Source organism: Clupea harengus, chromosome 7 (assembly GCF_900700415.2).
Source record: "Clupea harengus chromosome 7, Ch_v2.0.2, whole genome shotgun sequence".
Taxonomy (NCBI): domain Eukaryota; kingdom Metazoa; phylum Chordata; class Actinopteri; order Clupeiformes; family Clupeidae; genus Clupea; species Clupea harengus.
The window spans coordinates 14522035-14642958 of record NC_045158.1 but is presented as its reverse complement, the minus strand read 5'-3'; the positions used below and the strand labels follow the sequence as shown (position 1 = coordinate 14642958).

The following is a 120924-nucleotide window of genomic DNA, read 5'->3' as shown; positions in this document are numbered from 1 at the left end:
TGTGTTAGAAATTGTGGTCTAAGGAAGTCAAACTCAGCCTAGCAGCAGCTCAAACACAGACCCACCAAACGATAAAGATCCGATGTAGGTAGATACAATATATTTGACACATCTAAGCTGGCAGTCAGTGAGAGTCTCGGTCACCTATTCACTATTCAGTATGTGGCCCATAGCTTTTAGTAAACATTGACTACAGAGTTACACGACTACCCCTTCTTTTACAGGGTCGCAGGTGAAGGTATCTGTATTTAGAGACTGGTAGCATAGTTTTTATGCAAATGCAAGTCATGCACATTTTGTGATGTGTAATTATAGGTACTTGCACGAGGGTTACATGATATTAAACACATAAGGACGTTGTAAGAAAAGCACTGTAGTAGCTACAAAGTAATACATCAATTATTGAAAAGACCATAAGAGAAAACTATTTGTGATGATTCACCCATTATGCAGAAGACCCATTCTGTCATAGACAATCCACTGATAATTGAGACATTAGTTTTGTATTTCTGTCTAAAAATCCAAGTCACCTACTGACAGGTTTTTTACTACTTGTAAAATGGGGCACTTCATGGACTGATCTACCTCCAGTATCCCACGACTCAGGATTGCCATGACATTATCTTTACCAAAGGCTGGTTTTTGGTTACTGTGATAATGGGTCACATGGCCTTTGCAGTCTCAGGCTATTGACTCTTTATATTGCCCCTAAACTGAAGACAATGACACACATTTTGTGAAGATACGACTATTGAAATGAATTGGGTGGGAGTGGTGATCCATCACATTCTTCATGTCTGTGTAATACCTGGATAAAACCTGCCAGTACAGTGTTATTAAGGCTGTCTTACAAAGTGTATTTTTTAGTGCTGTCAGTTTAACGCGTTATTAACGGCGTTAACGCAAACCCAAATTAACGCCGTTAATTTTTTTTATCGCGAGATTAACGCGAATTTTTATTTATTTTTTATTTTTTAAGATTAACATTCTTTTTGGCCTCGCAAACTGTGTAGTAGGCTAACGTTACGGTTTGAGTGAATGGTGAGCGCGATACGGCGAAATGGATGATAAAAAGTTACTGAATGGAAAGTTTACTTTTAAAAGTTGTGTTGTGCAAAAGAAGCGAGCTTCGCTGTTGTCTGAAAATGTCAACAAGCAGCTGGCTGAAAGCAAAGAAGTAGTAGGCTTACCTTTTATTGGTAACCTAACTGTTACGGTTCAATGTTTCTGAAATAAGAGGCCTGACTGCTATGTTCCCAGCCAACTTGAAAAAAGGAAATATTAAGCCATGGTTTAACTGCACTATAGGCTGATACCTTGTTTACCTGAAATGTGCACTTTATAATTTTATTTTGTACCGACCATGTTAGGCAATATTGGTTTTCAATAAAATAAAACATTTGCATAAAGAAAGCCAATCAACTTTTCCATGTTGATAAGGGCATTAAAGTAAAAAATAAAATGATGGAAAAAATAAATAAACGAAGGGACATTTAGAATAGATAAAAATTTGCGATTAATCGCGATTCATTTTGAGTTAACTATGACATAAATGCGATTAATCGCGATTAAATATTTTAATCGTTTGACAGCACTAGTGTTTTTGTACCACTATAAACCCAGTTTTTACCAGGAAGTGCAGTGTTATAGTAAGGGTTCATATTGATGATGTAAATCATTTTTCAAGATCTAATGCAATCATCATTATTTTTCCCTTTACTTTATAGCATTCTCTGTGTGGGACACTCTATAGTCTACCTCCTTCGATTTTGTGAATAACGAACTGAATGTAATTCTGTTAACAAGACATTATAGCTCTTCCAAACCTAACACACACCCTAAAGCACACATGATGGTCCTAAACAAGGGTCCATCTACCCGTCTTTACCTAATTATTACAGAGAGCCTAAAGGCAAATATAATGTTGAGTAGACAATAATAAAAAAGCTTATGGTTTTCATCAGCCACCAGTCCATTTCTCTTTCTCATGTCTCACTTATGCTGTCAGTACTTTTCCATTATGTAAACATTCCTACTTTGAGCTGTCGTTTGTGCTAATCATTACATTAATGCTCGCTCAGTCAGAGTCATTCAGGCGCTTAAACTCACCCCTTACCTTCACAGGCAATGGCCAGCCAGCACACACAAACTAACTAGTCTTTTGACAGGTCTGCTGAGTGTCGACATGAAAAGCCTATCCCTCACAGTGTGGACTCGTCAGTACAAAGAGAGGAGTCTGGGCATTGCTTTTCTTATAGGCAGGCTACCCACACAATCCTCTGACAAACAGCGAGAGTTGGCTCCAGCATGAAAGAGCAGCTCTTGACCACCTGGATCAAAAGCGCTTCACCAGACACTTCTTGCTCAAAAGCTCATCTTGAACTTCAAAAACAACTGCACGAAAGGGACACGCCATCTTAAATGTCAGCCAAATACCATGCACCCCTTCTCTTCCAGACTAGCAACTAAAGACTCCACAGAGAAGTCGTGATACCACTCTCAATACAGACGGATGCCAAGTGTCTGTATGTAGAGGTAACCCCCCCCCCACACACACACACACACACATTACATCCTCCGTTACTGAAAACAGCATGTCACTCACAATTGTAATTGTATACTATGAGAAACACCTGCCAGACACAAAGGGTCAATAACTGATGCTTCGAAAGGATGGTGTTTATGTGTCCTCTCACCACTGTCATTGAACCACAGTGGTTGTGAGGTACATGTTTCTTTCGTCTAGGTCACACCTAATAACAAACACAAGGGTTGCTCTTTTATCATGAGGGGGACGTCTGCTCTGTGGTTATCCAACACTCCTTCCACATAGACACCAGAGAAAATTTAGATCATAAAACTAGGCAGCCTAGGTAGGTAAACTATTAAGTCTGGGAATGAATGAAATACCTTTTGGTTTTTTTTAGTCCCAAAGTAATGGTATTTTGCCAATAATGTTGTACCTTGTGCCTTTTTCAACTCTGAGCTATAAACATCATTGTTGCATATTTGAGACATTCTACTCATACTGCGGTTTTCCAGTTTTCAATTTAGCCATCCTTTTCGTCTGGAGCAAATAGTCTCAAAATCTACATTGCAGGTAGTAGGCCGAGAATGAGGGATTCTACAAATGCATGTGCAAATGCCTCAGGGATCCTGTTATGTGTACAAGTCATCTTTTGAAACTGGCGCACAGGTACATTGTGTCTGTCTTTCTGTGTACCGCCTTGTGGTGCATTACCCTCAGATCAAAGATGAAAGCCAAACAAATCTTGCAATAACTGCCAGCACAGACCAGTTTAGGCAGCCATGACATTTTTTGGACTTAAAGACGTATGAGTTATTAATGTTTACCAGACTCAGGTCCCCTGTTTTGGCCTGTCTCTTCTTTTCTTTGTCCTCTCTTTCTTTCTCTCTCCCTCTCTCACACACACAGACACTCCTTCTTCTTGAGCTCTAGTTAATGAAGCCTAAAGGAGAAAAAAATTGATGTTTTCCTCCTGGGGAAAGGAACATTGACACACTGCCCATGGAGGCCTCATTTGTTGAACTTTAATTTGTATTTAACAAATTATAATAGGGCTTTTTATAATACAATGGGACATTTTTAATAACAAGAAATACAATTTAGTTCAAGTTATAGAATCCACTGGACCAAGAAAATTATTTAAGAGTGGCCTTAGAATGTGAAGGATTTCATTAGTCACACCAGGACGATCACCTGCTCTAAGGTAAGCGTATGAACTTCTCCCCCCAGGGTGTTGCTGAAGACCATGTTGTGAAACTGCCTGAAATTAAACCTCTGAAATGACAGCCATCTGAATATGTATTTAGACTTTGGCTTTGCCCAGATGCTTTTTAACATTAATTTGTTTTAGAAGCAATTATTTGTTACTGAATAACTTTACTTCTTACTTTGTTAATAAATAATTTAATATACTGTTTGGGCATCTTCATATGACCTTTAACAGCGGATCACGGCATCCATGATCCACGCGGTGATTGTGGTCTCTGTCCACACACATTGTATAACTAACTGACAGCCATAAAACCCACATAGATTAACCCTATGATCAAGACCATACCATGTTGTGTAGGGACCACGTCTGAAAGAGAGGGAGAAACCTATTTTGAAAAACAAACAAACAAACGTTTCCATTTAATTTCTTGCACAATGACAGCTTTACAGTTAAACTATTTCTCAACCTCCAACTTTGACTTAACTAAATGTCACATTTATGATGCACATTCCAGAAGATGTCGCTATCATCCGAATAAAGTCAAAATCATTTTCAAAGTGTAGCCTACAATGATTTGCTTTTGTGTGATATGTCAGAAATTCAGATTCAATTCTCAAAACATTTTCAGAAGGTGCAAAAGATGGCACATGTTTATTTGCACAAAAAACCTGAATGACAAACTGTTTAAAAATGTTTTGACTACCTTGGTATTTGTATCCCAACGCTTCCTATACCGATATGAAAACCGCTGGAGTATGACCAGGCAGATGACAGGGAAATATAAGCACTAACTTTCCGACCTCCCACTTGTGGCGTGACGTTGACAGAGGGATGGTGCTTTAAATATGTAAGAGCCTCATACAGTAACACTTCAACACAGAGCAAAATTCTCATGCAGACTCGAATGAAATCGTCAAGAAGCAGAAGGTACAAACTTGCGCTTAATTGAAAGAAAAACTTCATTAATCATTGTGCTCGTCATTTACAGAGATAAAGAATAAAGTTTTGGAGAGTTCCACTGTGCATAATTGTTTTAAAATGAATTAATTACGGGTTTTCCAAATTGCCTAGGTTCTGTAATAGGCAATGCAATAACGACTATCTGATGCTTGCAACATGAATCTCATGAACTAATAAAGCACTCCGTCATCCACACAGCAAACGGCGGAACGCGTTGTGTTGAGGCGACACTGGTGTCAGCGTGAGGACTATTGAAGGAAGCCACCGGGAATAAAACTTCCACCATGAGCGGCACCAAACAAAAGTAAGTTACTTCAATATTCTGTTGGGACTTCCTAAGTAAATGACAGCTCTTTCTACTCTTCGTTTCATAGTTTCTCTAATAGACATGCCTTAGACATGAAGACTGATCTTGACACCCCATGCTAAAGAACAGCTTGCGAGTAGCCCATTGAACATGCACCGTGGTAGCCTACTATGACAGATGTCTTGATGCTTTAGTGTGCACATGCATTGGTCTTGGATTAGATTTACGTGCAAGAGGACCTCTGAACCTCTGAATCCAGTGAAGGCATCTTGTTCCATATTTTTAATTTGGGAACTATAACCTGCAGATGCACTATCACTGTGTTCAAACTAGTTGAATGACTATGTGGGTGATTAAAGGCATTCGCCATATCGAAAACAAAGGCAATCATGACAGCAACAGTTAAAAGAGAAGGGAGCTTATTATACTGACTTATAGCCTGAATCGGTGCTTATAAAGATCTTGATGTTTACTTTTTCAATGAAGTGCCCTTAATAAAGACTACTTAACTAGAGATGCATTTCCGCAAGAAAATGCTAAGTGTGATTGCTCAACAGCAGCAGAGGGTCGGTAACCCTTGCCCAGCAAATGGCAGATTATACAGTCCTAACACTATCCGTAGTTGGGTAGTATACTGATATGCTCTGCTAATACGCAGAGTAAATGTAATGCTGATTTCCAACACCAGTTAACATTATGCTAGTAACTGCTTGTCATTCCACAAAATCGGTACTGTTTCAGTTTTGAAAAAGTTGAAATTGAAAATAACCTTAATCTTCACGTACCAAACGTGTAGTTTGAAGGGAAACACAAATTGCCCTTACAAGAAATTAGACTGTGCCATCTCAGGCTTGTTTGACTATGACTGTTTTTCTACTTACATTTTGGTGTTTGTCAACCTTGTGACTGACATATGCAGTAGGCTATTACATAAAATCTTTCTAAGTGGGAATATGTGGTGTGTGTCCACCATTAGATAAATGGTGTGGCGAAGGCTAACAGAGGTTTTAACTCGTCGCTTCAACACTAAAATCTCAAATTCTTCTGTATGACAGTGATCTTTAGAAATGTAGAAGAGAAGACATAGTAATAATGGTTCAAAATTAATTTGTTATAGTTATTTTATTGTGGATTGTTTATTGGGGATGTAACAGGCACTGATTTTGTGGAATGACCCAGCTATGTCACTTGCTATGTGACCATTTACCAGGGCTGTCTGTTGATGACTAATCAAAATGACAATGATGGACACGTTTAATGCCATAAGTGACCTGTGACCAAGTGTGTAAAAGTCAATGTGTGAGCAGATATGTGCCCTTTCATAAGTTGATATCAGCTAATTTAGCTATGCTTGCTAGCTGAGGAGTGGTTTGTATATTGTAGAGATTACCTAGTCACTTTGAATGTAATGTTACACAAGCAAAACATCAGCTGGAATGTAACTGTAAATAAGCCACAGTATTGGTGGTTTGTTCATTTATTTACTAAATACAGCAGATCAGGTCTACAAAGCAACTTAGAAAAGCATCCTGACTTGGCCAGGAAAGAAACAGGTCTACTGCTCGGAAAGCAGCAACACTATCCTCTGCACCATCAGTACCATGTTTCCTTGACCAGAAAACCTCTGATAACAGCTTCAAATGTAAATTTAATAACGTGACTGAAATGAAAGATAGAGCCTAATCTATCATTTAAAGTTCAGGAAAATCTGATAAGCAGCCAGATGTGTAAACGTAATGGCGTGATTGAAATGACAGCGTTGTGCTCTATAATCTTCGTTCACCAGCTATGGCAACTACCATCGGTCTACCTACTGTAGCCTACAGCTGGCAGAGCGAGTAACATCACAATAGGTGTGCAATCCACCATTAATTTCAATGGGAAAAACAACAATATCAAAAGAACAATGGATGGCATTAAACATTTTACAAGAGCAATACACGGGATCATGACGGACGTGTCAGAGTTGAAGCAGAGTCGATATCTCAAAAGAGCTAGGAGCTCCCACAAATGGGTAGAATAAAGATAAAACATACGAAGAGCAATGTAATCACACAGCATTGAGCGACCACACTAATAATTAATAGAAATATGCATAATAAGGCCATTCAGATAGTGCCCTGATTTTTCTGTCATATAAGCCATTAGATTGGGGGTAACAGATGTTTGCAAATGACCTACATTTGACCACATCAACCAGCGTACTCATCTATTTTTAACGTAGGCAACTCCAAAATGTTTCTGTGTAAAAGCAGAGTGTTCATAATGTATTCATTTGACTCACCTTATTATTTTTTGAATAGCAGAGGAAGGCCACTTCACGTTGAGTTATGCCAAACTCAGTTCTTTAAACTAGACAATTAGACACAGGTAACCTATCAGTAACAAGTCACTGGTAATTTACATTTGATGTTGTAAGGGTTGTGGGGTTAAGTTACTTTGTGTGATGAGAAAAATAATCGTCTGCACTAAGTGTGGATGGGCTGTAATGTATCCTTTCCTTAATGCTGTGGTCACTCAGTATCTTTTCACATCACTGGAATGCAGGGCAGACACATTCGCTCAAGCTGCTGCTGTCCAGCTAATGTAAACAGTGTTTCTGCAGAACCTCACTGCATGATGGCAGAGCCCTGCTATTTCAGGGGTTGCTCCCTAGGTGGCAATGGAGCTGGTCAGAGGCAGCCGAGGGGGAAAATGAGATCCCCTGTAGGATGGCCGCCCCCAAATGGGTTATTTCAGACTAGGCTATATGGGGTCGGGTGGGGTGGTGGGCAGTCAATTGTAATATTTCTATACAGTCATACAGTATATAGAATGCATCAAGCCATTCATTTTAGTGTTCTGAAGGTGGTTCATGACAAGGTTGTGTTTGGGTTTATGTTCTAGAGACTGTTGGATCTTCATAACCTAATTATTAATGTTGGATTGCTCAGTCCATGATGGTTTATTAGGAGTATTGCCTTCCCTTCTATTAACCATGCATACACACAGGCATACTGAACATGCAACAGAGATGAGACCAGTGTGTAGTGATGGATCTTGTGCAGTGAATTAGGTTGTCTAGGTAAGAATACATGTGTGTATTGAGCGATCCATGGTGCTGTATGGAGCACAATAATCGACTCTGAGATCTTTGGTAGTACACAGTGGTCTTGTCATACCACGCCTACATTGCACCAGTTGCCTGGAAATCTGCCCCAGACATGCATGGCTAACTCAGGTATGACTTGGAAGTCAACATCAATGCGTTCATCAAGCTGTGGAAGCCGCGGAAAACGGAACCAAAGTTGAATTTTAGACGGGTGCTGTAACGGTCAACAATGCAGTTCTGCTAGCTGAGACATCATCAGATGACGAGACATACCCTGGTCATACAATGTCAAACCGGGTTTTCCGAGCAGCAGGAGCTTTGTGTAGGACAGCGGGATTGAAGTGGGGCTCGGCTCTTATCTCTCCCCGTGGCATAACACCGAGTGCAGATTTACCCCTGATAGAACCCTCTCTTGGGGGCAAACGGCTTTATCAGGGGAACATGCTTCATCCATCCTGTTTTTGTTTACAGAGCAGTTTGTATTTACACAGGCTGTAAACAAGCAGTTGCAATTCATGTCGAAGGGGAAATGGAAAGGGAAATCGTTTTCCGGCACAAGTTCCCTCTCAGTTATGGAAAAGGGCCGACCCTTTTCTTACTTACTTACATTTTTTTTCTTCTGCTATCATCATCTTTGATTGTTGTAAGAGTAGGGTGTCTAAGTGAATCTTTGGGTGATCAGCTCGCATGGAACCCTTTGTTTTGGGTCTCCGCTGTGTGCTGTTGGTCACATGTCCTTAGGAAGTGATGACCTTTGGTCCTTTTTTATGGAGGGCAAATGGGCTCTGTCTAACTCCTTCCCCCCCCCCCACCCTCCCCTACACACACACACACACACACACACACAGGAACTCACACACACACACAGACACAAACATACACACACACACATAAATGAACACACGCAAGTCTGCTGTGTGGGCTCTTAGTGCCTCTCAGGAGTGATCAAACACAGGCGATGACGCACATGAGGCTGTTACACCCCAAATAGTCCATGGGAAGGATGGTTTTAACTGATGCCATAGGGCAGAAATGTATACTGTAGAACCATGTGAAGTCAGTGAGGGGCTAATTGTGCATGAACTGAGGGGAAGGGGTAAATTGGCAGGTAAATTACGCAGTTTTGAGACAGTTAATTACAGCATGACCAAGAAAGAGTGCCACCCCCCTACGCACTGGCCCCAAGATTTCATGATTGTACACCTTTGCGTGGATGTTTTTCATCACTTAGTCTGCGCAGACAGATTATGTTTTCAGGAGTGAAATTAAATATGGTTTAGAACTTATTAGGTGTGTCTGTATGTGGCATTTCTGTATGTAAGATTTCTGCAAGTGTAATCTTGGTAAGTGAAAATTGTTTTTGCAAAACCAGTTATCGATTAATTAGCTTGCGGTATACTCTATGAAGTGTACATTTTCTTTAACACAATACAGTTGTATAAGAGCTTTGCATTTACTGATGACAGACGTTTCCTAAGTGATAGCTTTCAGGGGTTATTTTCAGCAGGTTACATGTGTAGAGCAATAAGATTTGCTACCTGTTGTCATGATTTGTCAGAGGGGGCTCTGAAACGGAAATCAGTTATATGCTCTGTGTGTGTGTGTGTGTGTGTGTGTGTGTGTGTGTGTGTGTGTGTGTGTGTGTGTGTGTGTGTGTGTGTGTGTGTGTGTGTGTGTGTGTGTGTGTGTGTGTCCGCCGCACATTTAAGTAAAGCAGGGTTAATCCTTAAAGGGCTGATGATTAGGAGATAACCATATGACCATGTGATGCTCAGCCTGTTGCTGAAGTGTAGAGTGGGGTGTGTGAGTGGGAGCAAAGGGGGCTTCCCATATTAACGACCAGCTGGAGGGGATGCTCTAGTTCTGTGTGTGTGTGTGTGTGTGTGTGTGTGTGTGCTTGTATGTTTGTGTTTTTTGTGTGTGGGTGTATGTTTGTGTGTGTGTGTGTGTGTGTGTGCGTGTGCGTGTGCATGTGTGTGTGAGCATGTGTGTGGGTACATGCATGCATAAACCACCAGGCACCTGCGCATGCCTTGTTGCACAAAGTGGTTGCGTGTCCCTGGCCCGGCCGAGGGGATTTGCGCGTAGTAGCCACACCAGCCGTCTCCTCACAGCGCCTTCCCATCAGACTCGATTAGACTTGAACCAGGGCGGCACGGCCTCTCCTGTCACCCATGGGCGGATTACCTCTCCCTCTCCCTCTCCCTCTCCACTGCCAACCCGCTGCGCTGTCCTCTTAGCTAGGGCCACCTCCATCACACCTCCATCTCCACGTCCTCTCTGCGCCTTAGTTTGGGGGGGTGGGGGGCTGTTTGTCCTTTCGGGGTTTTTTCTATGGGGGGGGGGGAAGTTTAGTCCTCCAAACCTGACGAACCTGCGTAAAAAAATATGGCCGCCCCCACGGCCAGCACCAACATGCTGTCGGTGTTGGAGCCCCGGCGCTACGGCTCAATGCTGTCCCTGGAGGAGAAGTGTCAACAGTCTTTCTTTCTCTTCTACTACTACAGGATGGAGGACGAGGCCGTGCTGGATCGCGGGGCGTCCTTCGTCAAGCACGTCTGTGATGAAGAGGAGGTCGAAGGTAAGACTCCTTTTTTTTGCCCTTTTTACACGCCACAAACTTATCACAGATCTCATCAGTGTTTTTTTTGTGTGTGTGTTAATTGTTCTCATGTTTACTTCTGAAGACAGTGACTAAAATCAGGAGGTGTGGATTCTGGAATGGATTCTAGTTTGGCATTCTTTTTTTTTCTGTTGTTTAGCTCACTTGACATGTTTGCTGGTGAGATATAGGGCACAGGAGCCATGTGACACTCTGTTTACATCTCTGATCCTCCCACGGTCTACTTGGCTGAGAAAGGTAGAAAAGTTATGTCACCGCCCAAAGGTTTGTGTGACGGAGATACTACCAGCTCCCAAATTCTGTGCATCCTGGTTTAGAAGACTGGAGGCTGGTTTAAAAGTCTTGTTTACGTTGAACAGTGGAACAACCCTACACGTGTCCGTTTCTGAGCTCATTCTGAGTGATTTGATCACACTACCTCCTCACCAGCTTTAGCTTGGATGTGTTTACCCTCTATCTTGTGAGTATTAAGTGAGGACACTGATGGGGTAGTTTGCTTTCGTTCACGCTTGGAAACATTGTAGGCCATTTTCCTCTGTGCTCTCACACTAGGCTGAACTCGTGCAAGCCTCCCACTTCCTATGAATAATAGGAGGGAGCTACAGGTTAAAAGTCTTGGTGGAGACCTCCCATTGTTCTAGGAGAAGGCACACACTTAACACAAAGCACAATCAAACACGCGCACACACGCATGCAGGAACACAGACACTCACTCACTCACACAGTCTCTCACTCACACTCGCACACACACACACACACACACACACACACACACGACACAACCACACACACACGTACAGGCACAGTCATCCTGCATATAGTATATACTCATAAATATACACACTGACACACACACACAGACATACATGCATATATGGTCATAGATAAACACACCGACACACGCACTCACACATCCTGACACCAGCAAACACACACACACACGCACGCACACACACACACACACACACACACACACACACACACACACACACACGCACACACACACACACACACACACACACACACACATACTCTCTGTGTTTGCACAGGATTAGTTCTACCATTGTGCTATATCAGCCATGTGGTTCTGAGATAGTTCCAGATTGTGAGGCTTATATTTCAGTGACAGACTGTGTTGTCTCCTCACATTCACTATGCAAGTAAGATCAGCTCAGTCACTGTCAGCAGATGAGCTGCTTTGTTATCAATGCCAATGGCATAACATGGCAGAGAAGTTACGACTGGTGTTACTGTAAACGGCAAAGCATAGAGGGCTTCAATAAATGGCTTCCCTCCCTAGAGAGCACTGATTAGCACCATTCATTAATGGAAATTATATTTTATTTATCACCCAGTGCTGTTTTAAGTTTTAATAATTCATCCATTACACATTACATTAGTTTGAGCCTTTTCCTTTCCTTCGCTCGCTATCTGTCATCTGAAAGGCCGTAACTTACCATACCCTGCATGTGAAATAATGGAAGTGTGAACGTACACTTCACAGTCTAAGGCCTCCACTAGCTCGACCAAATCAGTAAAGCAGCCTGAATGGACAGAACAAGCCTCGTCAAATTGAATAAAGGAGACCTACAATTCCTCGTCCATGCTGTGCAATCGCCACACAATAAAATGTAGAATAAACGGTCTTGCAATGGTGATGACGAGATGTGGCCCGTATTTAGCTTGCCTGGGCCGCAGCTGGGGCCCCTGGGTGGCATTAGCATGCTGGGAGTGCAGGCGGGTGCGCTGCCACCCTCCGTATGCTCTGCGATGTCTCTCCGTAGGGGCTGTTACTGGGGTAACTGGAGGTGGTGATGTGGCAGTCAGGAGGCTCAAGGCCCAAATAGAGCTGGTGAACAGAGGGTGTTCTGATGCAGACCCCCCCCCCCCCCCCCCTTCTCTCTCTCTCTGTCAGGAAGGCACCAAGAAACTTGCCCCTGCTGCGGAAAAGAACAGGAAGTACGGGACAAAAGCTGCTGCTGGCAGCGTGAAGTTCCTCTCTTTCTTTCCTTTGCTGTTTCTCTCTCTTCACTCTTTCCCTGCTCTCTATTCTACTCTCTCTCCTTCTCTTTCTGTGTCCTGATCTCTCTCTCCCTTTCTCTCTTTCTCCCTTCTGTTTACTCTTTATTTCTCTCTCTCTCTCTGTCTCTCTCTCTCTCCCTCTGTCTCTCTGTTGATGATTAGTATCTTTACCTTATGCCAGCAGTGGATTGGTTACCATGCCCACTGAGAGAGTGGCCTTTGAGTGTGGCTTCATTAGTGTGAGATGGGCCAGGCACAGCGGCCTCCCTCTGGCATCCTACCATGCCCATGCCCCTCTCTGCAACACTTTTCGCCATGGTGACAGTGCTTGTGTTAGGTGGTGATCGCAGCATGTACCTATCAGTGCTGAGATACGGCCTTCGATTTTCAGGGGCCAAGTGCTCGGTAGTTTGACGGGTTATTTGCGTTCTTGTTCCACAGAGGAAAAGAACCGTGTATGGAGTGTCCAGCCATGCTGTGTTTACGGGAGGAAGCATTATTTAGGATTTCACAGCTGCACAAAAGATATCTCTTTGTTTTCCGTGACTTTCCAGACTGCCTCTTTAATTCTGCCATAATACGGGCGATGCAGGCTGTGTCTGAACAATCGGTTTGGGGTTATTGGGTTCACGACAGTCTGTGTGATAGTATTACATGTGCATTATCAGCTTCTCTCCTCTCTTTTCATTTATTCATTCTTTCTTTTTTCTTAAATTTTTTCTTTTCTTTTCTGATCTGCATTTTTTTTTCTTTGCTGCTTAGCCGCAGCTTAGTATATTTGCTCCCTTTCAGTTCCTGTTTCAGGTCTGGTTCTTGTACTCACTGGAATACAGTGGGAGCAGCATTGTGGGGATATTTCCAGGGTTCCATCAAAATGGGGAACCGTGTTGCTAGGTTATGTAGCAGGTATGGACCCAGAGCACCGATGCTGTGAAGTGGCCTGTGCAGCACCTCTGGGGTCAGTGCTGAGTAGATCACGGAGCGTGAGCGTGTAATCGCCTACGACGCTTACAGTGGAGGCCGAGAGTGCGAACCATTCAAGGGGGGACCTTTTTTTATTGAATGATCCAGGGAAGCCAGATAGTGCTGGCAGAGGAGAGGGCCAGCTGCTAAAGAGAGATGAAGCTGTCCAACAGAGAGCACAGCCTACAGTAGAGATGCAGGAGGAGAGAAGAGAAGAGAGGGAGAAGAGCAGAGTGGGAGGGGAGGTGGGGGTGGAGGAAGAGAGTGAAAGAGGTGAAATAGAGAGAGTGGTCGATAGGCAGATAAACAGAGAGAGAGATAAGGTGAAAGAGAGAGAGAAAGAGAGAGGGAGGTGAGAGGGATGGAGTGAGAGAAAGAGAGAGAGAGGCGAAAGCGAGAGAGGGAGGTAGGATAGAGAGGGTGAAAGAGGTGAGGAAACACATCTTGTGTTGACAGTTCCCTCACTCCATCTTTTGACATGAGCCCGTGGATTGACAGGCTGTCTTAGCGTAGCACAAAACTGGCAATGTGAGAGAAGGCACTCTGTCACGAATCACACGCGTGACTCCCTCACGTCCATGACCCTGTGACCCCCAGCTGACTGCCTATAAATCTTCACTGGCCTCCCAGTGGTCGTGGTTAAAGAGGAATAGTGTACTTCATGGAATGGCCATCGGACTGCTCTTCAAACAGAGAACAAGAGCCGGAGTGTAGTCAGACAGACTGTTGTCTTTTGACCCTCCGTCATAGCCTCATGTGTGGGTCCCTCAAGGGGACTGCAGATAGCAGCCTCGAACGGAAGTCCTGGCCTGACACTGAACTCTCAGCGTCCAGGCGACAGCTCAGAAACCCCGCCATTGTCTCTTGGACGATAGTTTGGTGGGCACTACGCGATGAGAGTTCACAGTCTCGAGACAGCTCGCTGAAAGTGTGGCCTGGAAGCGCAGCAAAAATGAGCGCTAACAAGGCTGTGTCTGCAGCTAAGACCCACTCCTAACCTCAACACGTCCCTCTACTTTTAGCCAAAGAATCTCAGTGCTCCCCTGAAGTCTCACCGTCAGGAGATTTTTGGAATGATTTAGAAATGCCCGTTAATGCTGTGATTCGTTCCCAGCCACATTTAGTGCATATTTCAATATGGCTTTCTCTATATGACACTGCCTGGAGGTTGTTGTGTCTGGAGGGGTAGTTTTAACCCGCTAGGTCCCGATAGGCTCTGACCTCTTTACTCTTTACAGTTACTTCGGACTTGCAGTTCATTTTATGTGAATATTGGTGGTGGGTAATTATGAGTAAGAAATTGACTGCATGCCCATGGACAACGTGGGTGGGTCTGAAAAGCATGTGCTGTGCTTTCTGACAAGATTAAGACATTACATTTTAAAACCTTTGTTATGTTACTTGGTTTAGAATAGAGTGGCATATTTTCAGAAATACTGCAACCATTCTGAATGTCCCTTAATCTAATATATGCTGATGAATCCGAACGGGTCTTTTTTTGGTTCTCCGGAGTGTCGAGCATCCGTCTCGAGGGCTATAGTTAGCCCGGCAACGCTGAGTGAACCTCCAAATGTATTTAAGACCTGTCGCAGCCCAAGTCCCAGCCGAGTGCTAGAATGCAGCTGAACCTCAGGACCAACGGGCAGAGGCGCTGCGTTCGGACCCGCCGGCCCGAACAGGGCTTTCACTTTTGGCCCTAAACACTGAAAGTTCACTGCTGCCTGCTACTTCAGCCCAGCCAAAATATGTGGTTTGTCAAGTCGGCTGCAAACCTTTCCCCTTCCAGGCATGCCTTATTTTAGAGGGGGGGGACAACTTCCTTGGGACACACTGAAAAAAGCCATTTCCTGTATAAATTGCATTAGGGAAGTGCTTGGCATTTATTTACATCCTTACTTTATTGTCAGAGGACTGAATGTCCCTCCCAGTGGCCTACAAGGAAACAATTGACACCCAAGTCCTGACCTCACCATCTTGCTTGATATTTCCTCTGGCTGTGAGAGAGTATTGGCTATTGTTTCTTTTTTCCCAGTATCCCCCACCCTGATGCCAGGTGCCCGTATGCTCCCTTACTGATTATAACCAGACAAAAGTTCAGCCAGCAGATATCCTCTTGTTGGTTTGATGAAGTCACAAAATAACTTGCATCTCTGCAACCCCCCCCCCCCTTCTTCTTCTTTCCCCCTGCATCTCTCCTTCCTCCCTCCCTCTATGTCGCCACAGGTCACCACACCATCTACATAGGTGTGCACGTGCCCAAGAGCTACCGACGCCGGAGACGCCACCGCAGGAAGGCCGGCCACAAGGACAAGAAGGAGAAAGTGACGGAGACGGCCTCTGACAAGTCGGACACGGAAAACAACGACGAGGCCAGCTACAGCATCCTCAAACCGCTCAGTAAGTGCTGCTGAAGAGCACGTCAGGCAGCGTTAGCCCCCGCGCCGTCACAGCTTCCGACCCAGTGCAGCTGTGTGTTTGTATGTGAGTTTCACGTGAGTGCATGTGACGGAGTGTGAGAGATTGAGCTTGTGTGCTGTATTTGCATGTGTGTGTGTGTGTGTGTTTTTTTGGTACAACCTCTTTCATGGAAACAATGCCCTTCACCAACTCCTGCATCCAGTCTCTATCCTCCACCTCCTCCTCCTCCTCCACCACCACCCCCCAGACTGTCCCACGCGCCATGGGCCAAACACAACTGCTGACTCCCCTCAGTCAGAACAGATAGCTGGGGCTGTCCCCGCTGCGTACCAACACTGTTTAGACAGACAGGAGCGTTCGTCCTGCGTGTAAGTAGTATCCAGGCGAATAGAGCTGTGGTATGTATCTCAGGGAAATGTATCTCTCTCTCTCTCTCTCTCTCTCTCTCTTTCTCTCTCTCTCTCAGTTTTCTCTCTCTCCCTGTGCCTGCCTCTTTCTCTATCCCTCTATCTCTCTGTCTCCTTATCTTTGTCTCTGTCTCTTTCTCCTAATATCTCTATCTTGTTCTCTTTCTTTCTCTCTCTTTCTCCCTCTGTCTCTGAGAGTGTGTCGCTGTTTGCGTCCCTTTATATACGTGTGCACACACTGCCTAGATGTCAGTGGTGAGGAAATGGCCTTCTGCCCGAAGCCTGCTACTTAAGAGGCGTTGCTGGCGATTTGGATGCTGAGAGTCTAAATGGTCGCTAATGATGGGTGAAAAGAAGGAGGGGGAGAAAGAGAGAAAGGGAACACAAGAAAGAGAAGAAAGGTAATCTGTGGGCCCTGTATAAATGCTATGCCATTGTAAAAAGAGAAAGAAAAAAAAAGCTTCTAGTCTCAGTGTTAGTGTGGGCCTGAGAATAGATGCACAACAATAGTTTAATTATACTGTGATTTCCCTTTCTGGAAGGCAGACAGAACAGGCAGGCCTGTACATTTTGACTGACCTATTCTGCTAGCAGCCCCCACAATGGAAAATGCCCTGTTATGTAAATACAGTATGTCTTCAGCCGTTTCAAACGTCTGGCTCTTTTCCTACTGGACCAGTATCACCAAACGTCACCACTCCCCATCCCCGTTTGGCAACAAATTCGTGTTGATTGTTCAGACAGTGCCTTCGCGTTGTAATGTTTTTGTGTGTGGTAGTGGAAGGTTTTCTTCTTTTGTTTTTGGAAATGGTTCATATGAAGATTGTAGGGGATTGCCTTATCCCCTTATACTATATATACTGTATATAGTACAAGTAAGCTATGCATTGCATCAGTATGTACTGCATGCTCCCTAGGTCTTCAAACCTAACCTGTTATTTATTGTCTTATGGTGTACATATATTCATCTCATTCTAAATACGCCTGAGATTATCCCTTAGGCTGTTTGCCACAAAGCTGTCAGTTTGCACAATGGCCTACACACGTATGTGCGACTTTCACATGCAATGTCTAGGAGATAAACCTTTTCACATTGTGTATCATTCACAGCATGAACAGGATTTCCTTGGAGAGGTTCATAAAGGCAGCAGCAGATTACATGCAGCACAATTGAGGCAGTGACTCTCCTCAGCTTCCTGCTGTGTGTTCTCTCATCAGCTTTAAGTCCATGTTTAGAAGGCATACCCCTCCTCTTCCCCCACTTTACTCCCATGTCTTTAGATTGATTGCTTCCTGATTCGCATGCGTGCGTAATCTGAAATCACAGGCAGTGTTATTATTCTATTATTTTTTTGAAAAGGTATGTATCAGAGGAAATATGGCTGTCATGTAAAAAGCGACACAAGAAAACAATCACTGCCGCGGAAATGATTTAAACCAATTCTGTCCACAGACTCATGGTCAGAGATTTGCTGACATGCAAGCGGGAACTTTATTGATTTGACTTCTTGGCTGAGTGTATGCCTTGTTTAGTCACTATGTTGTCACCAGGAGCCCCCCCCCCCCCCCCCCCCACCCCCTTATCCACCATTCTCCATTCTCTCACTTCACCAGAAGGACGTTGCCTGGGAGGTTTATTGAAACTTTGAAAGTGGATTATGTGTGCCGGTATTTCTGCCGATTCGCTGTCTGCGCTACGCTGACTCACGTCCACAGTGGTTTAAAACCTGCGCGTGCTAACGTTAGTCATCCCTGTGAGCCCTTCCCTCTCCGCTTCTAGAACATGCTCTCTATTATTCACATGAATAGGGGGCAAAAAACAGAGGCACTGAAAGAACGAAGAAGAAAGCTAGGAAAAGAAAGGAACAAAGGCAGGTCTCATTTAGCCCTTCCGCAGGTCCGCATGTTCAGTCAAGCAGCGCACATTTAGCTCGTTGTTCCCAGCAGGTTTTGATGGTCGTCTAGCAGCTTGCGTGCATGTCGGGGGTGGTGGTGGTGGTGGTGTCGGGCAATCCGGACATGAAGATTGGCTCTTGTCCTCTTGCCCTCCTTCTAAATCAAAGACACCTCACTGTGCCCACTGTCTGGACACTGTCACGGATTCACTTACATGCCGGGGGTGCAAACGAGTTCAGCAGTTTGTCAGTGAGCCAACAGCAAGCTTGTGGAAACTGAATGAGCCCTCTCTCGCTCTCATTCTTTCTTTCTCTCTGTCCAACTCTTTCCCTCTTCTCCTCTCCGTATCATTATCTGGGTTCCAGCTCTTCTGTTCTTCTGTTCCCCTTCTCCTTCTCTTTCAGTCCCTCTCTTTTCCCCTTGTTCTCAATGTCAGTCTCATCATATGGACCACAGCTCTTCTCTCTCTATCGCCCTTTCTCTCTCTTTCCCTATCTCTCTCTCTCTCTCTCTCTTTCTGTCTCTCTCTCTCTTTCTCTCCACACAAGACTCTGTGGTCACTTTGCACCTGCTCATGGAAAAACCTCAACTCCCCTGAAGTGCTGTGTGTCATTCCAAAATAGGAAAAAAAGGGCAAGAACAAATTCCACTGGCAGGAAAAGATGCTGATGCCACCTGAACATGAGAGGGTTTGTTTGCGCCCAATACTCTGCCCGCAGAGGGTCAAAAGATGAGGGCGCTGCCACCGCATGGCGGTGCCGAGAGTCTGTTTGTTTACGACGGCCAGTGGCCACGGAATTTCCACCACCCGTGAGAGCTACATTAATGGACTGCAGCAAATCTGCAATACAAACATGAACAGTTGGTTGTATGGCACAGGAGCTGAGGCTGCATGGTGAGACATTGTATGCATTCTATACATATTCTATAGCTTTCCAACATGCACACGTCCTTGCTTGCGGAGCAGAGCAGAAACGGTTATATACAGTTTATTTTCTAACCTCATTGAGGAACATTAGGCACTTTTACACACAGCCCCTTTTATAACCTAATTGATAACAGAATTAAAAAGAGCTTCTCCTCTCCTCTCTCAACATATTAGGAATTAGTAAGGAGTCAGCATCAACAACAGAAGGACCTCACCTCACCTTAACAGGGCCATTTGCATACATGCAGGGGCGTAACTATAGGGGGTGCAGCAGGTGCGGCTGCACCTGGGCCCAAAACTACACTGTATTGCTCGACGGGCCCCCTCCTCCAAGAGAGCACGTGAAATTAACTTGGATGTGTATATGTTAATACACAGTACCTATAGATGACAGGTAGTGTCAAATGCTACTTATATGCTTGAAAAGCCAAACTTATCTCAGTCATGGTGGGTATTATTTTTTGGGGAAAAGTAGCAATTTATAGCAAAATCATATGCTTATCCTACATACACTAAAGAAACTATCAAAACACTATTCAATGAAATTAATAAGTTCTTATTTTCTTTGGTATTTTTGTGATTAGCAATGATGATTGCTGGGTAATATGTATGTTGTTGTCCAATGTCAAGTCTCTATTTGATCATGTGACAATACAATACGCTATAGCCAATACCAATTCGAAGGTCTGATAACCTAGTAATTAGGTCCTAGTTATTTGAGCACAGCACAACTTTACTCGTAACAATGCCTTTTAAGCACAAGAGTGGAAGTAGAAAAGGGCAAGAGAAAAAAGAACGAGGAGAAGGCGGCAAAGCTGCCTAAATTAGATTATTTTGGTTTTTTAACCAGCCCGTCAACGAGTCGCCAGCCCACGGAGTCAGCAGTGCAGCAGTTCAACTGGGATTAGCATCGCTGCTTTTGCCCTCAGTGGTGTGTCAGCAACCATGCAACAGGTAACCTACGGCTATTGTGATAGATATACATTTCAAGACAAGTTATAGCCTACATACATTATGGTAGGGCAGGATTACTAGGCTACAAGCAGAGATAGGCAAAAATACATCAAAATGTATTTTGATACAAAATACAAAATACCCCTCAAATAAATGTATCAAAATAAAATACAAAATACTGGTGCCAGAAAATGTAACAAAATACAATACATGTATTTTGTATTTAAAATATAGGAAATACTTTTTCTGGATTTTCCATTTTCTCACAGTTTGGTATAGCAGAGCATTCAGGTTTGGGCTATATAATGTACACAAAGCTCTGGGGAACCCCACAAATAGGAAAAACAGTCACAGAATATCAGTGTAACTAAGCAAAGCTATTAAAAGACAACAACTTGATTGATTATGTATATATATATATATATATATATTTGCAGGCAGCAGCTGTGTGACTCATGTTTTCACAAAACAAGGATCTCAATGCAATCTCTATGGCTTCCGGGAGGGCTCGCCCCACCATGCTTTTGTCATACGTAATTGTGTATAAGGACGTCATACGGCTTTGATCAAGTCACAGGCCGTGTCTATTGCCGCACACTTGCACACTTCAAACACTGACTTTCAGTGCTTAGGGCGTTCACACTGACAGAACCAGCAGAATTCAGGGCACTGAAAGTACCTGGATGGTGCACTGCAAACGGTCAAAAAATGCAGTGTGAAATAATGGACACTACTCACTCTAAACAGGCGCCATCTTGGCTACGTAGCGGAAGAGGAGGAGCCCTTTCCGGAAGCTTTTCAGTTTGGAAAGTTGGCTGACTGACGCTTCGCTAATCACTTCAACCATTATTGCTGGTTACAATAACTGTGTTATCTGATAGTACAGTGTCTATTTCTCTGTAACTTTTAAAAAATCTAAGCGAGAAAACGCTAAAAGATGTGCATTTACATACAAAACACGGCTGTCAGCAGAGTTTTGGTCCGCCATCTTTGTTTTTCGCCAAATTTCCAGTTGGCCGGAGCACAGATTTACGGGTTAAAGGCTCCCACATTTGTGTCTCTCAGTGTTCCATTTGAGACAACACTAATCAGCGACAGAACAAACTACATATGTAAGTGCACTGTATTGCAGTGCACTGTATTGCAGAGTACTTTGTAAAGTGTGCCGTAATAGCCACAGCCACATTCTGTCAAGATGGCTAACGTTGGGTGCAACAACTCGATTCTCTCTTTGAAAGAACCTCCTTTAAGTCGTCGTACTAATGAAGATAAATTGACAAGGATCAAGACAGCTATCTAAGTTTTCGAACACAGCCCTGTTTTGTGAAAAAAAATGGATTTAACGTGAGAGTCAATGAGAGAGATCTGGGCGATTTCCATTTTGCCTCAAAAAGGGGCGGCGTCATTTGAAGCGCCACTTTTGCCTGACTGTTGCCTGATTCGACAATGACATTCAGAGGCAGATCAGATGGTCTAGTGGTAGAATCTGACAGAAAAAAAATCTCCTTCTGCCTTAACAATGGAGAAAGTATTTTGAGTATTTTAAATACAAAATTACTCTACTCTAAAGTATTTTGATACAAATTACGTTAGATTTTTGATCGGCCCTATCAAATACAAATTACAAAATACTCAAAGCAGTTGAAATATGTATTTCAAATACAAGTAATTGAAATACTGCCCATCTCTGGCTACAAGTTGGGTAAATAGTTGTCGCTATTATTATTGCTTTCTAACATTTTTTACGGTATACAAACACCTTTGATTAGCGTTTTTTTAGACGCGGTTGCGTAAGTAGGGAAGGCTACGATTTTTTTAAAATTATTATTATTTATTTTTTTTTGCGTTCACTAGGGGGGCCCGTAATAATATCTTGCACCTGGGCCCGTCGTTACTACGTTACGCCACTGCATACATGACAGTAATAAAAACTAGGTACTAGGTGGATAGATAGTGCCATGGAGCAGGCTGGCACGTATGACTATGTCTGCATTGTGAATGTTTGTGAATTATTCAAGAGATAGAGCCTGGCCTGCAGGGGCTAAACAGACATGTGCACAAACAGCCCCATATGGAGATATGGGGGAAAGGGAGGGGATGGCATCAGGGTGGGGGTTGCCCCAACTCATTTTGCCTCATTGAATCAGCCTTCTTTCCTTCTTAAGTAGATTACATAGGTTAGCGCCACTGATATTATGTCTCTGATATAGTGAGTGATAGCGAGAGAGAGCATATGAGAGAGGTGGGATAGTGAGCATTATAGGAGCATCATAGCCACCCCTTCCGGCAGGCGCGGCTGTCCCACATTAAAGTGTGTCAGTGGGTGTCAGTCAGACCCCTGCTGAGCAGGATGTCACTCTGAGACCTCTGAAGGCCAGCCCCAGTAATCCTCCCTAAATCTCCCCCCACAGGTTATTATTAGCTAATCTAACATCCTTCTTTGCCCTAAGTCTGCCATGTGTAGGTGGTAGTGTGTGTGTGTGAGTCTGTGTGTGTGTCTGTGTGTGTGTGTGTGTGTGTGTGTGTGTGTGTGCGTGTGCGTGTGCGTGTGCGTGTGTGTGTGGCTGGCTGGCTGGCTGTATTAGTGTGCTTGTGCATATGTGTTTGCATGACCATGTGTGTGATGAGTATTTACTATGCTGAGGCATGAGAAACCACCCTGATTGTCCATCACCAGAGCAAGGCAAATTCACTGTTTGAACCTTATACAGTGTACTCACTGTAACCGTAATTCCACTGAATCTCTATGTGGACCCAATATATCTCGAGATAAGATTATGCTGGATCTTACATAGGCAAGTGAGTTAGGTGAAACCACACTGGTTGGCTTGTCTCATGACACCCAGATCCAGCCAGGTTGGAGACTCAAAACACAGACAGTGCCTAGTATCCATGCTGTTGTTGTGACTGTGTCTGGAATTAGCTGATTGTTAAGTCTTAAATATGCTGCCACGGTCACGGCTACGTTTAGGTCAACGCATGGTGTGCATGATGCAGTTTTTGTCCCCAGGATGGTCTGTGCAGACTGTTCGCATAGCACCATAGTCTGTTCGCATAGCGCCAACATTTTGTATCCAAGCAGACTAGTGTGCGTTGACTGCGCATGTGTATTCAGGTTTTAAAGCACTGGCTCAGGTTCAAGAGAAAACTAAATCCATTTACGCTATTTATTCATTTAGCAGACGCTTTTATACAAAGCGACTTACAGCACTGATAAAATGAGAGTTCGGCTTAATTCATGCCTCAGTGAATCATAGCTGATTAGATTACCAGCAACAGTAGTTAGCTTTGGTTAGATAAGCTATTTAGATGGACTAAATGGTTAGGAAGGGGCTGAGAAATCTATAGACCTATAAAACAGTCTTTGCTGTAGATATATACATGACATGAGATACTATTTCAAACACTGTGATTGAGCTTGTGCGCTGTGACGTTTTCACAACTGCAAAGATAATATCCTTTGGAGGCACAAAAGTGCACACATCCATCACAATAAGTGAAAAAAGTTCCAAGAGCATGAAATTGCCCTGGTTATTATCATCTGTGACACATTTGAAATCATTGTGCTGCCTCTGTCACAGAATGTGCTAGAATCTATTTCAAATCAAAACATATTGCACTATCTCCTCTGTTTCTTTCAGCCCTGTGATTAATATGTCACTGTATAAAGTATGAGCTGTGTTTATACAATATTTATACACCCATTGTTTGTTTATCACTCGTAACTCTTAGTTACGGAGATGGGATTCTTTGTAAAATGTCAGCCACAGCAAGCTGTAGTAGCTCTCAACCTGAATCGTGAATTGTAGGAGTTTGGTCCTGTTTTCCCTTTTAGGGAGTCAAATTAAACTGCTCTTCACTGTGACGAACAAATGCAATGTTAGATTAACCGCTGAGACTGAGTACTTGTTTGGGGTGTAGGAACTCTAAAATTACTTTCTCTCTGGTACTTTTTCATATGTCAGTTTATGATCATTTGTGATCTTGCGACAACGTTCATTTTCTGCCACATAAACAATGACAGGACTTTGTTTGCCCACATGATAAACCATAGAGAAAACCTCAAAGATTAAAGAAATCCCTTTTACACACTTAGCCTGAAAATAGTTCCTCCGCCTCAGTCTGCAGTGCTTTCCTTTTCCCATGCAGTGTATCAGTTTCGGGAAGTCTGTCCGTGAGTGGCAGGGGCAGTCGTGATCCAAAAGAACAATCAACAATCCCAGCCACGCCATTGTGCTGCGAACAAAGGACAACAGGCCCTGTCCGATCACAGTCATGTGACGCCTTTAAAGTGCTCTCTGTTCACTGCATGCCCCCCCCCCCCCCCCAAACAACACCACAATGACTACCTCATCCTCCCCCCCCCCACCCCCCCCATGGCCACCAGGAGGGAGATGCAAAGCGGCCATGCTGAAATGTCAACAGCCACTTTGAGCGTGCGCTTAGCCCCATGCTACCCTGCTTTATTAGCAACCTGGACGTCTAATGGACCCTTTTACCCACTCGCACCCACGCAGAGTACAGGCTTTGTACTTAAGTCCTGCCGGGATAATGATTAGCCTCCCGTTGACATGTGTGGGCACTGGTGATTGGAGAGCCGTTCCATTTTTTTTAATGGAAGGCCAGACTGCCGCTATCAGAAACTACTGACTGTCGTCTACTGAAGTTGTGTGGCAAAAGTTTATCATGCAGCTTAGTGACCCAAGCACTGTTATGCTCCACTGGTTTTACAGAGACGTCAGAGCCCAAGCCTAGAATCAAACATGGATTTGAGCAGACACCTGCGTCAATTGCTAACCTTGACTAGCATAACGTCAGGAGGAGGTGTTACTTCTCTGCCAAATTGTCTTGTCGCTTCTGTAAGCTATCTTTAATCGACGCAAACAGCCTTCCTGGCACCCCATTCGGTGCTTAGCACTCTCTCTGTGACTGATAGCGGAAGTCGACTTCAAACACCCCATTAGCCAGTGATATGTGGCGAATGGGGAGCTTCCAGCTTGTGTTTGTTGCTAGGAGGACGCACAAAGGAGTGTCATTGTCCATTTTCAGTTCAGCTGGCATCTGTTCAGGGCTCAGCCTTCGCTAACGCTGCCCCACATAGTGCCAGTGTGGAAGTGTCACTGCACCGTCCAAAACTGGCCCATCACAGCGCTTCACATACACCTGCCCCATTCAGTTGGGTGTGTAGTGTGCAGTTTGGTGTGAAGGCCTAGTTGCTTTAACTTCCTCAGCCAACACTATTTAATCACACAGGGCATGGTAACAAACTGTTTTAAGGAAATGCAACAAAAGGCTAACAAAGAGTTTGCTAATAAATCTGAACAGCAGCTACAGTGTTGTGGCATTTGTTACATACTCTATAGGCCAGCTGTTCCTCTAACCAGTCCCTCACACTGTATCGTTCCTGAAAAGCTTGCCACCATGCTCCCTCAAAAGAGGCAGAGCCAAGACAAACACGACTCGCTCTCCAGCAAACCCTGCATCACATGGCCATAGCATAGTTGTAGATGTATACAACTTAACACCGCCAGCCTCCCGTGCTCTGTAGTCAGACACGCTGGTGTGGCTGCATTAAGTGAGGGTAGGGTCTAAGCCCTAGTGCAGTCCGGGGTTAACTGCCTCACATACCTCTTCAGTCCAGAGCAGCCCCTGTGGCAGTGGTCGCTCTTACAGTGCTGTTTCAAAAAGGCCTATGAATGGATGGAGTGCAGATGTGTGCGTGTGTGGCTGTGGCTGTATGTGTATGGAGTGGAGGACTAGAGGGCCATCGTGCAGATGGATATTGGTATTCCCCAAGAGTGGGTTGCATGCGGGGCTGAGAGGGAGAGAGGGAAAGAGGGACTGGGCCGGCGGAGAGTGGCAGCTCCGCTAAGCTTTTTCTCTCTTTTAATTTTTTTTTCTCTTTCTCACTCTCTCTCTCTCTCTTCTCGAGCTGCGAGCATTCTTCCCCTTCTCTTTTTCCCATGAGCCCCCAGTGCGGAGACAAAGTCCCCTTTGTGCGGGGGCCCATGGCTCTTGGCTGGACTGCACACGGCTTTGAAACGTGTTTGAACTGTTTGATTTTCATTTCTATCAGTCTCTTTCCGTGCCTTCTCGGCCCTGCATGCTTACCCATATTGAACCCCTCTCCAAACTACCCCTCCGACACACACACAAAAACACTCATATACAGACACACACACACACACACACACACACACACACACATACACACACACACACACACACACCCACACTCACATACACGCGTACACACACACGCACACTCACACTCTCACCAAATGTCCCTCCCTTCTCCTATGTCTCAAATTCTCTTAGCAACAGCGAGCACCAAAGCTGTGGATGCCAGTGCACAGCGTCCACACTCCTGATCGACTTCAGCTCAGGGTCCTTTTCTAAAGGTTTTTGTATCGCATTCTGCACAGGAGAACCAGTGATCTTGAAGGAGGGCCTGCCATTTCAGTCCCTACACATACCAATCACGATAGCACCGCAACAATGGGAAAGACCTGTCTCCTGTAATTTCCCTAAATGCATGTTGTATCTGTTTCAGTTGACAGTAGCATTCTATATATAAGGATATTTCTTCTTTGTAGTTATGTGACTACACAAGCAAAACAATTCAAAGCTGATTTGACCAAAGAGATCTGCAGCTAAACCCTAACACTTTTAGGCTATTGGTCAGGTAGATATTTAATCATTATTCCAGTGTAATTGTTGGTGAATGTGAGAAACAACAAGCAAGTCATAATATGTCTCTGATCCATGAGTTGGATGAGTTAATCCCGAATTTGAAAGAAGACACGCCTCACTGGTATTTAATCACTGATTCAATGAAGTACCTAATGAGTAGTTAAGCACAGAAGGAAGGGGGAGATTTGACACTCTCAGAATATTTTATCATCCCATGGAGAATTTGCTGTCATCTATTGTCTTTAATTGTTGCTAGTGTTTATGTTTGTTTTAGCCAAGGATTTAGCAACTGTAGCATTTCAAGTTTTGAAACGTCTCAATGTCAAAAGCTCAAGTACTGGGGTTAAATCCTGAAAAGTATAAGTACTTGTGATCTTGTAAAAGAAACATGCTACTGTGAGGAGTTCTATATTAGTTTTATAGTTGTAAGAAATTAAGGAAGTTTCTTTGTGTTTGATGCAGCAATCTGTCTTTTTTCCAGTAAAGTGCAGTAACGAAGCACGTGGCACATACTCCGGATTCAGCGGTGTAGATCTGAACAACAAGCATCTCCAACTCCAGGCATATAGTGTTTAAGACACCTTCTAGGCTTTTAATGTAAATAGACTAGGCTTGTAATGCAAACAGGTCTGGCAACCTTTTGTTGTTCTGTATGATAATCAGGTTTCTCTGACCTGCTCCCTGAGATCATCATCATCATCATTATTTATTCAGGGAGAATTGACTGAGCACAGGGCTGTTTTGCAGCAATGCCCTGATTGAGGGTACATAATACAGATGAACAATAAATAAACAAACCATAGATGGTTCTCAATGGCTTATCCCATTCCCATAATATGATTAATTGCAGTCACTCACACCTTATTAGTTTGCTTCCTGACCCCAGTTGTCTGAGCAAACCCAGTGTGGGGACCTTTCCTTTGTCACCATGATAAGATTACCATTTTGGAGATTATGCAGGCCAACTTTTGGTGGTCACAGCAGCTGCTTGATCATGAATCTTACATAGTGTAGCATTAGTAGTATCCTTACTTCCACCAGAGTCCTAGTTGTTATTTGAATGCTTGACTTTGATGCAGACTTTTTTAAGGGAGTAAGCAGTTACTTCAGGTCCAGTGGTTTTGTTGTGGAGAACTGCGCTTCTTTGAAAGAGACTAGACAGAAACGTGTCCTGTCATCCTAGGAATAGCTTCATCCTGTGACAGTGTGCAAAAAATCCCCCTCCCCCAACACACATCAAACCCAAAATAGCCATTGGCTGATTTTTAGCCAGTAACACAATTTCAAAGAGCACCATCATTTTTGACATAATCCACTTTTGGGATTTGCTTTCAGTGATGATGATGATGATGATGATGATGATGATGATCATAATGAATACCTTAAATAAGGCTCCTCACTTGAACAATTTGCTTTTTTCTTCCTTAAAGCATTAATGTAACAGCCATCTCCAGCATTACCATCTCTACACTGTGGGATTATAAGGTCAGAAAGAACTGGTAGCATTCAGATTGAGGTGTGCTGGCCTGAATTCAGATTGAGGTGTGCTGGCCTGAATTTAGATTGAGGTGTGCTGGCCTGAATTCGGCTGCACCCATTTACTTCCCATGGGTTGTGCTTTATTTTCTCTACTGATATGTCCAGGCTTTGTAGACAAGAGTGTGCAAGAGTGTAAGAGTTATGAGAAACTGTCTCTCGAAAGCACAGCGTGCCAGAGGAGAGAGATGCATTGTAGAGAGTCGACCAATGCAGAATCCTGTCATCTTACGCAACATTTTCCCTAGTTGCCAACTCACTGTCAGGGCGTGGTGACATCATCACTGAATGGATCTGAGAGAGAAAGAGAGAGCAAGTGAGAGAGCAAGAGAGAGAAGGAGAGTGAGAGAGAGAGAGAGAGAGAGAGAGAGAGAGAGAGAAGAGAGAGAGTGAAGATGGCGTGAAGGAATCATATTGACCCGAGTGCCTTTTGTTTGTCACTTGTCACACTGCCTGAAACCGCAGTGCTTGCAGACCCCTTATTGAAGGCTTCAGGTGCTTCTCGCAATACTGTGGCTGACGAGGCAGCACTCGAGGCCCATCAGCAGCACCACTTCACCACCTGAAAGGGCTGGCGACAGCTGTTCATACAAGATGACCAGTTATGTCGTGTCAAGTTTTTAAATGCCACGTTCACCACTGCACTTGAGGCTGAAGATGCGGTGGCATAACATCTCATATGTTATTTCCAGGAAAAAAAAATGGACTTTCACTGGCGGCCAACATTACTGTAAATCCCTCCATATTTATGCCAATAACACTCCAGAAGACTGGACAGGGCTATTTTATTTATATATAAACTTGCCCAGGGAGCCCCTTTTTTCACAGGCACCGATGCCTGACTAAATATTCAAATTAGAGACAAGGGGGAAGGAAAGCGCAGGCCTCTCATGAAGAATGAACAGTTTGTGAAACATTTCCTAATTGTTAATGAGGGGACTGAGGGGCACAGTGCCAAGTCAGAGGGGCCAATCACGAGCAGGCCCAGTTTGAGGGTAAGCGGTGGTGGTGGTAGGGGTGGCGGAAGGGTGCGGGGGGTGGGCAGTGGGGTGGCCATTCACAGCAATAGCGGGATGAGGACCCCAAAAGAAGGGGGCGGTCTGTTAAAGTGGGAAGATTTTGGGACCCCCGTGTTTGATCAGCGTCCGGGTCCCATTGCCTGCTATCAGGGATCAAGAGGACACCCGTCTCCCCCAGGGGCTCGGCTGATGAGGGTGTAGGTGGATTACTGAGGCTGCAGGGGGGGTTGTACCGGTGCAGGTTACCTCCATACCCCTAAGATCAGTACCCCCTCTGAGGGTAAACCAGAAAGACCACAGCACCCTCTCCTTTTCTGTTTGGTTGGTTTCCCCTCTCTTGGGGAAGGAACTTGTGCGATGGATAGCGACCCGGACATGTTCGATAACAACAATGTGGAGAAGAGTGGTTCAGAGGAGGCAGATAAGGAGGAGGAGGAGGAAGAGGGCGATTCCGTCCTAGTGAAGATCCCTCCGCCGCCACCCGGGAAGGCGCCCACTCCCGCCACCAAGGCCCCCACTCCCGACGCCAAAATGAACGGGGTGGCGGGGGAGGAGGGCAAGCCTGCGCTGCCGGACGCGGTGCCCACCAGCCAGTCTCTAAGAGGCAGTATTTTCCCTGTTGCAGTCTCGCCGGCGGCCGAGCGGATCCGCTTCATCCTGGGGGAGGAGGATGACGGGCCTGCGCCCCCTCAGCTCTTCACCGAGCTGGACGAGCTGCTCTCCGTCGACGGCCAGGACATGGAGTGGAAGGAGACGGCCAGGTAAGAGCATGCCAGCACCACACCCAGGGTTGAGTCACGACTCTCTGCACCACTTCACCCAGCTTTACCCAAACCTCAGTGGCCTTACTGTGTGTAATGCGAGCTGTAACTTTAGCTCTTAAATAGCCCATTTCCTGCATGAGAAGTTTTGCTGGAGCTTGCCATTCTGGTGACATTGCTGTGCACTCCACCATTACCCTGTGTCAGCCAGTTTGTCAGACAGACACTATAGTATTCTCATGTTACTGATGCTGCTGCTGATACTACGGAGTAGTATGTCACTGGAAGCAGAGTAACCAAATATTGTTCAGCTGCAGTTTTGGTTCCGCACCACACTATTGAAGCAGGCAAGGATGATTTATAGGACAACATTGTAAACATTGCCCGCTGTCAACAAGTGAGTTTGGTATCCGACGCACAAGGCTGACCGTGTCTGTCAACATACGTCTGAGAGGGGGCACAAACATTGCAAAGGTTTTATTCCTCCCCTTCAGGATAATATGCTGAGTCACTATTTCAATACCCCTTAATGAAAATGACTTGATGAAGTCATTGTTATCGTTGTGGATGATTGTGTTAAAGATTTGAGGAGTTAAGGAACATGAAGGTGTGTTGTCTTTGAAAAAAAAAAAAAAAAAAAAAGAAACCTAAATCATTTTAAGCAGGAAATAAAAAATTGCAGTCATCAATTCATAGAGAGAATGCGATCTGCTTGCCCATTAAAATGATGGAATTTAACTGCGCAATGACCTTTGTGTAAGACACAAACAAAGCATTGTTTCTGCAAACAATTCCTAAATAGTTTCCAAGTCCTCTTTGGAAATATACTGTATAACACGGCGGCCACACAAATGTGTCTGTTTGCGCAGAGGGGTCTGTTGTGAATGAAACATTCTGCGAGTGCATGGTTCACTGGCCAGGAGCCAGGCTCATCCCACTGCCAAGCTGCTGAAAAATAAATATCACGTGCCAAGAGATCTTCTGTGGGCCACTCAGTCACTCACGCTGTAGTAAGACATTACAAGAGATGGATGGAGATTTTTTAGTTCTTGATGAACAAGAATGACCTTGAGTGTCTTGAATAGATTAACCAACACCTGGTGTTGACGTCTTGTTCTAACCTAATGCCCCCCCCCCCCACACACACACACACACACACACACACACCCACACACACAAACACACACACACACTGTGTCTCTCTCATCAAATCTTCATCAGATATCATCACTCTAGGAACTATTAGCCTTAAGTAATGGCTGACCCCAGTTTCAAAGCATTGTGGAGTAAGCGGTTAAGAGTAGGTGTGTGTGGGGTGGGGTGGGGGGGATCGGGGGGTAGTGTGTGTACATTGGAGTAGGGGTGGGGGTGAAGGGAAGTCACCATTCACAGAAAGACGAGGCTCTCTCATCAGCCCTCCCATACAGACAGGCCCCTTTCAGGTCCTCTGAGGCCTGGCTCTCCCTCTCCCCATCCCCATTCAGCTCTGCCCACTTGATCTCTCTGTTCAATGGGGAGTCAGTATCCAGGCCAAGCTTGCCAGTTTCTGTGGGAGGCCTTTTTTAAACACGCCTGTCATTAGTCAGGGCTGACCAATGCTCTGGCCAATAGAATTCGCCCCTATCCCCTAAACCAAAACGTCCACTGTCAAAATTGCCATAAATGCCATTGCGGTGCCATTGCGGACTCTCAAGCAGTGACAGCCAGCCTCCTCATTGAACAACATTGTCCATATGCGGCATCTATGTTCACCACGACCCAATGAAGGGGAGTCGGTAGTGGTTTGGCTGTGCCGTGCTACAGACCCAATGAAGGGGAGTCGGTAGTGGTTTGGCTGTGCCGTGCTACAGCTTGCAGACGGCCAGCCTCGGGGCCACCTTGCTCGTTTATGTTGGATGGCTGAAGCTCATGTTATGTCACGCTCACAGGGAGGTGATTAACACTGATGAGCAATTAGCACGGCCATCAGCATCCTCTTCACACACAAGCACACACACGCACACACACGCACACACACACACACACACACACACACACACACACCATCCCTGTTTGATGTAATATTGCTGCTGCTTAGTTGAAATGAGTGGCACTGTGAATTAAGGTGTATTTGTCCAGAGGAACTGCATTTCAACTCTTTATGCTTTAATGGGGCAATGCAGACTGTGTAGTATCCTGAGACATTAAAGCGTCATGTTATTGTTATTGATAGAATGGGAGAAGGATGTTGAGAATCCCTGAAGGTTCATTTCTGTATATGAAACAAGACTTTCACTTTTTGAAACATTTATATTGGCATCTCTGCATGTAAAAGTTTGATAGCCAACGCTTTCTTAGCAGCTACTGAAGAAATTCAACTCTCTAAAATATGAAATATATTGGTATTAAATAAGAGATAGGAGCGAACCATAACTCTCAGCTATTTTTCAACCATTATCTAACCCCAACTAGAGCTCGACCTCACCACTCATAAAGCCCAGCCTTAGCCCTAACCCTAAGTGTTTTTCTACTCCTTAACATATATTCGGAGGACAAAAAAAATGAGCCAAGAAAACAAAGTGTGGCCTCCTTGCCTCCCCACAGGTGGATCAAGTTTGAGGAGAAGGTGGAGAAGGGTGGTGAGCGGTGGAGCAAGCCCCATGTGGCCACGCTCTCCCTGCACAGCCTGTTCGAGCTCAGGACCTGCATCGAGAAGGGCACCATCATGCTGGACCTGGAGGCTATCACGCTGCCCCAGTTGGTCGGTGAGTAGCAGGGGCAAGACACACAGGGATGGCCTATAGGGTGGGTCAGGGGATAGGGTGCGGTGGCCCAAAGTTGCCCCAGGTTGATGGGTGAGTACCCCAGGGATGGACCCAGGAGGGTCAGGGGATGGGGGCACAGGGGGCTGGGATAGGGTGGGACTGATAATGCCCGTCTGATGGGCCTGGAGACAGAAACCTCAGAGAGGAGAGAACCAGAGAGGGTTGCCTGGGCTCCAGGGTGGTGCTTGTGTGATCAAATCATTAATTGTTTGTATTTACACGTGGCAACCCTTATGTCCAAGGCAGTTTTCTCTAGGGACAACTAAAGTTATCTTGAATCTTGAAATGCAGGCGCCAAAGCCCTGAAGACCATCTCTCTCTCTTTTTGTTAGTTGGTTTTCCTCCCTCAAGTCACGATGTATTCATGAATCTTATTTAGCGCATTTTTCTATTCAGTTCAATTGTAGGGCAAAAGGTTTATGGGTGGGTGCTTCTGTTGAGTGCAGGGAAAAAGCAACCTTACCCCAAACATGACATGCACACACACACACACACACACACACACACACACACACACGCACACACACACACACACACACACACACACACACAACACACACACACGCATGCACACATACACACAAACACTTTCCTTGACGATGGCTCAGTTCAAAGTAGCTCCAAGGTCAGACTGCTTTCTTGCATGAGAAGCCTTCCAAGTATTGCTTTGTAAACAGGTAAGTATGTGATTGGCTGGGAACTTTACACTGAAGCTGACCCTTACAGAGTTCTTATATAAAACAGCTTAAAGACCTGACAAAGACCTGTCCACAGACATTATGTGCCCCCTGCACAATCAGTTTGACAGGTGCTGTGTTGAGGGCAGCCACTTATATACAGTATGTACTTCCTATAGCCTCCAACCTAGAGAGTGACATTTAAGTTTGAAACCTCCCAGGGGGGGTGGGGGGGAGCAGGAGGGAGAGAGGGAGAGAAACAACAAGAGAGAGAGAGTAAGTGACCAGGAGAGTGAGAGTGAGAGTGAGAAAGAGAAAGAGAAAGAGAAGGAGCCTGAAGTGCCACCCTCAATTTCCTCCCTCACGATGATGCATTTCCTGCTTCTCATTTACAGCCAAGAGTTCTCAGGGGGGACACAGGAGGCGTCCGCTCCGATTAGCAGTCGCAAAGTCATCTGTCGGGTTCAGACGAGTTGAGATGACACACACACACACACACACACACACACACACACACACACACACACACACACACACACACAACCAGTCCTGCTGCACTGACGTCTCAGCCATTAGCGCAGGAGACACCGAGGGAAAGGGCCCGGGGGCCGCCTCCACACGCTCGAGCCCTGACCTTCTTTTCAAAAATAGAAAACTTTTGTTGGAACCGGACAGACACACTGGGTCTCATGCACAAGCAGAACCTCATGAGAACTCATGCAGGCTTTCTGAAGGGTGGGCTTAAAATAGAACGTGGCCTAACTGCTGATCTGATTATTGGTGATTTGCGAATGCGCTGAATTACTTTAACAATGCTCCGTCGGTGTGATGCGATAGTGAGATTACTACGCCTGTCCTAGCCTTCCCATAAGTGGTTATTTCGGTTTATTGGATTGCGTTTTGTACAATTTGTAACAAGTTGTTATTTTTACAGTATTTTTGAGAAAATCAATTCAATATTTTCTTTTCTTATTTCATATCACAATTTCTCTCTCTTTTTTTCTATCTGCAGAGATGATCACTGACGATCAAATAGAGAACGGTCAGTTGAAGGCTGACCTCAAGGACAAGGTGATGTACACCTTGTTGAGGAGACACCGTCACCAGACCAAGAAGTCCAACCTGCGTTCCCTCGCTGAGATTGGCAAGACCGTCTCCAGCGCAAGTAGGCTGTTTTCCAACACGGACAATGGTAATACAGGTGCCAGTTTGGTGCAGTTCTCTTTTTTTCATTAATTGAAGCTACTCGTTTAATTTTCTACTCAGACCCATTTATTTTGAGTTTTTTTGGTTCACATGGCATTTTTTAATTTTCCCCATTTGCGCTGAGGAGTATATCTACATTTACGCAATTCCCTGTAGTCTTTGCACCTCAAGTGTTAGGTTTTTTTTCTTGGGGTGCAAAGAGTAGCAGGCTTTTGTAGGATGCAAAGACAAACCCAAAGCACTAGATCAGGGTAGACCCTACCATTACGCCCTGCACAAATACATCAGAATGGCACTGTATAGGTTAGAGCAACCTTAGATGAACCCCTGTTTCTCAAGTCAGTAGCATCTGTATTGCATTTAATAAACATTTCTGAGTTTGTTAAGGTGCCCATATGTGAGTTTTGACTTGAGTTGTTAGCTTTTTCTATTGGATAGACATTACTTAGATAGATGAGGTAAAACAACAACATCCATTACCAGAGGATTTGATAGCCACTATCTGTTGAATAAACATAAGAGACTGCCTATAAGGACTTTTGATTTAGATTAGAATTTAGATTGATGAAATGATTAGACTTTCACATTAATTGGAATTCACCCTCTATTATAAGATGAAGACAAAGCAGATGTCCAGAGATGTTATCGCAGAATATCAACAATACTTTACGTAAAACACTGACATAGCTTAGCTTGTCATGGTAGATGGCATATATTGGCATTAGTTGTCATGACCCTATCCAGTGACGGTGTATTATCACCATTATCAGTAATTGTCGTGACAGCTTTCAAAATGTCTGATGCTATAATCTTATAGGCACATGACATAAGCTGCTATGGCATCCATGAAAATAATCGTAACATGACATTTCATGGCATTAGCTATTGACTGCCATGATGACTCATGACTGGGTATGACACCTACGATGCCATGTTAATGTCAAGGTTATGCCACTCTTATGACAGTAGATTCAAGTAAAGTATTACCAGAACACCCCTGTCTCCCACGCTGTCTCACCCGTAGCTAGTTCCCCCTCACTAGAAGCTCACTCAGAAAGATGAAGATGAATTGCGGCCTACAGACTAATTTAGATCCATCTTCTGTTTCTGTTGCGTCACCAAGCAACACAAATGAACAGCCTGCTTTCTATACAAATCTCAATGGTCTATATAATGGTAATAAATGCAATATAATTGACATATTACCTTGTACTATCTTATTGATTGGTATTGATTTGAACTGTATTGTGATTTGTTGAGGAAAGTAGTCTGCTGTTTGTGTCTTGCACTTGGTGACCATCACCATCACCATCATTAGGCAAATGGCATTGAACCACTCAACTCAAATTCCACCGTTAAATTTTGCTCACTGAAATTCAAATATAAATCATCTATATAAATTATCCGTGCTAGGTAAGCTAATCAATCACTGAATGAATTGTCAAATGTAACCTATGAGCTGAATGTAAGAAGTGAATGGCTTAGATATCTAAATGCTAAAGTAAACAAGATTTAGCATTTTCATCAGCCAAGACTCAACTCTGATCAATTATGTAGTGAAATGAAACACATATTTAGTAATGACATGTTTCTTTATGCAGCTATCATTACCTGAATGAATTAATTGAAATCAGTGAACACACAAATTTCTCCATGAATCCTGTGTGATACCTTAAATGCCTGCACGTTGCTATAATCCCTTGAGTTGAAAGAGTTGATGATGCCAGCAATAACAACATCAAAAATAAACCTCCTGTTTGTGATATTGTCATGTGTTAATGACATTCTGTGCTTCACACATTGATTTAGTTGATGTGTCATGATCATGTATTCACTTGTCAATGTCTGTTGAAATGTTTTGCACACAATGTGAAGTGCCATGGATCTGAAGAGTAAGTGACTTGATTTGGACTGACTAGTCATGAGGATGGTAATTGGCTTTATAGGACAGAATCTTGTAAACAAGGTCCTGGTATGGGCATGTTTTCTGTTATGATTTATTGACTGTAATAATATAACCTTAATATATTATACAGTATAGCACTTATAAAAGAAGGCTGTTATCTACAACAAACATTTTCACAGTTATAGGTTAACATTATGATAGCCATCAACCAAACACTATAAAACTCTTCAGTGATTATCTTAAGAATACATATTACAGTCTCAGCGTACTACATTTTTTATTCCAATTTGTTTATTCCACAAGATTAGCCAGTCCATCAGGTCACTTGACTTGGCTCTTGTGTGATTTGATTCCTCACGTTCAGCTTTTCTACCATGCACTTCTAATTACGTTTGTCTAACCCACACTTGGCTTTGGCTTTGAGCACCCTCTCAATGCTTTCTCTCCTTCTTCCTTCCAATCCTTCCCTCCTCTCTTCTCGCCCTCCTTTTGTTTTTTTTCTCTCTTCATTTCTTTTTTGTCACACCTGGCTGACCTGCGCTTCTGCCACTAAAACCAAAAGCCCGTAGTCCTCTCGGAAACTCTGCGACTTGCCTCACGGCTCGCACCTCCGAGGAGGAGTTGCCAGTCCAGCGGAGCCCGAGCATGGGATGGCTTAGTAAGTTGACAGGATCTCCAGTTAGTGTCTCTGCCACCTGTGTGTCCCATAGACATAACATCCCCAGAGTGTGTACGTCAGGGTGTGTTATTGTGTCTGCGTTTGTGTGTGTCTCTGTATCACCCAATCCATTCCCTCTATCACCCAGTGTAAGAATTTAGTTCGCTTAATAGTGGCCATTCTGATTTAGGAGATTTGACAGTATTCTCTTTGACCGATTCATGGTTACATGATTAGAGTGTCGTTTTTTTCCATTGACGGAGGTTCTCATATCTTTAAGTTAGTGTGCCAAGGCCCCTATTTGTAAATGATTGGACACGATCAATGAACCTGTCCCGCCCCATTAAGTTTCCACGGAGCCCTTGTGATTTCTTGGAAAATTTCCAAGTGATTATCTGTCCTCAAAACACCAAGAGGAATCTTTTTTTCTCCCACCACTAGCAGTAGCAACCATCCAATATGCTTCATTTTTGTGTTGAATTCACACAATTATTTTTTATTTTTTTTTAAATGCATAAAAGCATCACAAACATTCGCGTGAAAATGTTTTGGTACCAAACGACTGCATCAAACTGACATCCAAACCATGTCCATACATATACCTGTCTAAAAACAAGTGGCACCAGATACTAGCAGCATGTTGCATCAGATTCACTCTTGGCCTTCTTCTCTTTGTACTCTGGGCTCTCACCTCCTGCTGGGCCCTCTGCAGCATGACCTTTCTGGTTCAGGTACTTTAATACAGTCGCCCCTGCAGTGAGGACCACCTTGCCTGCCATTGACCTCTTAAATTGCACTCGCTCTCTTCTCTCGCTAGGAGGAAGGGACTCCGAAAATGAGAGCATTTCCCTCAGGGGCATGCTTCTCCCCATAGAGCTGTGAATGTGTGACATCTTGTCAAGGGAAGTAGATGGAGGGCTGTGTCATTTCAAATCACCAAGACACAGGTTAATGAGAGAAAACATGAGAATGCTTCTTTGATGCGACTAAGAGGAACATGTGTACGTTTGCTTTTGAGCAGAGCAGCCAGTAGATAGTTAAACAAGCAAGGATAAAACATAAAACATTTCATCCCTCGCAGAAGATTAGATGTTTTGAGTGCTGTAAATAGACACAATATTAAAAACAAGAAAACCAGACAGGTTGTTTAGGTCATGGTGGGCAAGGTGTCTGTCTTAGAGCCCCTATTTGGGCAGCTCTTCCTTTGGTAATTCTTTCTTAATGGCTGCATCTGGAGTGAAGTTGGCCCTGTCTTCTCTTGAGTTCCTGTCTTCGTTCTTTTTGCCCCTGAGCTGTTTTTTTTTTTTTTTTTGTGGATTGTTTCACGGCTGGTTAACCATACTTGGCTGCTTGCTTTCTCAGGTAGCCCCGCCACCACACACAGGAATATATCGTCTAGCAGTATGAATGACATCTCTGACAAGCCCGAGAAGGATCAGGTGAGCCTCTTCACGTTGTTTACACATAATCCTCTTGCCTCCTTCTAGAATAACAGGAATTTGACCAGACAAAGGAAGACGGGAAGGAAAATCATCTTAACGCATCTTCCCATTGTCCTCTATAGAGTGTTCTTCACAGTCCACTGAACTAATCAATTGCAAAGCTGCTCAGAATGTACAACAAGTAAGGTGCTAGTTGATCAGTAGCGTACTGGTTGAATATTAAGTCCCTAACATATTTGGCATTTGTTTGTAGTTCTTTTCACCATGCACTTTACATGACATCAGTTATGGCTGACTTTCAACTAGAGGTATAATGACTCAACAGGCAACTGAGGTCTTGGCACAGTGGTGTCAGAAGGCCTCCAAGTCAGATGAGAGAATCATTCCTTACAGGGTAATGGTAGACCAGCCTCGTGCGTCAACTCAAAAAGTGTTAAGGACAGCCTCATGACTCCTGTGCGGAGCAGAACGGAGTAGCTCAGTCTGGTTTAAAGTTCCCGAAACCTCTCCGCACCGCCACCACCCCAGCTCTCTGGTTGAGTGAATCTGTCCAAGGTACACCGCCAGTCCTCCACCAGCTTAACACGTCCTCCGCCAGAGCAACCCAGGCTGGCCCGTGCCAGGTGCCAGGCCTATCAGTCCTCATCGATCCTCCTTCAGGGTCGTCTTCGAACACACATACTGTATCTCTCCCTTTTTTTCCACTGGCAGGATATCTGACAATCGGCAAAATCAATTATCGCGTGTGAGAAAGAGTTAGCTGATAAAACTCACGGGCTGCCAAGCATTTGGAGGAGCTGCACTTTGCACACCAGAGAAGAAGAAACGTACGAACAATGAGCAGAATGTAGTCCACAGGACATTTGCTGATAACACGTATCTAAGCAGGAAGCTGCGGGTCACTTAGAGAAATCCTAGGCAGTCCATCCACACAGTCGTCACATTGGATATCCATGCAGAGTTCTTTTGTAAACTGGATGGCATTGACAGTTTGAAGAGTGTACTCCGAGCCCCATGGAAGGAAAAAAACTAAACAAAATCGTTTGATTAGTCCAACAGATCTTCAGCAGTGACATCAAAGGTTTTGCGCATGAGTTAACTTTAGTTTTGATGTCATTGCAATGGCCTATTTTATTTGTAAGTGATCTGCTTGAGCCAACACTGATGATGTCAGGATTGACAGCTGCAGAACTTCCCCTCTTCCCCTTATTTCCCAGCGAAGGGCTGGGTGGAATTGGGTCAGGGGGCCCAGAAAGCCGGACAGATTGGGCTTGTACATGCAGATTGGAGGGAGAGAGAGGGGGGAGCCTTTTGCGTCACACCTCCATGGGATGAAATGCGTGGTCAGAGTCATTGCCGTGTGTCCTATGGGGGGTCTCGGGGGAGTGGTTGACGTAGTTCACGTGCCCTGAAATGGTTCCTGATGACAGCTTGGTGGTAAAAGACACTGCTGTTTTGTAGACGACGCCACATGATAAGAAGAGTGAATGATTTTAGGTCATTTCAGAGATTTGTTCTGTTTGTGAACGAAAGGTATATTCCTTCATGGGATGTAGTGCAGCAGAAGACACACAAAGCTTTTACTAGCCACCACATTTTTTTTAAACATTTCACATTGTGAGCTATTAAGCAGAAGAATGAGGTCCGTAGTATAGTGGAAAAAGGATATTTACCAAGCCATGTGCTCTCCAGAAACTGAACACATCAGGAATCGGGGTTTGACTGGTATAAGCACAATCATGACACCATCCTTAGACATCCTCATTATCTTAAGACAGTTGGCTAACATGGGATGATTTACAAGAAAAGCCTTCATTCCAAATATGATTATGAGCTACATAGTAGCAATAGGAACGATCCAACTGTCCACTTGAACCCAGCCTTATAGTCGTGCTCCTTATGTTGGATACTATGTAGATTACTGGTAGGGATTTAACTCTCTTTAAGTGTTGTGGGTGTATTCTGGTAAGAAAATTATGCCAGTGGAACATGGTACGGGTGCTAGGCGATGAGGATTACCGTCCTGAGGAGCAGACAGATCGTGTGTGAGCCGCTGTGTCTACTCAGGATGCCAAGAGTGGCTGAGCTGCCCAGTCCACTGGCAGGTTTGACAGTAATGTAAAGTGGTAGGTCTGTGTCAGGTGAGCAGAAGGTCAGAGGTTCACTGGTGTTGATGGCATCTACTGTCACAGAGCGGATTATCAGAAAAAAGACAGAGAGAGATAAACAGACAGAGAGAGAGACAGAGACAGAGAGAGGGAGAGAGAGAGGGAGAGAGAGAGAGAGAGAGAGAGAGTGTGTAGTGGGTAGTGGGTAGTGGGTATGTGTCGCCTTGCCTGTATGTGTGTGTTTGTGTGTATGTGAGAACAAGTCATTGTGTGTTTATGTTTGCGTTTGGATGCTGGCATAGCATGCGTGTTTGTGTTTTTCAATCAAACCCCCCCCCCCTGACGTCAGTGTCAGTGTGGTAGCATCTTCGCCAGGCCAACACGTCAACGGCACCCAGGGTTGTTTGAGGTTCCCGGGCTAAGACCTTAATCAACTCCCTTCCTCGCTCGTATTGTGCTGATCTTGGCCCATAATCTGACTCTAATGCCATTCTAAAATTTCATTTGGTCCCTGCCTGTGCTTATTTGCACTGCCAGCTCACTGCAGACAAGGAGGATGTCACCATGATTTCTGCCTGCAGTGCCCTACCGGTTCATGTTATCTATCATATTGTGCTTTACTGTGATTTTGACATTTCTTAAAGTGGATTTCAGACTGTGTCTTCATTAGGACAAAGCTAGATAATCTGTAAATTGTGTCCAGTTCTTACAGAATGACCATTGTAACTGTATCTGCCATCTGCCTGCACTATCTGTAGACAAGTGAAAAAGTACCTAGCATATACTTTATATCCTGAATTTGCAAGGATTAATGGATGAGTAATGAAAGTGGCATGTTCTGAACCAGGGCAGACCTGCATGACATTTTGACTAAATTATAGTTATTTTACTCCATATAGGGAAAAAAACAGCTTCCATACTAAGCCCATTCCTTAATACACTTGTGACTTCTTTGAACTAAAAGGCATGTCGGGAACACGTGACTGCTTACATAGAAGTTTGGCTATGGATCTCCCTGCATGCATTTCTTCATGTCACGGCAGCAACGGAGTTCCTAATTACTATTACAACTAGTTGCAAACATTGGTTAAAGTGTAGCATTGATGACTACTTATTAATCCTTGCTTTAACAAAGGCACATTGAATAATCAATCACAGGGAACAGATCAATACCTCTGTCACAACCAAACTCCTAACTCATGAGCGTGAATGCAAGGTTTATCAGATGGACTCTGCTGTGTGTATTGTCTTCCCCAGCCCCTTGCTCAGCCCCTGGGCAACTCTCTGTTATCACACCTGCCTCACTTCCACCCAACTATGGGAGCGAGTGTGTGTGGGTCTCCACTCGGATTGCGCCCCCTTCGGGCCACGTGACCCCCCGAGTCAAGCTGGAGGGAGGAGGCAGCCGGGCCAGCACAGCTGTAGTTGTTACCCCGGGCAGCGGTTCGCCCTTGGCCCCCGCAGGGTGAATGTTTTCCACTGTGGGCTGGAGTGACCCTCAGGAGCGTTAATGAGTAACAGAACGCCTCTCATTGCTCTACCCCGCTCGTTTATGACGGCTCGTTTATTGATCGGGCAGCCACGCTTTGAAGTCCATTTGAAGTGTTTGTGTTTGTTTTCATTAATGGCATGGTCGTTAAGGCTGACTCCGGTCGACTTTGATGATGTGATCATATTGAGTTCATTCACTCCTGCTCCCCTCTTAGCCGCTGTCACTTGTAGTAAGGAGGCTCAGAACCAGTAATGCAGTTCACTGTGGGGGGATTTGATCTCTTAGCAAATCACTGCAAGCATACTGAGCTGGACAGCCACTTGGTCTCACACTCTCACACTGAGCTCATGATTGCCTTTAGTGGGTGGAAAGGGGGTTAACACAGTCTAAATACACTGTGTGTTTCAAATGAAGCCGTATCTATCATTTCAGTTTAGTTAGTTTAACAACATGTTCCATACTTGCATAAGTGGTAATTACTGTCTAAGGCATTATCAGACTCCCACCTACAGCATTAAAGCAGAGATAAATGATCTGGGGCAGTTGGTGTCTGCCTATAAACTTTATATATGGACTTTGAAGGGAGTCCACTTCAGTAGGTAGGTTAATACCCTCTTCTTGGACATCTGGCCTTGAATCCATCACTGGAGATAAAAGAAACTTTAGCCCGGAGACACGCGGGGAAAGGGCGCCCAAACCCGGTTACCCATGGTTTCGGCCTTTAAGTGAGTGAGTTATGCTGAGACTATGGTGGTCATGCTTTCACATGGCTGCCCCAAGATGCTGGTGCCCCCCCCCCCCCCCCCCCCCCCCACCCCACCCCTATGTATGAAAATACCAAGCCATGTTCCCCAGACAGACCTGTCCTAGCCAGTCTAGACTGCCCCGCTTCAGGGGTCGTGAACTCATGCGCTGTTCACACCTGCTTTACCTTTCATGCTGTTCAAGACTGGGAAGATTTACAGAGCTATTCTCCTCCTCCGTGTGTGTGTCTGTGTTTTACGCGCGGCTCTAGCTGAAGAACAAGTTCATGAAGAAGTTGCCCAGGGATGCGGAGGCGTCCAACGTGCTGGTCGGGGAGGTGGACTTCCTGGATGCTCCATTTGTGGCCTTTGTGCGTCTGCAGCAGGCTGTCATGCTGGGAGCTCTGACTGAAGTCCCTGTTCCTACAAGGTGAACAACCATGCTTCAAAATACACGCATGTGACTCCCTTAAAACACTACAACTTTATGAATGTAATTGTAGCCGAAGTTTTTTTTAGATGTAGGTATAAAGTTTTTGTCAGTACCTAAATAACTCTTGGTAGAGCAGTCAGTTGCCATTTTGGAAAATGTAAGTGTGAATAGTTCACCATTATGATATATATAATATATGGTACAAACAGGATATATTGCACATGAGCAGAAATGCATCAGCATGTCACAACTGCAGTCTTCTGTCTCCTGAACAGGTTCTTGTTCATCCTCCTTGGTCCCAAAGGCAAAGCGAGGTCGTACCATGAAATCGGGAGAGCCATTGCCACTCTCATGTCTGACGAGGTGTGTTTGAAAAGACATGAAAATCAGCATTCATTTTCTTTCTCTCTGTCTGTCTCTCTCTCATTCGCCTTTTCTCATTGTTTCTGTTTGTCTCTGTCATTTTGTGGCGCTCACTGTCTTTGTGTCTCTTACACACACCCTTTTTAACTTCCTGTATGTCTGTCCACCCCACACACACTTTTGCTTTTACCAGGACTGTAGTTCCATTCTGTCTGTCCATTATGTATGTTTCTGCTGGATGCCATGTCATACATGCTCCACGCTAGTCAATGTTCTCAGACATGATGTGTGGTGATCTCCTGCAGTCAGGCTTGCTCTCTAACCGTCCTCCTCCTCGTAATCAAGGTCTTCCACGACATCGCATACAAAGCCAAGGACAGGCAGGATCTGTTGGCCGGCATCGACGAGTTCCTCGACGAGGTCATTGTTCTCCCACCTGGAGAGTGGGACCCTGCCATCAGGATAGAGCCTCCAAAGTCTTTGCCTTCTTCAGACAAGAGGTTTGGGCACACAGATACACCTGTCATAATAATAATAATAATAATAAAGTGTCAATGTGTGCTTTGAGTCAAGTTTTCACATTGGCTTGAAGTTAGGCTCTGCCCATTCTAACTTTAGTTTAAAGGTTATCTGCGTTTGACTGACAGCAGGCCTAACATGAGGCACTATTTAAAGTTTGTCTTACTCTAAGTAGCCAGTGAAACGCGTGCAAGGCCAGTGCACTCCTGATTTAAGCGGGCTGGTTGAAGCGGAAGGAAAGAGGGAGATGAAAAAGGAGGAGAGAGGGAGAGAGAAGAAGTGTAGCACTTAATTAGATGAGCCATGTCAAGGGTTTTTGGCTTCAGGTGAAATGACAGTAGGCTGTCGCATCTGCATGCCAGTCAATCTGTGAGTGGACTGCGGGCTCTTTAGTAGTAGCACTCTCTCCTTTTCTCTATCTCTCTGTCTCCCTCTCTCTCTCTCTCTCTCTCTCTCTCTCTCTCTCTCTCTCTCACTGTCTTTCTCTCTCTCATTCACACACACACACACACACATTTGCAATCACTACACTCAAGCTCTTTTCACCATCTCTCCCATGCTTTAACAGTCTCCCATGCTTTGCTCCACACACTTAACACTACCCCTCCAGTGATTCCGGTGAAGTGAATGGGGTGGCTCTGCATTAGTCCTGCTAAATACAGCACACATTCTGTGTGAAGGCTGGACTGAATATGAACATGTGGACATGGCCAGCGGAGCTTAAGTGTTTCGTGACAAGTCCCTCATAGCTCTGAGTGTCTTACTCTTACCTCAGAGTAGCCTATAGTCGAATCCACCTGGCCTGTTGACATTGCGAACCGCCCCCACAGAACAGGGCCGAAGTTTCAGTTTACTCCTTTACATGCTTCCAATGTGTGCTTTAATTGTCATTACTTTGGTTTGAATGGGATTGCCATCCTTATCATTTTATGTAGCGTAACTGTACTCCCCTAAATTATGCCAACATGGGGTTTTTAGCATGTTTTCTGTTTGAGCTTCAGTCGTCGTTCGTTTGATGTGAATGGATTTTTTTTTTAAATTAAATGGAGTTAAGTGTTTTGAACACAACAATGTTTACGTTTGTGTGTTCAGGAAGAACATGTACGCTGGAGGGGACAACATGCACATGAACGGTGACACGCCTCATGAAGGGGGTCACGGTGGAGGGGGACACGCAGTGGGCGATGAGCTGAAGAAGACTGGGAGGTAAGACCCCCCCCCCCCTCAAAACTAAATATCAGCCCCATATTTTAGCCCATGAACCCTTGTCCACATCAAATTATGTTACTTCACAATAGACATGTTCTTCAGCTATACGCACGGTCGGCATGGACAGTGTCCTTTAAGGTCCATCCACAGAAGTATTTCTACTATCACTTTCTAACTTATAATTCCAAGCAAGTCATTTCCAAATGATGACGAGGCCTATTTTACTCTCACTCTCTCACTGCCTCTGTGCAGTCAGGTCAGCAGTTTTTTTTTGCCTTATAAACAAACATTGCAGTCTGTTCTGGATGTAGTGTCCACACTGTTAAATCACAATGAACATACTGTACATCACCGCACTTGCACAGGGCCATTTCGGATTTTCGTTTAATTGCACAATATGTTCAAATTGTCTGTCCTTGCTTGTCAGCCGTGTCCATTCTCTTAATGTTTTCCCTCAGGTTTTGCGGTGGCCTTATACTTGACATCAAGCGGAAAGCTCCATTTTTTGCCAGCGACTTCTACGACGCGATACACATCCAATCGCTGTCGGCTATTTTATTCATTTACCTGGGGACTGTGACCAACGCCATTACGTTTGGGGGCTTGCTGGGAGACGCCACTGAAAACATGCAGGTGGGTTGACAGCTTTTGGCACTGTCAATGTTTTATGTGCAAACAATGTGTGAGTAGAGCGTCGTTTAGAGGTAGGGTTGGAGCACACACTACCACCCACCCACCCCCAGTACATCAACACGTGCTTTTGTTTGTGGTAGTTTTTGTCTGGTGTTATTTATTTATTTATTTGAACTTATGGAAGTGTATTACACCCGTATTATGTCTGAAAAAAAATTATGTGTGAATTGCAAATTCATTTAACAGCGTTATATATTTATGATATACTTACTTACTATATAGTATATACTTTATGTGAAGCATAAAACCAGAGTGGCAGAGAGACCCTTGCCTTTCTAAAAGCAAAACTGTGGCTTCAGTGTCTGTGTGTGTGAAAGTGCGTGTTGCCCTCTTTGCAAATGGGTGGCGTGTGCCACGACAGGCAGTGGCTGGCAGCAGCGTCGGCTGAGTAGCAGCAGGGTGTCAGCGCAGGGAGCAGATGCCCCTGCCGCCTCAGCTCCTGTGGGGCAGGAAGCCACCTGCCCCTGCTTCCGGGTCTCCCTGCTGATGACTGCCCACTGGGAGTGGGAGAGAGAGGGGACAGCAAGGGGGGGGGGCGTGTGCGTGTGTGTGTGTGTTTGCCTGTCTGCATGTATTTATGTCTTCCTGTCTGTCTTCCTGTCACGTCACCGTGTGTATATGACTTGTTTGTGCGTGAGATGAACGCTCATGTGTTGAAGTCTTGGTTGGCAGGGCGTGCTGGAGAGCTTCCTGGGCACAGCGGTCTCTGGAGCAGTCTTCTGCCTGCTCTCCGGCCAACCCCTCACCATCCTCAGCAGTACAGGCCCGGTGCTGGTGTTCGAGAGGTTGCTCTTCAACTTCAGCAAGTATGACTCTGTTCACCACTTTAACTCTGTTCACCTGTTCCTCTCTGCTCACCTGCTCATCTAGGCTTACGTATCCCTCTTTTATCAATTTCAGAATAATGATAAAATACTGGTAGTGTTAACACCACTTTTCTCAATGTTAGCTAACCTGAATGTGGCCCACAGATACCAGTAGATATACAGTATAATATAAATTACATGAAACAAATATATCAAAATAATATTTACATATTTAAATACAACAACATGTCTCAACAGGCAATTGGGTGGTTGTTGTCATAACCACTGTATTTAATTAATCAACTCCATTAAAGGACTTTTGGCGCATACGTCTTGTTTCTCTTACACAGGGACAATCAGTTTGACTATCTGGAATTCCGGCTTTGGATCGGCTTGTGGTCAGCCTTCTTCTGCCTGGTCCTGGTGGCGACGGATGCCAGCTTCCTGGTGCAGTACTTCACGCGCTTCACCGAGGAGGGCTTCTCCTCGCTCATCAGCTTCATCTTCATCTACGACGCCTTCAAGAAGATGCTGAAGATGGCCCACCACTACCCCATCGACTCCGACTACAGGGTCGACCTGGTGACGCAGTACGACTGCATGTGTATGGCGCCCACCCTAGGTAAGGAGCTGTGTGCTTTGCGCCACGCTGTCACATGTCATCTGTGTCAAAGTGTCATCTGCTTTTATTTTTGCATGGTTTGGTCCCAAGTGTGTGTGTGTGTGTGTGTGTGTGTGTGTGTGTGTGTGTGTGTGTGTGTGTGTGTCTCACACACTGTTCTCGTGCATGGCTGAACACACCTTATATGCTGCACCTTGGACCTACCGTAAGCACAGAAAAAGTTGCAGAGCAGGCAGAATGGTCAGTGGGAGCCTCTGGTGACCATGCCGTGCTCACTGAAGCACACAGGGTGGGATCTCACCCTACCACTTCAACCTGCAGCACGGATGTGATGATGAGACAAGAGAGGGCTGCGCTGGACTCAAACATTATGCTCATGTCCAGGCCAAAGGGAATTGCACTAAAATCCCTAGGATGGTGAGGTTGCATGATGAGGAGGTGGAGTGTGTAGATGCTTCTGGTGGCTTCTCGTGTCATTAAAAGTGAATTGTGTCCACACACACTTAACACTACCCCTCCAGTGTTTCCGGTGAAGTGAATGGGGTGGCTCTGCATTAGTCCTGCTAAAGGCCGGACTGAATATAAACATGTAGACATGGCCAGCGGAGCGTAAGTGTTTGGTGACAAGTCTCTCATAGCTCTGAGTATCTTACTCTTACCTCAGAGTAGCCTATTAGTAGTCGAATCCACCTAGCCTGTTGACTTAGCCCGCTTGGGTTCCACTGAATCTACAGTGTCCCCCCCAACTGTGGCTGTCCATTATTGGTGCTAAATATAGATGAGGAGGAGGAGGCTGTGGTGATGTTTGAAGGTCACGTCGACACATTGAGTGGTCTGTAAACGTTTTTCAGAGCACTAGCTGGATTAGATTGGTTCTCCTGTTTGCAATTAGGACATTCAATAAATGTAATGTGTTTTGTGTATATGTGTTTTTTTGTGTGATTTTTTTTACATTTAAACAGATTTGTTTAATGTCACATTCTGGGTGATGTCCGGAAAGCTTTGTGACATTCAATTTTACAGCTGGTCAATAATTCATCTGGACCACATTAAATGTTGATACTTCATTGAGGCTCCGGCCCCTGAGTAAAAGGGCTATTTTAAGATAATTTACTCTTCCCCATTTGGGGCGCTCCACGGTGAGCATGGTTTCTGAACGTGGGCAAGAACTTTCTGTGCTTGCAGAGTGGGGGCGCTAATGTCGCGACATTGTGCTGTTTTTTTTTTTTTAAGAAAATCCTGATATCCCATTCATCAAGTTTCCATCATTCAGACTAATCCACTGCTGATAGCCCAAACCCAGGAGTCATGAGTTGAAAGGTGCGGTTCTGGAGAGGGATGCGGTCCTGTCCATTGCTCTGTTAGAGCAGCAGCTCCCTCTCCTTTTTTTTGTCTTCCCTCCCTTTGTCCTCTTTGGCTTCAACACCACATGGCAGGAGGTCAGACACGACGCAAAGAGATGAGTGACGCTCTCTCTTCCCCTGGACACTTTCTGTCCGTGTGTGTGTGTGTGTGTGTGTGTGTGTGTGTGTGTGTGTGTGTGTGTCTCTGCAGCCGCAGCACATTTGGCTGAGGACTTGCCCAACCGTACGTCAGCATGCGCTCACAACAAGCCAGGATCTATCAAATCTCAAATGACAAAAACACAGCCCAGTGTGGCCCCAGGTTTTGGTGCATTCATCACGTCAGGCGTGCGGCGCTCACAGTGTTCCTATTTAACCCGTTACTATAACATCAGTAGCCCACTGTGTTATGTCAATATATCATCTGGCTATGTGATTTCATTATGGTTCAGTTCACTAAGTACAGGTTGCTTCAAGGAAAATCCTCAAAAACTCCATGGAGAATTGTACTATGAAACAGCAGACTTATAGTAAATCAGTATCATAGAGAACGCCATGTTGGAACACTGTTGGTTTAGTATCGTGCTCCACTGATGGAGCTCATCCCATCTCAACACTCTGAGCTTGCGTTGCCATGGCTGACTGGAAACCAAGCCCAGCGTTGCTGAGGAGAGGACCCAGGGAAGAGACTCAGATGGGATGTTTTTAATGATGTGCTCTGATCACCATGGGCCCAGTATCCGTGGTGACTCTGTCTGACTGTGTTCACACCGCCGCCCACCCTGCCCGCCCGCCCCACTGGGCGCAGTGGTGATGCCAGCCCCCCTCATGGTGCCATGGGCATGGTGTGCCCTCCTGCGGTTGTGTGTTAGCGGGGCGAGTGTCAGGTGACTCAGCAGGAGGTGAGGAGGAGTGGGGAGCAGGGAGCAGAGAGATGACGTCAGTAGGGGATGCGCTGATAGTGTGTGTGTGTGTGTGTGTGTGTGTGTGTGTGTGTGTGTGTGTGTCCCACTCATGAATCCGGGTAATGCTGAAGGCTACATACAGAGAATGAGAGAGACCTTTCACCAGCACACACACACACCATGATGACATCCGGGGTATGACAGTCCCCATTGCCCCTCACCCAACTCTTAACTACGTGGAGCAGACGGAGACTGCTGGGGGGGGAGAATTAGTCCCTGTCACCCTCCCACCCCCCTGTCATAAGGCTCTTTAGGGATTACTGCAGGGCAGAGGAAGTCATCAGGTCGATAGGCTGAGAGCGCTCTGGGCTACCTCTCATGCCAAGCGACATGCAACACACACACGCACACGCACACACACAAACACAAACACACACACGCACAAACACAAACACACACACACACACACACACAGAGACACACAGACACTCTCAGACACACACTCACATCCTCACAGCTTGAGATGGGTTATCTTAATGGGATCATTTTCTCCAAAGCTGGAAATGACAGCCAGGGGGGTCAGGGACGCTTATTTAGAGCTTCATTAACTATGAGTCATGACAAACATAAAAAAATCCATGTTAGAATGGAATGACAATGTGAGTTAGAATGTGAATTAGAATGTGAATTAGAATGAGCTGTGTGTGTTGTTTCAGATAACAGCTCAGGACTACTGACGGACACAGTGGATGGAAACGAATGGTCATTGTACAACATCACTGACATGGTAGGTACCGACTAGTTATTCTACAACATCACTGACATGGTAGGTACCGACTAGTTATTCTACAACATCACTGACATGGTAGGTACCGACTAGTTATTCTACAACATCACTGACATGGTAGGTACATACCCAGACTATAAAGCCTTGTGACAGATAAGAACTTTTATGCCTGTGAGACGTTCAATTATGAATTATCCCCCTTTTAAAAACTCCCCTCTTGTTCAGCTTTCACTTTGTCAAACAGAAGCAGTAGCTGCCCTTTCGGTCGGTGAAACCTTAGTCCCCCGCACACAGCGTATCAGAGTATTGTCTGAGGCCCATCCCTGTTCCCTGTTCCCTGCCCTCTGGCTATCACCACCAAAACCCTGGTGAGGCCAGAGGTTTGTCCACAGAAAATAATGCGCTGCGCGCCGACAAAAAAAAGGTCACAGTGACAATAGCCCTCATTCACGTCTCGTCTTCAATTTGGGTTCGCTGAAACGTAATGCCCAAACACAATCCAATGCCAGCGTCTTGGTGAGCTTTCTCAATGGAAGCTCAGGCACTGTCTGGCACCTATTGTGCTCGGGCCACAGAGAGAGTTCAGTGTGCTGGTGTGGAGTTCAGAAATCAGAATGCAAGCAAAGAACAGACAAGGCATTTGCAGCTTTTAAGTGTTTGAAATGGACTGATTAGAGTTATAGTTTCTGAAGTTAGAAGTTACTTCCCTTTAAGTATGAAATTATCAAATCACTTTCTAGATCTAATGCTCCCACAGGGTCCCATAGGCAGTCTGCTGTTTTAATATTGTATGTACTCCAGGGAAATGTGTGTCACTGAACATGTGTGTGTGTGTGTGTGTGTCCCTCTCCCCAGCCCCTGAACAGCACGTGGTCGTCTATGACACGCTCTGAGTGCCTGAAGTACAAGGGCGAGCTGGTGGGGAAGGCCTGTGAATTTGTGCCCGACATCGCGCTCATGTCTGTCATCCTGTTCCTGGGCACTTACACCTGCTCCATGTTTCTGAAGAAGTTCAAGTTCAGCCCCTTCTTTCCCACCACCGTGAGTCAAGACCGTCAGGGTTTCCCACAGTGCACTTTGATGGCTAGCCAGTCAAATACATCAATACTCTGGGGTCATTGTCATATTTAGAAGTTTACATTAAGTTTATTGTTTGCAAAAAAAAGGTACATGATTACAGAATGCATATATGATGAATAAATAAGGTGTTTTTGCCTGCTGAAAGATCACGTACACAGGCAGCATGTGTGAGTTCACCCATCCCTCTATTACAGGGGTGGCTAACCAGTCCAGCTCAAAGAGCCACAAGAAAACCCAACACCATTTCGAAGGGCCACACGAATCTAGGTTCCCACTTTTGGGGGGGAAAAGCCCCTACATAAAACCTATTATTTTCCCTGTGACCCAGCAAAACTAGGGGGGTCTGGGGGCATGCTCCCCCATAAGAATTTTTTGAAAATAACCTTTTAAATAGTGTCCTCTCGTGGGTTTTAGGAAGAGAAATTAACAAATTTTGATTTAAAATATGGCACAAAAATAAACATATTGAAGACAGCTGCTGAGATAGGTGCTAATTATACTGTAGGATGGTAGGGATTTGCAGCTCAAGTGAGTAGGTTAATGTTGTAGGCTAGAGTTCACTAGCTATAGCTGGCGAAGCTACTGAGTAGGGTAGCATACCCACAGGATCAATGAACCGGCATGATAAAAGAGAGCCACGACATCTATAATTAACTCGTGATTTAACCATTTCGTTTCTTTTACTATTTAAAACTTCATATATATTTTTCGGTGGGGCTAAGGAAACTTTTGTGGAGGCTACTCCAGGGATCACTTCTCAAGATCTGTACATAACTGTGTCTCAATTATGTTGTTAATGTCAGATATCCTCTGTTCAATTTTCGTGCCTGACAGCTGCAGGTCTGACACAGACCGCTATGATCCGTCATTTTCAGGGTTGAGGATAGCAACGACATCACGTACACAAGACTTCACAAACTCTCCCTCACTATATTACTTTTTTGCTCGAGCAATATTCCATGACACCTGATACGATGCCAGCGTGACCGTTTCAGAGTACTTCGTGAATTTCCGAAAAAGCTGAGTCTGTTTCTCTGACTGACGTTTCAAAGTATTTACCTTATGCTTGCACAGCTCTGTGCCTTTAGGAACTCCTGGGCTATGTTAGCATGGTGTGTGGAGAGACGGCACTCCAAGTTTGAGGCTTTAAAATGCGACAGTGACGTCTAGCATAGGGGTTTTCCATTTCGCTCCGCAAATAATTCCTCCCATTCAGGCAAAAAACGTCCGATGTTCATCTTCATATTTTCGTTTAGCTTTACGCTTTACTGGATCCATGGCATTCTGTCAGTAGCTACTGCTAGTCTGGCTAGTAACTCTCTGAGACTGGGTGCACACATTAGAATGTTTCATGTTTGGAACATTAACGTTACTTAAAGACATCTCTCAAGATCGCGTGATGACAAAATATACCTGAATAAATACCACATTAAAATCAGACAGCTTTTTGTCTATATTGCCAAATATATGCATATGCATTTTAGATGTTTATTTTACAATATGAAAATTCTGTACACCAAGAGCAAAGTCAGTGAGCACTCGAGCTGGAGCCGAGCCGCACGTCAGCCGGCAAAGAGCCGCATGCGGCTCGCGAGCCGCAGGTTCGCCACCCCTGCTCTATTAAATTAATTAGTTAAAGTGGCAGTGGTCGTGTAAATGAACAGTACTTTAAAGCATAGTTAGTTGGAATTGGCTGGCTGGAAAGAAGCACAGCCTGGATGCCCCACAGAGATGTGTGCCGTCTGATATTGCCTGAGGGAAACTAAGAGAAAGAGGCCAGGCTTGGAGACAGGTCATTGCAAGGGAACTGGCCTCAGGGTTTCTTATGGTCATATGAGGTGTGCTTCTTTATTCTCACACAGTATTGCACACAAACCTCTCCCCCTGAGGATGTATGTTTGGGTAAAGGATTCAGTGTTGAGTTATACATTAGATTTTAGGAGTTATCTATAGGGTTGCCTGTGAGGACTAGTCAGTAGCTGTCAATATGGCAGCTCAAATATTAGTCTACACTGTAGTCAAGCATTTATGTCATTTAGACTCACCATATGGTAAGTACCAATGTTATTCAGACTCACCATTTGGTATGTAACATAAACATATGCCATTGACACATATGCCTCCCCTCCCTGGCTCAGGTGAGGAAGCTGATCAGTGACTTTGCCATCATCCTGGCCATCCTGATCTTTGTGGGTGTTGACGCCCTGGTGGGACTGGACACACCAAAGCTCCTTGTGCCTACTGAATTTAAGGTAGGCCTCCTTCAACCCCCCGTTCATTTGCATAATGGATTCCACTTCCTTTTGTTTTTAATGCCCGCTGCATTCATTCACTCAATGTTTCATGAACACATCAATAATAGAGAGCTGTAGCTGCAACATGGTGAGGCCTCTGTCCACTAACAAATGTGTTTCATAAACCATCACCATTTTGGGTAATGGACATTTGCATGTATTATCACTACTGTAGATGCAGATTATTTAACAGAGCTCTAACTCCATTTTCCAATTGAATTGGTTGTTCTATCCATGTCTTATTAGTGTTACAACACTTCTGTTTTCACCTACTTTTTGTGAATTAGGAGACACTTTTACTACACTTTCAGACAATGCATTATCAGAACTTGCCCTAGATATTGCTCATCTCTATGGGGTGTGTATATATGCATCAGTGCCATGTCTGTATCAGTGAATATGTGGGTGTATCTGTGTTTGTGTGTCATTCATGTGTGTGTGTGTGTGTGTGTGTGTGTGTGTGTGTGTGTGTGTACATGTGCAGTTTGTGTGTGTGTACAGCACATAAGCAGCATACATGGTTGTGTGGTTGTGTGAGTTTGTGTGAGAGTTTGTGTGTGTGTGTGTGTGTGTGTGTGCAAGCTCTTCCTCTTCCTGCTGTTTAATCCATACCCCTCTCTTGCTCTGCCAAACCTCGACCCCGCAGCCCACCAGTCCCCACCGCGGCTGGTTTGTGCCTCCGTTCGGGGGCAATCCCTGGTGGGTGTACCTGGCGTCCGCGCTTCCCGCCCTGCTCGTCACCATCCTTCTCTTCATGGACCAGCAGATCACCGCAGTCATTGTCAACCGCAAAGAGCACAAGCTGAAGGTGGGCACAGCGGGCTGACACCCAGGATTGGGCGAAGGGGTGTAGAGGAAGAAGAGGAGTTAGTGTGGTGCTGGCATGGGGTTGGCACAACGCTTGGCACCGATGCCCGGATGCTTTAGCACGCTTGGTTAGAAGCACTCAGGGGGCGCAGGAAAGACACGCCGGCCCGCAGCGAGAAAGCTGCACTCCCCTCACCAGGCGAAATGAATATTTATAGACAGTCTGTGTGCCCTAGTGAATGGAGAGACAGGGGGGGGTTGTATTTGCCTCACAGCCTGCATGAAGTGACTAAGGCTGCCGGCTTAAAAGCAGAAATAGCCTTTTATTGTATCACATTGTGTTTTATTACATCACATGAGTGGAAGTCATGGAATGATGGCAGTAGGGAAAGAACAGTGGGATGACCGAGTCTCGCTTGAACATTTGAGCATCTTTTTTTTTTAGACTTCATGGAAATGAAATCAATTAGTATGTCCATTCCGAGATGTCAGGAACATAGCATCAGCGGCAGTGGAGCAGAGGAATGATGAGAGGAAATGCTGTGTCAGGAGGAAGATCCTTCACTTTCAGATATACGTAGCAAACTACAGCAAAGATGGGCCCACTTTCCCTCTTCTTCTTGGGTATTCAGCTCACAGCACAGAGCTGTGGTCGTGAGGAATATGTCCCAATACATTTGGCTTTATGGGGGCTTCAGGAGACTCATCTGTCCTCGTGCCTCAGCTATTTGTCTAGATGTGCTCTCGCTATCAATGGGCCGTGTAGTAAAACACAATAGGCTCGTACAGACAGGCGAGACAGAGATGACCCCGTCACTGGCCCTCAGGGATGAAAGGCTAAGAATAATAATCTCTGACAATGTCGGTGTCTTTAGACCTAAATAACATCCAATCACACTGATGTACCTCCGTCAGCCCACTAAAAGCTGTCAGCAGCTTATGATTTTAGTTCTTATTTTATTTTCTTATTTTAAGGTATGAGATATTTGTGATGACAGACAGCCATATTGGTAATTCTTTGAATGAATCAGGCATCCACCAGATGCCTTCAGTGCGTTCATACAGAAAGGGGTTATGAGGCAGTCATAATGCCTTAAATGAAGTACATCCTTACAAGTGGATCCTTACAATCCTTACTAGCTTACAGAACATTGTAATGCTCTTTTACTTTATAGCTAATAATCAAATGCGTTAGAAGAAATATGTACATGTTCTTATGGTGCTGGTAACATCACTTAAGACAGGGAATATATACTTAAACATAACGAGCCATTGCACATAAGCATTGCAGTGTTGCTTAGGTTTTTGGGGTATTTGAAAAGCATTGTGAACGTATTATAAACCTGTATGAATGCACTTTTAATGCAAGCTGGCTTCTTCAAGCGTTTCACATGTATTTCAGCATACTATGTAATTTATCGTAACTGTGTTAATTATCGGACGCCATTTGTTATCGGCAAACATTCGCGTTGTCATGTGAATCCATTATTAAACTGAAGTTATAGATTGTTAATCCATTATTAAACTTAGCATTTTGATTGTTTTACAGAATGGCCGATGTTTGACACTGTCCGATAACTGACATAGGTACGCTAATATACATCTGTTATCGAAAGGCCTGACCCCTCAGTGATGTTCTCCCTCCTCACAGAAAGGAGCGGGCTATCACCTGGACCTGTTCTGGGTGGCGGTGCTCATGATCGTGTGCTCCTTCATGGGCCTGCCCTGGTACGTGGCTGCCACCGTCATCTCCATCGCCCACATCGACAGCTTGAAGATGGAGACGGAGACCTCCGCGCCAGGGGAGCAGCCCAAGTTCCTGGGTGTCAGGTAAAGTGGTAGTAACGCAGTAGGGTTCGTAGGACCAGCCACACATTCAGTGAAAAAGCTGGGTAAACAGAGACAGAGGCCCCCTAATGTAGGGACCAGCATGAAAAACTCTTATACAACTCACCTACGCTATTTGCTTGTTAGCGGAGCACAGTGCAAACGTACCATTCGTGGAGGTTTGTTATTCATGTTGTATATTTTTTTTCTCCTTATAAAAACATGGGTATGTGCACCACTATTTTGCTATCGGTTTAGGTGCTATTTAGACTTCTAAAGGCTGTGGTATTGCCCCGCCGTGGTAAATAGCTCTTAAGTGGTGATGTTATTTGCTGATGGGCACGCTGGGAGGTTTGTGTTCCAAACACAGCTTGTTTGGTTAGCGTCAGGTGGCCCGTATTGCTGCAGCTGTAAGCTGAGTCAACACAAATACTTGGAGACCAGGCAGCTTCGCAAAAAAAAAGAAGAAAAAAAAACCCGGCCCCCACACATAGCAAAGGGGCCCCATGGCTTAGATGTTAGATGGAAAACACAGATCCAATAACCTTGTGTATTGCGTTGAGAATCCTGGCTGACTGAAAGTGTTCACCATACAACTGTGTGTGAAAAGATGAAATTCATAACGTGTCTTTTTTTTTTTGTCTGATAGGGAGCAGCGTGTCACTGGAGTGTGTGTCTTCATCCTAACTGGCCTGTCCGTCCTGATGTCCCCCATCCTCAAGGTAGTGGCAGTCTCAGTCTGGTATATTTTGAATCTGTCTTTCAGCCATGAACTGAAATAGCAACTGTAGATCTGCAGAACATGTAGACTAGACTAATGTCACGTCAGAGATTTAATAGTACTTGAAAGTTATCACTTGTTTGGAAGGGACTTTGAAGGAGATTTGATAGAGTTGTTATTCATGTCTGTTGTGTTCTTCTCTGTGGCCTGTAGTTCATCCCCATGCCTGTACTGTACGGAGTCTTCCTCTACATGGGTGTGGCCTCCCTCAACGGAGTACAGGTGGGTCTTTTGTTTTTTCCGGCGAGTCATCACTGAGCACACGGACATCACCCTGCTCTCTGGTTACTGCCAGAGAAAAAGACTATGCGTTCTGTCCCCAAACACTCCCTCTCCCTGCAAATCACCCCGCCTGTGGGAAAACTGTGTGGCCCTGTGAAAAAAAAAGAGAGAGAGGAAAAAGACCTTTTCCAGTGAAGGTACTTGACACCAGCTGATTCTCCACCTGGCCAAATCCCCCTGTTGTTGTCAGACAGCTTTGATTTGATTCCAGACCAGCTCAAAGAAGCTTCGTCCCGTAGAGATTTTCCGCCTGTAGGGAGCCAGCCTGTGGCCATCCATCTTTGGCAAACTGTTAGTGAACAGGAACAGTAAAAACCTGATATCTGTAATTTGTCAGTAGATCAGTACTTTACAGCCAATGCAAGTTAGTGGAAAAAGTAAGTGACAATGGACCTTATGCAGGAAGCGATATACGAACAAATGTTCTCTTAGTTTTGTTTGCATCCGAGATTTGTTCTTATTTTGTTAGATTCACCAATGTTTTTTTAATGTTTGCTCTTCTTGTGGGCTGAAGAATTACGGTCCATTGGTCCCAATTAAGACTATAAAACCCCTCTGAATGGCTTACATACTGTTCTTAGTTGTTTTGGCCATCTATGCCTTACGCAGAGACCGCGTTTTTAGAGATTGCACCTGCATGTGGGCATGTAACATTTGCTGTTGTGCCATGTGAGCATTGGCACATGGCACAACACCTGCCCTTATATAGTGCTTAGGGGGTGTTTGCTATGCTAATAACAAACAATTGGCCACGCGCATCCAACTTATGATCAAGCGGGATTCACCACTCAGCACACCATGTCCTGAGAAGCCTCTGAGAACACACAAGACTCAACTGAGGAAAGGCTCAAATATAACTGAACAGTCGTTCACCTGAATATTCGTTCAACTGAATATACGTTCCATCCTTTAGACATTCAAATGCTGTGTTTGGAGAAACCGTTGTCTGTTATATAAAACATGACATGCTGGGTCACATTACCTGATATCCTGTCTTCTGTCCACAATGTTGGGTAGTTCATGGACCGTCTGAAGCTGCTCCTCATGCCAGCCAAGCACCAGCCGGACCTCATCTACCTGCGGCACGTCCCCCTGCGCAAGGTGCATCTCTTCACCTTTCTCCAGCTGCTCTGCCTGGCTGCCCTCTGGATCCTCAAGTCCACGGTGGCAGCCATCATCTTCCCTGTCATGGTGAGTAGCCGCACGGTCAGCTCAGGATGCATATAGCAGCTGTGTGTAGACCGATTCTGCAGAACCCCATCACAATATCCAGACAGTCTACATTGCTTGAAAATAGTTTTCCTTCAAAAATCCAGTAATAATTCAGATGAGTTTTGTGTATAATGGTGCAAAACAGATTCTTTACTTTACACACGTCTTGAAGGATAGTGATATTTATAAAAAGGAAACGGACAGTGTACTGTACTGTACTGGTCAACACTAATCTAGCAGACTAACTTTGGCAAATAAGAGGTATGTGGAGCTTCGTCAATGCTGAGATGAAATGTAATGATTTATGTCCTCCTCCAGATTCTGGCCCTGGTTGCAGTGAGGAAAGCCATGGACTTCCTCTTCTCACAACAAGAACTCAGCTACCTGGACGATGTCATACCCGAGAAGGACAAGAAGAAGAGGGAGGACGAGAAGAAAAAGAAGAAGAAGAAGAGGGGAAGCATAGACAGTGATGTTGAGGATGTAAGTCCTTTTAAAATGTGATATTGAGGATATACCTTTTTTAATGCTTCTCTTCATCCTTATTGACCCATGGCACATATCCAACCATAGTAGTTATCTGAAATTGTGGTAGTTAGATAGGTAGGTAGATAGATAGATAGATAGATAGATAGATAGATAGATAGGTATTGATACTTTATTGATCCCAAAAGGAAGTCTAGGATTGTAACAGTATGTCACAAGCAGTGGTTTTATTGTACGTTAGTATGTAGTCTTCCTCTAATACTGTACCTCTACATTGGACATAACATGGTTGTAATTCAAGGTTCCATCATGACAGTGAGAACTGGCAGAGTTGTCTCTGACTTCACCTGGCGCTAACAGTCACAGGGCCTGGGACTCTGTGTCATTCCAGGGCCTCTCTCCCAGTCGGACTGTCAGTATAGTCTAGTCCACATGTTCCGCGGACATTATTTAGCAGCTCACCTCATTCCAGGGCCTCTCTCTCAGTCGGACTGTTTCTCATAATGTAGCAGCTCTCCTCTGCAGAGTTCAGGGAGGGGGACTGACTGAGAGAGAGCTGTGATCAGCATTACCCAGCATAACTGTCACACTGAATCAGGAGTCACATTAACCCCTCTAAAAAACTACTAAAAGTTTCCCCTGGTACGTAACAGTTATCTATAGTTCCAAACAGCAGGCTGTATTGATTTAATGACCTTTCAGTCTCACATTGGCTACAGTGCGCTGTAGCTAATGCCGATCCTAATTTCACATACATTTTATACACGTTATTTATTATACATTATCTTTCATGTAATCATTCAAGCGATGGCAATGAATCATGTGACCGTGTTTCCCTCTCGTGCAGTCTGACTACCCCTTCAATGAGAAAGTCCCCAGCATTAAAATCCCCATGGATATGATGGAGCAGGAGCCCTTCTTAGGTGATAAAGACAGTGAGTAGACTGGACCGGGACCGGGACTGCTCCCAGTGGGCCCCTGGGTGACTGTGTTGTGTTCCGGGGTCAGGCGCCGTGGCTTCTGGGGACTTTGGACTGCACCTCTGTCTGTCTGCTCGGCTCTGTTCTGTTCTTCCTCCGGTTCCGTTCACTCTGCATGGCACGAACTAACCTCTCTTTCTCCCTCTCTCTCTCTCTCCTTCTCAAGTCATTTTGATGGGTGGATGATGGAGAGATGGAGCACATTCTTTAATTCATTTTTCCTCTTCCTAACTGTCTTTATTTTTGGCATCCACTCTTATCTTGCTTGGCTGGTTTCCACATCCCCTAACTCTTAACTTTTTTTTTTCTCTCTACTTCCATTTCCAAGACAAACATTTAACATCTTCTTTGCCTTTATGGACTTTGTCTGTGTCTGTGTTCCAGACTGTTATGGATTATTTTTAATGCTTCTGTCTTTTGCAGTAACATGCATGTGTTATGTATTAAGAAGCATTAAATGGCTGTTAGCAAATGAAAACAGACCTGCATTTGTTATCAAACATACTTCACACTAACACAGATCAACACTGAAAGATCATGTGTTTGTTAAAGAAATTCTAAATAATCATTAATGCAAATAAAATCACAACCATTTCACTTTTTGTGACATTACTACCTTCATATGTGAACAAAAGAGAATAGAAATGCTTAATAAGAGGTGTTATGGTGTTAGATGTGATGAGGTTGTCTTTTGATGTGCCAATGAGCATGTTGCTGAAGCTGATCTTTGTGTGGGATGCTGCCCTAGCCTTTGCTTCATTGACAAAAGGTGCTGTGAGTGTGGGACTGGACACTTAGTCATGTGTGGGATAATCTGAGGTAATATGTCTGCTTCTTTTCCACAGGAGAAAAGTCCCCTAAATTCCTTGATCGGCACACCTCCTGTTGAGAGGAAATACTACTACCAGGCCAACTCAATGTCAAGGTATTGCCAGCCCAGAGATATTAGTTTGTTGTGGTGTGTGTGTGTGTGTGTGTGTGTGTGTGTGTGTGTGTGTGTGTGTGTGTGTGTGTGTGTGTGTGTGTGTGTGTGTGTGTGTGTGTGTGTGTGAGCATGTTTGTGTCATGTGCACGCATGTATGAATGTACACATTTGTGTGCACAAGAAAGTATTGTTTGTGTGCAGAGAGAGAATGTGCATCCAAGCATGCCCATAGTGTGTCTTCGTGTGTGTTTGTGTGTGTGTGTGTGTGTGTGTGTGTGTGTGTGTGTGTGTGTGTGTGTGTGTGTGTGTGTGTGTGTGTGTGTGTGTGTGTGTGTGTGTGTGTGTGTGTGTGTGTGTGTGAACAGTACTGATGGGTATATCCTCCTGCATGACTGGTCACGCTGGGAGGTGAATGTCTTCAGTGTGAGGAGGCCCACGCCTCAGGCCTGTCTTATAAGGCAGAGGGCAGGCAGGCAGGCAGACACAGAGACGGAGTCTGGAGAGGCTCCAGTACAGACTGCTGCTCTTAATTATGGCAGACATTCCCACACAGCAAACACAGAGGGAAGCGTTTCACCACCTAGCTAAGACAGATAGAGAATTGAGATTGATATCTTGACAGACGCCAACAGTCAAGATCATTTGAGTGATGCCAGTGAAGATGCAGTGAGTGAATAGAAAAGCTTAGATCAAAAGGTTCTCCAGATATCTTATAATGGTTTGAAACACCTTTTCATCGGGCCAGTTTCCTGTCCCCTGACATTGTGGTCACCACACACTTTTAATCTTACCTCGAGGCGGCATCATAGCACAGACAGAGACCAAAGTATCCATCAAAGTGTTGACTACTCTGAGTCAGCACCTGTGTAGTGGTTGGATGGAAGGCCATGGTCTCTTCCTTGAGTTCTTTTAGATGCTATTTTTCCTGTTCTGGCATGTTACAAGAAGTCTTGGTAGTCTTCTATAGAATCTGTGTTGAATTATTTTTTTAAACTGTCTTTGTCTCTAACTAAGTGGTTACTAACTAGCATCACTCTTATCGATGGACCATACTCTCTGAAATTAAGAGTACTCTCTTTCGCTGCAGAAATTGTATAGTATATCATACAAGAGTTCCCATAAAAGGACATTTTGGTAGAAAATAAACAGCCTCAATCTGTTTCCTTGCATCCAAGAAACTTGTATTTACACGGCGCATTTAGTTTCACTGAATAACCTGTAAGGGATCGTAGAGCTCATTTACACAGTGCTGTTGTCTTCTGACAAGCTTCTCTGACTCATATCTGTCTGCTCCACAGTCCTGAAAGACTTCCATTAAACGTGCCTCAGATTAGAATAGACATGCACCCGGATGACGACGACGACATCTTCTGGAAAAGAAGGGGTTCGGAGACGTCCCTTTAGCCCCTCGCCCCCTCATGCCGTCGAAGAGACACCCCCTGCCAATCACCCAACCTTTGAACATTCACACCAGTGGACCAAACCCCATCCTGTTAGTTTTCAATGAAAACAACAACAACAACAACAACAACAAATAAACTCGGAATGAAAAACTGAAAGAATTATGATTTGCGTGTGTCTGTCATTGCGTAAGTCCCGAAATAGAGAGAGGAAAGAAGGACGTCTTTTCTGATTGGACAAGATAAAGGCTGTACATCTTCCTGGAGGTGGCTTCTGGCCACCGGCATGATGTGGTCACTCTGCAATGTCGTCAGTGAGAGAGAGAGAGAGAGAGAGAGTATTTGTCTTCCACTTACCACCTACTTCTAACTACTATGCAAATCCAGTTATTTTCTGCTGTCTATGAGAGATCTCCTCTCGAGTCCCTTCAATGCTGACCGTCCATAATGCTCACTGTCCAATACTTTAGCTTTTTATACTGTTTTTCATCTTGACTCCAATCCAATTCCTTTTTTTTCAATTCCTCTACCCTCGTTTTTATATAAGGAACTACTGTAACTGTGTCTTTCTTTTCCTGTAGCAGGAAAAATAATATCTATAAATATATATATATATTGTAGTTCTACCTCTTATTTTAGGTGGCAGGCATTCTGTAAAGAAAATAATTAATTATAAATATTGATTTTGTTTTTCCTTTTGATATTTACAAAAGCATGGGATAAAAATGGTGTTAATATTCTTTCTGTATACTGTAGAGCACTTCTAGAACAGCGGAGGACATCTGACTGAGTGATTAACACATACGTGTAACAGAGATAGCAATATGATTTAACTCTGTTATTAATAACATTTAAATGATGTGTAAATGGCATTGCTGCTGGTTTTATAGCTCTTACCAATGCCTCACAAATGGAATATATTGTAACTCGTGATTGTCCCTAAACAAGGAAAGGTCCTGACATTTCTTTGGTGTAAACATGTGATTCTAAGGGAATATATATATATATATATATATATATATATATATATATATATATATTCAAAAGATTTGGCTGCGGGAATTTGTCATTTAAATGTGATCCATTTTGCACAAAAGTGACTTTCCCATTCGTGTCTCTTGATTACTGCAAACATGCTGTAGGCCGTAGGCGCTCTTGACTTGTGTAGAGGATAAAGTGAACTATGCCATGTTTACTCAGAACTAGAACTGCTTGTATGCACAGAAAATGATGTACCTAAGTGGCTTAAATGTAAATGAACTACAAGAACACCAGATCAGTTGAAACTGAGTTGTTTTTGTGGCTCAAACTCAAACGACTCACAACATTGTGCATTAACAGGATGAGACGGAGACCCGTAGAAAAAAAAAAAGAAAACAATGGTGTAGATTTCTTTTTTCAGGTTTCTTTTTTTTTACTTGCTGTTAAGGTGTTGTTTCATGAGCATAGAATAAAAAAACTGGAATTGTGCACTTGCAAAGAACATCCCCTTTTTGTTACAAAAAGGAAACAAAAAAAGTTTGATATTAGCCACAAGAGCAAGTTTTAAGCGGGAAACAAGGCACTGTGAAGAGATGTGCATGTGTTAAGGCAGATGTCCTGAAGTTATTGAGCCTTGTTTTATCTTGTCCTATACATCCGTATTGTTCCTGCAAATGTCTTTTTTTCATTACTTTTTTTCATGTGCTTCATTTTTTTTCTTGATCTCTTTTTCTGTTCAAAAATCCGTAGATCTGTACAAATGTTGTTATAATAGCTGATGTATTTTTTTTTCAAAATCAACTTCTCTTAACCTTGTAAGTATATGAATGAATTTTTAACTTATATTTGGGGTATATTCATGGGGATAGCTGATTTAATCAAAATATCTACAGCGTTAATGCATGGCAAATAAATTATAGCGTATTTAACCATGGCAGTATTAATTTTAGTGTGTCTAAAAACTGATACATTTGTAATCAAATTTTGTGATCTTTTTAGAACAAACACACAGTGGTGATTATTCTAGAATTTATATTTTTCAAATGAAATGAATATTAAAAATAAACTGAATTTATTCAATGTCTACTCTATTGCCCTCTCAAATGATTGCAGTATTATGTGAGTGTGTACCGGTATGTATGTAGGTGGTAATGTGTATTTGTGTGTGTGTGTGTCTGTGTGTGTGTGTGTCTGTGTGTGTGTGTGTGTGTGTGTGTGTGTGTGTCTGTGTGTGTGTGACAGAGAGTGGGATAAAGACAGCGTATGTGCCTGTGTGAAGGAGAGAGTGGGGGAGAAACAGGGAGAGTGAATGTGTGTGTTTGGGTGGGTGGTTAGGTGGGTTGTGTGTGTGTGTGTGTGTGTGTGTGTGCATACTGTGACACAGATGTCCATGGTATGCATAACACTGACCTAACAAATGGGTCTGAGACTTCCATGCTGTATCTACTCTAAATATGGAGCTCCAGATATTCTCTGAAGGCGAATCACTTTATTGATTTTGTACTACTTTATATTGCATTACACTACACAACACTACATGTTTTATTTATCTGATGACTCCTATACTTTGTGCAGCAATCTCATCTGATCTGCCATAATTGGCTTGGCATAGAATTGAGGAATGTATCCTCAAATATGCATAAACATAAACACATAGAGGAGAGAGGAAGAGATCCAGAGAGATTGTATGTCATTCGTATAGAGCAGGCTTTATGCCCTCATATAGCATACTATACGTATATACTGTATATACATTGATAATGAAACTCATATAGCATACTATACGTATATATATACATTGATAATGAAACTCATATAGCATACTATACGTACTGTATATATATATACATTGATAATGAAACTCATATAGCATACTATACGTATATACATTGATAATGAAACTCATAGCATACTATACGTATATATATATATATATACATTGATAATGACACTCATATAGCATACTATATATACATTAATAATGAAATGGTAGATGTTTCATTATAGTGGAGATATTAGTTGACTTGAGTTGATTAGTTGACTGATTAGTTGCCAGTCTGTTACAGCAACACAACTACTAGGATTTATACTGCTAATCATGATTCAGGAGAACATGTAACCTTGGATTGATTTAATTTGGTGATTTGTAGTGCTAATTGATATGAATGGGGTTGTTTGCATTCAAGTTGCCACTGTTTTCAGTTTGTAATTTTTATTTTCTTTGAGTGGGTCATTTCCAAGGGTCTGCAACCTTCTGCTGTTTGTCTATTGTCCAGTAAGGTGTTGTTGACTACAAAAACTATTGTTTTTGACTACGCAATCCACCTGGTACAAATCTGTATGTTGACGAATGTTGTGGCTGCTGTACATGAAGAGCTGAAGTGGTCAGAGGGTTTTCATGTAAGAGACAAAACACCCTAGATTATGGATTACAACAACAGCGCCATCTTGTGTTCACTTGTTACACACAGCCAGCCAGCCTCCTCTCACTATCAATTTTGTCTATTCAATTTGTCTTTCACACATGCAAAGGTACAGAACAGAACCCATCATTTAATTACAATGTATACATCTAGGCATTTTATGTTTATACATAAATTACCCCCTTCCTTCCCCCCTTATTAGAAGTTTTTGTGAAGGTGACTGTCTTTGTTAAATGCAGCATCTGAGCGGTGCCTTGGACGGCACTTTTTAGGACAAAGAGTTTGGATGTTGTTCCTGGGATCTGTTAAAGCCATTCTCCCACCCTGGGAATATTGGAGTCTCTTCTACCTTTATTTCTTTCAGAACACGTCTTGAACACAACTTTTCTTGCTCATGCTGTCATTTGGGACGTCTTTTGTTTTGTAGTCTTATATAGTATTACACAGACTGGTTCATGGTTAGCCAATGCTTGTTCATTTCTATTGGTCTGAAGAACCCATACTCAGTATGTCACGCGCTTCATTTTCGCCATCGACTGCTTCATTTTTACCCACTCTGTGTGGTAGTCAGGCTGAACCACCCCACATTCACTGATAAGTATGGAAGCGTGGTCTGATTTCAGTTAAGCTACCTTTATGGTGTTGTCCGGATGAATCGGCAGATGTATTGACCTACTGGCCGAGTCAGTATGCTGCTTTAGCCCACAGATGACCTGCATCATGGGTATACTAAGATGAAGAGTTTATCCAAGTACTTCATGTACTCCATGTTTAATCTGTCTCTTCCACAGGCCAGATAGAAAACACATCTTAACCCTCAACACAAATAGACATACACACAAACACACACACACACACTTACTCAAGAGCACACTTGGCCATGTATTCAGAATGGAGCACTGACTGTTCAAATGAACATCTCCTCAGCTAGGCTTAAATGAAAACAAATCAACAGAATGCCTGCTGTGCTCTTCTCAGTGCTGAAAGACCTGTAGAAAATGTAAGTACAAAACCTACCACTAGAGGGAACAAATGCACTTCACGTAGAGTCACCCCATTGTAGAATATTTAATTAATTCTTAAAAGCAAAGGTGTCATAACACAGAAGAATATATTAGCTAAAAGCGTAATTTTACTTCAGGAGATCAGATGGCTATTGTGTGTGCAAAAAGGATAGACGTCATTTTCTGATAGTAACAATAGTCTATGAATATCAATGACACACTACATTATGTACTGCAGGTAATAATAGAGACATCATTTTCACTTGATTCTCCAGAGATCCTTGTAGTCTGATGCGTTTTATTAACATGGCACCACAGACATAATAGAAATAGTGCACTTGGCAATTATCTGGTCTAATACCTGGGAAATTAAACATCGATAGTTTCCGCCCTTGATAACCATGTCCTGAGAGCATAAGAGTCCTCATTGCCTTCTGGATCCTCAGCAGCACCCTGGAGTGATGACCACTGTTCAAACGGCTCCTTCTTTCTCATATGAAATGAGTTTTTCCATCTGCCAGAGAGTGGGAAGGAGAAAAAGAGAGAAAGACGGAGAGAAAGAGAGAGGGAAGGGGAGCCATTAGTTGCAGAGCTGTAGAAAGGCACTGACACCATCTGGCATCATATGGTGTTCTAAACAACCATCTGTTGCCATTTCTAATTGAGCTTACAATAATGTGCAGACAGGGCTGTGCTGTGCTGTGCCTCCCCATACAGGTGCTACATGCTACAGACAGAATGCACTGTAGAGTAAGAGGGCTCCACATGTGGTACATGCTACAGACAGAATGCACTATAGAGTAAGAGGGCTCCACATGTTCCCCCTCTGCAGTGTCTATGCATGTGTGTTATCCTGGTCTGTTTCCTCCAGGTTGTATGCAAGCAATTTCGCTCTGCAATACTCCAACAAACTGATTAACACACAAACCATGAGGCATGAAATTATTTCATCATGTTCAGCAGACACGTAGCGCACGCGCGCACACACACACACATGCCACTTTCAGGTGATGAAACATGAATTAACAGTTTTTCCGCTGGTTAACATCACACTTACTTTGATCACCTTGAAATACGGCCCAGAAATATGATTTCGTAAAGTGTTTTGACATTCAGCAGATTTTCAGTCTTACTTCTTTTTTTACTCTCCTGGCAAGAGTCACTGACGGCGCTTATCTTTCAAGCCCCATCAAGCACTTGCTCAGTGTTTAACATGTTTTCTGTAGTGCTGTGAGTCTAGGGGGTCAGATGGGGAAGTAGGGAAGTGTAGTCTTCAGGATGCTCACCAGCGTCTGGCAGCGCAGTGCTGGGGACTGCTGGAAACAGCAGACAGAGCCCAGCTCCACCAGGGCCTCCGCTTTGGCCGGCGCCTGTTCTCCGTCAGCCTGGACCTGCTGCTCCACTCTGCACCACAGACAGAGGGGGAGGGGTGGGAGGGAAAAGAGAGAGAGAGTGAGTGAGAGGGAGAAAGATAGACAGAGACACATTCACACCATTGCATATATACCATGCAAGAACATACTGTACACACATACGTGCACACACACACACACACACACACACACACACCGGTTTGTTCTCAGATGCTATACAGTGGCATGCAAAAGTTTGGGCACCCCTGGTACTGTGAATAGCTAAGCAAGTAAAAGATGACCTAATTCCGTCTTTTACAGTTTCAAGATAACTAAAAAGGAAAAGGGCCCGAAGTAAAAGTTTGGTCACCCTGCATGGTCAGTACTAAATAACATCCCCTTTGGCAAGTATCACAGCTTGTAAACAGCTAAGTATCACAGCTAAGAGGCTTTCCATTCATGTTTGGAGAATCTTCACTCAATCTTCCTTGCAAGGGCTTCTAGTTCTGTGAGATTTGGGCCATCTTGTACTGCTCTATTGAGGTCTCTCCACAGACTGTCGATGATGTTCAGGTTAGAAGACTGTGAGGGCCATGGCAAAACCTTAAGCTTGCACTTCTTGAGTTGGTCCATTGTAGATTTGAAGTGTGATAAGGATCATTATCCTGTTGTAGAAGCCATCCTCTTCTCATCTTCAGCTTTGTGATGGATGGTGTGATGTAGGCTTCCAGAATTTCAATTTTACCTCCACTGTTCCTGACATTTCTTAATTACATTACGAACTGAGGAAACGGCAACCTGACAATGTTGCTGTCTTATCAAAGCCTTCTCCTGCTTAGTTGGCATCAATTCATTTTTAATTTTAGAGTGCTAGGCAGCTTTTCCTAAGGATGATTGTGAACAAGCCACAGCCCTGACAAGATAATTGAGGTCTGAGACCTTTGTAAAAGTTATTAAATAGAAATAATCTATAAAAATAAATAAGTAACACTTTTTGACCAGAGCTGCCCAAAAGTGGCCCTCTGCCTCTGATGGGGCCCTAGTACTCCACTGGCCCTCTGCCTCTGATGGGGCCCTAGTACTCTACTGACCTGCACTCTCCCTCTGTCCTCTCTACAGCAGTGTGGGTGCTTAACACCCCCCTTTTTCCAACAGGGTCATGAATATTAACGAGTAGCTGCTAATTCGTGGTCTGGTGGTGGTGGTGTTTTTGTTGGGCTCTTATCGTAGGGCTAAATCTAATTAATTATTGGCCTGCAGAGTAGCTGCTAATTCGTGGTCTGGTGGTGAACGTTTTCTCTGGGGTACTCTGGCTCATCTTGTTTGTTATCACAGTAATACGGGTAGGTGAAATTCCTGCTGGTCTAAAGTCAAATTAATTAAACTTGTGAAATTCATCGACTGTTTTTGTTGGGCTCTTATCGTAGGGCTAAATCTAATTAATTATTGTCCTGCAGAGTAGCTGCTAATTCGTGGTCTGGTGGTGAACGTTTTCTCTGGGGTACTCTGGCTCATCTTGTTTGTTATCACAGTAATACGGGTAGGTGAAATTCCTGCTGGTCTAAAGTAAAATTAATTAAACTTGTGAAATTCATCGACTGTTTTTGTTGGGCTCTTATCGTAGGGCTAAATCTAATGAATTATTGGCCTGCAGAGTGGTAGTGTGATGTGGGCGACTTACAAGACTTTGAAGGCGAGGAAGTCAAGTCTGAAGTACTGTGAACATATTTCATCAGTCTTGGATAAGAGTTTTATGACTTTCTTCACATCTTCATCCTAAAGCGCAATCAGACAGAGACAGGCAGAAAGAAAGAAAGAAAGACAACACGGATAAGAACATCACAAGACAAATGAACTGATCTTGTCACAAAAACAGTCAAATAAATACTAACCACATTATTATGCATTCCCACAGGTGTGAGATGTACTGAAACCATTTCACAGGTTTGCTTTTCCTGTATTGATGACGGAACACTGGCTCTACCTTGTGGAAGGAACTTAAAGATAGCAAGCTGCTGGTTTATCTACACTTGGATATGGAGGTGGGTCAGCTTTAAAGGGATATATCTGAGGGAAAGGACGTTACCTCTGACTCATTGTGTGAACATGGAGACAGACATAACACATTATTGTGTCTGTTTTTTTTTTCCTAGGGCAACAGCCTATGTGTTCGTCTCCCAGACAAAGATTGATGTAGTGCGGAGGCTCCCTGAGATGAAAGTGCTGCCACTCTGAAGGTAATGGCCTGCAATGATGTCTGCAAGGACTGTTTCTGCCAGGCCATTTCTGAAGATACAATCCATAATCGCTATTTGCTCGACATTGTTGTGTGGTTTTATATGGAGCACAGCCCAACGCTTGCCTTAAGTCTGCTTTAGTTACCAAGGCTGGCAAAACCGAATGCCATGGCCAGCATAAAAAAAACCTCAACCAATTAAAATATAAGAGTAGGCTCATTATGGAAATTGCCAGGCAACCCACTGTGGTTTCTGGCATCTCTGGAAACTGACAGCATGACTGGGAATATTACAGGCCAATAGACAGTTGATGTGGAGACAAGAGAGTACACTGCCTCAAGCATACGCTGCAATTATAGTCAGTGTTTGAAATGTAATTGATGTCTGTATTCATTAAAACATCAGATGGCCCAGAAGAGTGTGGCCTACTGGTGCACACTGGAGAGTTTGTTATGCAGAAAAGAGCATCTTCCACAGGCAAAATACCCTCAAGCGGCAAACTATGAGGATGTTCAGACTTCAGTTCTGGAGAAAAGATGGAACCAAAAAGCTGGCTTCCAAGGCCACCAACATAGATTGGTTGTCATTATGGATAACTAATTATGGATAACCAGTTGGTGCGATGCCACTCTGTAGTGGTAGCCACTCTCAGCTTTACAGTAGTCAGTGTAACACATTGGATTGCCTGGTGCAAAGCTAGCAGTGAACATGAGGGAGCAGTAGGAAGGAAGATAGCAGTGGGAGATGGTGGAGAACTGACTTGATGCTGATTTTTATTCCTTCTGTATCACATCAAGACAACTCTTATGCCCCATGGGGTCACATGATGCTTACTGGTGGATGGCTGCCTAGACTGAGAGCTCCTGCTATCACCATGTCATTTCTTTTTACTTAACCTTTACATCACAAGATATTAGCTGGAGAAGCGCCAGCTTTTTGCATTGAACATTATTCACAAGTTGGCACTACTCCACAAATAAATCGTAATGTGTTAGGGTCATGTGCCTCCTACAAACCAACTTGCCATAATAATTTCATAATCTTTGATGAATCGTTTGTCAAGCTATTGCCCAAAAAGTGCTTTGAGCCTACCCCACTTCAAGGAATGCTAGCATAAAGGGAAATGTACACCCAGGGACACAAACCTTACATTCTGTATCAGCCATGTGGGGCTACAATCATGCCAAGTTACATGTGGATCGGTGAAGTCTAAGCAGAGTTGAATGGTTTATTTTCACACTAGGTAGCTGGGTAAATCAAAAAAGATATCAATTCCCCTATGATTAAAAAGGGTTCTTATTCCGTTGAAGGCGCTCCTCAGTCCATTTTCTGAAATACAGGTGATGAGGGGAGACAGCTTTTTCTCTTAAGCCCCCGTTAGCATGCCTCTCACTACAGCGAGTTTCTCTCTCAGCCTCCAAAGTCTGTTTGATAAGCAATGCTACAGCTTTATGCGGTGAACTAGCCATGAGGTGCTTCCTTGATCTCAGATCTTGTTGCTTTTGTGGGGAATTTGATTCAGAGAACTTCACGTATCGTATCAAAAAACAAAACTACTCTTAGAATATCAGGTGTATCAAAATAAGGGAGACACACCTCTCACAACTAAAGAATAAGACATTGCGCAGGGACTAGGTGGGGCAAGTATTTCACTCCGTGCGCTCAAGCACAAGTAAGAGGTGTAGCAATTCTAGTTCATTGCTCGTAATTAATTAATTCATTGCTCGTAGCTTGAATATTCTCTCCCTTGTACGTCGCTTTGGACAAAAGCGTCTGCTAAATGACTAAATGTAAATGTAAATGTAGTTCACAAACATGTACAGTAACATATAAGCAATAGAAGTTCCATTAATGATAATGTTATCATTGAGACCGAAATCCAAGACCACCCTATGATACTTGCTAACATACATGCCCCTAATCTATACAATCATGCTTTTCTGGTAGGTTAGAATGCAAATTAGGAGACATCTAAAATGGACCTACCAAGTACCCTATTATCCTAGGAGGGGTCTTCAATCAGGTGGTTGACACTGTAGCCACAGACCGTAGTCAATGTTAGGGGACCCGTCCACCTTGAAAGACATAATTCTTTCTATCTGTCGTAAATTGGTTCAGACAGCTATTAAGTTGGGTAGGAATCTGTTCGGTAAGTCATCTTACGCACCATCAATCACAGACTGGCATAATCTACTTGCTAAAGTGGCGGCATATGAACGGGCATCTTTCTCTTTGCTGGGCAGGATAGAATGCTATTACTGAAATTGAAAGAACATTAATGGCCCTTAGAGACAAACTCTAGGCTCAGCTCCCTTCCATGTACACACACACACACACACACAGACAGACACACACACACACACCAGTGTTAATTTTGGCAGCTATTTTAGATTTAGTCTTAGTCTTAGTCTTTAGACGAAAATGCATATTAGTTTTAGTCACTTTTAGTCATTTTTATCCTGCTTAGTTTTAGTCTAGTTTTCGTCGATGAAAACTCAGAACATTTTAGTCTAGTTTTAGTCGACGAAGTCTCATTACATTTTAGTCTAGTTTTAGTCACATTAAACTAAACATTAAGTCCATCTTATAGTCACATTAAACTCCTTTCCATCCCTTCTCAGGCCCGGGGACCCCTTGTGTTGTGTCTACAACTGCATAATAGTCAAGCTTGCAGTACGTAAACTGTGGATGCAATTAGTCTCTAAGATACAGATCTCCTATGCCTACAGCTGAATTCCAATGAATTCAATGTAAATTATAATTTTAAGGCAATACTTAATTAACAGTATTATCATTAAAATATAAGAGAATATACAACTACTATGCCTACCTGGCCTTAGTTAAATCAACCACATATCCTCCATATGAATTGCTGTGCAATCTGATAACCAACATACAGTATTTAGCTAGACGGATAGTTTGAGAGTTGAAAGTAGTGCTAATAACAATTGCATAAATAGACAAGGATATGTAAACCAATCACATATTCATTTATTTTTTCTTGATTAATGTCATGCGTGGCCTGTCCTATAGTCCATTCTGCAATGTGTTTACTAGCTAGTTATCGATAGCTAGTATAACTTAGCTATGCTACCTCATAGTTAGCCAACGTTAGCTAGCTAAAAGTTTTGGAACTCATTTGCCAAGCCAAACGGGAGGTTTCAATCGAAAATGACTCGCTAGTTATCCAAGCTGACACAACCTATACACTCGACTGCCCCTTTGAAGTTAACTTAATGTTGGCTAATATATTCGAATAACTAGTTAACATTAGCTAATTATCATTGACAGTTACTAGCTAATTTACCTTGGCATAAATGACAGGGTTGTTTTGTGCGCTTTCAGGTGCCTCTTGTTGTGTTCTTCCCATCTATTTTGAAGCCACACGGTTTCTCTCCGGTTATTGCGGTGCATTGTGTTTTATTTTCTGTCAAGTTATAATTTAAGACTGTCCAGATATCTATTCTTATTAGTCTTCCAGTACCGAGTGCTTGAACTTCAGCCATCATAACGTTAAGCCATAGGGCGTCACTTGCATGTCTGGCCATCTCAGGGAGTGGAGGAGGGATAGATACAGGACCGGGCAACATTCAACCAATTATGTGCATACAAGTTTAGAAAAAAAAAACAATTGTGACTTAGTCAACCACCAACATTTTCGTCTCGTCTCGTCTCGTCAACGAAAGTTAAAATAGATTTAGTCATAGTTTTTATTTATAAAGATCCGTTTTCGTCACGTCTTAGTCTCGTCTTAGTCACGGGAAAAAGGTCGTTAACGAATATTTTTCGTCATAGTTTTCGTCAACGAAATTAACACTGACACACACACACACACACACACACACACACACACATGTGCTTACCTGGTCCCAATTACAACGCAGCCTGTTTTCTACCCTTCTACTCTTCTACTTTTTTTTTTTTTCTTTTCTTCCCAGAAACACAGGACGCAACTCGGTACTCAGAAGAACACTCTTAAAGACCCTATAGATTTAATTTAGCACTGTCACCATCAGGGAGTAGGGAACAGATGGTGAATAGAAAGCTGTAGAGCTCCCCCCCCCCCCATGCCCCTCGCCACATCACTCCCAAACGAGTAGCTGTGGGTACACGCGTGTTACCGTTAATAAGCGAGTCGGGGAAGTGGGCGGCCTGGCTGGTGTGAATCTTAATGACGCACTCAGCCCCTGGGCCTGGCCTCGCTCCAGAGGGATCCCTGTTAAAATCCCTCTCTGCCGCCACATGCCTCGCTGGAAGAAAGCGTCTCGTGTTAATTGGGAGACACCATAATGAAGAGAGTGCATACATTTTTCTTTACTGCGGGGAGATGACAGACATCTGATAGTGTCAGGGCTCAGGTGATTAGATAGAAAGTGTGTGTGTGTGTGTGTGTGTGTGTGTGTGTGTGGGGGGGGGGGGGGGGGGGGGGGGGTGTGTGTGTGTGTGTGTGTGTGTGTGTGTGTGTGTGTGTGTGTGTGCGCGCATGTTCAGAATGAAGACACCGGAGGGAGTGGGGATGAAAGCTTGAGCTGGGCTAATGACCACTCTGGTAGAAAGTATGGGCTGTCTTTTTTTCTGCTCTCTTTGAAATTGACCTTTACAGAGCCAATTGAATTAATATACGGGTAACGGTAATGCAGGGCTGTTTGTCAGTGAAGAGATGCATTTAAATACATCTTTTCGCTTTATCAGTCACATGTGGGTTAGACTGTACTTTGGCAAGAGACAATTGTATTGTTTTGGACCTATATAAATACAATTTAAGTGAATTGAATTGGATTTCATCCAACACTGAATTCCCACCATTTATAATAAATATTTTCTAGGACCCAAATAATAGTATTAGGCAGGGTACCAGTTTCAAGTAACATGTTTCTCTGGTAGGTTGTCACTCAAAGAAATGTTGTTGGTCATAACCCACTAAATGTTTTTTCAAATGAATTATTAGTCTGACTTTTCAGAGGTAAAACTACATCTGGTATTTGGAGAAAATATGTAAAAGTGTTGTCAAAGCTATTTGTCAGGATTAAAAATAAATAAATCTCGAGACTCATCCATACTCTGAACCACAAACAGGTTTACCACAAATGCATCTACCCTAGTTATGATCCAGTTATTACCTTTCTAATATGCTATGCAGCTGGCAGCAGTAAGCTGTACTGTCATTATCAATCAATGATCAATATCACCGTATATTACGGTTCTGGTCTTCTAATGTATAGAATAGAATGTAAGTTGAATGGAGATTTAGCTACCTTTTGGTTCATACAGGTTTGGATATTTGTGTCTGAGCAGCAGGCCATCACTTTGTCTTTCACATGGCCCAAAGCTGTTGCGATGACTGGTACAGAGGTCAAAAGTTGCCTGGCTCCAATCTGGAACAAATATCTGAAAGAAATCAATCAAAGAGAGATCAATTATATAAATTATGAATGAATTCTCAAAACATTTCAAACATCAGTGCACTGGACAGAAGAGCAGTACATTCACCTTTTGCATAATATCTTACCAATAACGATCTGATAACATTCTATAATGCAACTCACATGAATAACTTAATCAAATCATGTACTATGTATGTAATACAGTGGGGGGAGGGGGGGGGGGTCACCCTGTTCTTGGCTGAATTACACTTGGCTGAAAAGTTGGTCTTTGCAAGTTCCTTTACAGACAATCAACTTTGGACAGTTGGCTTCAAATAAGTGCTTTCAGGATTCCACTGTGAACACAAGAGACTTCAGGTGGAGTTGCAATCGCCCAAAACATGGTCAAAGACAAACAAACATAGAACCACTGTATCAGAGTGACTAGAGGCTAACATTAACACTACCGATTCCTACTCAGCATAGTTGCCCTCCAGTAGATGGAGATCTTGAGTCAGCTTGCAGCCCTGTTCAAAGAACTGATTCTGTCTCAGATGCTCTTTACAGAGGCTCTAATGTTACAGTATATAATGGTATATTTAGCCTTTCAGCCTAGTTCCCTGGCTGTTTATTCACTATTTATACAACAGGTTGAAAGTATTTATTTCTGATTGGACAGGAGGTGTTCCATTAGTGGGGATATCTTCGCATAACCCCACTCTCACTCGTGTCATATTGCTTAAGTGAACCCTTAAGTGAGACAACAGGCATTTACGCTGAACCACACCACAGCAAAGAGTTGAATGGCTTTGGAAAAGTGTCCATTTTTATCTCAGTTAAGCAGTCTATCCATACTGAAATCTAATTACCATCTCTATATATAAAACATAGGCCATATATACCGGAGCCCTCTATGCCCCCAGGACACATCCTCCCCAGGCAAACATTTCCAACCTTCCCCACCAAATTATTCAGCCCATTGACTTTCTTCAATACATACACAATCACGTCATACATAATCACACACACGTACATGCAAATACATAGAAAACTCTCACCAATATCAAGTGAAAGACGCAGACAAAATGTATAAATAATATTATACTGCACAAATACGTTGTTCACACAAAACACACTGGGCTATTCATTCCTATCAAGAGTGATACACACATACAGTCTACGCACGCACGCACACACACACACACACACACACACACACACACACACACACACACACACACACACACACACACACACACGTATATGTTAGTGCTGTCAAACGATTAAAAAACTATTTGCTGTGATTAATCATGATAATTCTTTTTCTTTTTAAGACCGAAGCTTGTAGTCATGAATATTTAAATGTAAAATGGTGGAATTAATGTAGAATCAACACAAAGGAAGTATATTTCAACTGAAATACTACTGTTTAAAAGCATCTTTTTAACTCTGAAAACAGATTATCTCCTGTGAACTACAGATTTCTAATAAAACCATCACTGTCAGCCTGAAAGGCATATTTGTTATTCGTATAACCTGCTCAGTGTGAAGGAACTTTTATTTTGGGGATTGAGATGATGAGGAGAAGTAGAGAAGAAGAGACAGCCTTTTGGGGCGGGAGATACTTTGGAGGGAGCCAGTGACGAGGTCAGCTGGTCGGGAGTTAAAATGTGGTGTGAAGCCCGTCAGGTTAGTTATAAGTTGAAGTGCTCAACAAACTTGTAAGCTTGTGGATTCAAGTAAGCTCTGGGTCAGGATTACTTTGGATGCCCCCAGGCACTCACAGAAATAATGACAAAACCCAGGCTGCTGCATTCATTGTGTTAATTTCTTTAAATGCATTAAATATTTAAAATTCAACAATTAACACCTTAGCACAGTGTGTGTGCATATAAATTAATATTATATATACTACTGATGAAAACATACACACTCATTATCATACTCATTACATATATAAATTATATACTCATACTCATTATCATACTCATTACACATATATATATATATATATATATATATGTAATGAGTATGATAATGAGTGTGTATGTTTTCATCAGTAGTATGCATTTAAGCCCTTCTAACCTTTCTGAGAGGAGGGGGGGGCGCAAATATGAGTGTAACTGTGTGACTATGCTATGTTGAGTTTCATTGAGTTACATCAGTCAAAACAGTTCATGGCTACGAGCACAAATTTCCATCTCAACATGAGCTTAGATAAAGTCATGAAGCTTGAGGAGACATTAACAATGCTCTGTGTTTACACTTGCTCCGGGTCATCTGACATTATTACCTCAAGTATGGTTCAAAGTACTTACTACAGACACAATTGCCAAAGATGAAAATTGCTGTCTTAAATCAAATAATGGTTCTTTGAAATCAGAGCTTCAAGCCACAGCAAATTTCACCCTTGGGTTGTTTGCAATTACCATAGCTCCCTCTGTACTCTCAATACTTTCGAGCTCTGCTGTGCATATTTCATCATTCAATAATGAGCATCTCAGCATGTGAAATGCCAGTGCTTAGAAGATAGCACTTTAATTTATTCCAGGGGGCACATTCGCTACCTCTGAATTTCTTGCTGGCTGGCTGGCTCGCAGAGGGAAGGTGAGAGGGGCTGGATATTTGGGAGCGTCTGAGGCTGTCTCTTCAGGTTGTCCACACACATCAATGTGTCCAGAGGTGCCTTGCCGCAACATTTCTGAAACTCCTCCGACATAATGGCCAGCGATGATTCGTTGCAGAGGACCTTCTGGAATCCAGTGAACTGCAAAACCAACATTAACATTCTCGGTTTTCTCACTCAAACAAATGCTGTTCTCCCGTGGGACTGAGAAACGCTAGGCTGTGCAAACATGGGTAAAGAAAATGCCTTCATGCGCCGTATAGAGGAGATTAGTGATTTGGCCTTGGATATAAGATAAGAAATTATAGAATGACACATATTCCTTTAATCTCAAAACTAGGAGTTAACTAGTTTAGAAAAATGCTTCTCTAAAAAAAACTATTACACTCTAATTCTATTAATAATTGACTGAGTGATCTGTCCGGAGACAAACATTTGCCTTATTACGCAACAAGCTCAAACACACTGTACTGCCAGTTGCACAGTATAACGAACTTGGTTTTACATTTACATTTTACATTTAGTCATTTAGCAGACGCTTTTATCCAAAGCGACTTACATATGTGTGACTTACAATGTATACACATTTTACATTTACACTGATGGCACACTGCACATCAGGAGCAATTAGGGGTTCAGTGTCTTGCTCAAGGACGCTTCGACAGGGAATCGAACTAGCAACCTTCTGATTACTAAACGACTTCTCTACCTCCTGTACCACTGTCGCCCCCGACAATCAGCCCAGCAGCACATGCTGCATACACATGAGTCTGCAGTGATTCGTTCTCGTTTGTCTCATTGCCTGAAGAATCGGTCTCTTTGATTTTGCTCAGCTCTAGTGTTTGCTCATTCTAAGGCTGCCCACTCTCAGATCCCAGCAGTGTCCTCATGACCCTCCGTCCTCCAGCACTGTTCTGCTTCCACACTCCAGGGTACTGACATAGCAGAGGTCCACTTTTCACTGCGTGGCATCTCTCTCTTGTTACATATCTTGGCTTTTGTTTGACTAAATTACTGTTAGTATTCACAAAACATAAAGTAACTGCTTCTGTATTGCAGAGCTCACTTCTTACCTCCTGAACAATGCATTCCTGGTTTGGTTGTAAACAACATTTTGAAAGTCCATCTTGGAAGTCTTTTGCCATGGACTGGGCTTTTTCAAATGGGATCTTTAGAAGGGATCCAAAATACGCTGTCAATCTGTTCAATGCAAATTTCACATTTGTCACTGGTTGGCAATCAAGTTCAGCGCACCTCAGTGTAAAGGGGGTGGTGAACTGTCAACAGTATTTTAATGATCAGACATAACTGACATGTTATTATGGAAGAAAACATTTCTCAACGCTCCCTGCCTTATTACAAATGCCATCTTTCATGAAAGTAACCATTACAGTTAATATTTCAATCTGAAGCATTCTTGATGTTCCTTTCACCTTGCTCATTCTAGACATATCTGTCAACAGGACTTTAATGGCATGAAAGCCATCAGCTTTAAACCAAAAAAAGGACTGATTTAGCGATGCATATTTACCCAGTCTTGTATGACTTCAGGTTGATGTTGTTGTGGCAGACATTTGAAGTGAATCTCAGAAAGATGTTGAACTGTCTTTCTTGAAATCTCTGTGAAATTGAGGAACAAATTCTCTGTTTGAAGACCATTACATGATTATTGTTGTCTATTGGTTGTCTACCTATAAGGCCATGACCCCACTTATAAGACATTATCACACAGGGAGATAGATCATAGTTAGTTAAGTTTGTTTTGTTGTTTTAAATAATATTATATACAATTGTACAGAGAGCATACAGAGAGCGTACAGTTTGATGCTTGTGCAAGATCTGGTCAGAGTTGCATTGGCAGGCATGTGAGACAAGCAAAATTTAAAAACAGGTCAGGTTTATTCGGCGTGTAGATTGAAAACACCCAATGTTTAAAAAAGGTTTTTCCCCCATTTAGGGAAATGGTTGGCATAAGAAATCTGAGTCTAATTAATTCTTCTAATGTAGCTAAAACATATAAGGTGCTCTCAACAGCTCATGAAAATATTTTCTGAGATAATTTCTGTGTAGAAACTTTAAGCTTCAGAAAGCTCAGGATTTTAGTTTATCCACAGATGACACAATGGATTCCCTCCAGTCACATTTGCCAATTAAGACACCTGTGCAGCTTTCCCTGGAATTCCATCTCAAGACAGTGCTGGCTGAGGAAGACACGACTTAAAAAAAAGAAAACGGGACTGCTTCTTTGAGCCGTACCTCAGTGAAAAAGCATTCAGTGGAGGGGGAAGGCTTGCAGCATTTCGCCAGCATCCTCAGCTGGCTACCCGTAGCATTCAGCACGAGCCCAGTGGGCACGCTGCGGTGTCTGCGAGACAACTCGTACACGTAGCTGGCAGAGAAAAAAACAGAAGGATGGTGACACGAGCACAATGCTGGAGGTCACTCACAATAAGCATGGCTCTGAGGACCCCCTCTGAGAGAAGGGAGCCATTAAATGTGAGTTTAGAAACTAAATGAGTGTTACAATCCCACTACAATCTCTACAATCCCAGTCAATCTCACTGTAAACCTGTGTGGTCTTATCTATGTATAAGACGATGTCCATATAACAGTCTTAAGGGTTTTGACATGAATATGGATGTGGATCCCCTTAAGAGGACGCCTCTAACAAAGGGGAAGAGGGTGTATGCAGGCTACAATATCTGCAGACCTTAGCTTCGCTAGTGGACTGAATTAATTAGAATTAATTTCCTGGAACTAGGACACACAAAGGAAACCCGAACAAAGATGTTACGAACCGGCTATTCTGCAAAAAGAAAATTTGTTTTGTAAGTGTATTCTCTTGCCTTGCATTGAGGCATATTCATCCTTTTGCCTCTGCTTGATCATATTACTGCCATTGTTCTCCAGGTATATTTATGCCATCTCTGCAAACCATTTTCCAAAGCACAAAATAATGTAATTTTATTGGGCAATAAAGATCTGACACCTGTCTTTTTCAGGATACATCACACTGAGTAAGTTAATCCTATTGTTCACTAAGCAGAGCAGCATAATGATATGGGTTTTTATTAAATGAGTAATACATTTTTAAGCATTAGCATGTGTATGTGTAAGTAAGGTTTCACAGGATTATGTCAGGCGAAATTAGTGGTAGGTATCATATTCTTCACAATAGACAAGTCCAGGTGGAGGTGTAGAGGTGAATGGAGGTAATAGAAATGGCCATTCTACTTTCAGGAATTACCACATCAGTCTGGGCAGTTACATGGAGACTTATTAATTGTGATTTGAGCCCATGTATTGAATGAGCACCACTTCAGTTTTGTAGTCTGTTATTAGGTGAATGGGGATTAATGACAAAAACTGTCTTTATATCAGATACACCTTCTCCTCCACATATATATAAAGCATAATACAACAGCTACAAGTGCTCCACATTTGAGTGCATTCATTTGCCATGTTATGTTTGGCAGAAATATCAGGGATGGGATCATTTAATCTTGTGTAATAATGTTCTCATTCATTCAGACAGAGATGTAGACACTAAGCTCAGAGCATCATTAGAAGAAGTTTTCCCTGATATGATGACAGGTTTGTCAAATATTGATTTATGTCCATGGCCGTCAGATGGGTTTGATATAAGCGGCATGGGGGAGAGGTTATTATCACCAGTGTTCAATATGAAATGAAATTAAATGTGTGTGTACAGCTGAGGCTGGTCAGAGTTTCCATGAGAGTCCTTCACAGGCTCCACTCAACCAACAGAATGTATCACAGGCTGCTCACCCGAAAGAGTAGCCCGTCGGATCCTGTGTGTACTGCTCGCACATCTCCTCATTGGTGGGATCCAACAGGGAGGGCAGCTCCTCAGCCGAGTAGTGCAGAGTGGCCAGGCACATCTTCCTCTCATGCACGTCTTTCTTGGCACAGCACTTGGAGATGCCTGGGTGTTTGGGAAACGGTGAGTCGGCCTGGCAAGATTTGTCCGAGATTTCTGTGGCCTGGCCACAGGGGGGAAAAAAAGTCATTATCTGGCTAAAATCAATCAAAGCATAACCAACTGTTTCAAATCCTTTTAAGCCCTTCGGTGAAGAGATTCTTCCCTTTTGGTTGAAAACAGTGAGAGAGCAGTCAGTGGCATCAATGAGGCAGAGGCTCCGATGCATAACGCTAAAAAAAATTCCCGTTGACCCTGTTCTGGTGGAATTGCTATTCCTCTGTTGCAATTTGTTTACAACAACAAGAATGAGAGTTGCGTCAAACTATGTACTGCTTCAAGTAAAACATAGCTGTACACTCAATGTTTATGTGATAAATACAGTTTCCCATACTAAAGTTGAAAAGACCTGGAAAAACAATTAAGCGTATTCTCTCCTAAAAGTCAAGGTCCACACAGTAAAATGCCAATGTTCATGCTGTTTGAAAGCAATAAAAATGGTCTAAATTGAGTGCACTAAATTGCAGCCTTGACATTTAGAAAATACAATTTGTAATGAATGAATAGGCATTGTTAATTGACTTATATTAATAATGACAAACTCATGTTTGTGTGATTGCCATAGTCTGCATTTATCGCGTTATACAATTATGCTGAACAACTACCATACATAATGTGATTTAGGTAGGTAGTCAACCCAACCCCATCTTGAGGGGCGATAACAGTGACTTAACCCTTGTAGTTGAAGTAGCTACTATGTACAAGCTGATATTATGACCCATATTCCTAAACTAACTTTAATCATCTACAATTTGCCGTAATGTTAAGTAGCAATTGGCTACTGTGGAATATCTCGAAGCGGCCTGTTTTGACAGGACGCTATGTGCTCTACGACCAACCACCTGTAGACCAACAGATGTGCCAGACTGTGAGTGCCAGATGTGGCCTGTGGTGGCACTCACCCCTTTGTCGTAACAGTCTGCACTGGCCCCCTCCACACAGCACCTCTCCCCCAGCTTCAGCATCTCGTCGGCCAGGCATGTGACCTCCGCTAGCGTGCTGTTGGGGAACTTCTGGCTGTACAGGGCTATGAAACTAGTTAGCCGGGAAAATAAACATGTAAGCAAGCCAACAGATAAACAAACAAATAAATAAATATTCTTCAAAGGTCTTCAAAATAGATATTGCAGTCAAAGCATTTCTTTATTAGAGGTTCTGTGAGTGATTAGGAAACTCGACTAAGTTCTGGAACACTGCGTCTTGAGGCAAATTAAGTTTATGTTTGGCGCGTGCTCTGGGATTCCATCCAGTCATGAAATACTAAACTGAAGCTGTGATTGTGGAGGGCAAAACTATTGGAAAAACAATTTCTCTCTGAAGCAATGTTTGTCTAGCTCCTCACACTAAGGGACGGGTCAGTGAGCTGGCCTTTGATAATGGAATAGAACATATAGTTCTTTTTTATAAAAATATAAAAATATAAATCTGATATAAAAAACTGATTCATAGAATCTGAATGACCAGTTAATGTTATATGTTGTATATGTTGTATATGTTGTCTCTCTGTTGCAACACTGCATGTGTTTGTGTCCAAATAGACTACAGCACAACATGGACATAGAAAGAAAAACTGGAGAAATTACTCATTCCGTATTTTTTTTGTTACCAAATACCCACGCATTTCCTAGAAAGTACACAAATGCATAGATGGAGAGAGAAAGCAAAAATCTGACTGATTGTCCATAGTTCCAGAATACTGATTTCTATATCATGCAATATAAATATAACTGTTTTTCAAGCAAGTTGAGTTTGGCATGTCCATTACATGCACGTTAATCTAACATATTGATTTCATAGTAAATTGTCTAATATTGCAAACTGTGAATGTCAGAACAACATATGTAGTTCTCTGGTGGATCCACTTCCAGAGGCATTTAGCAAGAAAACAAGAAGAACACAAACCAAAAGAATAGATCAATTCTGATCAATATACATACAGCCCTTTAAATTTCTGTTGTCCCATGCCATGAAGTTGTTCACAAACTTTTTCCTTTTCATATCTCAAACCTGTAAAGAGAACACACATAACGAACAGTTCCTTCAAACCTTTTGTTGGAAATGTAAAACCATAACGCACAGCACAGTCAACTTTTTGAATTTGACTTCTCTTGATAAGGCAGATTCTTTCCAACTGCCAGCCCTGACAGGCTCTTCTATTCTGTATGCCAGAGCAGGGTGTATGTATGCATTCATGTATAATACCTTTTTGTCATACCACTAAAAATCAAATATGCCAAAAGTGAAAGCTGAATAGTTCCAGAAATCAGAAAGGATCAGCAGACATACATGTTCGGAGTCAGCGCATGAACAAAGTTTTACAGAGTTACAAAGTTAAGATATGAAATGTCATTTGAAAAAGTGTCATACCATTGTCATCTGCCCAGACTATGGAGATGGATATTAAAATACAACACAGGATTTTCATCTCAGAGTTTGGACCACAGTAATTCTCCGCTTGATCCAGTCACGGCAGTGGGATTTCAGACTGACAGGGGACAGCATCATGTCAAAGATTAACCTCAGACAAAAACAAGCAGATGATGTTGCAAGTGTTTACCTAAAACCTCCTATGAAGTGATGAATCACTCTGTGAACATGTGAAAGTCTGGGACATTGGTGTCATTCTTAGATGACAAACTAATAGGCCTAATCCCATTTTGTATGTGCATTTGAAATGATGTCCATGTACAGTATATGTTTGGCATGAGTAAGCAGGAAATATGTCTATTCTAAATGTGTAATGCTAGGCTAGTTGGCCATTTAGACATTGCTCCTTCAAACATATCTTTTAACCTTTGGAAAACCCTTTCACCAGCTTGCACAACAGGAGCTGATCAAACATCCAAGGAGTTACAAAATCTGCCAAGCTATTGAGTTACAGTATTTAAGACTATTTAACTGGGATTTAACTATGCATTTTGATAGTCGTATAGTCATGGCCATCCATGCTGAAGTCATATCAAACCAATTAATATTTAGAGAGACAGTGGAGCAAATGTAAAAGGCTTTCCAGGCACCTAATAAATGTTTCATTCAGCTCAGTAATGGGGTTGAATTCAGAGAACTAAAGACTTTGACCTTTAATTCAGAATAAAAATGGATTTAGTTATGAATGAAAATGTCAAATGATGAAGTACATGATTTTATTCTCATGCATCGCAAACCAAAAAGGTTTTGGAACTTCAATGACATTTAAAAATCTGCATTTCAAGGAAGGTGTGTAGCCTATCTCTCAGATGCCACCAGTGGTGTACGGTCATCAAGCATACTGGGAGAAATCCAGGTGGGCTATCAAAAAAATCCATACATTTAAAAAGGCTCTATCCCGAAGTGTCCAGTGAAAAGATAAATAAATAAATACAACAAGAAACCTAAACAATCAACTATTGGTCACACTGAGTATTGCAGTGCTCTCACAGCATAGCCTGTAACTAACCTATAACCTTGTGAAGAGTTTATAGCCTAGGGTACTGTGAAGCTGTAAGGCAGAAAACACCCCAAACATCAAATCAAATCTACACAATGGACTCCCAGACTTGCAGACTCTGGCCAGAGGGACAAATGGTATCTTATCAGAGGACTTCTCTCTGATCTTCTCACACCAAAAGACTGTCTATAACTCTCTCTCTAATTTCTCTAACTCTTACTATCTTTCTCTCTCTCTCCATTTCTCCTTCATCTCTTGCCAGCCCATCTCTTTATCTTATTCACTCATTCTGATTGGGTTAAGTTGCTCTACATTTGATGCATTCATGGTTTCTCAAATTTATTTGGTAATTCAAGTGTACTTGGTCAACCTGTTTATTCAATTCTTATTATTTACAGTTGTACTTACCCATTTGGTTTACACATTACGTTCAGTTTGGTTGATACTTAGCTTAGCCTACCATTTACTGTTGGAACAAACTGATCACTCATGTGCCATGCCACTACTGTGTCACTAGTAATGCTTGGTAATATTGGAGGTCATTTAATAATTTCATGGAGTCAGATTAATTTTATTTTACGCAATATTTACCACTTTAATGCATTATTCTGTCCCATAAGGTTCTGACACGCTTAAGCCTTCCAGCCTGGTGTTTTTCGGTCGATGGCACCAGCCCTGGCCGAGGCGGAATGACAACATTTCCTGTTGTCTCCTGACGTAAGGCACCGGGGGCGCCAGGCCAACCGGCAGGAGAGCGAGGATGAGGAAGTGACTCGACAAGCCAACGCCAGAGCCTCCCAGTGGCCTAGGTGGGGATCACGAAGAACGTCAGGGCAATCCACCGAGGGGGGGCTATCGCTGTGGGGAACCAGGGCACATCACACAGCACTTCCTGGCACAAGTGAGCTGAGATAGCAGAGCTGGGAGGCAACCACACATAGCCACAATCACAGGAGAGTGGGCACAGATGCAGGGTAAGAAGTCGCGGCAGGCGACGGGGGCTGGTAAAGCAGCAGCAGGCAGTAACGACAGCGGATGGGAATTCATGAAGCCCCAGCAGCTTCGACGAGACCAGATCCAGGACCCTGTGGGCTTGGATCTGGGCTGCTGTGCCTGCACTGGATCCTGAGCCCTCTATTCACAGTGGCAAGGATGTGCTCGTGCATGGACACCGGCAGACTCGGACTACACCGTTGCTCTACCAGGACCGGCTCACACCCTACTGAACCTTGGCTCATCTGGACAGAGACACACAGAATGAGGCTTTGCCTCCTACCTAGGGTTACCACCTCCAAAAAGACAAAAAGTGGGACAAGTCGTATGTTTTGGTGGGACAAGGTGGGACAGACGCGACAACTTAAGCATTGATATAGTATATAGCCTATATCTTACCAAGAAATATTTGTATCCTGTCTTTAAACATTTGATAGGCCTATGTTTTTCATCCCAAAAACACAACAATGTTGCAAAGGAATGTCTTTATTGAGACTAGCCAAGTAACATATGCTCTTCCAAATTACTCCACACTGACACAATCCAACTAAAGGTACAGTGAAAACTCTGCAATCAAATCAATAAAAAAAAATCTTATGGTAAAGAAAACTTCAGTGGAAACATTTCTCAAACTAAAATCTCAAACTGGTAAATAAACAAAGCTAGCTGGAATTTAAAAAAAGAAAATAATTATTTCAGACTGTCTTTTCTCTTGGCAATCAAGCAGGTAGGCAAACAGCATCTTCCAGTACCATGGATAGCACATTGCTGAAACACAGGAGTAACAAAAACCACATTTTTACAACCTAGCAAGATAGGATGCTATTGCCTACACAATTTTATATTTATTCTACAATTTAAACAATGGAATATTGATCTTACCTTAGTTCTTCTTCTTGAATGTATACTTTTTGTTTGACCTCACAGCCTCCAGTAGGACCTTCTCTTTCACGTCATAGCTGTAGAACTCTGTGCAGTTGTAGGCAACGTTGTTCTTCACTTGAATCTCCCTCTTGATAAGATCCACAGAGCACCGGTTTCTTTGGTCAGTCCATGCTGCTGTCATCAGGGAGAACAGTCTTTCCACAAATGCATTGGTGACAGGGATGCTAAAGAGAAATGATCCAAGTGCAGTCAAATTTGGTGTGTTTGTGCCCTGGAGCAATGTTGATCACTTCTCCACAACAGGAACTGTTCTCTTTGCAATCTCCTGCTGGCGTGGCAGTGTCACACAATAATCTTCATAAAGGTCATCCATGTCCAGTGTATCCTTTATCTGAAGGACATCCACTACATCACAGAGGTGGGAGAATGTGAATTCCTTATTCAGTTAAATTCCTTCTTCAAGACTGCCACATGCTTGTGAAAATTGCTGTCTGAGAAGTCATACCATTTTCCAAGGTAGTGGAGTGCAGACTCATAGAAATGGCAGAAAATCCTGTTTGATTGCTGCTACTTTACTGTCTGGAAACTGCTGGGGAAGAGTACCCGTCTGCTGGAGTTTTGTCTGAAGTGTGGACATAATGTCATACAGCTCAGAGACAGTCCGGTCATCTCCTTCCAACAGCAGGATAACATCATGGAATATCTTAAGTGCATTATGGAGGAGGGACTGATAGGCCTGTAACCCGAGAGGTTGTCCCTCACTGTCTTGATCCTTCTTAAACAGCTTCTACAGAAACTTTGGACACTGTTCCTCCTAGAGACAAAAAGTATGCCTTCACAGCAGGCCAGCAGGAATGCACTCTTGTAACAGCTGGCCATATACTGAGCCATCTTGTGTCTTAGTAATGTGGCAGAGTGGGCTACGCCTCCACAGTCCATCCCCCCAGGTGTAATAAGAAACACTGATTACTGGGCGGGCTTGTATTTTGATATATAGCCCAGCTCAGGTCACGGGGAGACACGTACTCCTAACCTTGTTTTGCTTCCGGGTGCCCATCAGTTTGTATGGTGGCGTGGGATTGCAAATTGCTCTACTTGGACTAATGCTGTTACCGAAGGTAAGCAACTTTGGCGTTAAGCCACTTCGTCCACTGCGGCACCTTCTTATTGTTTCTAAAAAGGCTCGTTCACTTTTCTGTTTAGCACGAGTGGTTCATTGTCGCGACAAAGCCGGTGTAGCGGTTGCTCTGACGCCGGGTGCTCGGTGGGAATCAGCTGGAGGTAGGCTGGTTCAGTTACTACTACCGCTCTGTATTTTAATATGCAGGTTTAGTTACCAGCACCGCTCTGTATTTTAATATGCAGGTTTAGTTACCAGCACGCTCGGTATTTTTAAATGCGCATTAGTTAGGAATAACAATGCTATCCTCCTCTTTATCATAGCTCCGTCCATGACTCGCTGCCCCTGAGTGTGCAGTCATTGCAGCTCGGCACGTTGAGCTGAGGTTCATCAACTGCCTCCCCCCGGGAAGGGCTGCTGTTCTGTTTACTGTCAAATGCATGTTTATAATTGACCGGCATGCTCATGTTTGGTGTGTATCTCTCTGTGATTTCCTGCATGCATGGGGCTAGGCTGGGTATGCTACCTTCCATCTCCGCTTGCTCTGCCTGATATCGTTTTGTTGGTTTCTTTTGATTTGATGCATGGGGCTGTGCAGTGGGCTGCTGCTTTTCCCTCTCTGCTTGGCCTGCATGTTTTGTTGTTTTGTGCTGCTGCTATGTTAACTATGGTGGTGGTAATTCTGAGTGATTGTTAACTAGCCTAACCGTGTCTTTGCTGAAGTGTGTGCGTGTGCCTCTGTGTGTGGGTGTGTGCATGTAGCTAAGGTAACCCAGGGTACTGTGACAAAGCCCGCTACTCCCCGCTGACCGTCGGAGGTCCACCCCGTCCTAAGTCCCTCCGCCAAAGCTAAGTAGCCTCAGTAGGATAGCCACACTATTAAATCCTCTCCTTGCATCTTTACTGTCAAGTGTTTTGCTAACCCCAGTGCCTCTATCTCTCTCCCTGGACAGGTGCAGTGGGTTTCACTTGAGCGACAGGCTGACCCTCAGGTGGTGGAGCCCCCCCCCCTCACTTTTCCTTGCTGTGTGCATAACGGTTGCCCTATTTTGGAGTGCAGTGCTTACTGATTTTATGCACGTGTGGTGTGTGTCTTCTGGGCCTCTCCTGTCCCCCCTCTTGGAAAGTCCTGCTCGCTGCGGTAAGCCACTGCCCTGCTCCACCTTTGAGTCCTGACCACTGGCCCATCTCCGTAAGGCTTTGGCCATCTCACCTGCTCATATTCGGGTCATAGCCCACTGGCTAACATTGTACGTGTCTACTGTGTGTGTTTAGTGTATGTGTGTATACTGGAAATAACTCTGTTTGGTTGTTGTGTGAGAGGCAACAGCCTGTACTAGAATTGCCCTGTACTCCTTTTACTACTGTTTGTATACTTGTTAATAAACTGTATTTATGGAACCCATGTCTCTGGCCTAAGAGTGGTACGAACTTGTGTTTGCCTTGTTAGAACTAAAGGAACACTGAGTCTATATCTGTCCTAGGGTGACTACCTAGGTGGCGTAGTCGACAATTAAAACTATCCTAGCAAATTACCTCGCCACTGTCACATTTGGCGTAGTCGGCAGGATCTCACTCACTACAGGCAGAGACGTGAGTTCCCTCATTGGTGCTGTTTATGTATAATTTCTTTTGTGATTTTCACCCAGGCTCAAATTCCTTTATTGGCAGCAACAGAACAGCAGCCCATCACGAGCAGAGGTAGGCTCCATTTGGTTTGTTTCGTGTGGTAGCGCAGCCTTCCGGGTTAGCATGGAGGAGCAAGTGCAACAGTTGAAGGATTTAGTTGCACAGCTTATGGCGGATAATGAGCGCCTTCGTCAAGAACGCTCTCCCCCTGGGGGGTCCGCGTCTGAGTCTGTGCCTCAGCCCCCGCCTGAGCCTGAGCCCAGGGCTGCACCCTCTGTCACTGAGCGTCTTGTGGTCATTCCTCGCGATCGGAAATGTCCAATGTTCAATAGTAAGACAGGCCTTGACATAGCAGAATGGATAGAGGAAGTGCAGGCCTGTGGGCGTGCTCGCCATCTTTCCGCTGCAGATCAGGCCTTCTTTATTTTTGACCATTTAGAAGGCGAGGCAAAGGAGGAGATTAAGTATCGCTCAAGCGCCGAACGAGCAGATCCCACTAAGGTTTTGGCTATTTTAAAGGAGTTGTATGGGTGTAGTCAGTCTTATGTGACCCTCCAGCAAGCTTTCTTTTCTAGACGGCAACAGGAAGGGGAGACACTGCAAGAATTTTCTCTAGCCCTGATGGCGTTGATGGAACAGGTCAAACAGCGTGCCCCCAGTGGAGTGCCTAACGCTGAAGTCCTCCTTCGTGACCAATTCGTGGAGCATGTCTTGGACAGTGCCCTCCGTAGAGAGCTAAAACAGCTCATTCGCCGTCAACCACTGGCTGCTTTGCTGGAAGTGCGTAGAGAGGCCATTAGATGGGAACAAGAGGGATTTCCGGGTGGGGCTAGGGCGCGTAGTTGCTCTCTTCCCACGGCCTATGGCTTACAGTATGGTGTGCAGGGCCGTTCTCGCCCAGCCTCTCCGGTATCTCCACGGGGTGGCGAGTGGGGAGAGTTGAAAGAGCTGTTGCAGCAACAGCAGGCGCAGCTTAACCAGCTCACCCAGACTGTGACCTCTATGCAGAACCCCCAATCATATAACCGGGCCCCACGCAATGGTCCCTTGATATGTCGACGGTGCCAGCAGCCAGGACATTTCGCCAGGGAGTGCGATGGGCAGCGGTTTGCCTTTCGCTCCAGAGCTAGTTCCACCTCTGGTCCGCCCTCAGACCTAGCGAGAGTGTCCCAATCTTCCCATCAGCCGGAAAACTAAAGCCCACTGAGCTACCGAGCCACAGCTCAGTTGGGGTATCCACAGGCTCACAGGGTCGTGAGGTATCTACACTTATGTCCTCATGTCCAAACATTAATGTCTTGATGGGGGGGGTTACTGTGTCTTGCTTATTGGATACCGGGTCCATGGTATCCACTGTGACTGAGGGTTTCTTCCTGCAACAGTTTGAACCATGGGGTCAGGAACGTCTAAAATTATGTCATTGGCTTCAGCTTAAGGCTGCCAATGGTCTGGCGATTCCTTACATTGGCTACTTGGAGTTGGAGGTGGTTCTGTGTGGTAAGGTCATGCCTCATTGCGGTATCCTCATAGTGAAGGACCTTCCTGGAGGCCCACCCACCGTCCCTGGGGTCCTTGGGATGAATGTGATTAGCCGGTGCTACCATGAACTTTTTGGGGCACATGGCCCTTCTTTATTTGACTCTCCCTCTGTGTCACAAGCTCCAGGTCTCGTCATTGAGGCCTTACAGCGGTGCCACCTGGCCGCAGCCGAGACTCCCAGAACACACATTGCGACTGCCCGGGTCAGAGGCCCACGGGCGGTCCGCATAGCGGGGGGTACAATGACGTTCATTGCTAGTACCTGTTCAGAACAGCTGTCAGGTCAGACTGCGCTGTTCGAGCCTCCTGACTCGGGGTTGCCAGCAGGGCTACTCGCGTCACCTTGTTTGGTCCAAGTCACCAGAGGCACGGCCTATGTCCCCATTATTAATGTAGGAGTAACTGAAGTCCTTCTCTACCCTCGGGTTAGCATGGGCTCCTTAAGTAATGCAGAGGTCATCAGCCTGCCATCCGGGGTTTCAGAGGTTCGGCCTATAACTGCCACGCTTTCCTCACAGGAAGCCGCCAGCTCGGTGCCAGATAGGCTTGACGCAGTTGATTTGTCGGCTTTGTCCGGACAAGAACAGACTGAGGCGAGAAGCCTGTTACAACGGTATAGCTCTGTTTTCGCAGCTCATGATGGCGACCTAGGTTGCACCAATTTAATAGCCCATGACATCCCCCTACTGGATGACATCCCAGTTCGGCAAAGGCACCGGCGTATACCACCCTCGGATTACGAGACGGTCAAAGCTCATATAAATCAGCTGTTAGAGTCGCAGGTAGTAAGGGAAAGTAGTAGCCCTTACGCGTCGCCCATTGTCATTGCTAAAAAGAAAGATGGTAGTCTACGCATGTGCGTAGACTACCGCCTGCTAAACAGTAGGACACGTAAGGACTCTTTTCCCCTACCTCGTATTGAGGAAAGTTTGGATGCACTTGCAGGGGCCCAGTGGTTTTCCACTCTGGACCTTGCCAGCGGTTACCATCAAGTCCCCGTATCTGAACAGTCTAGGCCCAAAACGGCCTTCTGTACTCCATTTGGTCTGTTTGAATGGAACAGGATGCCCTTTGGGCTATGCAACGCCCCAAGCACCTTCCAACGCTTGATGCAGCGAATGTTCGGAGACCAACAGTGCCAGTCCTTGCTCCTGTATCTAGATGACATTGTGGTCTATTCTTCTTCTGTCACCCAGCATTTACAACGGTTGGAAGTTGTTCTCAGTCGCCTCCACAAAGAAGGGCTGAAGGCCAAATTAGAAAAGTGCGCTTTCTTCCGCCAACAGGTTGGTTATCTTGGACACGTCATTTCCAATAAGGGAGTGTCTACCGACCCAGGTAAAATCGAGGCAGTGGCGAAGTGGCAGCGGCCCTGCCACATTTCAGAGTTGCGCTCATTTCTCGGGTTTGCCAGTTACTACCGGCGCTTTGTGGAGGGCTTTGCAAAGCTGGCGAGTCCACTGCACAAACTAGTGGCAGCCCTCTCAGGGACAAAGTTGAAACGGGGATCCCGCCAGGCAATTGATTCGGCATGGACAGCCCAGTGTGAAGAGAGCTTTGAGGCTCTGAAGGCAAGGCTGGTCTCTGCACCGCTTCTGGCCTACGCTGATTTCTCTCTGCCATTCATCTTAGAGATTGACGCCAGCCATTGCGGTCTCGGAGCAGTTCTCTCCCAGAAACAGCAGGGAGTGGTCCGGCCTGTTGCTTATGCTAGCCGGGGTCTTCGGCCCACCGAGCGCAACATGGACAACTACAGCTCCATGAAGCTGGAATTCCTTGGGCTCAAGTGGGCCATGACTGAAAAATTTAGAGAATATCTGCTGGGGCACAAATGCGTGGTATTCACCGATAACAATCCCTTAAGCTACCTCAAGTCTGCCAAGTTGGGGGCTACCGAACATCGGTGGGCCGCCCAGCTGGCGGCCTTTGATTTCGAGATCAAATACCGCTCTGGTCGCAGCAACCAGAACGCCGATGCCCTCTCAAGGCAGTATATGTCTGGTGTGAGTCTAGGTGAGCATACCCTCCCAGGAACCCTGGTCCCGGTCTGCCTGCAGCAGGCCTCCCCACCTGCCCCAGTGGTGTCGGCAACCCAGTCAGTGATGGCGGTCTTTCCAGGTCACTCCCCCTCTGACATCCGCTCCATGCAGGAGACAGATCCCCTCTTGAAAGAGGTCTTGCTGTTCTGGAGGAGACAGGCTCCACCTACCGCTGAGGAGCGACGACGGGTCCCTAAACCAGCTCTGGGGTTTTTGCGCCACTGGGACAGGTTGGTGGAAAAAGAGGGGATATTACATCGCCAGGTGTTCCGTCCAGATGGGGGGGAGGAAGATTTACAGCTTCTCCTGCCCTCAGCCCTTAGACAAGAAACTCTGAGACAGCTGCATCAGGACCATGGCCACCAAGGTGTCGAGCGCACCACTGAACTAGTGCGCCGCCGTTGTTATTGGCCAGGTCTATTTGCCGATGTCAAACAGTGGTGTAGGGAATGCGATCGGTGCCAAGTCGCTAAAGATTCTGGCACGGTCCCCCACAGCTTCATGGGTCACCTGCTTGCATCTAGGCCCAATGAGATTGTGGCCATCGATTTTACCCAGTTGGAGCCGGCACAAAATGGGGTGGAGAACGTACTGGTTATGACTGATGTGTTTAGTAAGTACACCCAGGCTATCCCTACACGAGATCAGCGAGCTTCAACAGTCGCTAGGGTGCTCCTGAATGAATGGTTTTACCGGTTTGGTGTCCCTAGCCGCATTCATTCTGATCAGGGTAGGTGCTTTGAAGGCCACCTGATACAACAGCTCTGCTCCCTGTATGGCGTGGTGAAGTCTCGCACCACCCCATATCACCCCGCTGGTAATGGGCAGTGCGAGCGGTTTAACCGAACCCTCCACAACCTCCTACGCACCTTGCCGGTAACGCGTAAACGCGACTGGACTTGCTGCCTCCCACAGGTTGTTTACTGTTACAACACCACCCCTCACCAAGTCACAGGCGAGTCTCCGTTCTTTTTAATGTTTGGACGGGAACCCACTCTCCCTATAGATTTTCTGCTGGGACGGGTCCAGGAACCAGTACCAGGGACGGTGCAGGACTGGGTAGTGGAGCACCAGGCAAGGCTCAGAGTGGCGTTTGCGGGGGCGCAAGAGCGATTGCATGCAGCGGCGGGCCGTCGGAAAGAGCGGCACGACCAACGGGTCCATGAAGCACCTCTGCAGGTGGGGCAAAGGGTCTACCTTCGTGACCACAGTGCTAGGGGTAGGCACAAAATCCAGGACCTTTGGAGTCCACTAATCTACCAGGTGCTTAAAGCGCCTCTGGGAGAGGGGGTGGTCTACACCATTGCCCCATTGGACAACGTGCATAAGACACGGACGGTCCACCGTGATCTATTAAAGGCCCAAGTCACCTCTGCCTCTGCGGCTCAGAAACCCAAGGCTACCGTCCCCACGGTCTCTGTCACACCCTCCGTTGACCCTTCTGGGGAGGAGGACCTTTGGCTCATGGTTCGGGACCCACCCCCAGTCTCCTTGGTTGGCCCAAGCTCATCTGCTCCCGATGGGGCCATTGAGCCGGCACCGTTGGAAGATACGACGGTTTCCGAGGACTGTTTCCTACAGGAGGGGAGCCTACCATTGCTTGCCCTTGAAACCCCTGTGGAAACTCCTAGCCTCACCCAACCGGTCCTGCGTCGGACTGTGCGTTCCACGGCACTCGAACGTTCATCATCTCCCGAAGCCCGCTGCAAACAATGATGGAGAGTAGGTACCTTCACCGTTGGGGCCCAGTCGGTAGCAGAGGTTGGCGTCAACCAATGTCGAAATATGGGTTCACCGGTCGTCGTCGGGGCGACGACTCAAAAAGGGGAGGGTAGAATGTGGCAGAGTGGGCTACGCCTCCACAGTCCATCCCCCCAGGTGTAATAAGAAACACTGATTACTGGGCGGGCTTGTATTTTGATATATAGCCCAGCTCAGGTCACGGGGAGACACGTACTCCTAACCTTGTTTTGCTTCCGGGTGCCCATCAGTTTGTATGGTGGCGTGGGATTGCAAATTGCTCTACTTGGACTAATGCTGTTACCGAAGGTAAGCAACTTTGGCGTTAAGCCACTTCGTCCACTGCGGCACCTTCTTATTGTTTCTAAAAAGGCTCGTTCACTTTTCTGTTTAGCACGAGTGGTTCATTGTCGCGACAAAGCCGGTGTAGCGGTTGCTCTGACGCCGGGTGCTCGGTGGGAATCAGCTGGAGGTAGGCTGGTTCAGTTACTACTACCGCTCTGTATTTTAATATGCAGGTTTAGTTACCAGCACCGCTCTGTATTTTAATATGCAGGTTTAGTTACCAGCACGCTCGGTATTTTTAAATGCGCATTAGTTAGGAATAACAATGCTATCCTCCTCTTTATCATAGCTCCGTCCATGACTCGCTGCCCCTGAGTGTGCAGTCATTGCAGCTCGGCACGTTGAGCTGAGGTTCATCAACTGCCTCCCCCCGGGAAGGGCTGCTGTTCTGTTTACTGTCAAATGCATGTTTATAATTGACCGGCATGCTCATGTTTGGTGTGTATCTCTCTGTGATTTCCTGCATGCATGGGGCTAGGCTGGGTATGCTACCTTCCATCTCCGCTTGCTCTGCCTGATATCGTTTTGTTGGTTTCTTTTGATTTGATGCATGGGGCTGTGCAGTGGGCTGCTGCTTTTCCCTCTCTGCTTGGCCTGCATGTTTTGTTGTTTTGTGCTGCTGCTATGTTAACTATGGTGGTGGTAATTCTGAGTGATTGTTAACTAGCCTAACCGTGTCTTTGCTGAAGTGTGTGCGTGTGCCTCTGTGTGTGGGTGTGTGCATGTAGCTAAGGTAACCCAGGGTACTGTGACAAAGCCCGCTACTCCCCGCTGACCGTCGGAGGTCCACCCCGTCCTAAGTCCCTCCGCCAAAGCTAAGTAGCCTCAGTAGGATAGCCACACTATTAAATCCTCTCCTTGCATCTTTACTGTCAAGTGTTTTGCTAACCCCAGTGCCTCTATCTCTCTCCCTGGACAGGTGCAGTGGGTTTCACTTGAGCGACAGGCTGACCCTCAGGTGGTGGAGCCCCCCCCCCTCACTTTTCCTTGCTGTGTGCATAACGGTTGCCCTATTTTGGAGTGCAGTGCTTACTGATTTTATGCACGTGTGGTGTGTGTCTTCTGGGCCTCTCCTGTCCCCCCTCTTGGAAAGTCCTGCTCGCTGCGGTAAGCCACTGCCCTGCTCCACCTTTGAGTCCTGACCACTGGCCCATCTCCGTAAGGCTTTGGCCATCTCACCTGCTCATATTCGGGTCATAGCCCACTGGCTAACATTGTACGTGTCTACTGTGTGTGTTTAGTGTATGTGTGTATACTGGAAATAACTCTGTTTGGTTGTTGTGTGAGAGGCAACAGCCTGTACTAGAATTGCCCTGTACTCCTTTTACTACTGTTTGTATACTTGTTAATAAACTGTATTTATGGAACCCATGTCTCTGGCCTAAGAGTGGTACGAACTTGTGTTTGCCTTGTTAGAACTAAAGGAACACTGAGTCTATATCTGTCCTAGGGTGACTACCTAGGTGGCGTAGTCGACAATTAAAACTATCCTAGCAAATTACCTCGCCACTGTCACAGTAAGGAATGATATTCTTCTTCCACTAATTCGAAGATTATTTTAAGCTCAGTGCGTTTTGCTGATGAGGAAAAATGACAGAACAACTTATTAACTGTACATTTAATATCTATGTCAAGTCTATCTTTATTATATTTTGCTATGTGAGCCATACAGTTTGCCTTCACAATGCCTGCATTACCTGCCCTCAACTTCTGATAAACAGAATTATATTTCTCATAGCATTATCGGCTGTGTAGGCAGAGATCAATCTGATTTGTAGGCCATTATCTCTTAGTTAGTTTGGTATTTGATTGTGGATTGATTTCCGATGCCTCATCACTATCCTCATAAAAGTCAAGCACATTTGTTTGCAACCCCAGCTCTGGTGTCCAATATCTTAATGCCAATGGAAAAAGCTTGACACTGCCGTGATTTGAGGCATCTGAGGCCACTGAGAAAAATGGTGTGTGCTTGTGCTTGTCACCTGGGAGTATGGGAGATGTCAAATCCCTTATGTATTTCTCTACTGACACAGGGGCAAGGACTTGTGTGACAATGCACGCCGACTTTGTGCGGCCACAAGACATTTTCTTCGCGATATCTGAGTCCAGGAAAATGACAGAGGCCAGCTTGTTACTGCAGTCAGTGGGTCTATATGAATGTGCATGTTGCACTGAATGATAAACGCCGGTAACTTCAGCTGCTGTGACTTTGTCTGACTCACTGTCATGCTTCGGATTTCAGAGAAACGACTGCATAGATTTTGACGTTTCTTGTTGTTGAACCCTTTTCTGGTGAGACTCGCGCCTGCCTCTTGACGTTGTGCTCACCACCGTGTCCAACTGAAAAACTACTTTTGCACAAATTACAGAAAGCTCTGTCGGGTTCATCCGCAAGCCAACAAGGCCTTTCCTGGGGTGTTCTCAGTCACAGTGGCAGCCTTCCTCAGCACTGTATTAGTTTCGTAATATTACTTACCGTGTGAGTGTATTCATGAATGCAGAAACTCAATATTAAACAGTGGTCGTAAGGGAAATATATAATCAACCATGCCATGCAATGACAATTTGCAATGCAAGTGAAAGAAATTAACAGATAATAAATAGGCTATTCTGCAGAGTTCAAAAGCATTGCCCCCTAGGATTTTGTCTGTTTTGGTTTTTTGATAAGATATGATGATTTGGAAGTGACTTTCTTTCTTTATGACAGAAAGTGTCACAAAAATGTTTCCAGCTTAAATCCAATTTAGTAGTTAGTTTCTTCCAGGCAAACATGTAAGCAACATTAGCATATCCAAATGCCACTGGGTTACTGGGTGGTAAGTTGGAAAAACACTGTGCATTGTTAGTGAGTGCTGGAGACTGTGAGGCTGTCGACTATATATATCGCACAGTTGCAATTAGATGGTCAGAGTTTGCTGTTCGAGAAACAGCATTAAGCCTCTAGTAAATTCCATAATGTCCAACTTGATTGGGGCTGACTCCATCGACTGAGACCTCTGCTATCAAAACCAAGGTCTTAGGTGCCAGCCTCAGGGAACAGACAACACATAATGACAATAAGTTAGTAAGGATAAAATGCCTGCTAAAATATGACTCAATATTAACATAAACACACACCCGAAGCTTAAGTACTACTTGTAAAAACATGCACTTATATAAAAAGTACATTCTCCCAATGAGTTATATAATTATGTTTTATGGCATGGGATTAACTTTTATGATGTATCATACAGAAAAGAAAGTGGTGGATTCTTTACCACAGCACTGTACATCACACAGAGATTTAACCACACGTTGACATCCAACAGCTGTGCATACAACAAGACAAGACATAACATTAACAGACAATATTAGTACACAACAGCATACAACAACAGCAGGTGAAAGAAAAATCAGACTTATGGTTCCCTCAGCAAGTTACCCTGTCTTACCAAGTCTTTCTGTACCTCAGAGACCCAGGGCCGGAGTGGGGCCACTTTTCAGCCCAGAAATGTCAGGCCCATGACCGGCCCAATTTTTTCATGGTAGTGGAAATTGGATAAATGACGCAACAGTTCAGCTCTTACTAACCTGTAGTTTTTTTTTTAATTAATACCATGGTTCAACAAATAATGTAAAGGTTAAATAATAATCCACTTTAGCTGAGAAGCTGAGAAGTTAACAAAAAATATTCCACTATTCCACAAGGATAGGTTGATAAATTAACAAAAGCAGAAATAAATAAATAAAGCATTTGAAACGTATCACACTCTTCAACAAAGAGGCATATTGAACTAATGTTTACAGTTCAACTCACAGTACAGTATACAGTTACATTGCGAATAGCACCAACAGCATCTACAGCATCAGTAACCGCCTAAGCAGTGCACTGGTTTCAGCCACTTTATCTATAACTGTGTCGTTGCTTATAGACATGAGGATTCTCTGTGCACATTAACATGAAAGCCTCCAAGTTGTCCATGAGCTTCGTAGCCTATTCTTCACTAATTTTAAGGTTGAGAAGCTTCTCTCACATGCAACCTGTGTGATAGACAAAGTCAACAGAACCTTATATGCTAACCCAATGACATGATAAGCATCTGTGAGGAGGTTGTACTGTGAGAGTATTAAATGGACACAAATGGCACAGTTTTTGCAGGAGAAACAGGTCCTGCTTTCAAGCTCCCTCTCTGGTATTATTTTGCTTGCGAATAGGTTGACAACGCTACAACGATATTAACCAACGCTACAACAATATTAACCAACGCTACAACGTTAGCCTAATAGTTACATTGCTAATCATTAGGCCTATGTCTCTCTTTACCAGTTGCAACTTGTGTTTGTCCTTTTGAAAATAAATCGGTAAGCTTGGCACATTTGGCAGCATCCTCCTCCAATGCCTTTCTTTTTTTCAACCTGGCTTTTTCAGCCCCTCTTCCTCCCATCCATCCTCTCTGACGCGTATCGTTGGGGTAGGGCCGGCCCAGCTATCGGTAGTCTGAGAAAACTTTTTGGAAAAGACGGGCTATGGACCCAACCAACTCTATTTGGGAGGGGAGAACTCCCTCGTATGGTACAACCCATGCAGAGGCTGCGGTGTCAAGATGCGGAACGTGTGTAGCCTACTTTAAGAGAAGATGGACTAACGTGACAAATGTCAAAAAAAAAAAATCTCGACCGGCCCAGAAGTGAAGCGGCCCACTGGGAACTCTCCCGATTCTCCCGATTCTCCCGATTACCCACCCCGGGCCTGCAGAGACCTATGCATGTGTCCAGAGGGCGTCACAGTAAAGCGACAGTTTAATAGGTGTGTGATCTCATGTGTTATTGTGATCACAATACATGCGGTGGCCTTACAATTTAGCTCTGAGAGGTTGGGTGAGAGGAGACCTATTATCTTGGTAGGAGTGTGCAACAGCGTTATAATAAACCAGAACAGAGTGATTATTTGTGAGGAGAGCAAGAACGGCGGTGTGGAGTGTTTGAGGTAAGTTGTAGTGGAAGGAAACGTGTGAGTCTATTTTGAATTTAATAGTGCGAGCAGTACAAGAAAATGCATGATATATTTACGTAATCGCTTCTGTGGCGTAGATTTACATTTTACATTTACATTTAGTCATTTAGCAGACGCTTTTGTCCAAAGCGACGTACAAGGGAGAGAACAGTCAAGCTAAGAGCAATAAAAAAGCATGGTGTAACAATAAATACTACTTTACATGAGAATTAGAAAAACAACAACCTAGAAAAGAGGAAAAAGAAGTGCAGGAATGTAACTGCTGAAGTGCAAGTTAAGCGCTAGTCAGGTGCCAGTTAGGAGGGGAGGTGCTCTCTGAAGAGTTGGGTCTTCAAAAGCTTCTTGAAGGTAGAGAGGGACGCCCCTGCTCTGGTAGTACTAGGCAGTTCGTTCCACCAACGTGGAACTATAAATGAAAATAGTCTGGATTGCCGTGCTTGCACGGACGGCAGTGCCAAACGACGCTCACTAGACGAGCGCAGCGTCCTGGGTGTAACATTTGCCCTTACAAGAGCATTTAGGTAGGTGGGAGCAGAACCAGTAAGCACTCTGTAGGCAAGCATAAGTGACTTGAACTTAATGCGAGCAGCTACTGGCAGCCAGTGGAGCTCGATGAGTAGCGGGGTGACGTGTGCCCTTTTCGGTTGGTTGAACACCAGACGCGCCGCCGCGTTCTGGATCATCTGTAGTGGTTTCACCACGCAAGCCGGCAGGCCCGTTAGGAGGGCGTTGCAGTAGTCAAGGCGGGAGCTCACCAAGGTTTGCACCAGCAGCTGGGTGGCATACTGGGTTAGGTACGGCCTGATTTTGCGGATGTTGTATAGCGCAAAGCGGCACGACCTGGAGACAGAGGCGATGTGGGCCGTGAAGGTCAGTTGGTCATCAATAATGACCCCGAGGTTTCTTGCTGTTTTGGATGGAGCAAGAGATAAAGAGTCAGTATTGATCTTGATGTTGTGGTGGATGACCTGTGGGAAGACCATCAGTTCCGTTTTGGAACTCAAGCTGCAGCAGGGAACTGATTCTGTTCAGTGCATCCTAAGAGAGACAGTGAACATATACTCCTAACATTCACAATATAATTAAAGTTCTACTGACGGTGCCTACCTCAACTGCTTCAGCAGAAAGGTCATACTGCTGCTTGAGACGTCACCTGGGAAACAGTATGACAGAAATATTGGCTCTAATAACAGGACTGGCTCTAATGAGTGTTCATAAAGAATTTAAAAGTTTAGAGGGAGTTCGACGCAACAGGGATCAGGAGAGTAGATCTTCATTGAAGGGAAGTCTGAATTTCATTATTTTAATGAGCTTGTGAAACCATGGCTGAGTTGCTGTTGGTGCACATGATAAGCTAGCGATCAAGAAACACATTTGCTTCAGTAGGTCTATTTATCTGATCAATGTTTAATCTCTCTTTCGTTTAATACTTTTCAAACTTATTGTGACAACATTCTTCCATTTGTGAAGTATGAAGAAGCAAACAGAACACAAGAGAAAGTCTGAAGTCCTTAGTGTAACCGGTGTGACTTCTGCGTTGTGTTTTTTAATATTTGTGACTCGTGGACAGTTGCTGAGATGTATCTTTATTTCGTATCACTCCTGTGAAAGCACACCAACAGACAAACAGTTTGGTGAGCTCCCGTACACTAGCTCCACTGTCAATGCTCATTCCCAGCATATGTCAAACAGGGCAAAATAAGAACAGACATGTAATATATACATTAAAAAAAGATAAGTAAAAACTGTATCACACCTGTGAAAGCACACCAACAGACAAACAGTTTGGTGAGCTCCCGTACACTAGCTCCACTTTCAATGCTAGCCCCCACATGTAACAAAAGGAAAAACATACAAAGGATAGGTCAGAGAGATATTTCCTGAAAATAGTATAGCTATATTATATATATAATAATAATAAGTTATAAGAATATATATAAGAACCTAGATGCCTATTTTTAAAGGCAATATTTATTAGATTCTTTATCCCCATGAAACTCAACCACCTACCTCATTCCCAGCATATGTCAAACAGGAAAGAGGAAGGGGGAAGAGAGGAACAAAACAGGGGGAGACAGGGGGGGGGCTACCAGAGACCCCCAATACCAGTGTGCTTGTGATATCAAAATAAAAGATTAAAAAGAAACTGAAATACAGATAACAGATTATCTTGTGCAATTATTTAAACCTGCTTTTCAAACCTGTTACATTAGCATGATATAAAGTCATAGCACGCCATATCCTTTTCCAAAGATGGCCATGACACGCTAATTCATTCTCATTTACATGTTTTCGGATGTAAAGTTTGTTCGAATGCACTGTCATTATTTGCATCTGCTTTTGAGGCCATAACTGATTAATCACCAGGATGATGCCATCATACTATCATGAGACAGAGGACCCTATAAATACCCCTGTGAGTGCCCTGCCCTGGTTTTGAAATATGTTTTCATTGCTGCAGAATCATCTGAGGGTTTGGTTTTTGTCACATTAGATCACAAGTAAAAATGGAGTTTGCCCTGAAGTGTATTCTAGATTTAGATTTCCATTGAACATCATCGCAAGCTCTCGCGCTCCTAGGCATGCATATTTATCTGTGTCTGTTTTCATCTTCCCGTTGTTTTGAGAATATTCACATTCAAAAGGCACAGATGGTGTATACCCCAGTGTTGATGACTAAATGAAAACACACCGAGGATTGCATAAAGATGAGTGACACACAAGAATTATGACCCTGCTTCTAGACTTATTAAGATTTTGAGTTTTGGGTTTAGAGCCCAAGGAGCCCCTTCACCCCATCATACAGATCTGCGGGGGGGACCCCACCATTGACACAGGCTGCACATGAAACAGATGGGGGTGGGGGTGGTTGTTTGGCCTCGGGAAGGGGGAGCTGTCGATTAGAAGGAATCTGTCTAGTGGAATACAATGTCTCCTGAATAATGTTTCCTGTGTCCCCCCCCCCCCCCGAAGATAGCCTGGACTCATACACTCAATTCTGCCTGTTCCATCATTTAATATATATGCCTGATAATAATGTGGATGCAACATAATATAATATATGCCTGATAATAATGTGGATTGCTTTTCTTTTCCATGTTGCGTGATCATGAAAGTAGTGAATTTCCAAATTATCAGCAACAAGGTGAGAGGGTGGACAACTGTTTGCCTAGCCAGAGGCTGGAGAAGCAATGAAACATTATTTAGAGGGCAGCAGAAATGAATACAAAATGTACTCGATTATCATATAAGATACAGTGGTTAGTTTATTGGTTAGTCACATGCAAATAATTCAAATTTTAGCCAGGATGTAAGTCTTTACAGAAGTAGATGTATAAAGTCTAAGTACTATTTGAACCTTTTTTTTTTTAGTCATGAAAGGCTAGTAAACCACGCATTATAAAGAATAATCTTGAGGCATCAGCTTGTAGGCAGCCTCCCGTGCAAACCTCCTCCTCCTCCTCCTCCTCCTCCTACTCAAGCTGAGGAAGAGAGTGCCCTGTAGCCCAGCACAGGAATAGCAGATACAACTGATTTTAAATGGTGGTATAGAGGTTTGGGGATCCAGTATTTCGGTGAAGAGTTCAGAGATAATTTTGCCCCCTCAAGCTTGATGGTTTCAACTTTAAAGCACAGTTGTTTTGTCCCTCTGCTCAAAAACATACACTGTGTCATCTACAAGTGTATCAGTCTTAGTTAGAAGGCAATTAATGAGCCACATCACTGCTCTGTTACAGAACAAGAGAGAGGGTAAAGAACCTAAAATAGAATGTAGTGTCAGCCTGACGAATTACTAAGTTATTAAATCATGAACACATAACAGTATTTCGCATCATGCTGTGCAAAGGTATTATCTTAGCTTCACGCGCCCCATCTGAGTAATTTCCTGAATGTAAGCCTTTGCATGTCTTCGTCTCGACACAAATAAACACAGATCACCTCCCAGATGTTACCCTGTTACTGGTGACATGGGCCGACATGCTGGGCCAGCATCCTTCACATCTCTCTCTGTGGGTGATCAGGACCCTCATCCCCCCCCTCTCTGTTCCACCTCAGACAGATGGAGGTCTCTGTTCACTGTGTTTGGATCCACATTTTTCCTCACCGTTTGGAAAAGCCTTATGTGACAGGGTGGGCAATGTTGCACTGCACTTTCAGGAAGTGGAATGCATTCCAGAGCAGTTACATCCAAAGCTTGTACCCACGGTGGAAATTGCTTCATAAATATTGTCATTGTTTATGTGCAGTGTACAGCTTTGAATATCTCAAGGTGGTTTTCCTACGACTGTCTTGTTTGTTAGTATGTCAGAATTCCATGTTTATCATTACAACACAGACCTAGAGGTAAGTAGAAGCAAGAAAATTAACTAAATGCAGCGTGAAACATGACAGCACTAAATATATATTGCTGTTCACTTCTGCAAGACCCTCACCTGCCAAATTATAAGTTTTAACCTCACCCAAATTAAGGAAATTAACTGTGGTTACAGTGGGGTGACAAGATGTCCCATTTGTCACACAGTGGAATCGGTTTGAGCTATGCTGAACATGCCTTTGAGATTAAAAAAGACAGCTTTTAGCACATAGTACATGGTAAATGGGGTTCAGTTAACAAAATCATTGTTGTCCGAGTCTCTGGTACTCAAGCATATAGTCTGTTCAATGCTCTGTCTACTTGAAGAGGACTGTCGTGACAACTGTCCAGCACACCACACATCAATTTACCTGTTTGTCTCTCTCTCTGTTTGTGTATGTGTGTGTGGGGGATTGTGTTTGACCTTTTATTTCAAAAGACACAGTAAACCACAATGACAATTTGGCCAATCGGGAGACTTTTTTTTTTTTTTTGCTAGAGTAGGAGAGACACTGACTGAACTAATGACTCAAATGAACAATTATACACCCGAGTGGCTCTTCAACACTCAACTTTCGGATATTTGTGCAAAGACAACTGGACCTCTAGTCTAGTCTAATCATGAACTCCGCATCAATATCTAGTCTTTGCCATGTTTGGTGACACCCACAGTTGGAATAACAACATGCATCCGCTGTGCATCCTGTAGAATGCGCTATCTGTGCTGACCATGTTGTCCAGACTGATGCAATGCTATGTTACAGATATAGACCATACCAGCACTTAATTAGCTTGATAGTGCTGCTTTGCATCCATCAATGCTGACTAATGATTACTGTACTCTGAACCAGTCCAGTTAGCCAGTCCCCTCTGAGACATTGATGCAATAATTGTTGTGCTTAGACCAGCAGATACACTTCTCTGTGTCATTTCTTTCACATGATTACAGACTGATGTCTAGTGACTACCTCTGAGAATTATACCATTTACAAGTTTGGAGACAGTGAAATAGATGGCTGGTCAGAAACAAGTTCAGTTCAACTGAGTGGTATTGAGTACAGCCTTAACATTTTCCAGGTTTTTAAAGTGCCCTAAACCTTAAACACATAGAGCAAGCATGCCAAGGAAAAACTCTCTTTTGAGCAAGAAAACACAAGGAAGGTCAAAGTCACAGTAATTACATGGCAATTTGTTTTGTACTAAATATATAATTTACACATTTCTTTATCTCTTTATTAGTCACTTATTGTCGGGAATGCATTGGACCACTTTCACCGTGTGAACAGGAAAACCAGATAGGAGATTCTCATTTTCAGGATCTGATCTTTTCCGTGTTACTTCAAACTTGTTTCTTCATGTTTCTACCCCTCTCGTTCTATTCTTTTGTCATATAAGATCCCTGCCCTCTTCCTGATGTTGTTTACTTCTGCAGGTCTCTCTCACTACGAAACCTGTGTTAGTAATGGAAGCTGAATGGAAGTGCGAAGAATCTAATGCTATGTCATCCATTCATCACTCATCGCTCATGACCGGTGTCTGTTTAACCCTGTTTTTTTTTTAACTTTGTTTGTTTTTTATTGTTATTGTATCACCCCATTGTATCACGCTTGTGACGTGATCATTTCAATCTTATAACACACAATCCAAGTAAGTTGATTACAGTTGACATTCCTTTTAAAATGTGGGTGTACTCCTCAAATTGCTTTTAACCCTGTATTCTGTATTAAAGTAAAGGCTAAACGCTGTGGCCTTCAAAAGGCTGTAGAGTATACAGTGGGGTTGACAACTGTTGAATGACGAAAGTGGGCAATTTTTTTATTCACAATACATTCTACAGAAGGTCAGGAGGTCTTCTAGCCTTTGAGCACATAACAAAGGCATGAGGCCTTGTGTGAGAAGTCACGTGCTTGTTCTGAGGTCATGTCCTCATTTTACATGTCAATGGGTAATTTGGCCTGATTTTCTCCTATTCAGTGTACAGGCCAACCCCTTTCTTCCCACTGGTGACATAATGAAGCCTTTACAGACAAATTCATGTAATTTAGCCTTCTGTCCACTCAGGAAAGCGATAGGTCCTCATGTTCTGCAGGGCATTGTGCAAGTGGAAAGATGCCATGGCTATTCGTGACATCTCACACAAGCTTCTGAGAGGTCGGCCTCTGTGTTACACAACCATGTTTTTCACTCATTCTCCATGCTGTTTCTTGAGCTCTGCATACAAGGTGTGGCAATAATAACAAGGCTGTCTTTACGTGTATAACGAGTGAATTACAGCATTGGTCTCATTATTTAATAGCCACACCTCGTACTTGCACCACAGCATAAACAATACAGCTTCAAAACCTACAGCATAGCATTTGCTTTCCTATGCTGCGAAAAGTGCAGAAGTGCTATATTTTTTTAGTAAAGGAATTTGCTGAATCCACACAAAATCTGAAAAGTTGGTTCGTGGAGATATTACAAGTCAATGGCAGAGGGAAATGCTGAAAAGGGGCACAGTGCTGAGATTGATGCCCTCAGAGGACAGGCCTAAGCTTTTTTTTTTTTAAGTTTTGTACATTTTTCTTCCTCAAAAAACTCCTACGTTCAGCACTTTTGAAAAACAAACACCAATTCACAGAAGTCTGGATATTGAGCTAGCATTACAATGCAACGCGAGTAAGAAATATTGCAATCAACACTGAACTCCCAGAAGAACCATTATCCCTTCAGGGACAGTCTGTTAAATACACTGATATTAAGGGGTGTTACCATCTATTCAAATAGGTCCTGGAGACAAGGTTCTTTGTTTTGACCTGGGGGGGGGGGGGGGGGGGGGGGAGGTGAGAGCAATGTCACACCTTACTCCCCAGGCGATATAGTTGGTGAGCTGTGAAGGCTTTTTCATATTTTCATGAGGTGGTCCAACCTAGACCACACAACTACATCGTACATAGCCTAGGCAGCTAGTTGGAATGACAGCTGTGATTATCTGTCCTTCACATGACCATATACCATGAACATTCATTTGAAAATGATCAGTATTAGGTGCCAATAAAAAAATATAAAACAATACTGTCTCTTTAACCTTATCCCCTTCATCATCCTTGTCCCTTGACAAAGAAGAATATATATATACTGTATATATATATATATATATAATATATATTATGAAATATATAAAACATTTCCAACATTCTGTTGTTACAATTTAAACCACACCCTAGTAAGGTGTGGACTTTGGTCAACTCTATACACATTATGCACATGACTTGCCACATGCTGTTTTCACATGACAAAGACAACATATCACAAGGGACCCCATTCCTACTGGACAATACAACATGATCTAAATCTACCATCTCCATTTGACCACTGGAAGGGCTGGGGCATGAGCAGATGCAGTGTGTGCGTACTGTGTCATGGCTCATGCCAGATGCCAAAGCTGTAAATTCTTAATGGTGCTACATTGCTCAGTGTGAGACTGAGATTAAAATGGACAGTGAGGCAGAATTAACAGTGGCCAACCTGACACAGGGCTCTAGGTCTTAGCACGGGTCGGTTTCCCCAGCCTATGCATACTGGACTGAGTGAGCATGCATTGGTCATGGAGCTTTGTTGTGCTGGATTTATTTCCTGCTTATTCACATCAGTCGACAGCTGTCATTTCTTTGCAGAAATCTCTAAATCAATTAAGAAAGGGTTGTTTTTTTTAGCTCAGAGCTAAAGGTCAAAAACAGACATTGGAGATCATATGTTTTTCTCTATTTCTCTTTTTTTTTCTCTCTCGCTCTCTCTCTCTCCTCCAGGTTCCTCCACATGTCTGGATAATGATGATGATGATGATAGTGGTTTACAATTAGTTTTGTCTGATGTTAGGAGTGACCTTTGCTTCCAGTTTTTTCTACACTTTACAATATAATGTCCTAAGAAATGGAATAAATAGTGTCTCTATCAATCGGTGCAATGTGTAATGACAGGAATTTTAGGACAGGAGGGTCTTTCTAAGGATGAGACATATTGTGCAAGGGTCAGGTTAATAATGCTCTCTCATGATAAATCTCTAAATACCTTTCATTGTATACGTGGAAACTATGCAGCCAATTCTTGATCGAGACCACAATCTCATTCTGTTGAGAGTTGAAACACATTTCGGCTGCTGTGTCCGACATACTTGATGTTGACATGGCTGTTTGTGTGAACCCCAGTATTGACCCCAGCAGTAACCCCAGCCCCTAACTTCTATTCCCTCACTTCCATCCTGATATTAATGTAACACCAACTTGCAAGCGCTAGGTTTATCTTGCTTACTTTGCAAGTGTCTAATGCGAGAGGAGGCAGGCAGCTGCTTGGTTTTTCACATTTCGGTTGAAAAAAGAGGTGTGTGGAAACTATGGGAAAAAAGTAGAAATAGTTGTGTGTTGATCAACTGTATAAATATTGAGGTACTAATGTTTATATTTATAGTGGTGGCTATCAGAGGCTGTTGTCTGTAATCTCATACTGGTGGGTGGTGAGCATTAGGGTGTGTGAGCAATTTCACCTGGCTTTGACAGGTGCACTCCAAGAGCTTGAGGAGTTAAAAAAGAGTAGTGAAAATCCTTCCAAAAAATGTCAGTTGTTGCCACCTCTCACATGTCCTTCCTTTATTCGTTCATGTGCAAACACCTGTCATGTTTTTCCCTCCTCATTTTTAAAATGTCGCCTCACTTTCCTCTCTGATTCAAAGACAACTTTGCAATACTGACTGCTGTTGCACTTGCTTCCACACTGTTGCATCATCTTTACCAATTTGACCATATTGGAAAAAGGAAAGCTCAGGGTGTTCTAGGTTTCACTATCATACACCATTACCCAAAGGAGTGCAGCCTGCTATTGGCAATATGTCATGGCACACTTGCAATACTGATGCATCTTTTATATAAATCTAATAAAATAGACATTGTTGTTTCCTGCTGTGTTTGAAGTATTTCAGGCAGCTATCAACAGCTGTCTTCTGTAATCTCATCCTTGTGGGTGGCGAGCATTAGGTCCAGTTTTTCTTCATGTTCCTTTCAGAGGTAACCTGCCGGAAGCACACCACATTTGAGCACTTTCACCTGGCTTTCACACGTGCACTCCAAGAAGAGCTTGAAGATTTTAAAAAAGAGTAGTCAAATATGACTTGGCTCCAGGATCATCCTTGAAAATACTTCCACAAATGTCAGGTCTGCCTCTCCTCACACCTCTACCCACACCTCCATCCTTCATTTTCCACTGTTCAGACCTGTCAGGTTTTGTTTTTCCTTTCCTTTTCTTTTCCCTCTCCTTTAAATGTCATCTCACTTTCCATTCTGATTTTTAAAAAAACTTTGCAATATCAATTGATATTGTACTTGCTTCCACAGTGAAGGGGATCATCTCAATGTAAAATAGCTCACTGTTGCTTCATCTTTACCAATTTGACCATATTGGAAAAAGGAAAGCTCAGGGTGTTCGTTCACTATCATACAACATTACCCAAATGTATGCAGCCTGCTATTGGCAATATGTCATGGCACACTTCCAATACTGATGGATCTTTTGAAACCCAGTGTTTGTCAGGAGCTGTATTGGGCCAGGGGTTCCCATTGATCAGTGCTCTCCCTGTAATATCTCTCTGATCCCTTAACATATTCAACCAGAAGGCTTTGTGGAATCATGCTTGTAAAACCTCCAGTGTGTCAAGTCAAAGAGGCTGATATCACTATTTAAAAAATCAAATTAAAGCCAATTTCTAACAGTATTGTAATATTTTTCCTAAATACGTAGATTTGCTGTAAAAAGTAAAGCCAGAAATGAAATTGAGCATAAACAGTATGCAGAAGAATACAATATTTTCATTTCACAGGAAAATAGGATTTACTGACCTACTATCTCTGTTTGCCTCAGTTGGCACTGCCAAGTAATGGCTGAATGGATGATCAGCACTGAAGGCCGAATTATCTGTCTAGGAGTCCAGCCAACCTTTCTCTACTCTATACTGTGAAAGGTAAGAGCTTAAACAGTATGTAAAGGTCAAAAGATACATTCCTGTACATTCCAATATAGAGCACATTCTATTCAAAGAATTCATTATTTGATTCCAATTAAATGCCATTTGTTTTACTGTATGTTCATGTACTCCCTTTCTCTGGTATTGTTTGCTTTTCAGGCGTTTCACTGGTGTCAACCCTGAGAGGGGAGCAAAGGCCAGCCATGTGAAGATGGTGTCCAAGAAGGCCAGCAAACTGGTCCAAAGGAAGGCAGTCCAAGTAAATGCTCATGTTGCCATCCTTTTGAAAAACCTAATGGATTTTCAGGGGCTCTTCATAAAGGTCAGTCAGATGCCCATTCTTGTTTAAAATATTTCTCTCTGGCCTTCGATTTCGTGAGCTGTTCAGAGGACTGGATTCCACTCCGGTTGCAGTACATTTGCTAGGCGTTGTAGACGTACCCAAAGGTAACTTTGATGTGCTTCTTTCTGTGCTCTCTTTTGAAATAAACAAATGCCTTGGCTTCAACCAACATTTTTTAGACTTGGTCACATTAAAAAAAATCTTATTTACAATAGTTACTTTTATGCAAATAGAAACTGTTAAGTTTAATGAGAGAATCTCATTCTAGTGGGGAGGACTGGTAATAATTGTATTTTCTTTAATATGGCAAGCTACAGATCAATGTGGAATTGGACGAATTTTAAAAAGCGATTCATCGATAAAACTGTATTTTGGCACACCCCTAGTTCTGACCTGGGAGACCAGCCAGGCTCCCATTGGCCGACAGGGTCTCCAAGGATTGGGACGCAGACTCAAAGCGCACCTCCCTCTCCTCCTCCAAGGTGCCGCTCCGCTTGCTGCCTCCGGGGATGGAGCAGTAGCGGGCCAGGACCATCTCCATCTGGCAGAATATGGATTTATCCCCGGCACAGGGCTCATCTGCAAATAGAAACACAGTCTCTCAGATCTTCTCGCACTCATTATGGTCATTTGCCGTGACAGATGGTGGGAACAGCATGTGTAACTGGCACCTTTGCAAATTCGATATGGTGAGATATAGGCACACATAGAGCATAAGGAACATAGACGTATGACGCCAGGCATGAACATTAATGTATCTGCACATTTCCTTTCATGACCTTTGTATGTGGCTAAAATAATGTCTGTGGCATCCCAAACTCTCTGGTACCTTGTAATACTACAAATGACAAATGTATATCAGTAAATAACAGCGGTAGACACATCTTGCTGTGGTCTGTCTTTCTTATGCAGCGATATGAATTTACATCATTCCCTTGCGCCCATTATTGCAAGGTTTTTTCTTTTCCTACTTCTAGTATTATTATTATTATTATTATATTAGTATTGACATTCTTGTGACTCTTTAACAATCTACGTTTTTTTATGCCTACTAAGTATTTGTTGCTTGCTGCAACAGATAACCTTGTGTTATACTGTGCGCTCGATAAATAAAAAACGTTGACTACTGTGTTGAGTATTGTTGGTGCACTGTATTGGTGCTCCTTTGACCGAAGCAGAATATTGAGAGTGCTTGATAGATAACTCTTCTCTTCCCCTTTAAGGCCCCGTGCACACGGAGTCTAGGTTGCCTGAACCCGGATTCATCTTTCACACGGATCCACTTTTTAATCGCGTGCACATGAACCCAGCGGATCGGATTGAATCCGCTGTTGTACATCCCCCACGCCTGGTGGCGCTTTAACAGTGCTACAGACAACTGAAGAAAACGGAGAAGAAGACAGGAGCATGCTAATAAAGTGACATATGACAGCTATGGTAGTCGAGATCCAATTAGCAACATTTAGCCTAGCCGCATAGCCTACATTTAATCTGCATAGTAACACATTATGGTGGTTATGGTGGTCAGAGCAGACTGTAGGTTAAGCGAAAAATAATTATATTTTTTATTGATAATAAAGAGTTTAGAACAGTGCAACAAAGCAATGTGCAACATGACATGTCTGAGTTGTTTAAATGCTTGTGCTTTATGGAGATGCTAAGCTTGAGCACGAGAGACCACAATGCAAGTGGTGTGTATCCTGAATGTTTCATGGTTTACAATTGCTTCCAATTTCATGGTTTTATGTGGGCTATTGTTGAGGGCTTTGTCCTTCACGTACTGTACCTCTGAAGTAACGTTAACGCTGTCTAGTAGCTATCGCTATCGTTGTCTGACAGGACTAAAGCTAACGTAACATTCATCTTTATTACAGACCGTTTTGAAACTTCCGTCTATAATAAAAATATTTTCACGTCAGATTTGCTTATATAGGCTATTGCTGCCACTTTTAAAAACTGGTTTTGTAAAATGGTCTGATGCAAATAGATTAAACAGATAGATTAAAGTGTGGCTTGTTAATGTCATCCCTTTCCTAACAACATCGATTTAGATAGATAGATAAACTTGTATTAATCCCGTTAGGCAAATTAACGTGTAATAGCGGCGAGGTAATAGGAAGATTTTTTATTTTTTTGAAGCTGGAGAGCTGCTACGACAGGTTGCCTCACTCGCTGCGCCATGGCAACCCATTCAGTTATTAAGTAATGCCGGTCGTGTCCGTTGTTCTGGCTTGTCTCAAAGATTACATCCAACTGGCTAAGTAAGACCACGAAAAACTATCCACATGTAGGTAGAGCAGTACACTATCCCAATACAAACAACTAAGCACAGTAGAAAAATGTAAGTCACGAAAAAGGAGCCACGTCATACATTTCGTTTATGTTGTTGCTGTTATGAAGTGAAGCAGTTGGGTTAATACAGGTTCAGCCTGAGGTTGCGAGGCGATCACGTGGGGCAATCATCATCATCATCATCATCATCATCAGATTAGAAAGGGTTGCGGATAGGGCGTGCACATGAACACCAACCCGCGGACAGATTCGAGTTTACTCACTTTGGACCCCCGATTCGAATGTGTGCGGATACAGTGTGCGGATACAGTGGGTTCGTGTGCACGGGGCCTAATACTCCTCTCAGCTGGAAGTACTGTTATGGAAGGATTCTTGTGTCCACAGTCTTTATCAAGAACAAATGGTATGTTATCAAGCGGGCAAGAGGGATCTTTATATCTAATCAATACAGCTCCAAATGGAGAAGATGGGCAGTGAGATTCTAAAAGACAAAACAATTCATTAATGGTTAATAAAGGCCTGTTTTAATTCTTATGTTCAACCAGAAAGAGGCGCTTCTGTAGTTTTCCTGTATTTCATCTAGTGAGGCTCGTCTGAGGCACTGGCTATGCACTGAATATGGATACATACTAACTGTAGTAGCTTTCACAACATTTAGGTAAGGGAAGACACAATAATAATGCATATCTTATGGACAGTGTCTTCTCAGGAGGATGTTAGAAAATCAAACTCAGATGATAGAATGTTAGGATGTTGAAAAGTCTGTGAATGAACGACTACAATCAAAGAGTGGCATGAAAGGAGAGCTCTGCACAGCACTGAAATGCTGGAAATACATTTTGGAGAGTGCATTTAACTGATATGGAAACTTGGGTGTTGGATATCTTTATGCATCAAAATATGTTACAAAGAGAGGATAGGGGAGATATTTATCAGCTCAAAAAATGGTTCCATCTTCCGAAGTCCAAATAAGCAAAAAATTATGATTTCTTTAATAGTTTGAGGCAAAAATCCAATGATTTGAAGATAGTCATATCTTAGATGGCTTAGATTTATTATTTAAACTATTTTAATATATAATCCCACTGTTGGGGAAAAATATAATAACACAAGGAAAAACTGCCCACGTTCTGCCTAAGACAACACTGGAACAGATAAAAGAACTGTTAAAAAAATGTGTGTTTCATTTTGTCTTCGAACCGCTCCATGCATGTCCAGGCTAGACTGAGCAACATTGATTGAAGTGAATGTGAAACGGCATCCTTTCAGATTCCCCGCTGTCTAGAATAACAACAGCTTTCATAGACACATCTCAGCACACATTCAAGTGCCTCACCATGCTAGGCATGAGGTGTGCCTTGGTCTTGTAAATAGAAAACCAAAGCTTTCAGTTTTGTGCAGCATCAAGCTACTGAAGAGATCAAACACCACCAGTTCGATGGACAATCATGTGTCTTAACGTGTCCTTGTGTTTGTGATGTTTACGTGTGCGCCTCAGGACACTCGCCGCCACACTGGTCACCGATGTGACATGTCACCAGTAGCCATGACACCCCTTCCCCACAGGTCACTGAACACTGCAGGGAAAAGACATATTCACGGTGACTCAAATCCAACAAAACCTACAGTACCGCATGTACAGCACATTTAATCATACAAAGTGCTACAGGTTGTCATTCCCATGGTCAGCCCTGATACAGTTTTAGCATAGGGTGTCTTAGTCTGTATGAAAAGTGCAAAAATCATTTGGGTTGTGAGAAAGGAAGAGAAGATAAACGCCACACAAGAAGAGAGGCAGAAAACTCTGACAGAGTGCAGTGTACAGTTTGTTGCTCTAAGCACAGTCTTCAGAGTTGATAGAGACATGAAAACCGCTATTTTCAAACATGGCTATCGCATCCAAGTGTTTCTGACAATTCCTCTAACATCTCAAGTGCAGAGAGCCCTGCTGATGTCTTCATCCCGATTCTGAGACAGGTTGTCAATTTGTACAGGGACGAACTGATTATATTCAATCTTTTACAGGGCCTCCTGGTCTCAGGCACTTCACGCAGCGCACGGTGCAGATCTGATAGCCCCGGCTATCACAGGTTTTGGTGCAGTGTTCCTAGTACTCTGCAATCCATCTGCAGCAAATGGGGGAAAATGGGAAAATGAAAGGGCATGAAGATTGTAGTCATGCCACCTGGGATAAAGTGGGGCCTGAAAGCTCCAAGAACTCTGAAACAAAAATTCTGTGTGGTTCCATTTCTCAATGACCCAAAGACAGAATGGAATATAAGGCAGTTTAATAGACCTGTGTATTTGGCTGTTTGCTGTACCAGTTCAGATACATTTTTTTCAAAACTCATTAATTAGTCTCAATCTATTTACAAAGTCCAGGCAAAGGTAGGCTTCTTCACCACTAATGCTTGCCCTCATGGAACCCACCTGTAGAGAAAAGATGGAGGGCTGTGTGATGTATCTGTACATTTTAGCCTCTCAAATATTTTGCAGTCATCCTCTAAAGAACAAAATACAGATATAATAACTGCCATATGCAGATTTTCCCCTCTCTAGTCCTGTCTCAGAGCTGTATTTGTCTTGTTTGTGCCCTGAAGCCCCTACTAGTGGAGGGATATATAGCTACATAAAAACCTCAGTTCCTTTGTCCATTAATATAGCAAAGCTCTGAAAAAGCTGAGACAGTTAAACAAAAGTACCTGAAATTATTTGAAAAGAACTAGTGATTAGTGTAGTCTTTGCCAACACCTCAAGCATAAGACCTGGGATGTTTGATCTTAACTACAGCAATGTGGTACTGAGGACACACAGCTCTGTGGCTAAAAGCTCTGTGTTATTCTCCATGGTCACACACAGGGTGAAACTAATGGGAATGTTTTTTTTCCCTGTCATGAAGCATTTGACTGTAACAGTGCGCCTGCAAAAACCCAGCACTGTTTGTCAAGCAGGGTAAAACATCACTTTAAACTAACGACAACACGGTGAGCCTCAAGGGATTTATTTAGTCAATTATATCAATTATATCTATCCCAGCATGATGCTTAACTGTGAAACATTTCGAGCATGACGGATGAGGCACATACCATTTCCACAGACCTGTTTCGAAAAACAATCAATTGCAGCCTTGATTTGCACTTAGTGAACTGGTTCATGGGGTGGGTCATTGGTAATTCACTTCAGTGCACCTTTAAAAGCACCTTGGCATGTCAGTAAACAACCCATTTCAGTGGAGTTCAATAGTTTCACCAGCAGTGATCAGCTCCATCATGCAGCAGGTTTTTTAAAATATGGAAATATTTTCCCATTTCTTTTGCCAAATACTCTCCTACCCTGACACTGACTAAACTCAGAACAGGGCTTTTCTCTCTCACACACACACACACACACACACACACACACACACACACAGACACACACACACACACACACACACACACACACACACACACACACACACACACACACACACACAGACAGACAGACACACAGACACATACACACACACACAGAGACATACAGACAGACACACAGACAGAGACACAGACAGACACACACAGATACACACACAGAAAGAAAGCAAAGCAAGAACATCAAAACCATGAATTACTGAATGAGATTATACAATGGATATTTACTAAGAGAACATTGGTGTCCAGCCAAATATTCATTCACCACTGAGAAAACTGACTCGCTGTGAGATTAATCCCCAATGACTAATTCACCCAGCAGAGAGGAGATTTGTGGCTCGCAACACAAACACTAATAGTGCCTCACCAGGCATGCACAACAATGAGGCACGTGCTTTTTCATGCGGTGGAAGACGTTATTCAGGCACAATGCAAATTGTTCCTGTGGAAGTTAATCATGGAGAGCTTTTATTTATTTTACTTTTTCAGTGCGTGTGCAATTAGTCTCTGCTGCCGCCGCACTTTTGGAAATCATACATTTACATATCAAAAGCTGTTTCCACCATCCCATCGGCCAGTCATAGGCGGAGATCACGGGGGGGACGGGGGGGGACGTGTCCCCCCCTACCATAAAGTTGTCCCCCCCAACAATCATTGGAAACAAAACAATTTTTTTTTTAAATATAGTAATTTGAAATAAATGCACGACAACACAAGGTGTGCTAATTATAAACGTAAAACAATGTGTTTTTAAGTTTTGAAAAATCATGATCCCCCTATTCCTTAAAATGGTTTGGTTCACATGCTGTTTCCACCGGGCGGGGCTACCGGCAGCTCCGTGTTTCAGTCAATTAGCCAAGTACACGGTCAGACAGTGAGACTGTTTCCTCCTCTCTCCCACTGACGCAGTTAAAGTTTTTTCTAAACTCCTTTTACGAAGTTACAATCGATATGCACAAGTATACATAAGTTTAATGATGGATTGACATGACAACGTGAACGTTTGCTGATAATAACACACGCATGCCGGTAATTAACACCGTTAGGATAGCTAGCTAGACAGTTAGGACACTGTCCTGTCAGGGGCAGGTTAATGTTAGTTAATAAAGGTAGGTCTACATCTCAGTGCCTCTCCAGATTAGTTAAATTAACTGAAGGTAAATTCATTTAATCTTTCCCTGCGGTGCCTGAACAATGCTGGTATTGGATATATGTATCTGCAATCGTGATGACCATGAGATGCGGATTCTCCCTCTTGTATTGTGTAATCTGTAAATTCTCGCCTCAAATGTAAGCGTGTTATCCACCATATATCTATGTTTTAAATGTTATGCATATCCCTCCATTGCAGTATGAAGGCCCTTTTGATGGCTTCTAGACGGAATCAGGTTCTTTTGTCTCCAAAAGTTGTCTCGAGGCTCTTGGGATATCGTTTTGACACTGATAGCTGCCATTGACTCTAGTCAGCTCGGATAACTTGTCCGAGTTAGGAACAGTAAATATTGGTGGCGGGGCTTATTGATAGGTCAAATTGAACTGTTTTAGAACTTATTTTGAGCATCAAGTTCTCTTGAACTTTGGACATTATTTGTCTGTGAGTAGATATTTTGTGTTAGTACATTTAATGCCATTTAGAGGATTTAAAAATTACTTCGAATTTCTGTTTGTAAATGTTATTGAGAATTCGGTATTTAGCAGCTAAGTTATGCTAGCTCTCGTGAAAGCAATTTTTTCATGTCCCCCCCCCCCCGGAATTACTCTCCGAAATTTTACCATGTATTGTCCCCCCCTACAATGAAATGGGATCTCCGCCCCTGCGGCCAGTGCGAGCTGGTGCTATCTTCTGTTCAGCCAGAGCCAACAGGGGTCTTGAAGCCGCAGGAACAATATAGATATATGCATTTACACCATTGGTCCGCTGGCGCCTGCAGTATGGGCCGAAAACCCACCCTGTCTTGGTGCAAATGTCACAGGGTGAATTGGTAGTGAGTTGGGCCCAGCTGTTGCCCATACCAGTGATTGGCATTGGCAGTGATTGAGACACAGCTGTTGCCCATTTCATTGATTGGTAGAGCATGGTGGGGATAGGTTGAATCCTCTTTTAAAAGGCCCTGTGTATGATGTGCGGGAGGTTGGTGGATTTAGGTGCAGGTTGGCACTCTGTACTTCTGAATCTGTGCGGGTTTTATGTGGCCTGCCTGCGCCTGCCTGCGCCTGCCTGCGCCTGCCTGCGCCTGCCTGCGCCTGCCTGCGCCTGCCTGCGCCTGCCTGCGCCACAGGAGAGAGCGGTGGCTGTTTTCCCGGTTCGTGATTGGGACGAGGAGGCAGTGACCGGATCTACTGCCGGATTCCTTCTTCCCTGGTCGCTGACACGGAGCAGTGGGAGACCTCACCAGGACCGTGCCTAGCAGAGGGAAGTGGCACCGCGGGGAGCCACTAATGGCATTTTTTTTTTCTTTTATTTGTGGGGATTCAAGGGTCGATCCCCACTTTTTGAACTTTCTTGTTGTCTGTCTTGTGTGTGTGTCTCCTTGCCCCTCCTGCATTTCCATTGGGGGTCCCAAGTTAAGGGGGTGCGGGTTGGGCTAGGTTCTAGCGTGGGTCTTGGAAATAGTTTGCAGTGCCCAAGTATTTTAAAGTGCAGTGGAGTGCCTTCACTTTTCCCTCGCAGTGCCCTAGGTAGACTGTCTGCATTGCCTGATTGTTTGAGGTTGTTCATGTTTACCACG

At 43.8% G+C, this 120924-nt stretch overlaps 2 protein-coding genes and 2 long non-coding RNA genes across 11 annotated transcripts; 3 read left to right on the top strand and 1 right to left on the bottom strand.

Moving 5' to 3' along the window:
- Window positions 1–4554: 4554 nt before the first annotated feature.
- On the top strand, window positions 4555–65175 carry slc4a4a (solute carrier family 4 member 4a). 8 transcript variants are annotated; one of them, XM_031570626.2, is made up of 27 exons: window positions 4555–4667; window positions 4899–5004; window positions 10606–10679; window positions 15930–16103; window positions 30183–30318; window positions 32902–33062; window positions 34812–34991; window positions 37474–37569; window positions 38932–39008; window positions 43627–43784; window positions 44063–44150; window positions 44496–44650; window positions 45762–45875; window positions 46337–46511; window positions 47244–47377; window positions 47728–47999; window positions 50964–51034; window positions 51890–52075; window positions 54253–54366; window positions 55055–55216; window positions 56867–57045; window positions 57692–57764; window positions 57977–58045; window positions 59123–59296; window positions 59636–59800; window positions 61629–61708; window positions 63007–65175. In XM_031570626.2, the coding sequence occupies exons 2-27, from the start codon at window positions 4985–4987 to the stop codon at window positions 63110–63112; spliced, it is 3393 nt and encodes a 1130-aa protein (XP_031426486.1). In that variant the 5' UTR covers window positions 4555–4667; window positions 4899–4984; the 3' UTR covers window positions 63113–65175. The 8 variants fall into 8 exon arrangements, with proteins under 8 accessions (XP_031426486.1, XP_031426489.2, XP_042564201.1 ...); XM_031570629.2 differs by lacking the exon at window positions 37474–37569 and adding an exon at window positions 60651–60738 and having other exon boundaries at window positions 4556–4667; window positions 34812–34964; XM_042708267.1 differs by lacking the exon at window positions 37474–37569 and having other exon boundaries at window positions 4556–4667; window positions 34812–34964.
- Window positions 65176–67779: 2604 nt separating this feature from the next.
- Window positions 67780–85608, bottom strand: gc (GC vitamin D binding protein). Its single transcript, XM_012828545.3, has 12 exons — window positions 85462–85608; window positions 85032–85101; window positions 83997–84129; window positions 82884–83098; window positions 81351–81483; window positions 80626–80714; window positions 80168–80294; window positions 79036–79235; window positions 76361–76493; window positions 70550–70644; window positions 68803–68920; window positions 67780–68030 (listed from the first exon to the last, which is right to left on the bottom strand). The coding sequence occupies exons 1-12, from the start codon at window positions 85517–85519 to the stop codon at window positions 67989–67991; spliced, it is 1413 nt and encodes a 470-aa protein (XP_012683999.1). The 5' UTR covers window positions 85520–85608; the 3' UTR covers window positions 67780–67988.
- A 3874-nt stretch (window positions 85609–89482) lies between these two features.
- On the top strand, window positions 89483–90924 carry LOC116221092. The gene is made up of 3 exons (XR_004164016.2): window positions 89483–89517; window positions 89603–89680; window positions 89843–90924. It is a non-coding gene; the product is annotated as an uncharacterized LOC116221092 (long non-coding RNA).
- A 5816-nt stretch (window positions 90925–96740) lies between these two features.
- LOC116221011 lies at window positions 96741–98182 on the top strand. Its single transcript, XR_004163970.1, has 3 exons — window positions 96741–96775; window positions 96861–96938; window positions 97101–98182. It is a non-coding gene; the product is annotated as an uncharacterized LOC116221011 (long non-coding RNA).
- The last annotated feature ends 22742 nt before the right edge of the window (window positions 98183–120924 follow it).

Coding starts and splice junctions, on each gene's coding strand:
- slc4a4a (XM_031570623.2), top strand. CDS start 10,487: ATGGCCGCCCCCACGGCCAGCACCAACATGCTGTCGGTGTTGGAGCCC. Junction 43,785..44,062: donor GAAGTCCCTGTTCCTACAAG/GTGAACAACCAT, acceptor TCTCCTGAACAG/GTTCTTGTTCATCCTCCTTG. Junction 51,035..51,889: donor TGTACAACATCACTGACATG/GTAGGTACCGAC, acceptor CCCTCTCCCCAG/CCCCTGAACAGCACGTGGTC.
- gc (XM_012828545.3), bottom strand. CDS start 85,519: ATGAAAATCCTGTGTTGTATTTTAATATCCATCTCCATAGTCTGGGCA. Junction 80,715..81,350: donor CTGAATGCTTTTTCACTGAG/GTACGGCTCAAA, acceptor TCAATTTCACAG/AGATTTCAAGAAAGACAGTT. Junction 79,236..80,167: donor AGGAATGCATTGTTCAGGAG/GTAAGAAGTGAG, acceptor TTGGTTTTGCAG/TTCACTGGATTCCAGAAGGT.